The 144,179-nt window shown below is 41.2% G+C and overlaps 1 pseudogene; it reads left to right on the top strand.

Moving 5' to 3' along the window:
* Nucleotides 1-46,301: 46,301 nt before the first annotated feature.
* Nucleotides 46,302-118,725, top strand: LOC114115228 (translation machinery-associated protein 7-like; annotated as a pseudogene).
* Nucleotides 118,726-144,179: the final 25,454 nt, after the last annotated feature.

Below are 144,179 nucleotides of genomic sequence, written 5' to 3'. Positions count from 1 at the left end.
CAGACTAATAGACTAATATCCTTCTATAATACTAACAAAGTTAGGTGTTGATCTTAGGGCCTGACATAAGCGCTAGGATGGGTTTTTACTATGTAATTCAAATCACTTTTTAAAAAACAACATTCTTGAACTGTGGTATTGGAGAAGACTCTTGAGGCCCTTGGACTGCAAGGAGAACCAAGAAGTCCATCCTAAAGGAAATCAGTCCTGAATAGTCATTGGAAGAACTGATGCTGAAGCTGAAACTCCAATACTTTGGCCACCTGATTGATTCAAAGAACTGACTCATTTGAAAAGACCCCGATGTTGGGAAAGATTGAAGGTGGGAGGAGAAGGGGATGACAGAGGAGGAGATGGTTGGATGGCATCACCGACTCAATGGACATGAGTTTGAGTAAACTCTGGGAGTTGTTGATGGACAGGAAGGCCAGGTGTGCTGCAGTCCACGGGGTCGCAAAGAGTTGGACACGACTGAGCGACTGAACTGAACTGAACTGAAAGTTTGCAAAGGGCTTTCACATCTGTCTTTATTCTCATTCCAGTCTCTGTTGAACCAAGCAGGAAGAAAATTTGAGGATCAACTGTATTCTTAATATCATACATGGTATCTGTGACCAGCACACACACATGGTAAAACATGCACCTCTAACAAAACATTCAAAGTGGAATCATCCAAAGATGCTGATGATTTTTTGTTTCATACAGTAATTATTATCAAAGTGCTATTCACATTTAGAATATTCATTGAAAGACAAGAAATAGGTTATGAGTCCAGAATATCTTGCAATGTTCAAGGGCTTTTCTGTCACTCAAGAATGTATATATGCTTTTGAAGAGAGAATTTTATTCTTTTCAGTTTCTATTTAAGCAAATTAGAATGACTCCAGTGTTAAGCTTTGGTGACAAGTTGTACATTTAGTTTCTAAAAGCCTTTTAAAAGAATGCATAGGTAATCAACAAGAAATGAAAATCTATCCATTATGCCCTGATTCTATCAGCAAATGGTACTATAAATAGGACCTAATAAAAGGACCAGAACAAAGCCCTCTGGTCAGGAGCTGGGCCCCAAATCATCTGAAATTCTATTTAGGAGATTAGATTGAAACCAATTCAATCCTTAAACAGAGGAACTAACATTAGACCTTAACAGAGATAACAAGATACAGTGATAAATGATATCAGAGGTGACCAATAAGCCTAACAGGACTGGAAAAGCCTACAAGTCATTCAATTTGCTGCTTTTCCAAGTAAATCACTAATGGCCACAAGCTGGCTCCACAGGAGCTGTGGGTGTGACTTATGACCAAACCTGAGAGGCTGAACGGTGTAATTAATGGAACATAGGAAGGATCTAACACTGCCCACGCCTCTAATCCAACCACCGCTGAATGCCCATGGAATGAACTGAAATCTCAAGTTTTTCTCCAAGGTGCTCTCCTTTTCAAATGAGATTTAATATGACATAGCTTTAAACCTTTACTATGAATAAAAATCATAATAATAACTAATATTTATTGAGCACATAGCATGTGTGGGTATCAAAATTCAGAACACCATGAAAAGGAAAGAATTCGAGATTTAGGCAGGTGTCTTGGGTTATAAAAAGTAAAAATGGCAAGGCATGAACAATGAAGACAAGAGCAGTATCTTTTTAGGATTAAAGAAAAAACTACTGAAAGCAACCCTGGATCTGGGAGAGCTCTGAGAAGTAGCTGCTCATCAACAGCCACTGAATGCAGGGCAGAGCAGGGGACATGCAGGAAAGCAGGCTGCCAGCTAATAGGTATGATGCTCCAGAATGCTCTGTGTTTATGTGAAGGAATTTACAACCCAGCAATCACTACCACAAAGCTTATACTTATCTCTTTACAATGCGTGCCTGCTCCTGGAATTTTCCTGTTCCCTAACTCAGATGTTGAGAGAAAGGGCGGATAAAGTCCCAGTAATAAGAACTGGAAGACAAACCACTATATTTGGATATAGATTTAACCCACTGTCTATATAAGTAGTGTTCGTGAGGCACAAAGCTGGTTAATCTTCCTCTCTTTGTATGCTTCCAAATCCCATCTCATTTTGCATCCTGTGTGCTCTGCACAAATGCCAATCCCCTTCGATTCAACCCTGATGTCAAATGACAAAGGGAAACATTCCCACTTGAACTCCTTCCCTTTCAGCCTTTTTGCTTCAAGTCTCCTTCAAACAAAGAATGCCTCTAATTCCCAGCTTGAGACTACGTTCTTACATGACAGGTAGCCTGGTGTGGCCAGGCACTTAAGGAAAAAAAAGGCAACGCCTTAGATCTTCCCCATGATGTAAATTAGAGAGTTGCAACCCCATCAGGGTCCTCCAAAGAAGCTGCCCGCTGAGTGAGAAAGTATTGGATTTCCATCTGTGTGCCTCATACCATTGGTGGCTATTGTTTAAATAAACATTACTTTGTATTGCATTTTTTAAAAATTCAATACGTGTTGATGCCTGGTTAAAAGGAAAGAAAATTGCAGTATTAAAAGACTAGTATTTTCAGAGTCTTGTGATGTAAATTGCTAATTTAAAACCCAAAATATTGTTAAAGTGTCTTTATTTAATAGCAGGTGATTGCAAGCTGTAATTTGCAAGCTGTAGTTGCAGATGGTAATGTTTTTCCTCTCTCTTCAGCACTGCAGTACAGTATTTATTGCAGATCTATGCAGACACAGAACAGCCAACTGTGAAAGAAAACATTCTGCAAGAAGATTAACCACAAAGTTCATAAGACCAACGTGGCTTTTGAGACCTGATCCACTCTGTCAAGGCAGGATCCTCTCCTTCCAAGCTTAGAGAATGTTTGCTCACCAAAAGAAGCTGAAGGTGATGTCATTGGTCTGCCAGATCCCCGCTAAGGTTAAAATACATGAGTGAGAGAGTGATATTTAATTTGGGCTTCATTTATTTATTCTCTGGCAGGAGAGAATCCAGGGAAGAGATGGAATGTAGAGATAGGGTTGGAAGATAAAATATAGGACTCTCTCAAAGTTCAGACAGACAAACAATAATTTATTAGGATAAGTGTATCCCAAAGCGCTTGGGACATCTTTACACTAATAAGTTATCAATCCTTTATCTGAACTTCAAATTTAACTGGGAGACATATATTTTAATTGGGAGACATCTATAGGAGGGCATGGCAACCTACTCCAGCATCCTTGCCTGGAGAATCCCAGGGACAGAGGAACCTGGTAGGCCACGGTCCATAGGGTCTCAAAGAGTGGGACACAACTGAAGTGACTTAGAATGCATACATACACATATTTTTATTTGCTTAATCTTGTAACTCTATGTAGAGAGAAAGGGTAAGTAAATAAATCTCAATGTCATTTTCAGACATCAGACATGGCACTTGGTGTTTACTGAACACTGAGCTAGGGACTTGCCTTCTGCTGCCCATGTACTCATGGCGAAGATTTATCATTAGCCTTATTTTGAAGATTCACATTTGTGGTTCAGAAACCTTTGGTAACCTTCTGCATAGAGTTCACAGTAAGTCTGGACTTGGTGAGCAAGGTCTCTGTGACTTCAGAGCCTGAGTTCTTTCCATAAACTGATGCTGAGGCCTCACCTTTGTTCATTCTCTCCCACAATACTCAGGGCATCTGACAGAAAATCAGTGCCGTTCACCAGCTCCTGGTGGCCTCCCAACTCTCTCAACCCTGCAACAAAACAAGCCAACAAACAAACCCGTCTATATCCCACCCTGTGGGTGCATGCTAAGTTGCTTCATTCGTATACGACTCTTTGTGACCCCATGGACTGTAGCTTGCCAGGCTCCTCTGTCCATGGGAATCTCCACTCCAAATAGAGTGGGTTGCCACGCTCTCCTCCCAAGGATCTTCCCAATCCACACATTGATCCCAAGTATCTTACATCTCCTGAATTGGCAGGCAGATTCTTTACCACTAGTGATGCCTGGGAAGCCCACCCCAGTGACAACAAAAGCACTATTTGCTTTCATTTTTATTTTCAAGAAGGATAACAGCTGTTTCTCCATGCATGTCATCCAAGTGAACTTCTGATTCTCTTTGATTGGATTGTAACTGATTACCAAAAGAACTGGGAAGTCCGGCCTTCTTTGAGCACTTGACCTTACACATTTGTATGGAATTCCAAAAGTGGTGATGCAGGGCTAGAGCAAGAACAAGAAGGGGGCTGTTGGCCAGTGACTCAGTAGCCACACCTCCCTTCTTTCCTGTTGATTCGGTGTCCACTACCTTACCGATGACTCCATAGCAGGTCATGATTGAGTGGTAGGGCTTCTCAACAGACGTATTGTTGGCATTTGGGTGACATAATTCTTCATCCCAAGGGACTCCTCTGAATATCACATTTCTCCTTCTGTATCCTGGATCCTAAGTACTGCAGTCAGGCATTTAGTCACTTTGTAAACCTAGAACAGCCCTACTCATTTCTAAATCCTTCTGTTGGGGCAGGGACACCTCCATCAGGCAATCTGGTTATCTCTTTACCTTAGTAGTCATGGTTTGGTGGCCAGAGTCATCCAGGTCAGGCCAATGTAGACCGGAAGGGAAGTCCGCTTGGAGCTTCTAAGAAAGGTTTCCTCACTAAAAGAAAGTCAGGGACAGAAGAGTTTCTCTTTCATCACTGGATGTGCTTGTGTCTGTGTGAAATGTCGAGCTACCACAGCACTTTTTCACCTATGGGGGCAAAAACTGAAAATGGGAAAATGGCAAAGTGCAAAAATGGAAAAATCCTGGGCCCATGATGACATCACTGAGCTGCAAATTAGCAAACCTTGGGGCTGCCTGACTTGAAGCGTGCTATCCTTGTTAAAGGCTCTTGAATGTGGGGGAGGGGGAGCACTCAAGCCACTTGCAGCTCGGAGGACCCAACTGTCACTTGATCCAAGGGCCCTGGAGCTCAGAGGACCCAACTGTCACATGATCCAAGGGCCCTGGACGTTTGAAGGGAGGGCAAGGAAAGAACTATGATGTGGGGTGCCAGAGACAACTTTGGCAGATGATGGTACAATTATAGGAGGAGAGGGGAAGGGGTAAAATCAGAGTAGTGGAGTTGGAAGCCTAACTCTATCGCTAAATAACTTTGCAATCTTGAGTAAGGTCAGTCATTATCTCAGCCTTACATTTCCAATCTGAAAACTATCAGGATGAAATTTACAAAAGTTTTTAGCTCACCTATGGGCCACCCTACACCTACAGGACTGCTGTTTTTCATTGGTCCCTCCTCCTGACAACTGTGTGGTTTAGCCATACAGACCACTAACCCCATAGTCTTACAGACAGGCCTCTTCACTCATCTCACCTGCACATTTTCTGAGCCACTTGAATTCAGGGACCCAACCTAAACCCACTCCCTTCACCCAGCTCCCTATCTGCCTACACTGAAGCCATGGCTCCTATGAAAATCTTGTGGCAAAGGGATCAATGAAAAGAAGCAGGTCCTGACATTTCCTCTTGACAGTGTCCATCCTGTCAAAGATTGAATCATGGATGCTGTCAGTTTTGAGCAGTTTCTTTAGGAAAGAATCAAAGTGAATGGAAAAGCTGGAAATCTTAATGGAGATGCTGTAACAATGGAAAAAAGCAAAAGTGAGATTACCATAACTTCTGAGGTGCCTTTTTGCAAAGGTATTTGAAATATCTCACCAAAAATATTTGGAGAAACATAATCTATGTGATTGGTTGCAAGTAGTTGCAAAGTTACAAATTGCATTACTCCAGTTTAATCAAGATAAAGAAGAGGAGGAAGATGAATGTTTTGTATGATGTCTTGAATAAAATTTGGGCTTCCCAGGTGGCTCAGTGGTAAAAAGTCCACCTGCCAATGCAGGAGACGAGGGTTAAAAACCCACCCCCTACCATCCTAGGAGATGTAGATATTGTATTTTATGGCTCTAATATGAATGTCATTTGGGTCAAGCATCAGCCTCAAGATCTCTGCTATTTCTACGCATCTTTTTGTCTGCACCAAATGAATTTCATGCTAATTAAAATACCAAAACCCAGTTCTGAGACACCCACAGTTTAAAAATTACCAATTTTTACTTTCAAGGAGCACCTAGTATACAGAATACATAAATGTTAACATTGCATCCCATCCTGTTCAACTTCTTATTAACATTTATTTGCAGAAAAATAAAAATTACTTCTCTTCATGTACTTAGGAGGATTATATAAGCCACTTAGATACAGGATTCTCTAGTGCCATCTAGGGGATTTCAGACCAAAAAAAATAAAAAATAAAAACGGAGAATCGTCGGCTCAACTGAAAGAGAAAAACAAGAACTGAAAAATCAGCTATGACTCGCAGTGTAATTTCTTATACATCCCCAATAATGTTTCAGTAATCTTTTATTTTGCAGTTTGGATGGCTGAGCAAGATCACACGTGGTGCAGCATCTGGGGAACACATAAATGAGCAAAATGTATGGCATTGCACCCGTGCTCTGTAGCCTGATATTTCAAAAACATAACCTTGAGAAAAAATGCTTCCCTATTAAAATCAATGCTTCTTTCTAAAACCAAATCAAGCAGGCTTTGCTAATATTTTAAAATGTGTTTTCTACATTCCTGGTTCCTACATGTTAATCATGTGCAGTTAAGAATCCCAGCAAGCTCCCTATAAAGTTAAAGAGAAAAATCAAAAAATGATGCACTTTGCAAAGACCTCATCTTCATCCTCAGGCCTGAGCACAGTGCCAAGCAGATTGAGGTCACAGCTAAGATTTCATTTTATTGAACTGAGGTCAGTGAAGTGAAAGTGAAAGTAACTCCGTTATGTCTGACTCTTTGCAACCCCATTGGCTACACAATCCATGGAATTCTCCAGGCCAGAATGCTCCCTTCTCCACGGGATCTGCACAATTGAGGGATGGAGCCCAGGTCTCCCACATTGCAGGCAGATTCTTTACCAGCTGAGCCACCTAGGAAGCCCAAGAATACTGGAGTAGATAGGCTATCTCTTCTCCAGGGAATCTTCCTGACCCAGGAATCAAACCAGGGTCTGCTGCATTGCAGGCAGATTCTTTACTAGCTGAACTACTAGGGAAGCCCAAACTGGGCTCAGTAGCTTCTAAATGGTGTTGACTGACAATGTGCAGTCCATCACTTCTAACATGCTATGGGTGACCCAAATGCAGTAGTCTCCATGGACCTAAATAGCACATTTCTGGGGAGGTTTACTTGTGTGATGACCCTGTGTGAGGCACTTTTACCTTAGGGGACTGCGTTTAATCCTTCCCTCTAAACCTCTGATTCTTATAAATACCTAGTTCCTATTTTATACATAAGAAAACTGAGCCAAAGAGAGTGGAATAGCCTCTTCAAGGTAACACAGTAAAAAAATGTATAAGCAAGGTTTCAAATCCACATCAGACTTCAGCCTCAAGCAGTGTGCTTCTTCCAATAAGTGGAATTTCAAATATCGTATTTAAATATGACTACCAAATATCTTACAAACTATTTCAACCAAAGGGAAAATGCTCGTCAGGTCAGGCTGAACCCTGTGAAATTCCTGACATTCAATCATTTTGTGCTACTGAAAGAGCACTTATATGCAATTCAGCACATGGGAAGGCACACTCAAGTCTGGGGAGAAAAGAGACCTGTATCTAAGGGTGTGCAGTACCCTGGGCTCTGCTGTGAGAGCACCACCCCCAGACTCCAACCCCACACATCTTTTGCATGCAGCAGAATTCCCACACACTCAAAGAGATGGTCTTCCTGGAGAAGCCTAGGAGGGGAAGAGATTTTTGTGTCCACGTCAAGAATGGGGCACATGAAGAGTCTGACCTCCTGGACAAGGGGGCAACATCTGGCCTGGGTTTCCGGCACCCGCATGTAAAATGACCCCCCACTCCAGACCTTAGTTCACACCTGTGGGGAGCCCGTCAGGGCCCCAGTGCTGGTGTCCCAAGCTGAGGACTGCTGGCCTTCCCTCCCTGCTGCTTAAGGCTGGCCTTCCCTCCCTGCTGCTTAAGGCGACAAGCTGACGTTCTAGCAACAATTCCATCTGGTAAGTGCAGCCCTGATAAACAGGTCCCAGGTTCCTGTCACTCTGCTGGTTTTCTGGACTGAGGTCATATCTTCTCTGTCTTCTTCTCCCTCCTCCAGACACTGTGCTGTGCATCCTACACACCTCCTGCCTGCAGCTGGCAAGCTCCTCAAGCCTTCGATCTTAACTTCCATATTCCTTTCCCTAGGAAGGGTTCACCTCACCTCCAAAGCTAAATCCATGTCCCTTTTATGTGATCCTTTAAGGCTGGTAGGAGGAAAAGGTAGCTTTTGTTATGTATGGTTTGCCATAAGCTTTTCAATTCTTCACTATTGCAGACTTTCTTCATTAAACTGAATTACCTGCAATGATGCAATGATACCTTCCTCATGTATATTCATGTGCCTGTCAAAATGAAGGTTCCTAAACTTCACCTCCAAGATGTACTGATTTTATTTATCCCACAAGTATTCTGTGATAGTAGGTGCTGGCAAGGCAGCTCTCACATAATTTCTTCAGATTAACTTTGCTAATATCTGGCTTAAACAAATATTCTTTCTCAGTTGCTTCATTTGGCTGGAATAAGTCTCCATGAAAGAGTGAATGTATTGAGTTTGATGGGGTGATCAGGAATAGATGATGGGTGGGTAGATATTTTATCTAGTAATGGGTCAGAGCATCTTATTATTTTACAAAACTGAAAAGCATTGACTGTTTAATGGTGACTTTCAAGCAACCCTGATGGAGCCGCAATGGGCCTTACAAAGGCCATATACTTGAAAGCAGAAATGATCAAGGCTTATTGGTTCTCATTCCAATAAAGCTAATGACTTCTGTTTAATAAGCAGTCAAAGGCTAATTGGTTTTAAGCAAAGATTTCATAACTTACTTATACTTTGTTTCAAAATACTTTTTCTCCATCCTTACCCTTCAAATATAGCAGGGGAAAATATAATTTACATATGAATATATATAACCTCCTTCTTTTGTTCAACCCATCTCCATCTAATCATGAAGGAAATATTTTGCAGAGTTGTCAAAGGAAATGCGGATAGGGACAGAAACTGGGGCCCACAGAAATGGCTGTACAGAAGCATTTCATGGAAAACTAAAAGACAGGAAAGAAAATAAAAATTGAGCATGGACAGATGTTGTGGCAAACAGGTAGGAGAACGAGAAGAGTGTGAGCAAAGAATTTAGGAAATACTGTCATGGATGATGAAGCGGAGCATCCTTGACTTTATTGAAAATTATCAAATAAAATAATATTTCTCTATTATTTCAGAATGCTGAACTATAACCAGTTAACTATGACCCTGCAGTGAGACTAGGCTATGTGAAGCCCTAAGATTTACTCCTGATAACCTGAGGCAAAGAACTGACTCATTTGAGAAGACCCTGGTGCTGGGAAAGACTGAAGGCTGGAGAAGGGAACGACAAAGGATGAGATGGTTGGATGCATCACTGACTCAATGGACATGAGTTTGAGTGAACTCTGGGAGTTGGTGATGGACAGGGAAGCCTGGGGTGCTGCAGTCCATGGGATCTCAAAGAGTCAGACATGACTGTGCAACTGAACTGAACTGAAATGAAGATTTACTCAGATTACACTAATGTGACGTACAATAAGAAAGTCTAGTAGAATTGTGACTTTGTGTAGAATCATCCTGCCCAATTAGCCTGCCCTATTTCCTCTAGGGCCGCAGGATTTATTGCATTATTTGGTTTTTTAATTTTTATTGTCGGCTCTACACAGCATCCTGAAAACCAATGTCTCTGCTGTTCCCCTTGCCTCAAATATTCCTCACCTGAAAAATCTCCTCACAGTATCAATTCTGAGTTCCTCTGAAAGAGAAGAGGATTATAGATAGAGAATGAAATAACACTTGAGATTAGACCTTGGAGAGGGAGGGAAAGATGGCGGAGGAATAGGACGGGAAGATCACTTTCTCCTTCACAAATTCCTCAAAAGAACATTTCAACGCTGAGCAAACTTCACAAAACAAATTCTGTAGGCTGGCAGAGGACATCAGGCAACCAGAAAAGCAGACCTTTGTCTTCAAAAACAGGTAGGATAAAATATAAAAGACGAAAAAGGAGACAAAGGAGGTGGGGAGGGAGCTCCGTCCCGGGAAGGGAAGCCCGTCCTGGGAAGGGAATTTTAAGAAGAGAGGTTTCCAAACACCAGGAAACACTCTCCCTGCCGAGTCTGTGGCGAGCCTTGGAAACACAGAGGGCAACATAACAGGAAGGAAAAATAGATAAATAATTAAAACCAACAGATTACAAGCCCACCAGTAACTCCCCCAGCGGAAAAGCAGCACCGACGCCTGCATCCGCCATTGGGAAGTGGGGGCAGGGCAGGGGCGCGCGGGAGGCGCGGGCTGCAGGGCTTTGTAAGAATCGGGCAGGAACGCCCCACGCGCAACCAGAACGACCTAACTTGGGCTAGCAAACCAGACTGTGGGATAGCTACCACGCGAAAAGCTCGAACATAAGACCCCGCCAGGACCGAGCACAGAACAAAGGACGGAACGGAAAAGCTGGCTGCAGACCATCCCCCGCCGGGGACAGGCAGTCAGAGCCGTAAGGTCTGGAAAGGGGCAATTGCAGACCCGGAGACACTTTACTTACCTAACTGCAAGCAGGCTCCTTTGCTAAGACTTCTGGGGGTGCTGGACAGTCACAATCTGCCTCACGGGGTGTGCCAGCGGTCCACCCAGAGAGCTGAGCAGCAGCGGCAGAAAAGGTGACAAGCCGCGGCGATCACGCTCGCCAAACTCCTGAGCTACTCGGACCTGGGAAGGGCACAAAGCGCAGTTCCAGCCGAATCTGTGCCTCTGAGGGCTGCCTGAGCGCCGAACCTGAGCGGCTTGGACCAGGGAAGTGCACGCAGCCTAGGGCCGGCCCCAGACGGTTCCCGGCTGAGCATCGTAGAACCGGAGCGGTTTGTGCGCCGCGAGAAAGGACAGGTCAAGCGGAGCAGAGATACTGTGTGCACACGACAGTGTTATTTGTTTGCAGAATCCCCCCTCCCCACATTGCGACTGAACTAGTGATCCTAAAAAACCAGCAAACAGAAGAAGTTAATCAGAGGGAACCACCTTGGAAGTGATCCCACACGGCCCATAACACCAGAAAGGGCCAGATATATATATTTTTTTAATATTTTTAAAAGCATTCCTTTTTTTTTTTTTTTGCTTTTTTTTTCTAACTTTTTTTTAATTGTTAAGTCTTCTATTTCTCCTCTAATTTTTATTTCTATAACCTATTATTACTATTTTTTTTTAAGACCTTTTTTTTTTTTTTTTAAGGCAAACACCATATATAGTCTTTGGATGGTTGTTGATGGTGTTTTTTTTTTTTGATTGTTTGTCTGTTTGTTTGTTTGTTTTTTAATAATTCTTTTTTTTTTCTTTCTTCCTTTTTCCTTCTGCTTCTCTTTAATATTGTATCTTTGAAAATCCAAACTCTACTCTAGATTATTAATCTTTGCTCTTAGGTGTTTATTGCCAATTTTGGACATTTAAAAACCCAAACTTCACTACCCCAGTTTACCTGAGAGCAAGATTACTGGCTTGACCACTCTCTCCTCCTCTGGACTCTCCTTTTTCTCCACCAGGTGGCCTCTGTCTCTTTTCCCCCCATCTCTCCTCTATCCAACTCTGTGAATCTCTGTGTGTTCCAGAAGGTGGGGAACACCTAAGGAACAGGTTACTGGCAGGATTTGTCTCTCTCCTACTCATTCCTCTCTCTGATCCTCCTGGTCACCTCTGTCCACTTCCTCCCTCTCCTCTTCCCCGTATAACTCTGTAAATACCCCTGAGCGGTCCAGACTATAGAGCGCACATAAGGAAGTGACTACTGGCTAGTTTGCTCTCTTCTCTTTTGATCTCACCGCATCTCATTCCAGTTACCTCTAACTACCTCCTCCATCTTCTCTTCTCCTTATAACCCAGTGAACCTCTCTGAGTGTCCCTCAATGTGGAGAAACTTTTCATCTTTAACCTAGATGTTTTATCATCGGTGCTGTATAGATGGAGAAGTCTAGAGGCTACTGTAAAAATAAAACTAAAAACCAGAAGCAGGAGGCTTAAATCCAAAGCCTGAAAACATTAGAGAACTCTTGAATTCAGGGAACATTAAGCAATAGGAGCCCATCTAATGCCTTCATACCTACACCGAAACCAAGCTCCACCCAAGGGCCAACAAGTTCCAAAACAAGACATACCACGCAAATTCTCCAGCAACACAGAAACAATCCCCTGAGCTTCAATATACAGGCAGCTCAAAATTATCCCCAAACCTTAGATGTCTTGTAACCCATTACGGGTTACCCCACTGCACTCCAGAGAGAAGAAACCCAGCTCCACCCACCAAAACTCCAACACAAGCCTCCCTAACCAGGAAACCTTGACAAGCCACTGACAGAACCCCACCCAAAGTGAGGAAGCTCCATAATAAAGAGAACTCCACAAATTACCAGAATATAAAAAGGCCACCCCAAACGCAGCAATATAACCAAGATGAAGAGACAGAGGAATACTCAGCAGGTAAAGGAACAGGAGAGCTGCCCACCAAACCAAACAAAAGAGGAAGAAGTAGGGAATCTACCGGAGAAGGAATTCCAAATATTGATAATGAAAATGATCCAAAATCTTGAAATCAAAATGGAATCACAGATAAATAGGCTAGAGACAAAGATTAAGAAGATGCAAGAAAGGTTTAACAAGGACCTAGAAGAAATAAAAAAGAGTCAAAAATATGATGAATAACGCAATAAATGAGATCAGAAACACTCTGGAGGCAACAATTAGTAGAATAATGGAGGCAGAAGATAGGATTAGTGAAATAGAAGATAGAATGGTAGAAATAAATGAATCAGAGAGGAAACAAGAAAAACGAATTAAAAGAAATGAGGACAATCTCAGAGACCTCCAGGACAATATGAAACGCTCCAACATTCGAATTATAGAAGTCCCAGAAGAAGAAGACAGAAAGAAAGATCATGAGAAAATCCTTGAGGAGATAATAGTTGAAAACTTCCCTAAAATGGGGAAGGAAATAATCACCCAAGTCCAAGAAACACAGAGAGTTCCAAATAGGATAAACCCAAGGCGAAACACCCCAAGACACATATTAATCAAATTAACAAAGATCAAACACAAAGAACAAATATTAAAAGCAGCAAGGGAAAAAACAACAAATAACACACAAGGGGATTCCCATAAGGATAACAGCTGATCTTTCAATAGAAACTCTTCAGGCCAGGAGAGAATGGCAAGACATACTTAAAGTGATGAAAGACAATAACCTACAGCCCAGATTACTGTACCCAGCAAGGATCTCATTCAAATACAAAGGAGAAATCAAAAGCTTTACAGACAAGCAAAAGCTGAGAGAATTCAGCACCACCAAACCAGCTCTCCAACAAATTCTAAAGGATATTCTCTAGAAAGGAAACACGAAAAGGGTGTATAAACCCGAACCCAAAACAACAAAGTAAATGGTAACGGGATCATACTTATCAATAATCACCTTAAAAGTAAATGTGTTGAACGTCCCAACCAAAAGACAAAGACTGACCGAATGGATACAAAAACAAGACCCCTCTATATGCTGCTTACAAGAGACCCACCTCAAAACAAGGGACACATACAGACTGAAAGTGAAGGGCTGGAAAAAGATATACTACGCAAATAGAGACCAAAAGAAAGCAGGAGTGGCAATACTCATATCCGATAAAATAGACATTAAAACAAAGGCTGTGAAAAGAGACAAAGAAGGCCATTACATAATAATCAAAGGAACAATCCAAGAAGAAGATATAACAATTATAAATATATATGCACCCAATATAGGAGCACCGCAATATGTAAGACAAATGCTAACAAGTATGAAAGGGGAAATCAACAATAACACAATAATAGTGGGAGACTTTAATACCCCACTCACACCTATGGACAGATCAACTAAACAGAAAATTAACAAAGAAACGCAAACTTTAAACGATACATTAGATCAGTTAGATCTAATTGATATCTACAGGACATTTCACGCCAAAACAATGAATTTCACCTTTTTTCAAGTGCTCATGGAACCTTCTCCAGGATAGATCACATCCTGGGCCATAAATCTAAACTTGATAAATTCAAAAAATCGAAATCATTCCAAGCATCTTTTCTGACCATAATGCATTAAGATTAGATCTCAATTACAGGAGAAAAACTATTAAAAATTCCAACATATGGAGGTTGAACAACACACTTCTGAATAACCAACAAATCACAGAAGAAATCAAAAAGAAATCAAAATATGCATAGAAACTAATGAAAATGAAAACACAACAACCCAAAACCTGTGGGACACTATAAAAGCAGTGCTAAGAGGAAAGTTCATAGCAATACAGGCATACCTCAAGAAACAAGAAAAAAGTCAAATAAACAACCTAACTCTACAACTAAAGCAACTAGAAAAGGAAGAGTTGGAGAACCCCAGAGTGAGTAGAAGGAAAGAAATCTTAAAAATTAGGGCAGAAATAAATGCAAAAGAAACAAAAGAGACCATAGCAAAAATCAACAAAGCCAAAGCTGGTTCTTTGAAAGGATAAATAAAATTGACAAACCATTAGCCAGACTCAAGAAGCAAAGAGAGAAAAATCAAATCAATAAAATTAGAAATGAAAATGGAGAGATCACAACAGACAACACAGAAATACAAAGGATCATAAGAGACTACTATCAGCAGTTGTATGCCAATAAAATGGACAACGTGGAAGAAATGGACCAATTCTTAGAAAAGTACAATTTTCCAAAACTGAACCAGGAAGAAATAGAAAATCTTAACAGACCCATAACAGGCACGGAAATTGAAACTGTAATCAGAAATCTTCCTGCAAACAAAAGCCCAGGTCCAGACGGCTTCACAGCTGAATTCTACCAAAAATTTCGAGAAGAGCTAACACCTATCCTCCTCAAACTCTTCCAGAAATTGCAGAGGAAGGTAAACTTCCAAACTCATTCTATGAGGCCACCATCACCCTAATACCAAAACCTGACAAAGATGTCACAAAAAAAGAAAACTACAGGCCAATATCTCTGATGAACATAGATGCAAAAATCCTCAACAAAATTCTAGCAATCAGAATCCAACAACACATTAAAAAGATCATACACCATGACCAAGTGGGCTTTATCCCAGGGATGCAAGGATTCTTCAATATCCGCAAATCAATCAATGTAATTCACCACATTAACAAATTGAAAAATAAAAACCATATGATTATCTCAATAGATGCAGAGAAGGCCTTTGACAAAATTAAACATCCATTTATGATAAAAACTCTACAGAAAGCAGGAATAGAAGGAACATACCTCAACATAATAAAAGCTATATATGACAAACCCACAGCAAACATTATCCTCAATGGTGAAAAATTGAAAGCATTTCCCCTAAAGTCAGGAACTAGACAAGGGTGTCCACTTTCACCGCTACTATTCAACATAGTTCTGGAAGTTTTGGCCACAGCAATCAGCAGAAAAAGAAATAAAAGGAATCCAAATTGGAAAAGAAGAAGTAAAACTCTCACTGTTTGCAGATGACATGATCCTCTACATGGAAAACCCTAAAGACTCCACCAGAAAATTACTAGAGCTCATCAATGAATATAGTAAAGTTGCAGGATATAAAATCAACACACAGAAATCCCTTGCATTCCTATACACGAATAATGAGAAAGTAGAAAAAGAAATTAAGGAAACAATTCCATTTACCATTGCAACGAAAAGAATAAAATACTTAGGAATATATCTACCTAAAGAAACTAAAGACCTATATATAGAAAACTATAAAACACTGATGAAAGAAATCAAAGAGGACACTAATAGATGGAGAAATATACCATGTTCATGGATTGGAAGAATCAATATAGTGAAAATGAGTATACTACCCAAAGCAATTTACAAATTCAATGCAATCCCTGTCAAGCTACCAGCCACATTTTTCACAGAACTAGAACAAATAATTTCAAGATTTGTATGGAAATACAAAAAACCTCGAATAGCCAAAGCAATCTTGAGAAAGAAGAATGTAACGGAGGAATCAACTTGCCTGACTTCAGGCTCTACTACAAAGCCACAGTCATCAAGACAGTATGGTACTGGCACAAAGACAGACATATAGATCAATGGAACAAAATAGAAAGCCCAGAAATAAATCCACACACATATGGACACCTTATCTTTGACAAAGGAGGCAAGAATATACAATGGAGTAAGACAATCTCTTTAACAAGTGGTGCTGGGAAAACTGGTCAACCACTTGTAAAAGAATGAAACTAGATCACTTTCTAACACCGTACACAAAAATAAACTCAAAATGGATTAAAGATCTAAATGTAAGATCAGAAACTATAAAACTCCTAGAGGAGAATATAGGCAAAACACTCTCAGAAATAAACCACAGCAGGATCCTCTATGATCCACCTCCCAGAATTCTGGAAATAAAAGCAAAAATAAACAAATGGGATCTAATTAAAATTAAAAGCTTCTGCACAACAAAGGAAACTATAAGCAAGGTGAAAAGACAGCCTTCTGAATGGGAGAAAATAATAGCAAATGAAGCAACTGACAAACAACTAATCTCAAAAATATACAAGCAACTTCTGCAGCTCAACTCCAGAAAATAAACGACCCAATCAAAAAATGGGCCAAAGAAATAAATAGACATTTCTCCAAAGAAGACATACGGATGGCTAACAAACACATGAAAAGATGCTCAACATCACTCATTATTAGAGAAATGCAAATCAAAACCACAATGAGGTACCACTTCACACCAGTCAGAATGTCTGCGATCCAAAAATCTGCAAGCAATAAATGCTGGAGAGGGTGTGGAGAAAAGGGAACCCTCCTACACTGTTGGTGGGAATGCAAACTAGTACAGCCACTATGGAGAACAGTGTGGAGATTCCTTAAAAAATGGCAAATAGAACTCCCTTATGACCCAGCAATCCCACTTCTGGGCATACACACCGAGGAAACCAGAATTGAAAGAGACACATGTACCCCAATGTTCATCGCAGCACTGTTTATAATAGCCAGGACATGGAAACAACCTAGATGTCCATCAGCAGATGAATGGATAAGAAAGCTGTGGTACATATACACAATGGAGTATTACTCAGCCGATAAAAAGAATTCATTTGAATCAGTTCTGATGAGATGGATGAAACTGGAGCCGATTATACAGAGTGAAGTAAGCCAGAAAGAAAAACACCAATACAGTATACTAACACATATATATGGAATTTAGGAAGATGGCAATGACGACCCTGTATGCAAGTCAGGAAAAAAGACACAGATGTGTATAACGGACTTTTGGACTCAGAGGGAGAGGGAGAGGGTGGGATGATTTGGGAGAATGGGAATTCTAACATGTATACTATCATGTAAGAATTGAATCGCCAGTCCATGTCTGACGTAGGGTGCAGCATGCTTGGGGCTGGTGCATGGGGATGACCCAGAGAGATGTTGTGGGGAGGGAGGTGGGAGAGGGGGACATGTTTGGGAACGCATGTAAGAATTAAAGATTTTAAAATTAAAAAAAAAAAAAAATTAGACCTTTAGTGGGAATCTACCCAACCATTTAGCAGAGCTTCAGCAAGTCTGCAAACCATCAGGATGCTCACTAAAACCCAAATCCCAGAGTTCCATCCTCAAAAATGATGGCATCCAGACATTCAATATTTGAAGGCCCAGTGGTTTTCTTTACAGCCTTATTAACAAACAGAACACTAAGAAAGTTCTCTTTGTTGACTTCTTTCTTGGCTGGTTTGTGGTTTTTTTTTTTTTTTTTTTTTTGCTTGATTGTTTTCCGTTGACATGATCTGTCAACAGAAGGGCACCGAAGATAGTAAGCCGCATTTTAATTGTTTACAACACCTTCTATCACCTTATACCACTGCCTTATCACAATCTTGGTCACTAATTTTGGACTTCACTAAGCCTGTTTTACTAGTCTATGAAATGAGATGTTGCAGCTTTCCTTTCTTCAAAATATATTTTTTTAATATCCTATTGGATGGTTTGAGATGCACGTTAACTATTCCTGACCATGAAAGGCTTATTACATTTTAGGCATTTAGCTGTTTAGCTAAATTTATGGCATTACATTATAAGTTTTTGATATAATATTCATTAGTGACATCTGAAATGTGTTCACAAGTACACTGGCATTGATTGGAATTTAAAAAACTAAGTGGGTTTAACTTTTAGATTGTCTACAACTGCATATTTCTGACTCTGTGAGCTTAAATAGGTAACTTTACCTCTTTGATCTTCATTATTTCATGAATAAAATGACTATTAAAAATTATGTTAATAAAGATAAGAAATGACTAAAATAAACACATTAGAATCTTAGGGGCTTGATACAACAGAAGGTCTTTCTTATTCACATAGTGTCCATTATGGGTGTTTAGCACTGTCTTCCATTCAGGGATTCAGGGGTGCATGCTCCTTTCATCTTGCAGATCTGTCATCCCCTTCACTATGGCTCAGAGGGTAAAGCGTCTGCCTGCAACGAGGGAGACCCATGTTCGATCCCTGGGTCGGGAAGATCCCCTGGAGAAGGAAATGGCACCCCACTCCAGTACTCTTGCCTGGAGAATCCCATGGAGGGAGGAGCCTGGTGGGCTGCAGTCCACAGGGTCACAGAGTCGGACAGGACTGAGCGACTTCACTTCACTCACTATCTGTAGGTCTTCTCTGGTGGCTCAGATGGTAAAGAGTCCACTTGCAACACAAGAGATCCGGGTTCAATCTCTGGGTCAGGAAGAGGCCCTGGAGAAAGGAATGGCAACCTATTCCAGTACTCTTGCCTGGGAAATCCCATGGACAGAGGAGCATGGTGGGCTACAGTCCACGGGGTATAAAAGTCAGACACAAATTAGCAACTAAACAACAAGTGGGCATATATGACTCTAAGGAACCCTGGAGAATAACTTGTGTTGGCCCAGGAGAAAAAGAAACTAGGGTCTTATAAATTCATAACATTCTCTGCCAAAATCACTTTTTTCAATGGTTGTGGAGAGGGTCGTATGAGATAATGAGCATGCAAAATTACTTTGTAAGTTATAATCTGCTATGCAACTACAGAATGCTATTTTTATTATAATTACCATATGTAACATCTCTGTGAATACCTTACCAGCATGCAGTGGTAGCCCCCTTGGAAAGAAGAAAGTTTATGGATATAAAAAACACAAAATTTTGGGATTAAGCAAACTCAAAAATTATGTTTTATGAAACAGGGCAATCAGAGCCCTTTCCTCCAACTTGGGTGCCTTGGATTGCCCTGAAATTTCTTCTTCCTCCATAGTAGTAACAAGTTTTGTATGCAGAGAAACAATTACTGAAGCACTTTCTAGGTTATCTCAGTAGTCAGATTATTTGCTGTAAAATTGAAGTTTATTTATGATGCCCTTCAATGCCAGAAACAATGAGTTGGAAATATAAAAATGAATCTACCCATAGTATTAACTAATTAACTAAAAATCCGTGCTTAATATTCTCTAAGAGTAAAGCACTGTGCTGGGAAGATAGGGCACATCAGAAATCACATAAACCAAGATAAAAACAATTCTCAGTGTGATCCCTTCAATCAGATTTTTGAAGGTCTCACTTCTAAACCATTTAATGTTTGAGATCGGGTCATGGTATTTTTTTCGACAGCCTTCTCACAAAGTAGCATGAGCAGCACAATTATTCCACTAATTTCAAAAGAGTTCACTTCTGTTCGTGTCTTTTAAATGATGGAACATGGAGAAAATGAAAATGCAAAAGATTGAATTAATTATATTGAATAGGGATAAAGCAGGAATGATTCATTTATTTATTTAATTTTTAGCCAAGAGAAACATTGAAGGGACTTCCTATGAGGCAATTAGCCATTCAACCTTTGTAATTTCACACAAAGCAAGTGAATCAGACATTTAAAGGGGTTTACAAAGATCTCACAAACTACAGGAGGTAGAGTACAGATGCATTTGCAGACCACTGTGTTGACTAGTGGGGATGATGGTGCCTGGTTGAGAGTGGTGACGTGGGTGGGTCTCTATGTCTCCATATTACATATAATCTCCGAACTTGTAAATAACCTGTGTCCAATGGATAGGGTATGAGTAAAGCAGTTTGTTCAAGCCAGTCCAAGTTTACCCATATTCCCCAGCATAACTGATGGCTCAGTGGGTAAAGAAGCTGCCTGCAATGCAGGAGACACAGGAGATGTGGGTTCGATTCATGGGTTGGAAAGATCCCCTGGAGGAGGGCATGACAACTCACTCCAATATTCTTGCCTGGAGAATCCCATGGACTGACGGTCTATGGTCCAAAGGCTTATGAAAGGTCAGACATGACTGAACAACCAAGCGTGCACACTCACTCTGTAGAGTGATCCCAGTTTGGACAATTCATTATATGGACAGGCTGTCAACGGATATGTGTTCATGGCTTGATAAGCAGAACTTGGGAAGCTGGCACTCATGCCACCTCATAACAGCTTCAAAGATGATTAAAACATCAAAATGCACAAATAACTGAGCACAGAGAAAGTAATAGTATCTCCAGCTCACAACCAAAATTCTTACTTTCCTTTCCATTAACGTGGCCAAAGAGACCGCAGCAACAAGAAGATGGCCAGTCAGCACTGATTTGTGAACTGCCACCCCAGAAATAGGAGGTGAGTGGTTATTTGAAAATCTGTATGAACTTGTATCATCATTGCTAAAAGCCTAAACTTTGGCACCCAAAGTAACTTGTTCAATTTTATTAAAATGCAGTATTCCTCACTTTGATCCAGTAAAAATAATGACTCTATTTATCAATTAAGCCCTTTACTTATCTTTTCCAGGGGTGAATCTTGGGTGTATTTATTTATTGCCTCATAATTGATTCTGAACTTTATTAATCATAATGATAACATTTCATATGACAAGAGGTCAGAGAGAACTTGGGCAGCATCCAGTTCTACACACTTCAAGTTATAGTACCCAGAGAGAACTAAAGCATTAGCTTATTGGAAACCTGGGGGGACTCTCTCCCAGTCCCCAACTCCTTACCTGGTGTTCCTGCATCCTATATCCAAGTCATCACAACACCAAAACTTGACTTCTGCTGGTTTCCAGCTCCTGCATTTGTGTTTGGAAGCATTAATACTAGAAATGTATTTCTTTCTCTAGAAGAATCAGGAAAGAGAAAATGAGTTTGGCATTCAGACAAGATGGAGCAAGTTCAGGGTGGTATGACCATAGACTAAGCTAGCATTCAGATAGAGAAAGATTAGTTCATTCTTTCCAATTTGGGGAATAACTGTAAAACTCTTGATTCCTCCTGAGATAGCATCTTGCTTGAACGTGTGCTAAGTCGCTTCTGTCATGTCTGATTCTTGCAACCCTATGGACTGTAACTCACCAAGCTCTTCTGTCCATGGGATACTCCAGGCAAGAATACTGGAGTGGGTTGCCATGCCCTCCTCCAGGGATCTTCCTGACCCAGGGGTCGAACCTGTGTCTTTTATATTTCCTGCATGGCAGGCAGGTTCTTTACCACTAGCACCACCTGGGAAGCCCTGCAATAGCATCAGTCAACAGCAAATGACATGCTTTCTCCTCTTAAATGTTCTCAGAGCCCATGCTCTTCCACAATTGGCCATAAAAATTCTCACAACCCTCCATGTAGGGATCTTTCCTTTGTTCACTGTTGTGTCCCCAAGGCCTGACCTAGTGTCTACCCGGGAGCTGTGCAGACATATTTGTAAACTCATGAAGAAATGATGAAGTTCCCAAAGGGAAAATGCAACCAGAATATGAGTCTGCTGGGCAGTAAGCAGCCACGTGTCCCCCTCACTGTCAGGACTCTGTAGAGTTGAGGAACCACCAGAGTCCCTGGGAAAACTGCACACTGCCTTAGAGCCCAGAGAAACCAAGTAAGAAAGAGGTTTGCAGAAAAGTTATTAGCACTGCAAAAAGAAAAGGGTCGTTCCTGGATGAGAATATTAACATTGCAGAGACTCAGCAAAAAATATATGCAAGAGGTAAATTGCTTATTGCGGAGGATAATGAAAGTGAAAGTGTTAGTCGCTCAGTTGTGTCCCATTATTTCCAACCCCATGGACAGTAACCTCTGTCCATGGAATTCTTCAGACAAGAATACTGGAATGGGTTGCCATTCCTTTCATTCAGGGGATCTTCCCGACCCAGGGATCAAACCCACATCCCCTGTATTGCAGGCAGATTCTTTATCATGTGAACCATCGGGGGAGGATAATAGCATTTGAGATATGAGTGGAGGTGGCTGTTGATAGCTGTAGACAACAGAAATAAGAGCTCAACCTGGCTTAAATAATCCCAATGTCGTATTTTCTGACATAATTGCTAGCCCAGGGTAGCTAGGCTTGCGGGCTGGGGAATTCAGAGTCAAAATGTCATCATGGGTCCAGGTTCCCTCCAACCCCTGGCTTCTCAGAATCCTCACTATCAACATGACCTCTGAATGGCATCACCATGGCTAAGGCAAGTGTCAGATCTAGATAACAATGCCCACAGGAAGAAGAGAGACACACATTCCCTGTGGCTCTCTTTGTTTTATTTATGTATGTGTTGTTCATTTATTTTTGAAGAATGCATGCTCTTTATTACTATTAATGAGGCTTGTAATCCCCTGACTATCGTTTTCTCCCTGAACCAGAGCAAACATAATTCTTAGAGTCAGAAACTGCAGCTCTCCTTTACCAGCAATGAAACTTTTCCAAGAAGCTCTCAGAGTCTTTCCACACACATCCCATTGATTGGATTCCACTTCTTTTCCTAACACATTCTGCGAAGTAAATGGAAATCCCCTTGCTGCTCTTATAGGGGCTGTGATAAGCTTAGGCTAAAGCCTATGACTGAATAGGGTGGACACCTGAAAAAAGAGTTCTGCTAGAGAGAATAAAAAGAAACTGCTGTGTCAGCACCCATTAGGTCTCCAGAGCAAGAGCATCAATGATTAATTAGCAACCTGGGTTAACTCTGTGACATGTGAAGACTGTAGCAATCCCCAAAGAAATATCTCACACAGGCAAGGTACTTAGTTTAAAAAATCTTTCCAGATCTCTGAAGAGGATGACTACTGTTGGTTCAACTGATTGACACATCAAGTTATATAATCAGGAAGTGGAGCTGCGTATGAGGAGTCAAACAGCTCGTGAAAATGTGTCTGGTTCCCTGTAATCAAAATTCCAAGTCACAGAGTTTTGAAAGAAAACTTGCAAGCAAATGCCCAAGCCCCTATGAAGCCATATGTTAGATGTATTTCAAGAATCATGATCACATTCTTTTGGTATATCATTTATTCATTTATTCAGTGGCTTATTATGTGCAAGACAAACTGCCAAATACTTGAGACTAAAAAGATGAAAAATACTCCGCCTCTGTGTAACGTCCTGAGTTCACCTAACAGGTAAGAGTAAAAAGAAATCATCAACCATGTTTCCTAATCCTAAAATGTCATCAATTGGAAAACACGCAATACCACACTGAGAAAGGAAAGGGGAGAGAAAAGGCAACGTTAAGTGCACATATTGATTGTAAACTGCGTATAAGTTTCAGAATGGTTCTAACCTGGAGGGAAAGACTGTCAGAAGAGGAGCGCTCTGCCAGCCACGGCACAGGCAGACATGCAATGCTTCACGCAGGCACAGAGCTGAGCGTTCTCCAAGGAGGGTGTGGGGGTGATCGATGGGGAAGTTAACATTTTAAATACGAGCACAGGAAAATGAGTTGAGCTTTCCAGATAGAGAGAATCCAGGAAGAGGGAACACAATAAGAAAACTGGTGCAGATGAACCTAGTTCCAGGATAGGAACAGAGAGGCAGATGCAGAGAGTGGATAAGTGGACACAGCGAGGAAGGGGAGGGGGGAGCGAATTGGGGTATGAGGTTTGACCTAAACACACTACCATGTGTGAAATAGCTAGTGGGAGTCCAGGGAGCTCAGCTTGGTGCTCTGTGATGACTTAGAGGGGTGGGGTGGGATTGGGGCAATGGGAGGGAGGCTCAAGAGGGAGGGGATATATGTATGCAGTATAGCTGATTCACGTTGTTGTACTACAGAAACTTCCCTGGTAGCTCAGCTGGTAAAGAACCCGCCTGCAGTACAGGAGACCCTGGTTTGATTCCTGGGTCAGGAAGATCTACCTGGGAAGGGATAGGCTACCCACTCCAGTATTCTTGGACTTCCCTGATAGCTCAGCTGGTAAAGAATCTGCCTGCAATGTGGAAGACCTGGGTTTGATTCCTGGATTTGCAAGATCCCCTGGAGAAGGGAACGGGTCCCCACTCCAGTATTCTGGCCTGGAGAATTCCATGGAGTGTGTAGCCCATGGGGTTGCAAAGAGTCAGACAAGACTGAGCAACTTTCACTTTCACTTTTCACTGCAGAGACAAATACAACATTGTAAAAGAATTATACTCCAATAAAATTTTTTTTTTTAAATATGGCGTGGCAAACAACAGTGAATAATCAGTTCATTGTGGCTTCAAGGCAAAATCTTCCTCATTAAGGCAAGGGGAAAAAGACACAGTGAGAAAGACAGTGAGACAAAGAGAAAGAGAGGGAGGGAGAGAGACAGAGCTGGGTACACATATAATCCAGGGCTTTTCAGCATGAAAAATTCAGCTACCCAATTATTCATTGAGCTACTAGAGCCAAATGCCTCTTGATGAGAGTCCTTAGCCCCCCTACTTACTGGCCTGGCCCTGTAACTTTGTTTTCCTGAGCCTCATTCTCATCCTGTGTAATACTGGCAGAGTCCCCAAGCCTGCCTCTCAGGAGGAACTCTCAGGGCTTACTGCCAAGCTACCTGGGAGGCCAAGATCTCAAAGCTTGGTGCATGGCAAGCATCCAATAAATGATAGCAGGCTAAGAAAAATGAGGAAAAGAGTCCATTACTCAGCTTGACATTCAAAGAAACACCTCTCTTGGGTGCCACTCACACCCCTTCAGGAGAGCAAGAGGGTTTAGACAGAGGGACTGTGACCCTAAGTGTAAAAGTAGCCCAATGCACCTCATTTCTGCCACCACCTGGAAAAAAAATGGCAGAGTTAAATCTAGGGAAGAGCAGAGTGGAGATGACAGAGAGAATTATAAGCTGTACCACCTGGTAATTTCTGGAGATGGCATGGGTGGCGGAGGATGAGAGACTCTCCCCTGAGGTGTGGATGATTTCAAATAAGGAGACTGGTGTCCCATTTCATTTGAAGATGGTTGAAAAATGGGAGGTTTACAAATGAATCAGTGGGGTGTGACAGAACCAGATTGAAGGGTTTCTTGTCAAAAGAATGGCTCTTAGCCATTCTTTATGCTCTGAAGGCACTGAAGGGCACTTAGTATGATTCTAGGCCACTGAATGGAGAGGCACAGAGGCTGGTGGGCCATCATGCTGGCACACTATTCTGGACAGCGGTCCATGGTGTGGGCTGGCAGAAGCCCCAGTGACAACCCCTCCACCCCAAGAAGCAGAAGTAAAGCTGAATGCTAATGGAACATGGGTGGTGATGGGGACATGCGTGCCCCCACATAACACAAGCTCACCACCCTAGCTGTGAACCCAACATTGAACAAGTCCGGATAGAGACAGTGTATGCCACCCAGCCCCCCGCCAGATCCCAGGTCTTCCTGCTGTGAGCCTAGAACAACTCCCCTAGTGGGTACCAACCCAGTGATGATCTGGAAAACTGTCACCAGCAGAAACTCAGGACACGAAACCCACAGGCTAACCTCCTTTCCAATAACCCAGATGCCATCCTGGGAGGACGAGAAGAGGAACCTCATTGAATATCTACCCCAAGGACACTAAGCTTTAAACCAGTAGAACTTTGGGATTATGTTTTCTGCCATGTGTTAGTCTGTTCAGATAGCTGCAACAAGACAGCATGGACTCAGTAACTTATAAATAACAAACATTTGTTTCTCACAATTCTGGAGGCTGGGAAGTTCAGGATCAAGATGTGGATAAATCCAGTGTCTGGTAAAGGCCCGCTTCCTGGCTTCTTGTATCTTCAAGTGGAGAGTAGAGAGAATCCCAGGGATGGGGGAGCCTGGTGGGCTGCCCTCTATGGAGTCACATAGAGTTGGACACGACTGAAGCGACTTAGCAGCAGCAGCAGAGAGTGAGCAAGCAGGCTCACCTGTCTCTTCTTTAAGGACACTAGTTACTTTCTTAAGGGCTCCACCCTCATGACCTAATCAACTTTCAAAGGCCCCACCTCCTAACACCATCATTTTGGGGATTAATGTTTCAAAAAATGAACTTGAGGGGACATATACATTCAGCCCACAATACATTATAAGAGGCCATGAGAGGATTCATGAGTTAAAATGAGTTTAATCATAAGAAACCCAAGTTTTGTGCATTCTAGTTGCTCCCAGGAGTTGAGAAAATTTCAGCTAACATTATTGAATCTTTGATTTTGTCAGGGGTTAGGTTACACATTTACATGGATTGCCAAATTTAATCCTCCTAAGCAGATAGCTGCTACAGTTATTTCTATTCCACAGGTGAGAAAACTGATGTAAGAATTCTGTGCTCTTATGTATGTGTTGAACAGAAACAAGAGTTAAAAGAGTAACGAGCCATGTTATTCTATCTCTAAAACACAGCAGCAAACATCACCTTCATGGGGGAGGAGTACAGATACCACCTAACACCCTTGAAATACTATCTAGTAAAAACATGTGTTCCCAGCACATGGGGTCTCCCCTCCCATATCAGATGGGAAGGACAGCAATATCCAAGCAAATGTGTGATGGGGTTTTGACCAGTGCCTCCTGTTCTCAATGGAAAGCCTGGACTCTGGATCTGAGCTGACCAACCTTGTAATCCTATGTCTGTGCAAACTGGGTAATGTAATTTCTCTGTGCCTCCCTTGCCATATGCATCCAAGAAGGTGAAAAATCCCAATGTGTCAGTATTGTAACAAGGACCAGGAACAAGATATGGGCAATGATTTGTGTAACACCTGGCACGGTGCTGTTAGTTTTGCCATCTCCACAGCCTCATTCTCAGATACCTGTTCATTTATTAATAGGGAGCAAATTTCTCCTCTCTGACTCATAAAAGGTATATTTAAGAATTTAAAAGTTTTCTCCCTCCCAGGGCATTTCACTATCAGCATCATGAAAATCATAGCACCTCTAAAGACACAAAAGGATCAATTTATAAAAGAAAGATTTAAAATTCCCCTTTAGGATGAGGCTTTTATTAGATTTTAAAGATTTTTCCATGGGTCAAATGAAGATTAAGATTTTCCATGGGTCAAATCCCTTTCCTAAAACAATAAGAACATCATTTAACTTTTTCTTTATTTCTAAACTCATTCTCTTCAGAAAACATGTGAGATGGTCAAGAAATGGGGGTAATATATTTTGTGAAATATTAGTTATTAAAAAAGAGAAATAAAACATCAAGAAAGGAGATAGAGTTGACCTGTTCTTCCAAAAGATCACACCAAGCTATGGAGTCTAAAAACAACAGACATTGATCTGAGTGTCTTATGAGCTAAAACGAAAGTGCTTGTGTTGCTCCTGGGAATTTACACCTTTAAGGCATCTTCACCTACATGTTTTATTTGTTCCTCTCAGGAATCCAGTGAAGAAGAAATTATACTCCCCATTCAGTAGATAAGGAAACTGAGATTCCAGAAAGCAAAGCCATCAGACCCAGACGTCTTGAATCTTTGTTCAATGGCTCTTTGACTCTTCTGTTACCCCATAGCCACCTACTTTCCAGGACAAGGTAGAATTTTGAAGCAGAAGAGGACTTTCAAGGTTACATAGTCCAGTTTTCAGAAAGCTGTTTTGAATTATGCATGTGTTTCAATATTCACATAAATAGTATTAAATCTAATAAAATAATATTGAAATTCGTGGTTATCAGTGGTACATGCTTGACAACACACCTGGCCACTTCCTTTGGGTTTGAGATTGTCTATTTTATGACACAGAAGTAGCTAGAAGGTCAAATTATATATCAGGGTGAGATCCAGGTCCCTTTGGTTTTCTCATTTTGGGCATCAAGTGTCTAACAAGATTCATATCATTATCTCTGATAAGTCATGAATTAGGCATGTTTTTAAAAACTCTCCATGGTTAAATAATACTTAGCAACATCATCCTCCAGAAGCACTTCTCTCCAGTCATGATTAGCTCTTTCTAATGATTCCACTCAGCTAGGATTTTTAGTGTTTTTTAATTGTGTATTTTATGATATTTTAATTTTATGTTTATTCATTATTAATCATCTTTATTATATTTTAATTGTCAATGCAGCATCCTAAGCAGTGAGAGGGAACACTTCACAAATAAGAATATTAATTTATTTGCCTTAAAATAACAATTAGGATTTTAATAAAATTACTTCTCCTAATAGGTCTCTGTGGAATGCTAATTCCCCACCCTTTAATGTACTAATGAGATACGAGTTGAATTTCATTAAGCGCTGTGCTCACTTCTAACCAAAAAATTGTAAGCAACAATAGTAAACCTTCAAAATATTTACAGGTAAGTTACTGATTCCCTCTAAAAGGAAATCTAAGAGTTGTGCACAAAGAACTAAACCTAAATGCATCCTCCCTCATTCTGGTGACTATTGAGAGCAGTGAATATATGGACACTGCCCACCCCATTGTGGTCTCCAAACCACTTTGCAGTTTACTTGCTCCCCCATCAGGAAAGGGCTCCCTATGAGCACAGTTCAGTTCAGTTCAGTCACTCAGTCGTGTCCGACTCTCTGTGACCCCACGGACAGCTCCAACCATCTCATCCTCTGTCATCCCTTTCTCCTCCTGCTCTCAATCTTTCCCAACATCAGGGTCTTTTCAAATGAGTCAACTCTTTGCATCAGGTGGCCAAAGTATTGGAGTTTCAGCTTCAACACCAGTCCTTCCAATGAACACCCAGGACTGATCTCCTCTAGGATGGACTGCTTGGATCTTCTTGCAGTCCAAGGGACTTTCAAGAGTCTTCTCCAACACCACAGTTCAAAAGCATCAATTCTTAGGTGCTCAGCTTTCTTTATAGTCCAACTCTCACATCCATACATGACTACTGGCAAAACCATAGCTACTGGAAAAACCATAGCCTTTGTTGGCAAAGTAATGTCTCTGCTTTTGAATATGCTGTCTAGATTGGTCATAGCTTTTCTTTCCAAGGAGTAAGTGTCTTTTAATTTCATGGCTGCAGTCACCATCTGCAGTGATTTTGGAGCCCAAAAAAATAAAGTCTGACACTGTTTCCACCGTTTCCCCATCTATTTTTCATGAAGTGTTGGGACCAGATGCCATGATCTTCGTTTTCTGAATGTTGAGCTTTAAGCCAACTTTTTCACTCTCCTCTTTCAATTTCATCAAGAGGCTCTTTAGTTCTTCTTCACTTTCTGCCATAAGGGTGGTATTATCTGCATATCTGAGGTTATTAATATTTCTCCCAGAAATCTTGATTGCAGCCTGTGCTTTATCCAGCCCAGCATTTCCCAAGATGTACTCTGCATATAAGTTAATTAAGCATGGTGACAATATACAGCCTTGATGTACTCCTTTTCCTATTTAGATCCAGTCTGTTGTTCCATGTCCAGTTCTAACTGTTGCTTCTTGATCTGCATACAGAGCACACAACTCTGCAAAACATCCTTAGTTGCAGGACCATTCAAGGTACACACCTAATGTAATAATATTGACTATTAATGATGCTATCTTGCACAAAGATGTCACAGGGCTCTAGAAACATCATGTAAGCACCACAAGTTCTCAACACCAGGAGAAGACTGCTGGTCCAGTCTTATAAACAGGGGAACTGAAGGGCGGGGAGACGAAGCCACTTCTGTGATGCTCCCCGGACATGGTGGAAAGTCACATGGAAGAACAAGCTGGCCACAAGCAGGCTGAACTTGCCTGGCCCTTCATTAAACATGGACTATCTTAATGGCTCTTGAATTTGCCATTAAGTTCTCCTACTTATGTTGTCAACACAGGAAAGAAGTTGTGTGTGTTCTTTTGAATAAATGTATTTTTTGTATTAAAAAGCAGAGACATTACTTTGCCAACAAAGGTCTGTATAGTCAAAGTTATAGTTTTTACAGTAACCATGTATGAATGTGAGGATTGGTCTATAAAAAAGGCTTTCGAACTGGGGTGCTGAAGAAGACTCTTCAGAGTCCCTTAGACTGCAAGGAGATCAAATCAGTTAGTCTTAAAGGGAATCAACCCTGAATATTCAAAGGAAATATTGTTGCTGAAGCTGAAATCCAATACTTTGGCCACTTCCCAGATAGCTCAGTTGGTAAAGAATCTGCTTGCAATGCTGGAGACCCTAGTTTGATTCCTGGGTCGGAGAAGGAATAGGCTACCCACTCCAGTACTCCTGGCCTTCCCTTGTGGCTCAGCTGGTAAAGAGTCCTCCTGCAATGTGGGAGACATGGGTTTGATCCCTGGGTTGGGAAGATCCCCTGGAGAAGGGAAGGCTACCTACTGCAGTATTCTGGCCTAGAGAATTCCATGGACTACAGCACATGGGGTCACAAAAATTCAGACACAACTGAGCAACTTTCACTTTACTCACTGACATGAGAACTGACTCACTGGAAAAGACCCTGATGCTGAGAAATTGAAGGAAAAAGGAGAAGGGGTTGGCAGAGGATGAGATGTTTAGATAGCACCACTGTCTCAGTGGACATGAATTTGAGCAAATTCTGGAAGATAGTGGAGGACAGAAGAGCCTTTCAGGCTACCATCCATACATGCATGCTAAGCTGCATCAGTCATATCCAACTCTTTGTGACCCCATGGACTGTAGCCCACAGGCTCCTCTGTCCTGGGATTCTCCAGGCAAGAATACTGGAGTGGGTTACTATGCCCTCTTCCGGGAGATCTTCCTGACCTAGTGACTGAATCCAAGTGTCATGTCTCTTGCTTGGCAGGTGAGTTCTTTACCAGTAACACCACTTGGGTGGCCTAGGCTACAGTCCATGGGGTCGCAAGGAGTTGGACACAGTTTAGGGACTGAACAACACCTATACCTTTTTTGTATTGCTGTCAAGGTTTGTTTTAATACCACCCATTGATCTTCAGCTCTCTTGTCACTTGACAGTTTTAATGATCTGCTTCCATGTTGCAGCAGTAATTTTTCAAGTTGATATTTCCTGTTTTGGCAGACAATGCTACAGCTATTATGGAATTAACCTAATATTCTCTCAGTATCATTTTAAAAATAATGCCATTATAATGGCTTTTTTGGTCATATCTGTTACTGTAGGATTGTGACATGTTCTTATATTGTTAATTTTCTGAATGCACAATTTATAAAAATCCTTCCCCAGAAAAGAAACACAAATGTTAGTAAATCTTCCCATGTAGGTAGAAGTTTTTTGTTTTGTTTTGTTTCAATCAGTGGTTAAAATAATTCCCTTCACATGACTTTATTGTTTTCCTTTGAGGTCTCTGAGAGTAAACTAATTCACTTCAATGGAATCACTGCCATTAGTCTATTTACCACACTGAAGTTTATCAGAATATGACTACTAAATGCGACTAGCAGGAAAAAAGAAAAGAACTCCATGAACTCTCAAGTAACAGTATGTTTTGTGCCCCGACACCCACTCCTATAGACACACACACACACACACATACACACACACACACACACACATCTTTTGCAGTGTAGTTTCAGCTCCAAACATCTTTTAAAAACCATTTGGTAACTGATTAGGAGAATGAGTCCCTCTCATTCTTTAAATGACCCATTAAAATACCATTGTAAAACCTTCTACTATAAAGTCCAATTCCCATGATATCACGAAACCCAGCCCAAAGAGAAGAACCACAGAAATGGTATTTGTTGAGACTAGAAATAAGAAGGCTTTCAGAGCTCTCATCTCCAAGTTCTCTTTTGATCAATCAAGAAGTGAAGTCTAACAAAAATGTCATAAATCTAAAGATATTTACCACCATAGCAACCTAAGTAATAAATCTAGCAATAGCAGGACCCACTTCAAAGAGCAGAGGGTAAATGTGGGAAGTAAAATTGTCTTCAGCAAAGTGACAGAAGAGAGGTACAGTTCCAAAACACACTTGGGTTAATTTTATTAATCAATCATGAATTCTTAGAGGAAAGTTTTGATCGAAATATCTTTACAAATAACAGAAATCAATAAGGATGACACCAACAATATAGCGTGATTTTTGAGAATTAAACAATAAAGTCAACATTAAGAAATGTAAAATATACAACAGATGCCTGAAAGACACAATGGTTTTGTATAAACAAGCAAGTAAATCATAATGGACTTTCCATAATGAAAAGTAGAAGCTTATCTAAAGAATGAGAGGACCAAGGGCAAGGGATGGAGAAGGGGCTCCTTGAAGTTTAGCAAAGCAGAGTCAGAGAGCCTGGTGTTGGCAGAAGAGGGGGGCCCTGGCTCACGGGCTTCAGTCCTCCTGCTCCTTAATGTCACTTTCGTGGAGAATAGACTTGAGTTACCTTAGCTCATTATCACTAGACATTAAACACCACCCTAACACAAACGCCCTTGGTTGTAGTGCTGTGCTAACCAGGCAGTCTTCTAATTCTCAGCTCACTTCCACTATAGGTGTGCCACCATTCTAGTCTAGCTATGTTGGTAGTTAAATTTATCTCGGGAAATCACCCAAAATGGCATTTCAGTTGATACTTTCTCAATCGTGAGTTTGTTTAATCTGGCTTATAGAAACAACTGGAAAAATAATAAAATACATCTGAAGAGTTTAGGTCTGAAACTGTCTTTTCCATCTTCCTCTCTTAGGCTGTATCTTCCTCAGAGTCACTAAATTTCTGTTGCCGGCCCACCTCCACCACATCTCGGTGCCCATTGCTAATCGGCCCCTCTAGTTGATCTCTGAAGCTTCAGACTAGCCCCCTAGACTAGGTTATCCTCACTTCCCCAGCTTAGAGGTTTTAGATCTCCAGATTACAATTGTGACTAAGACCCCTGACATCTGGGCACCCTACCCAGCTTTAATCCAATAAGAAGAATACATCAGATAACGGAGGACTCAGTCTTCAGGCAAAAGATATTAAAAGTGACAAATTAGAGTGCGACTCCATGCCCCACGGCACCAGCCCGCTCACTTCAGGACAGCTGCCATCTCTGGTCTGCATCCACGGGATGGCTTTGGGGTCCTGTTACCATTGAGACAATAAAATAACCCCCACAAATGTCCAAAATGTCCCCTGGAGTTGGTGACATTGGTTGAGAAGCACTGTTTTAAGATTTCTCATAAGCACAGATTACTGCCCTCCATCAAAAAAATAAACAAATAAATAAAGCAGCAGCCCGTTAAAAAAAAAAATAGAATGAGACCCTAATGCCCCCTTAGCAATTTTGTTATATTTTCTTCTCTTCATTGTTTTTTCCCCAGACTTGGCTGAAACGCAGAGAGAAATCTTCTGACTTCAGCCCCTACTGAAACCCATCAGCAGACTTCCCGTTATTCTTAGCTAAGCATGCTTAGGATTCTGTGTCTCGTATGAAACTGGGGACCCAAAGGTCGAGGGAACAATTTTAAATGCTTTCATCAAATAGCCATGACCCTTTATGAAAGCCATCTGGTATAGAGTCAAGGAACTTACAAGCTAGAAAGGACCTGAGAGATCGTCTAATCTCATCCATCTATTACAACTCCATGTACACAGCAAGACTTTTCCAAAGTCACGTATATAAGAAATGAAAGGGAAACCTATACTCACCCTCAAATCCAAATGTTTTCCCATTCCACAAAGCCTCTTCTTAATTTCACTCAGTTAGGTTCAGTTCAGTTCGATCACTCAGTCATGTCTGACTCATTGCTACCCCATGGACTGCAGCACACCAGACCTCCCTGTCCATCACCAACTCCCAGAGTTTACTCAAACCTGTGTCCATCGAGTCAGTGATGCCATCCAACCATCTCATCCTCTGTTGTCCCCTTCTCCTCCTACCGTCAATTTTCCCCAGCATCAGGGTCTTTTCAAATAAGTCATTTCTTTGCATCAGGTGGCCAAACTATTGGAGTTTCAGCTTCAGCATCAGTTCTTCCAATGAATATTCAGGATTGATTTCCTTTAGGATGGACTGGTTGGATCTCCTTGCAGTCCAAGAGACTCTCAAGAGTTTTCTTCAACACCACAGTTCAAAAGCATCAACCCTTTGGCACTCAGCTCTCTTTATAGTCCAACTCTCACATCCATACATGACTACTGGAAAAACCATAGCTTTGACTAGACAGATCTTTGTTGGTAAAGTAATGTCTCTGCTTTTTAATATGCTGTCTAGGTTGGTCATAGCTTTTCTTTCAAAGAGCAAGCATCTTTTAATTTCATGGCTACAGTCACCATCTGCAGTGATTTTGGAGGCCAAGATAATAAAGTGTCTCACTGTTTCCATTGTTTCCCCATCTATTTGCCACTTTTTAATACTTTGATAATTAATTTCATTGTGCGCAAATAAATGGGTTGAATTTTTTTAAATTGTTACAATCTCTTTACAGTTGTAAAGATTGTAACAATCTTTCTAACAGATTGAAGCAATCTGTTATAGTCTCAACAACCTTGCTGAGTTGTTGAGACTATAACAACCTCGGCAGTGTTTCTAGTATCAAATTCCTATCCCTATTTCAATTGAAATTGTAGAGGGAAGGAACTGTTAAGGCACTATTAATTTGCAGAAAGTCCCGGTAGCATTGCTCAGCTGGGGGAATGTAAGATATATCCACCACCTATGAAACACATGCTGCCTGAGAATGACGCCAACACAGAGAAGGTAGATCTGAGAGCTAGAGACAGCATCCTGACAATGTCCCTGGCACATCTGGAAACAGGTAAGCTTAAAGTTAGGCCTGATTTCGCACCTGATAATTGCAATTCTATGAATTTAAGGGAAAAAAATCTCATTTTTACTTCAAGTAGTTTGGATTCTGTCTCTTTCACTTGAAATCAGGAAAAAACCTAATACAATGATAACATTTTCATGCAACTTGAAGAAAAGTGGTGGTCAGTGATAAGGTTCTGAATTATAGAACAAAGTATTAAAAAGTGGACTGGGTGTTCCAGAAAGCCTTGAGTCAGAACTGTGATTTGGGAAGGAAACTATCTTCTCTAGAATCCAGTTTTCTCATCTGTAAGACAAGATAGCACCTCCCTCACAGCGCTATGGTGAGAGCTGAATTAGTTTGTAAATGTAAAATGATTAGATCAGCCTCTGGCACATATCTATATACCAGTGTGCATTTTATATTGCTGTTGCTGTTCAGTTGCTGTCACGTCCGACTCTCTGCAACCCGATGGAATATAGCCTGCCTGCCTCCTCGTCCATGGATTTCCAAGGCAAGAATACTGGAGTGGGTTCCCATTTCCTTTTACGTGAGACATTAATTAGAAATGAAAGCTAAATTGTAAGTTATGGCAAAGGCCACTTGGGCTACACTCCAGTTGGGAGACCTCATTCCTCCTGGCCCAGCACCCAAGGAACCTGGGGGAGCCCCAGATAGCAGGGGTTAATACAAAGGCTCATTTCCACAGCTTTGAGAATCACATATGAGTTCCAAAAGTGACCCTGCCATGCGAGGGCTTCATTAGCATGAGTGCATTTGTGTGTACATTTCAGCTTCACTTTTCACATTCTGGAAGAATCAAGATCTTATTTTATGCTGTGGCAGCTATGGTCATCATACTGTCAACTGAATTCTTCAACCCAGGTCCAAAAAGACGGTGACTTGTCTCTCTCATCATTTTTATTACAGTGATCTTGCCAAGCTCTTAGGTTTTGAGGAAATCCCTTGCCCATCTCATTTCCAGGCAGAGCACAAGTCAGGAAAACTGAGTAACAAACTTCTCCCCTTAGAAAAACACTTTCTCGTCGCAACGAACTGACAGCATTCTTTTGAACTCTGCCTTTTCCATGTTTGTGATGTGAATAGACCTTGCAATTAATTATCAACATGAATAATATATGACTGTGAGCCCAAGAAATAAGTCAAAGGTTCCAAACTTTTTTCCTCTAGTTTCACCCGTGAGTATTCTTGCAAATCCATGTTCCATTTTAAACATGTCAACACATTTGGGGATAGAAACATTTTGGTGCTGGTCTTCTCAAAGGTGGCTCATTAGTGAACAGCTCATGCAATTGATAAGTTACCGACCGAGGATGCAGAGACTAGCATTTCTTATCTCTGCCTTTGTATCTTCAAGTGTCTCAGATGTACTGATGAAACTTTATTTTCTGCCTCTGACTCTGTCTCTCTCCTCTTTCTCGTTTTCTCTCTCTCCACTGTGTATCACAATAATTAGTTAGAACAGACTGGAGTTTTGCCAACATGTAATTCTTGTTCAGCTCCAAGTGTGTCTTTTGGTCACCTTTCTTTTTCCTCTTCCACCCTCCCAAATGTTGGTGAGTGGCGATTTAGTCGCTCAGTCGTGTCCAACTCTTATGACCCCATGGACTTTAGACCACCGGTCACTCTGTCTGTGGGATTTCCCAGGCAGGAAAACTGGAGTGGGATGCCATTTCTTTCTCCAGGAGATCTTCCAGACCCAAGAATCGAACCCAGGTCTCCTGCATTGAAGGCTGATTCTTTATGGACTGAGCCAGCAGGGAGTGACAGGCCTTTTTGATAATAAATTGAGGCTTTGCAGCAACTGCAACATTTCAGTTACAATGTCTGATATCTTAAGACATAATAAATGTTCAGTGAAGGATATAGTTTGAAGTTCCACAGGAAAAAGAGATTGGGCTAAAACAATAGTGTTTTTTTGTTTGTTTTTTACATTCTGGCTGCAACGCATGTGGGATCTTAGTTCCCCAACCAGTGATCAAACCCATGCTTCCTGTGGTGGAAGCGCAGTCTTCATCACTGGACCACCAGGCCACTCCCAATGACAGACATTCTTTATGACGACACTAGAGCTAAGTTAAAATGGTGATGCTCACTTTTTATGAGTGAAATGGGCATGCTTTCCAGGTATCCTCTTCTCTCTCTCTCTCATTAATGACTGTGAAAACCAATACGGAAGTAGCATGCACAGGCTAATTTGGTTGACCGACTAAATCAAATGGGCTGTTAGTGAATTACTAGCAGGGCTGTAGATTTGCATGAATAATCTTGGCTGATTTCCATAACATCGCAATCACACTTCTGCTAGTCTCTGCTTCATGAGGGCTGACTGGGCACAATTGCTTCCTCTCTGGTTGTGCCAGTGAACTACCATTTCTGGTGCTGACTGTTCAGGGCATCAAAGAGCCCCACTCCTCTGAGCCTAACAGAGGTGGGAGAAAACCAGGGAATTCTGTTGCTTTCTTGACAAAGGAAAAGTTACCATCCTTCCTCCCTCTTTAATATCTCTAGGCAAGCATTACGCAGACAACAGAGCTCAACCTCTGGAAGCAGAGACCTAGGCTTCAGTTCCAACCTGATCAGGTACTAGTGCCAAGGACTTTAGCAAATCATTTCAAGTCTGTGCCACTCATTTCCTCATCTGCAAAATGAACTTACTAATGTCTATCTTTCAAGGTTCCTGGGAGAATCTGATGACAGATAAAAAGCAGGAGCCTAAGAAATAGTAGTTCTGGGTAAAAATTTCAAAGAAAGTAAATGAAAAAATTAAGAAACAAAATTATATATATATATATATATATATAATGCTTATAATAATAATATATATATATATACTTCCCAGGTGGCTCAGTGATAAAGAAGCTGCCTGCCAATGCAGGGGATGTGGGTTCGATCCCTGGGTCAAGAAAATCCCCTGGAGAAGGAAATGGCAACCCACTCCAGTATTCCTGCCTGAGAAATCCCATGGACCGAGGAACCTGGCAGGTTACAGTCCATGGGGTCACAGAAGAGTGGGATATGATTCAGCAGCTAAGCAACAACAATAGCAATATGTATATATATTTTGCAGTACACTTGAAACATGTAACATTGTAAATTAACCACACTTCAATTAAAAAAAATAAAGAGAAAAGGAAAATTTTAATAGTATCAAAGCAACAATAGTACTATTGTTATTATTAAACTAATTCTATGAGATATTATCAACAAGATTATCTAAAAATGATTCCAGGGGTTCTCTCCAGATTGTGTGAATAGGAGCTGTGGTTTACTCCTTCCCTCAGTAAAAAAAGCTTCTCCTTAACTCAGCTGTCAGTGGGAAGGGGGTGCTCTTTCCAGCAGGAGGACCTGCAATGACCCACACATTCCAAAATCTATGGGTCCTGGGGAAGCTAGTTTTCCCAGACAACCCCTGTAATAGCAGCACCTAAGTCCTGAGAATCTGGGCTCCAAGCAGCATATCTGTCTTTTCCCTCCACATCATACCCACTTGACAAGGCCCCTGTCCCTTGTTAGATTTTCTGTCTTTGTCTGTTTGAGCTGTTGTAACAAAATACCCTAGACCGGGTGACATATAAACAATAGAAATTTCTTTCTCACAGTCTGGAGATTGGAAGTTTAAGATCAAGGGGCCAGCGAGGCCAGGTTCTGGTGGAACCCTCTCCAAGTGTCTTCACATGGTAGAAGGGATCTCTGTGCGGTTTCCTTATAAAAGCATCAATTACTTTCATGAGGGCTCCATCCTCATGACCAAATTACATCCCAAAATTCTACCTCTTAACCTCAACCCACTGGTGTTAGGACTTCAACATGGGGATTTTGCGGGGACACACACCTCCAGATATAGCCCATTATAAGAAAGCACTGGAATAGGGGACAGGTTTCCTCTTCTGATATTTATCCCCAAGGTTTGCTCAGCAGAGTACCTGGTCCTCAAGCACACTTCTTGGGGATCATGCAAGATATCAGGGCTGTGTACTTTATTTTCTTGCTAATTCTTGTTGTGTAAATTTCCCAAATGAAACCTGTTCCTTAACCACACCCTGTGATACTGAGGAATTTTTCTGGACTATTGTGCTTAGTCGCTAGATGTGTCGGACTCTTTGCGACCCTTTGGACTGTAGCCCATCAGGCTCCTCTGTCCATGGGATTTTTGAAGTAAGAATACTGGAGTGGGTTGTCATTTCCTTCTCCAGGGGATCTTCCCAACTAGGATTAATCACACCTCTCTTGCGTCTCCTACACTGAAGGCAGATTCTTTACCCACTGAGCGATTGGAGGCGCCCTGGACCCTATTGCACAAGTCTAAAACTCTGGAATCTTTTTACCCATCAATTCTAACGATCCATCAGTGAATTCTGGTTACTTTATCTGTCATTATTGGCACAGATTTTCTTCTCTGGCCAGAGCACTCTACTAACTTCAGGAGGGCCAATTAATTAAAGTCTCCTCAAAGTGTTTGCTTTTTATCATTATCATGTGGTCATTTCATATATTTAGTGGGAAGGAAAGAGATACAATAGATTTAGCAGGACAGAACAAAAATGTATCCTCAGAGGTATCTGTGTCGCCCATTGATTCAGAATAAATTATGAACCAGGCACTATACAAGTCACTTAATAGATAGTGTTTTATAAAATTCTGACTTATATTCTGATAAGAGAACTGGGATTCAGAGTGGTTAAATAACTTGCCTGAGGTCACACAGCTAGTGAGTGATGAAAAGAGTTTGAACTCAGTTCGGTTCTTGTAATAATAATTTATCCTGCTTCCTAAACAACTTGAATAGCCAAAGGGAAACTCAGAGCAGATGAATTGGGCTGGACTCAACACCCACACATTTAGTCTCTTTCTTTCCAGTCACTAAAAAGGTGCCCCAAGGGCCTGAGAGTCTGCATGTGTCTCTGTAAGTGATCATTTATTTCCAGAGAGCGACTTAGTCATTAAGGAAGAAAACAAGTAGAATAGTTCTAGACACACAAATCACATTGCAAAATATCTTTGTACAATGATCAGCTCTCATAAAGCTCATATTTAAAGCCCTGTCATATTCAAGTTGTTGGAAGTATAAGTTGAGCTTTTGTAGTGAACAGAAAGAATAAGAACAGAGTTTCTAAAGTTATAGCAAAGTCTACAAAACATGCAAATGAAATAAAATGATATTTTTCAAGCCTCACAAGCTTCATAGTCTTTCAAATATTTACAGTTTTTAGGGGCTAAAAGTACAATCCCCTTAGAACAGCAAAAAAATAATAAATGAGCAAGTCAGCACTACAAGTCACTTCAATATGCTTTATGAATTCCATTAATATTACCATAAATTGTAAACATGTTGATCCAAAGGAAGGTAAAAATGAAACTCACATTTGTTTAGGACCAATTGTGTGCTAGATTCTGTTCAGGACTATAATCCCACTTAATCTTCAGAGAGTAAATATTTGTATTTATTTTTGGCTTCCCATCATCTTATTCCCTCCCCTACATCTGAGTAATTCTCCTCCTGATGAGTCTTGTTGCAAGGCTGAAACTGCCTTTCACTTTGGAAGTTGCAACCCTTGCAGCCAAAGTCAACAATATGCTCCAACTTCAGAAAACCAGTTATGCCTGCCCCAGAGTATGAACAAGGAACCAGTGAGAAAAAGAAGCAGCAATTCCACCACTCTCCATGACAGTGTCCCTTGACAGAGTCTCTTGACTTTGGCCATTATTCTTTGTGCCTCCATGCCTGATTCCTCATCACTTCAGGTGATTCAGTGAATCCCGTTTCTGCTTAACTCAGCCAGATTAGGTTTCTGTTGCTTGCCACGCAGAACCCAGCCTGATCCACCTTACAACAATCTATCCTTTGGTAGGAGTATTATTATCCTTATTATATAACCAAGACAATGCAGCTTTGAGATATCCAGTGATCTTTCCAAGATCATGCAGGTTGTAAGGACAGAATTGTGCACAACAGAGTCTTTCTGTGTTCTGATAAGAACTACAAAGTGGTACTCAAAGCTTGTGTTAGCACTGCTATCACTGAATGAAAGCTACCCAAGGAGACAGCTGTCGAATGGCTCCTTCTCTGGAGTTGGAGTTTGCAAGGTTCAATTGTTAAGCAAACTGACTTATTTTAAAAGACCAGGATCATATGCTGTCTTTTGTGAGGAAGCACTCTGACTATCCCAAGTAGAAGTGAACTTCCCAGGTAATACTGTGTGTTTTGATATTGACATTGCCATTCTGGTGTTGCAAAGCCATCCACCTAGGACCTTGTGCAGAGTTTAACCTCAGGAGATGCAGGAAGCTTCATTTGAACTTCAGCCCTGCTCACTCCATGACAAGGGAGGGGAAGGATGGGAAGAAGCAGGAGAGAAGGTTCTTCCTTTATGCCCCAGCAAAAGAGAACTTCAGGGGTTGGGGTGGAGGGGGCGGGTCTGCAGCTTCTCCAAATGGAAGCCGAGTGTCATAAGGCTGGGATCTGTCTGTTTTCTGACTCAAGGAAGGAGCAGTGAAGAAAAGTCATTGCAGAACGTGAGCTTGTCACCTCTGTGTTTATAAAATGCTCCTTATTTGTACAAGGCAGTTACTGGGAGTACATTTAAAGGAAGCTGGAGGAATCCAGTTTTTTGAAGTTCAAGTTTTTCTATTTTCCATTGATCGCATATGTCAATAAATAGACTTGCTGGGTAGAGAGTGGCCTCATGACACTCCAAGCAGTGATGACTGGGACTTCCCTACCAGCTGGCAGAAGACCCTGCCTCAAATGAAAATGGACACTGGTTCTTGTGTTTAAATACCAAGAACACTGCAATGTGTCTTCCAGGGTCTGACAGATCTCTGTTGGAATGAAACAGGACCCACCAGTGGCTCTGTAGAGGCCTTTGCTTTTCAGATGGGAAAGGCTGATTCATCCCACCGCCCCTTAAGACCTTTGAACTGGCCTGAACATGCTTGTTGTCTTCAGAATGTGGGCTTCAGGACATGCTTGGGTTCATGTCTTCTGAATGTGCCTGGGTTCAAACTCTGCTGCTGTGTTTGTTACTCTTAATTTTTGCCCAACTCTTTGCTTTTTATGTATCTCGCTTTAGTTATCTATAAAATGGGAATTATAACAGGACCTACCACACTGGTTTGTCATGAAGAATAAATGAAATCCTTCCTTTAAAAGTTCTGAACATAAACTCAAAATGATGTCTGTCTACAAATATCCATGTACCTCTTGGCTTCTAGAGAAAGATGAGTTAAAATTTTATGATTAGCTCAGTGCTTCCAAACTCCCAAGCACCCCAGCGTGGCCAAGTTGCCCCTCCACTTCCCCAAGCCTCACTTCCATGTGTGTGAAAATAACAAGTGGTAGATTGTTGTTCAGTCACTAAGTTGTGTCCGACTCTTTGCAACCCCAAGAACTGCAGCATGCCAGGCTTCCCTGTCCTTCACTGTCTCCTGGAGCTTGCTCAAATTCATGTCCACTGAGTCAGTGATGCCATCCAACCACCTTATCCTCTGTCACCTCCTTCTCTTGCCCTCAGCCTTTCCCAGCATCAGGGTCTTTTCCAATGAGTCAGCTCTTAGCATCAGGCAGCCAAGGTACTGGAGGTTCAGCTTCAGCACCAGTGTTTTCGATTAATATTCTGGGTTAATTTCATTTAGGATTGACTGGTTTGGTCTCCTTGCTCTCCAAGGGACCCTCAAGAGTCTTCTCCAGCACTACAGTCCAAAAGCATCAATTCTTCAGTGCTCAGCCTTCTTTATGATCCAACTCTCACATCTGTACCATGACTACTGGAAAACCCATAGCTTTGACTATGCAGACTTTTGTCAGCAAAGTGAGGTCTCTGCTTGTTAATACGTCATCTAGACGTGTCATAGAATTCCTTCCAAGAAGAAAGCCTCTTTTAGTTCTATGGCTGCAGTCACTGTCTGCAGTGATTTTGGAGTCCAGGAAAATTAAATCTGTCACTGTTTTCACTTTTTACCCATCTATTTGCCATGAAATGATGGAACCGGATGCCATGATCTTTGTTTTGTTTTTTGAAAATGGAGTTTTAAGCCAGGTTTTTCACTCTCGTCTTTCATCTGCATCAATAGTCTCTTTAGCTCCTCTTCACTCTCTGCCATTAAAGTGGTATCATCTGCATATCTGAGGTTATTGATATTTCTCCTGGCAGTCTTGATTCCACCTTGTGAGTCATCCAGCCCAGCGTTTTGCATGATGTCCTTTGAATACAATTTAAATAAGCAAGGTGACAATATATAGCCTTGATGTATTCCTTTCCCAGTTTTGAACCAGTCCATTGTTCCATGTCCAGTTCTGTTCCTTCTTGTCCTGCATATAGGTTTCTCAAGAGACAGGTAAGGTAATCCAGTAGAATATAGGAAGACCAACGGGCTTGAGGCAAGCATCAAATGCAAAAAAATATAGAAGCTGTCAAATCAACTGAAAATTTGCAGGGATGATTAAACATTTTCCTTGACATAAATCAGGCTTTTTTGCTATTTTTTGGGCATGGAGATTATATTCTCACCTCAGACCTTCACCCGCACTGGGCTCTCTATCTGGAACTCTCTTCCACCAGCACTTTCTATGGTTAGCTCCAGCTCAAAGACCAAAGGCCACTTCCTCAGAATAGTCTGCCCGACTCCTCTATCTTAATTAAGCAACACACACACACACAAACTAGTCACTTGCCCTGCATTGTTTTATGAAGCCCACTGATTATATATTTGACATGCTTATTTGTGATCTCTTTGTTCCCTGTCCCCCTCCCACTCTCATCCCACTGGAACATAAACTCCTTGAAGAGCCCTGTCTCTCCTGTAGCTAGAGGAGCAGCTGGTACATTGTAGGTGTCCAGAAATACTTACTTGATGCATTAAAGAATGAATTCTCTGTTACTCCATTGTTTACTATATCAGTTAACACTGTGGCTGTAGTCTTCTATTTACTTCGGTCTCAAGGCATTTGAGTGGCCAGGCTTTGTCAAGGTCACCCAAGGACAATGATTTTCATGCCATGCTCTCTGGCACAGCTTCCCAAGCCAGACAATTACTGACACATTCAGCTCTCAGGGCCTTCACCTCCCTCCTAGAGCAGAGTTCTTCCCATATTCTGCATGGGGTTTGATGAGGAAAAGCTTGAGAAGCACTGCTCCTGGAAGCCTGTGTGATTCCAGAGAGGTGCCCCCAGATCCCTACCTTAGCCTGGTGTGGCCTGGTGTGGTGTGGTGTGGTCTGGCAGGAATCCAGCGGCTTGACTCCTGGGTGCCCCACCCCATTTCCAACACAGCATCTCCACTTCATCACTTCTTTATGCAGTAAATGTCTAGAAATTGTAATATGCAAGAAATGAGTCCACAGCAACTTAAATCAAGACTTGAGTGATCCAGGCAGAGGCAGATTATATCCTTGGAGGTACCCTTGCAGACCCTCTACAAAAATAAGCATCTACCCTTCAATGGTGAGAGCCTCATTGACAACAGTCCTCTAAATCACAAATTATCCTGCAGAAGGTCACACGTCCTTGATACCTTAGAGAGAAGGAATTCATTAACCCATTTTCTGAAGAATTTTAGGGGAGCTGCTGTCCTAGGGAAGTGAGGCAGAGCCACGGCACCAGGACATGATCAGACAAGGCGTGAAGGGAGGGGGCACCAGAGACCAGTGGCCTGTCCCAGTGTCGCCCCTGCTTGCACTGGCTATTGGTAAACGCTGTCCCATTGGCCCTACTCTGCCCCCTGCACAGACCTGTGGGCCTGCAGCCATTCATGAGCCGGCAGCCAACACGGCTTCTCGTGCAATCCTTCTCCACGTATCCTGCCAGGGAAACAGGTTTTCAATGGCCTCCGTCTGTAGGATATTGCTACCCATTCAGGGGTAAATTTCCAGCCCAGGGTAGCATAATAATTCCCATTAATGATGATATTATTCATGCAGCTAAAATCTGCATGCTCCCAGCTAAAACATTCCCCTGTAGAGGCTGCAACCCTTGTCTATTCAGAAATCCTTCACTACAGAAGGGTAATGTGTTTGCTCTGTACAGGAGTGTGACACACGGTAATAGCCTCCCTCATTGTGCCTCTGAATCCTTTAAAACACCAGGGGATTTTTATGTGCACCTTTAATCACTAAGCCCAGACTTCTGTTTGCGAGCATCCTGCTATCAGAGCAGATGACGGGAAGCGGTGCTTTCAAGCCCTGTGTTAGGAGGGTCTCATTTATCGCAAATATCTTCTCCACTCATCCCTGGTGCTATTGACATTTTGAGCCAAGTAATTCTTTGTTGGGGCAGAACGGCACTATCCTGCACATCGTAGAATGTTTAGCAGCATCCCTGGCCTCTGCAAGGTGCCAGTAGCATCCCATCTACAGTGTAACAATCGAACGTGTCTACAGACTATCAAATAGCCCCTCTGGGGCCAAACTGGCCCCAGTTGAGAACCAGGAACACAAAATATAATGAAAGGAGAGGAGAGAGATCCCCTATTGTCCTAAAGCCCAAAATGTGAAACCCAGTCTACACACAAAGAACCCACACAAAAGCAAGAAAGCAGGTATTTTTCATGTCAGATGAAACAGGTAAGTGGGCTTCCTAGGTGGCTCAGTGGTAGAGAATCTGCCTGCCAGTGCAGGGGACATGGGTTCAATCCATGACTCTGGAAGATTCTTTGGAATAGGAAATCGCAGACAACTCCAGTATTTTTGCTTGGAAAATTCCATGGACAGAGGAGCCTGATGGGCTACAGTCCAAAAGGTAGCAAAGAGTCAAACAAGACTAAGGTACTGAACACAAGCGCAACAACAATGGTCTCCAAGTAGTGACGGGAGCAGGAAACTTAACTTAGGTTTTATGAGTTTTAAATTAAATAAGTTAAGAATCCCTGATTAGAAAGGGTGATAGAGATCATTCTGGACAACTCCCCTATGATACTTGGGAGAAAACTCAGAAATGATAAGTAACTTCTGAATGGTCTCACAGTAACGATGACAGAGCCTGGACTCATTATTCAGGTCCCCAGACTCCCAGTTTTTAGCTTGCTACTTTTTAATTTATTCATTTATTTATTCATCAAGCATGTATTTTACATTTAATCCAACATAAAGGACTGAGCCAAGGTTTGCAGATGAAAAAAGAGGCATATTCCTCAATAACGACAATGAAGACCATTCATCAGATACCTGTTATGGATCCATGGATGAGGCATTTTAGGTATAACATGCCATTCAATCCTCATTTAAAAAAAAAAAATCTATGAGGTTGGTACTAGTTCCTCACTAGAGATACTGATGGGTGCAACTAGACACTGGAGCCCCTTATCTCAAGTGACATTTACAAAGCCCAGCATTGTAACTGGAAATGTGCCAAGTGTCTTGTAGGAGTGATGTATCCACCAGAGCAGAGGGAAGTCCACAGTCCCTCACTGCGGGTAAAGGAACCATCAACATCTGCCAGCTACACACGGTGAGTGGCAAAAGAAGGGACGGCAGCAGCTGCACAGAGCTAGGATCAAACACTGGCTCTGCCCTTTTACTTTGTACCTTTTGAGCTAATCATATAAGTTCACTGGACCTTGGTTTCCCTATTCGTAAAATGAAGACTTGAAGACATTCAGTAGGCAGTTAGTGTGCTATGAAATAGATCATATCTTAAAGTCACCACATGTAGCCCCCGTAAGCGTGAATGTTTGCCATTTCCTTTTCTTACCTTTTCTGCACTTTGGTTTCTCTATCTATAAAATGGAGATAATAAAAGTAGCTACTTGGTAAATTTGTGAGGACTAAGAGGGTATATATTGGATTAGCCAGAAAGTTCCTTCAGGTTTTCCACACAATGTTTCCATCAATAAAATGTATAGGGACTAGAGGTTAATACATATCAGATTTAGATATTTTTGCAAATGCAAATAGCTCTGGAATAACATTAGCAGATGAATCAAAGGTGAGGATTCACAGATGCACCAAAGGGATGAAGTATCATGCTTTCCTTCCAATGTCCACTTCCCTTCCTGCTTATTGTGTGGATGAACAAGTAAGAAATCTAAGACCTTAAAAATGGAATAATTTTCCCAAGAGTTCTTGGTAAGCTGCTTTGTACCTCCAAGGGCTACCCTGAAGCTGGCTGAAAGTAAGTTTCCTATGGGTCAAAAAAGTGACACACCAGTCACAGACTGTCCATATTGAGGTCTCACTACAAATTTCATTGTGCAGTTACTTAATTTGAAGAGTCAAAATGTGACTAACAACAGAGCAAGCCCACGTAGAAATACTGCTACCGCTCCTGCAGGGTCTCCCCGAGTTGGAGACGCCACTGAGTCACTCAATTCTCAGCAATTATCACTGCTTCAGACAGCCTTTCTCTGACTATTCTATCAAAAATAACATGTCTTCCACTAAAGGTAACATTGCCTATATCACATCAGGCTTCTAAAAGTCAATGTATTGAAATCTAATCCCCAGTGGGGTGGGGTTTGGGAGGTGATGAGGTCACAAGGATGGAGCCTCATGAATGAGATTTAGTGCCCTTAGAAAAGAGACCCCAGAGAACCCCCTTGGCTCTCCTACCATGCAAGGATACGGAGAGAAGACAGCCATTTATGGGACAGGAAGCTCGGCTTCACCAGACAAGGAATATCCGGCATCTTGATCTGAGACTTCCCAACCTCCAGAGCCGTGAGCCATAAATTTCTGTTGTTTGCATTATTCATGAACCACCAAGTCTATAGTATTTGTTTATAGCAGCCCAGATGGACTAAGGCACTTGGCTAATTGCTTATGTTCTCAGAGGTTTAGGTTCTTCTCCTGAAAAACAAGGATAATAATACATTTCTCAGAGACTTCATGTGATGAATAAATGAATTAATACATGCAAAGTGCTTAGCACATGTCAGGGCCAAAAAGTGATATTTATCATTATAATTCTGAGCTTGCTTAGGTGTAAACCTCAAGAGGAAAAGTCAATACCAGTGCAGGCTTTAGAAATACCCTTTTGAAAGGTAAGAAAAATTTCGTGCCACAGGACTCCATAAATTGCTCTTTCACTGTGCCTGACAGTGTTAAAGCAGCTTCCCCAAGGACCTCTAATTCATCAGGAGAATCTGCTTCCTCCCTCATGTTTTCTGCTCGCCCTCTTTTCTCCCAGCTGCACCATTAGCAGGGAGCAGATTGCCAGAGACCTGGGAAGCACCTGGAAAACAGAAGTGCCTTACCATGAACGGGTGAGGCTCTGGAGCCCGTACAGGTAATGGGATCGAAAATGAAGATGTATTAGGGGAAGAGGAGTTACAACTCTGCTGGTTAAGTGATGAAGTGAATGGAAATGAAAAACATGGCATCAATTATTAAGTGATCTTCGCAGCTCCAGGCAAAGGTAACAGATGAAGGAGGCTGGATACCGTTGAAGGTTATAGAATGATCCGGCAACTGTAACCTGAGGCCTCGCTGTGACACAAAGGAGGTAACTTTACTCCCAGTGTTTTCTATATTTGTTCATGGTTTCTATCTTTTCAAAGATGTTATCAATTCTCTGGTTAGCTGGCTCTGCTCACTGAATAAATACAGGAAATATCTTCAGATTAACACACAGATAAAAACACAAGTTTCTGCCTATAACCTGAAAAATTGAGCTGAAATATTTCAATAAGCCATTTTGGATTCTAGATGCAGTGTTGTGCTTAGTTGCTCAGGCATGTCTGACTCTTTGTGACCCCATGAACTGTAGCCCACCAAGCTCCCCTGTCCATGGGATTCTCCAAGCAAGAATACTAGAGTTGGTTGTCTTGCCCTCCTCAGGGAATTTTACCAACCCAGCGATCGAACCCCGGTCTTCAATATTGCAGGCAGATTCTTTACCAACTGAGTTTGTGGGGAAGCCCGAGAATACAGGAGTGGGTAGCCTATCCCTTCTACAAGGGATCCTCCCATGAATTTTAGTTAGTATATTTCAAATAACAATTCAGAAGTCAATTTTGAATGTTCTTCTAATCAGCTATGCAAGAACCCTGGATAGAATTTTCAAGTTATTGCAGTGTCAATCAACTGATGAAGAAGGAGAGGTGATGATGTTCAGTTCAGTTCAATCGCTCAGTCGTGTCTGACTCTTTGCGATGCCATGAATCACAGCACGCCAGGCCTCCCTGTCCATCACCAACTCCCGGAGTTCACTCAAACTCATGTCCGTCGAGTTGGTGATGATGTAGATTCTCGTAAATAGAAACTGTTGTGAAAATTTGCCCCATGTATAGACACTTTGGGCTTCCCTCGTGGCTCATGCGTTAAAGAATCTGCCTGCAATGCAGGAGACCGAGGTTCCATCCCTGGGTTGGGAAGATCCCCTGGAGCAGGAAATGGCTAGCCACTCCAGAATTCTTGCCTGGAGCATACCATGGACAGAGGAGCCTGGTGAGCTAGAGTCCATGGAGTCACAAAGAGTCAGACACAACTGAGCAACTAAGCGCGCGCGCGCGCACACACACACACACACACACACACACACACACCCATTCATAGGTACCTTGTGAGGAGGAAGGCTTGAGTATATTTACCAAGTGATGTATTCTTCACTACTTTAAGTTGTGATAATGGTTTCTCCCCTGACCACAGGTACTTGCTTGAATTGAAATCTCTTTCCCTCTCTCTGTTTTTCTCTGTCTTCTCTCTATCTCTCTCTCTGTGTCTCTCTTTTTTATCTAAGGACACAGTCTCTGGCAGTTTCCTAGAGGAAAGATTTTGTGGCTTAGAGGCTGGGTTAGCAAAGATCATGCAAGATGCCGTTGTGGAGGAAAGCAAAGAAGAGATACCTCACAACTCCGGGGAGAGAATGATTGTCTTGGCTGGCAAAGACTTTCCCAGTTCCCCCATCTCACTTCCTAGGAGCCCCATTGTGCTTAATGTTCTGTCCAGGGATTACAGGAGAGGGAAACTGATAATTAACTCCCTTCTCCTTGAAACTCTCTTAGTTTGAGGGAGGATCTCAAGTCTCACAAAGGTAATTAGCTGATTTATATGAGGCTAGAAGTCTCTCAATCACATTTCTGACAAGTGGTCATTCAGACTCTGCTTGAATACGTCTTATGATGACAAACTCATTACCTACAAATATAGCTCATGCCATTTCTGAATAATTCTTCTTGGTCAGGGGGCCAATTGGTGCAAATAAACATTTCCATTAATTAGTCAATCAACTAATAACATTAATTCAAGGCTAAGGATGCAAATACAGCCAGAGCAAGAAAGGTTAATCACAATCCTGTTATAGATCCTTCCCCCAAACCTTCTTTCCTACAGCATTGCTGGCCTATGCACTAAACAATGAATCAGGAAGCATGGAAATCTTTTTGTCAGTTCAGTCTCTGTTCACATTTGAACAGCTAGAAGGATAGTATCAAAAGAATGACAAAAAATTACTTAGGAAACATTATAAAGCACTGTCTGCCTCCATTAGATTAAAGCTGGGAGTCATAAAAAATGCTTTTGTGGCTCTTTTTGTCCATAGCTCTTTGTGTAAAATTGTGTTTTGTATTCTGGTGACAGAAGTAATATGTTTTCATTGTAGGAAATTCAAAAACATGGTAAAGCACAAAGAAGAAAATAAAAAATCATCCATAACCCCACTACCCACAGATAAATACTGTCATTTTGAAGTATATGTTTCCAGAGGGTTTTGTTTCTTTGTTATATTACTTAATTGGGATTATATTTTTCATAGTGTTTTATAATTTGCTTTTATTTAACATAACAATCTATTATGAACATTTTAACAAGTTACTAGATTTCTTCTTCAATGTAATCTTTAATGGTTATATTTGTATACATACAGGTACATAACCTGTTTATACATACTTCTGTTTACAGTATATACATATGCTATCTATTTATATATCTGCTTGTAATGCTGTTGATGGGGCCCTAGGCTGTTAGCAGCTTCACGTAATATAATATTACACATGACAGATCAGGGCCTCTGGGACTACAGAGGAAGAGCCCACAGTCTAGACTTCAAGGGTCAAAGAGAGTCTCCTGGAGGGTGTGACAATGAATATTACTTTTCAGATTAGAAAGTACAATAGCATATATTATCTGTTTAGTCTTCACGGTCAACCAAGACGGTCTTACCATTTTCCTTGTCAAATTAAACTTTAGACAAACTTTTTCCTGACTCTAAGCCCTGACCTCCCATCTCTTAAAGCATTTACTTCATAAAAATCTGTCAATTCTTTCTTTGCTCCTTTGACAGGTCAGTGTTTTTAAAAGCTTCTTGCCAGTTTTAGGGACCAAGAAGGTCTTTCTCAAGGACCTGGGAGCCATCCATTGGAAATGTAATCTTGGAGGACAAGGATGCCCCTATGTCTAGTTTCCCTGATAAGGCAGGAGCCTAACTTTGGCAGGCACCTTGCTCCAAGCTGTCAAACTACCTCAGATCATGAGAAAGCTTATGTTTTCTTTCATTGAAGCCAACTAGCAAACACAGACGGCCTGGAATCTGCCCCCATGTTTGCTTTTAAAAGCTCCCCAATTCTTGGTTTCAGCAATTAAGCTCAGACTGTGTTCTGGCCTCTCTTCCTTAATGAAATAGTCTTCAGCAGAGTCTTCTTTGCCTATTAGACAATCTTTGTCTCAACACCATGAAAGTTTCAAGAGATGCCGTACCTCATTGTGCAAGTGAGGAAAATGTGCCAACAAGAGAAGTAAAGTAGCTAAGAAATTTGAGGGCACCCAGTGTGGATACTAGTAAAGTGTTTGAGTTCTCTTTGAATGACCACATGCTGAGCTGCTATAAAGAAGTTGAGATTAACTGAAACAGTTGTGTTACGTCAATGAGAGTTCTGAAAGCTCAGTGGCTGCTCTGTGGCTTCTTCACCCACAAAATGAGAACAATAATAGTACCCAATTACAGGGTTGTTATAAAGATGAAATGAGTTAGCACATGAGAAGTAGCCATTCCAGGTACATAGAGAGTGCTGTTCTTATGAACAGAGTTACAATTATTAACAAGGAAGAGCACCGATTCTAGATTCAGAATAGACTGGGAACCAATGCCAGCTGCATCACTTACTGAGTGAATTATGCAATTAATCTGTGTCCTTATAGATTGTTCAAAGGTTTAAATTGAGTAGTACATGCAAAACAAATTATTTACATTGGTTCTGTGGTGAGCAGAATTCTAAAATGGCCTTTAAGGTTGCTAGTACCAACTGATTCATTTAAACACTAATGTAAAACCTGTAACCTATAATCTATAACCCTTTATAGGCACTGCTTATGAAGGAATTTTGCAAATGTAATTAAAATCCCAAATCAGTTAACCTTAAAATACAAAGATAGCTGCAAATGTATACTCTAATCACTCATGCCTTTTAGAAGCAAAAATTTTCTTGGCTGGTCAAAGAAGAGAAAGAAAAATTCCAAAAGTGAGAAAGATTCAGTGTGCAGCTGATGTCTGAAGTTGTAGGGGCCCACATGGAAGGACCAGAGAGCAGCCTCCTGGGGCTGAGGGTGTATGCCTGTGTGCGTGCTAAGCCGTTTCAGTCATGTCCAACTCTTTGCAACCTTATGTACTGTAGGCCGCCAGGCTCCTCTGTCCATGGGATTCTCCAGGCAAGAATACTGGAGTGGGTTGCCATGCCCTCCTCCAGGGGTCTTCGCAATCCAGGGATCAATGCACATTTCTTACGTCTCCTGCATTGGCAGGTGGGTTCTTTACCACTAGTGAGCAGCAAAAACCATTCCTACATATCAGAGAACCTACGCTTCAGAGAACTGAATTCTCCCAACAACCCTCATGAGAGTACCAGTAGGCTCTTCCCCACATCCTACAGTTGAGAGCACCACTTGGCCTATATCTTCATTTCAGCCTGTAAGACTGTAAGAAGGCAGCCAAGCCTGCCCCCACTTCTGACCTACAGAACCATGAGATAATAAATGGGAGTCATATTAAGCCACTACATTTGCATTCATTTATTATGCACAAGTAGAAAACTAACACATTCCATTAGTTATGTGGGAACTTTCTTTTTTTACCCCAAACCTCTTTTAACCACTGTCAAACTCAAATCAAAGGCAGATCCAGGGGCAGGCAGCCATGTAACACACTCTTTCCTGGGTGCCAATATCCCCTGACCCAAGGTCAAAGTATGACACTATTCCCCAAATGATACCCCGGCCACTCAGGCCGATGTCCTGGTTAAAAGTCTAGGGCAGCCTCCAGAGTCCCTTTGAACATATACTTGCTTTTCAAGCCTCAGCACCAGTGTACTAAAGAGATCAGACTGTTTTCAAAATTGAGAATCGCAGGCAAGTCCATTTGTCCCTTTTTATTGACATTTCTGACCTTGCTGGAAAAACATGTTATATTCTGTTATAAAAATTATCAGAGAGTGCAGCTTGCTGAGTGATGTTTTATATTAAAGGACGGAACATTCAAAGCCACTCTCCTTGAAGGAGTCCTCCTACCACTAAAAATCTCTAGGATCTTGGTGAGACTTTTTTCCCCCTAATGTCAAGTCCTCTTTGTTAAGTGGGCCTCAATGTTAGCAAGTAGGTGGAACCATAGTGTGACATTTTCTTGACTGAATCTCTCCAGTAAGTTTAAGTACAGTTTTAAATCTAAAAGAAAGGCTTTGGCCTTATAAGAAAAAAAAATATTATTTTCTAAAAGTTCTTGGTGATTATTGAGGAGACTTGTGAACATTGAGTTTGTTTAGATGTTGATTCTTTTGACAAGTCTCAAAACAAAACCCCAAATCAAATTAGGATCAAATAAACATAAGTCCTCTGGGTTCTACATTATCCTATTCAGATGTCTTAAGATAGAAAACTTGTTCTGTTTAGGATAACCCTGCTACATATCTACCCTAATCTACAGTGACAGAGTGTCCGTGTTGGCCAGTAGTCATTCAGAATTTAATTAAGTATTTACTGATATATGTTAGGGACAATGACAGATGCTGGAGATGCAAGTTTGAAGGAGATATAGTCCATATGCTGAAATAGAAAATGCAGATATTAACCTTTATCAGGAACTCAAGCTACCCTTTCATCCTTTCCTATGAATGGATCAAAATTAAAAGCTGATGGGATTCCCTCATGGCTCAGATGGTAAAAAAAAATTAATGAATTAGAAGCTGTATTGTATTTTATAATAAGATAGCTGGACAACTAAGGGCCAACTCCTACTTGCCTAACTACTAGCTGTGTACCCCTGGATAGATCATTTAAGTTCTCCAAACCCCACTTCCATCATCTATAAAATGGTGGGGGGATATAATGATAATAAGATAATGAAAGTATTGTGATGATACAAGGAGATGGTCCATGTAAAAACACTTAGCACAGTGCCAGGTCCATAGCAAACAAGGGGTGATGACGATTACCATTATTATAATGATGACGATAATAAAAGGCCTTACTTGGCACATACTAGTGCTAGGAAGATGGATTTTTCTGCATGATTAGTGAAACAGCTAAAGCTCTGGGTCCCATGAGCTGCGGCTTTTCTAATTTGTCCCTGTGGATTGCTTGTCAGCACAAGGCAGAGGTCTCAGTCTTCCTGCAGAGAGGTCATTCCTACCTGGAGAGGTTTAGGGTAATAAGGCTTGAGACCTGTGAGAGAAGACATGTTCAGCTTGGGAACCTTCCCAGAAAAGGACAATTTTCTAGGTGGACTAGAAGGGAAAAATCAGTGCTGACAAAATGTTCTGATCCATGCAGAGGTAGTTGGAATGGCTAGATCATGTGTGAGAGAAAGGAAACGGTAAAAGTAGAGACCACTAAAATAAGGAGAATCTTGTGAAAAATTTCCTGTACCATGCCAGGGAGTTGAATGCTGAAGCATATTGTGTAGGGTTGTGGTATGTTCAAGTCTACATTTTTAAAAAGATCACCCCTAGCAACCATGAGGTTGGATTTATAGAAAGGCAAAATGAGAGGCTGGGATCTCAGAAGGCTTTTATGCTGGAGAGGAAGGAAGGGGGTGGTTATGAAAACAGTCATTAGGATGTGGAATGTGGCACAGAACCATAAAGGAATATGACATAGTGTAATATGGACCCTACACGTGTAGTAGACCACGACCCCTGTAAATTAAAAAACCCCACAGTGTCTTGCTGATGCTACAGTAGGAGTTAACTGCTCTCTACTCTTTGAGCCATCGTCTCCCCTTCTGATGTGAAAATCTGAGTTTCCAGTTACTCTCACGACTTTAGCCTCCATCTTGTAATCTCTTGGTCCATGTTAAGCCTTAGTCTAACTGCATACTTTGTGCAAATCTCCCAACACCTAAAGAGTTTTTTCAAAGGCATAAAAGGTAACTAATTTTACACAAACCTCATTTCCACTTCTTCATGGCCTGCCTTTCTCTGGAGAGAAAGAAACCAAGTTTGGGATAATTAGGATATGGGGAATGGTACTATCCCAGTAACTGCTAGCAACTAGGGTATGACTCTATTACCACTTTCCTGTACAGGGAAGATATTTTCATTTCAAGGGCTGCAAATTCCTTATTAAACCAAAATAATATGAATTAATTTACCTGCAGCATTTTCTGTTGTTGATTTTCTCTTTTGATCCCCTTATTTTCCTAGTCATTCTGAACTGAACTCAAATCAATAACTTACACCTTTGCAATGAACAACATTTAAAGAAATTTCTGGTTTGAAAATTGTCTTACTGATTAATTTTCATCTTCAAAAGGTATTACCAACGTTGTATTTGCATTTAGTTAAAGAAATCAGGGCTTCCCAGGTGGCTCAGTGGTGAAGAAACTGCCTGCCAATGCAGGAAACATAAGAGATGCAGGTTCATTCCCTGGGTTGGGAAAATCCCCTGGAGAAGGGCAGGGCAACCCACTCCAGTGTTCTTGCCTGGAGAATCCCATGGACAGAGGAGCCTGGCAGGCTCTAATCCATGGGGTAACAAACAGTTGGGCACCACTGAAGTGACTTAGCATGCATGCAAAGAAATGGAATTACTCCCACTCACAATACCTATACCTAGGGGAAGAATGCACAAATGGCAGAAGTTATAACAATTTACTCTTTGGTTGATTTATCGATTATGCTTTTCAGATCTGATAATAAAGAGTAGTTTTTATTATTATTATTATGCTTTTATTTCAAAACAAGGTATATCCTGAAAATCACTATGAAAACTAAAGTGCGCTGATTTTTAAGTCACAAATAAGCTGAAATTGATAAAAATAGATTTGTTTGTTTTTACTTCTAAGTCTGTGCAAGAAACTACTAGCAATTCAACAGGTATGAGAGTAATAAATATTTCTTGATTGCAAACGTTTTACCAGGCTCCAGAAGACTGTCCATTACTTTTAACACTAGTCATGATTTCCTATGCCTGGACTTGAAGAAAAATTTACATTTGAACAAAAGAGGTTCTAGCATCTGCTCTAACATATATTTTTGATGTCACCAATTTGTTCCGTATTTCAATCTCCTCATGAATATTTGGTATGCTTAAAAGTTGATCTTTAATCAACATGATTTTATAATTTAATGACATAGGAAATTGCCCATTAAAGTTTATTTCAAAATAAAAGCAAAATGAAGAGAGATAACTATTTAAATAAATGTATTGACTTCTTTAAAGTCTCAGCTAAAATGTATATTCATCAAGGTCAGTATCCACACCTTTTTTTCTTGTTTCTCTGATTCCTTTTTGTCATATTTCTATAAATACTATAGTGCTCCATAAATTTTAATTAAGTAATTGTAGTCATGCCACAGATTGGCATTCATGTCCCAAACTCAGCTAGAATATACAACAATTAAACAGGACAGAGCCTCTGGCACCACCACAAGAAACAAATAGCAGCCCAGTAACCCAGAGTCTAGATCTTAGTCATCTAATGAGACACGTAACTTTCAGCAATTTCTATTCCATTTTCTTCACATGGAATTTTTTTGTCCTTTCTGCCCTGAGACCTCACAACCACATTTTTTGTACAAATATGCTATTTTATCTAAGCAGAGACTATGATAGATTACAATAGCTCTTTGGTCAAATATTAAAAACATAGGGAAACTTGGGAAGATAGTCCTTTAATTTTCCCAACCCATAGTGCTTAAGCTGATTTTAGGCGATTAGCTATTAAGGCTGAATTTTCTTCCTGCCATTTGTTTTGTTTTCTCTGGAGGAACTAATCCATCCACTGCTCCTACAAACATTCCTGAGGCATCTACTATTGGCCAGGCCCTATGCCAAATGGGAAAGTAAATAATAAATACAGTCCCTGACCTCACGTAGTTTATAATCAAGTAGAGAAAATCTGTAACCACTTAAAGTATTACATTAGTTTCTGACTGTAGTTCCCTGTGAATATGACCTGACAGGAGGCTATGAGGTGAAGCTCAAAGGAAATCATGTGTGTAAAATGATAAGTTTAAAGCCTGGGACAATTCAAGTACCCCCACCAGCCCTTGCAGAAGATCATGGAATCAGGCCCCCTGGGTGCAGACACTGGGAGTGCTGAAAGAGCCTCTTTCCTGAGAGATGAGTGGAAATGGTACTATTATGGGTGACTGAGAATGCAATGGAACCTGGAAAGAAGAGGTCCTGGAGATATTATTTCCCATGTGGAGTTTTTGAGAGGATAAAGCTAAAGACAAAATAATTTTGAATTATTGAATATTCCTTGCATATCAACTGTTAAATGCCAATTCTTCTTTTTGTACATTCTTCATTTTCTCAGCACTTGCCTGCCTTTCTAAGGTAGTTTTATAAGCCCTTCACTGAATGATTCAGTAGTTACTGTGCACTAGCACTACCATGCCAAGAAGTGTGCAGAAGGCACCCTGCTGAGCCCTGCAAGGAAGAGCTGCTCTGCCCAGAGAAGGAGGGTGGGGTGGCCCTACCGTGGGACTGAAGGCATGTAACACAGCACATGGGCTTGGAGCAAGGCAAGTTCTCTGCCAAATTTCTAGTCACTGGGAAATTACTCTTCCAAAACCTGCAGGTTATCCTGGATCTGCTCTCTCTCTCTTTCCCTCGATCCTTTTGTTTCATCAACAACCAAGTGCTTAAGATTCTGCCTTCTAAATACTTCTCAAAATGGCCTCTCCTCTCTACCTGACTCCACTGGACTTCTGCTGTGGCTTCCTTCTTCAACTTGTTGCCTTCAGCCCTTCAGCTCCTTCACATGTATCACGAAGTCCTTTACAACCTCTCACCTGACTCTCCGGCCACATTTTCCACAGTGCAGTCTGCACTTTTTCTTCAGCACATGTGCTGGCCCTTGGTCTAGGATGCTCTCTCCAAACTCGTGTTTCTCCTTTGAGGAAATATAATGACATTACCTCCACATATGGTGACTAACTTGTCCCGGTTTATATGGGAATTGCTAGGATTTACACTGAAGTCCCATATCCCAGGAAATACTGCTCAGTATCCCCCCTTCCCTGGTGGCTCAGATAGTAAAGCATCTGCCTACAATGCGGGAGATCCGGGTTCAATCCCTGGGTTGGGAAGATCTCCTGGAGAAGGAAATGGCAACCCACTCCAGGATTCTTGCCTGGAAAATCCCATGGACAGAGGAATCTTGTAGGCTACAGTCCACGGGATCGCAAAGGGTCGGACACGACTGAGCGACTTCACTTCACCCCCCTTCTCTAAGCTTTCCTTGCCCTTCAGGTCAATACATCTTCTCTGTGCTCCCATAGTGCAGGCACGCTATCCTAGTATGATTATAGATTAATTTATCTTGACTCACCCTTTGACTCTAAGCTCCTTGGGGGCATATTTATTTTCTTCTTTGAGTGCAATAAGCACTTAGCGGAAAGGAAGAGAAGGAAGGAGAGAAAGACGGAACAAGAGAAAGAACACAAGACTGAAGTTATGTTATAGTAAATCTCGTTGAACTCCAGCTGACAAAGACATCATACACTTCTCCATCACCATGCTTTTTAAACACGGAATATCTGTTGGCTTAGTTTTTCTTCCTAAGCGCACTTCTTTCTACAGCAATGCATGGGGCCTTCCCTGGAGGTACAAGGGTTAAGACTCCAGGCTTCCCTTGCAAGTGCTGCAGGCTCAATGCCTGGTCAGGGAACTTAAGATATCACATGCTACATGGTGAAGCCAAAAATAATAATAATAAAAAAGAAAATAAAATCTAAAAAAAAATTAAGAAAACATTCATGGAAGTAGAGAGCACTATACTACTCAATAGGGTATCTTTTCCAGGAATATACTGACTGGGGACTAGGAATAAATGCTAAAAAGCTGCTATAACAAATAAGTACCAACACTTCCATAGTGGGACATAACAGAAGTTTAGTTTTCATTTGGATAAAGTTGAATTTAGAAAGTGAGTGCTCTTCTACAGCAGACACCTCTCCTCCACGTGGTCAGAGTCCCAGGCTGTTTGGGGCTAACATCTCTGCCATTCCCTTGAGTTTAGAGTCCTCTAAGCCTAGGCAACACAGAAAAAGAGCCTAGAGGATAGATTATGGGAGGCTACATAGGTCAGTCCTGATGAGGTCTGTGCACATCACTTCCTTCTCATGCCATCGGCTAGAACTTGGCCCATAGCCACAACTATCTGCATAGAAGCTGGGAGATGCAACCTGTGTGCCCAGGAAGTAGCAAAAACAGGTTTGATGAGTGACTACTCAGCTTCTGCCACTTCACTGAAACAAAATGTACTCCTACTAGTGGGGCAAACTTGAGGAAGTTAGTTAGTCTCTCTCAGAACCAGTTTTCTTACCATTAACATGGGAATAATAATGGTGCTTAACTTGAGGTTGTGAGATGAGGCTCAGATGAGGTATTAGATGTAAAATGATGAGCTCGAAACCTGACATAGTCTATGCGTTTCGTAAATGTGCATTAATTATGGTTATGATTATCACCTATGGCTATTACTATTATTACTGGTATTACCACTATCCACTTTATGCCAAGGACACTTTGAGCAAGAAGTTATCATTAAATTGTTTTCTGGAGCACTTGAAAATTTTCTTCTGGAGCCATAGCTGCCTTCACACAGTCTGTCATTTCCTCCATCAACCCCAGCCTCAGGTCCTCTAGCTGCCCTTATAAATCCTAAGCCACTAGGAGGAGAGAAGCAGAGAGTTCAGTTCTTTGACCACATATATACTAAATGTCAAGCTTTACAAGTGGCAGTATTATCCATCATCAGACAATGATAAACTATAATGAAATACAATTTCGCTTGTACTCAACCATGTATTTTATGAAGTAGCATAAAGTTTTACCATTAGGTCAAAACACACATGATTCCTTTTGTTCTATTTTCCTGGACACCTTCAACAAAAACAACTATTGATTTTGAGTTGTCTGAAGTATACTCTGTAAAAAATTACCCTCAGTCTGTGGCTTTCTTTTTACTGCACTCCAATAATGAGGGAAAATAGGAGGATAGCAGAGAAATACACATCCAAGAGAGTTGTATGGAATCTTATGGTTAATGGCATTAAATGAGCCTCCATTTTAATTGTGCTCAAACCTGAATCTAGAAACCAAAATCCTAGCACTGCAGATCTATCTCAAATAGAAACCTACATTCTCTCTAATACCAAACTGAGTCAAAACAGAGACAACAGAGAAATATTATTTCAGTTTCACAAGACTCTTCTCTTCATAGGTTTTTAAATGACCCATTATCATATTTGATCCTCACAACACCCCATGATGAGATAATATGTTCCAAAATAAAATAAAGTTTTGAAGTTAGTTAAGAGGTTGCTCAAGGTGTCAAGGTGATAAAGAAGTAGTATGCTGGTAATAAGAACCCAATTCTTCTGTTCTAATTCCTGGACCATCACTCATTCCTCATCGTGGAATTCTTTAAAAAGTCAGGAGGATTTAATTCTGCAAGGGATGCAAGGATAAGGTGTGAGTTCGGAGAGTGAGGCCCTTAGAACTGAAGTCACACAACACCTGAACCGGATCATACTTACTCCAGCCGCCTAAAGGAGCGTGGGCAGCCATGAAGTCTCCTGTATCCTTAGAGGAGAAAGATGCCTCTCTCCCAGCTCTGTTTGGGGTCATGGACTTTGGACTGTATTGAGGTTGTGATGTGTTTTTCACAGTTCCTGGTTTCTTTGTCTCTCCCCCTACGCCCACGTATTTCCAAGCTTGGCTCCTTTGACATACACTCTTCTACTTGGGTGCATCCTGGTTTTTAATAGTGCATGATAAGAATTTCACAATGAAGAATAGGTGATGCTCCAGGAATTAGAACAGAAAAATTGGATTTTGTCACCAGCACACTACTTCCTTACCACCTTGGGCAGTAGACACAGTGGCTTGGATGAAAAGATTTTCAAACAGGGGGAGTTTATTTCTTTTCCTTGCTTATTTCCCCAAAATGCCGGCAGAAAAGAAAGATAATCAGCATCTGAGCGGCTGTGGACAATTTACAAGGACATGCTTATTTCTTCCTAAGTGATGGGAATTTATTTTCAGATTATAATTTTAAACACAGAGCTGACCCCAAACCATTATCCCAGTTGCTCACTAATCCTCTCTAGCTTGTGTATTTCGGTACAGTGTGCAATTTCTTTTGTTTGACTATGTTGTTTTACCACCCCCCTCCCCCCGACTGCTCTGCTCAAGCTTGATGTAAGGTATGTAGGTGGGGGTGGGGGTGCACATGGAGACATTTGCACTGCATCTTTCTCACCTACAGCACTGTCACCTATGAGCAGAGATCCTTCTACAGAGGCACTAAAACCACCTCCAGGAGGCACAGATGCTCCATAGCTTCCTAGAATCGTTTGGAAACAAAGTTGCCTGTGTACACCCATAATTGTCAAACTCATTTGTAGCCTCTGCATTGCCACCACCAACCCCCACTGCCTTCTCGTACCCTAAATTGTTCCCTGAAAATGTAAGTTCCTCCCAAGCATGTGTTACCCAAAGAATAAAGGCAATCATCTTACAGAAGCATTTATGCAGGAAGACAGTAATAAAGAATGACTAGAAGAAACTGGTGGCAAGTCAAAAGCTAGTAGCAGCTGATAGCTTTTGTACAACCTGTCTCAGGCAATTTGGTAAGGGTGATTTCAACCCACCCGTGGGAGACACCCAGCCGGTTAATCGTCTGCCCCAATCTGCATCAGATCTTTCCAGCAACAGTCTCCTCCCCCAAGTCATCCAAATGAAAAGGCAAGTTAGTACACCTTCGCCATTAGCTGTTCACTGCAGTGCTGGCTTGTTTCACCTGAACTTTGTCATTTGGAGGCTAATGTTAGATAAAAAAGATAAAAGGCTGCTTTACATTTTATCTAGCCTGTTATTGGAGTTTGAAAGGCTTCTGTTCTTCGACAAAGCCCTCAGTGGCTTGGCAAATGTGACAAGTGTGATTAGGCTGGAACGTCATTTTAACAGTCAAATTCGAGGTAGTGCGAGTTTCACAGAAGGACAAGGAGGACCATCGCCAGAGCCCTTCCTCCATCACCAGGTCCTGGCAGAGGGCTGAGTGCTGCTCCAATATGCATTCCCATCAACACACAGCACAGAGGTCTTCAGGGCACAGTGAATGCCTCTCCAATTGAATTGAATGCAAAGGAGTTTATATTGAAATAGCCAAAGGATCCTTTTCCTCCCAAAAAAGGTCTCCTGGTGGGTGATTTTCATTTTCTCCCTGGCCTTTTCTACATTTTTTTTCAGGTTCTCTGACACAAACATTTATTACTTTCATAATCACTTACTTGAAAATCAGTTGTATAAAAATGAAGACTCCTGAGACCCTGCCTCCACGAGGGTAAATTTCTATTCTGAAAAATACATAAAATGCAAGTTTTATCGTGATCCCTACAACCTTAGATTTATGAAATGATCATTAGCATAGAGAGAGGGGAAAGGTGTCTGGGACCAAGTCTTATACATCTCTGTAGCTCCCAGGACACAGTGATATATTGAAACCGTATATGTACATACAGGTACCTCATATACGTATGTGCAGTACACCTGTGTGCGAAAGCTCTGACTATAGGCATTTAGGTAACATTTATTTCCTGCTGGAAAGGGAATCTAATCCCTAGTTTCCGGGAAGTATGTCACCTTTCTGTGGCCACAGAACCAAATATGTCTTAATAAGAGTCCACACAGCATAACTGATGAAGCCTCAGTTTTCCTTCACCCCCAAAACTTTAGCGTCTTTTTTTTTTACCAGACTGAAAGGGTCAGGGTTGCTGTCACCATATGAAAGGATTCAAGTCTGCTGGAGCAAGCTTTCACTGCATTAGAGAGCTTCTCCCAAACTTCTAGGGGCTCCACAGTCAAGAGGAATATGTGTACCTCAAATTCAGTGGAGCGAAGGGTGCTGGTCCCTCCACCGCTCAGTCTGGACAGTGGCAGAGATGCTGCCTGCCTTCTCTCTAGAGTTGCCAAGATTTTTTCCAATTCTCTTTTGACTGGAAACAAAACATGAAGAGAAATTCACACTGCCATCCTTTCTCTTACTGAATTGATAGCTTTCTTCTTGCCCCTGCTGTTCATCAAAGGCTACTCCAGAAACCCAGAGTGGTACCTGGCTCTAATGAGCTTTCTTGGAAAAGCAGGGTATAGAGGTCAGTGGAGAGCACTGGGGTCTTGACTCAGGTAAAGCACAAAAGTGGGGAAAGAACCCAAGCTGAGGGGACTCAGGGGCTCACCGCATCCAACCCTCTTTCCCTCTCCCAGATCAGCTTCTTTCTGGGTATAAGCTGTGTTTTCTCCAAACTCCAGTAAGAAAGTTTGGTGGCTTTGCTCCTGGAAGTTCTTATCTCAGATGCTTTACAATTCACAACTGGGGTTTATACTTCAGTTTGAAAATCTAGGGAAGGATTCTGACCTGGCTGAGGTTGTTGTGAGATTAGGGTTCCAAAGCAACACTACATTCATTATCTCACTTGAACACTACCAGAAACCTATTTTAAAATATTATTGCATGCGTGCCCAGTCACTCAGTCATGTCTGACTCTTTGAGACTCCATAGACTATAGCCTGCCAGGCTCCTTTATCCATGGGATTTTCCAGACAAGAATACTGGAGCAGGTTGCCATCTCCTCCTTCAGGGGATCTTCCCGACCCAGGGATCAAACTCATGTCTCCTGCATCTCTTTCACCATTGCATCACCTGAGAAGCCCACAAGTATTATTACGTGTTTCAAAGATGGGGAAACTGAGGCTAACAGGCTTTCCCAGTGTCTTGCAATTCAAGAGTGAGAGCAGAGAAGCCCCTGAAGTAGAAAATAAAAATAGAAGGCAATAATAAATATGCTGTAATAGTTAAAATCAATATATTGTTTTACCGAGACCATAATAAGCATCTTTTATGCATTACTTCATTATCCTTTCAGCAACAGAACAGTGAAGTTTCTGTTATTATCTTCTTTCTACAGAAGAGAAAACCAAGAGATAAGGGGGTTTAATGACTTGCTTAAAGGCACGTGGTAAGGGAAAAAGATTCAGTCACATGTGCGCTCTGAGCCACTAGTCTACATGGTCCCTATGCCTAAGAATCTGTTACTCTATTAGCATGCAAACGTCCACTTTATGAAACAACAAGGATAGATGATAAAGAATTCATTGAGAAATTGTGTAGGATACACCATGAGTTCTACAGGAATTCAGAACAGGAAGAAATTAAATCCATGGGACCTAAAGTAATCAGGAAAGATGTGATCGAAGTTCTGGACTCCAAAGGCTATGGGGAGCTACTTGAACAAAATGTCAGCATGATAGCATTTAAGGAAAGAGGACAGCTCTAAGAGCGGAATGCAGTCAGAAATAACTGGTATTTGGGGGATGGAGAGAAGAAAATGAGTAGGCTGGAAAAGCTCGTCTCTGGGTCTTTTTCCCATTACTTCATCTTATTATCATCATTACTTTTTACAATAATGTGGAGTCCTCCTTCCGAATCTGATAGAAGCTGTGAGCTATATTTCCTCATTAAAATGTTCATACACTCTGGTATCACTTACATGCAGAATCTACAAAACTGCAGCAAACAAGTGAATATAACAAAAAAGAAGCAGACTCATCGATACAAACTAGTGGTTACCAATGGGAAAGGAGGGAGGGAAAATACGGGGGTGAGGAATGGGAGGTACAAACTGTTGCGTGTGAAATAGACTATAAGGATGCATTGTGGTACAACACAAAGAACATAGCCGATATTTGTGGGATAAAATGATTAAAATAGTAAACGTTATGTATATATACCTTACCAGAATAAAAAGAAGAGACAAAAAAAGCTATCCCCCAAATAAAATGAAATAACATTCAGCATTCTTAAAAGGAAAAAAATGTACATACACTTTAAAAATTGTATCATGAGTAAACACTATGATTGACCCTCTCCGATATAGAATTTCCTTCGCCAACCAAGCCCATCCATGAAAGTTTGCTGCAGAACTCTTGCACTACAATGTCCTAGATTGGATTATTTTCTAAATTATACAGAACCAGGTACTACCAGTCTATATGAGGACTACTCAGAACTGGAAAAACTGGATTCTATGTCCTGGTAATTTCAGCCTCAGTCTAGGTTCTCAACACCTATGTCCTGAAGTTCTCTGCTTGCTCATTTGGAAAATAATTATGGAACACCAAGGACTTACCTGGTGGCTCAGAGGGTAAAGAATCCTCTTGCAATGCAAGAGACCTGGGTTTGATCCCTGTGTCAGGAACATCCCCTTGAGGGGGGCATGGTGACCCACTCCAGTTCTTGCCTGGAGAATCCCATGGGCAGAGGAACCTGGTGGGCTACAGTCCAAGGAATAGCAAAGAATCAGGCACAACTGAGGGACTAAGTACAAGGAACTGCAAGGCTTCCCAGGTAGCATTGGTGGTGAGAACATGCCTGCCCGTGCAGGAGATATAGAAGATGTGGATTCAATCCCTGGGTCAGGAAGATCCCCTGGAGAAAGAAATGGTGACCCTCTCTAGCATTCTTGCCTGGAGAATCCCAAGGACAGAGGAACCTGACAGGCTACAGTCCATGGTATCTCAAAGAATCAGACACGATTGGGTGACTTAGCACACACTCACTCGAGTCCCTGCCTGGGAGGCTCATGCTGGGCTCTGGCAGGACCCAGTCTCCAAAGAACTCATGTCTTGGTTCTCACCCTGACATTTCTGTCTATCATCTAACCTTGCCTTTCTCATTTCTACATAGGTGGAATGATGCTTTATCATTTGGAAGGGTTCAGAGTATATACTCGGAGAAGACAATGGCAACCCACTCCAGTACTCTTGCCTGGAAAATCCCATGGACGGAGGAGCCTGGTGGGCTGCAGTCTATGGGGTCGAGAAGAGTCGGACACAACTGAACGACTTCACTTTCACTTTTCACTTTCATGCATTGGAGAAGGAAATGGCAACCCACTCCAGTGTTCTTGCCTGGAGAATCCCAGGGATGGGGGAGCCTGGTGGGCTGCCATCTATGGGATCGCACAGAGTCGGACACGCCTGAAGCGACTTAGCAGTAGCAGCAGCAGCAAAGTATACACTGATATACTAAATTGTATACTTATATACTCCATTATCCTAATACCTACATACTTGATTCACCTCACATTTGCTTGCTGAACAAATCCTTTCTGGATCATTTCACTCTTACCTCTATGTTTTCTAAAATTTAACTCTCTTTATATGTGGGTGCTATTGACATACATGGAAAGTCATGTGGCCTATCAGAAGCCAGGCACCTTTAAAGCTGGAAAGTTAAAATCTTGATTCAACCATTTCCTAGCTGGAAGGTCCTGGGGAAGATGGAACTCACTGGCCTTGGTTTCTGAACCTGATAAATGGGAGTAATATTCACATCTACATTTCACAGTTATTATATTGAAAAGAAGTAATCAATATCTCAGAGAAGGCACTGGCACCCCACTCCAGTACTCTTGCCTGGAAAATCCCATGGATGGAGGAGCCTGGTGGGCTGCAGTCCATGGGGTCGCGAAGAGTCGAGACGACTGAGCAACTTCACTTTCACTTTTCACTTTCATGCATTGGAAAAGGAAATGGCAGCCCACTCCAGTGTTCTTGCCTGGAGAATCCCAGGGACGGGGGAGCCTAGTGGGCTGCCGTCTATGGGGTTGCAGAGAGTTGGACACGACTGAAGCGACTTAGCAGCAGCGATCGATATCTGGTGTTTGGCATTTAGTTGCTGTTGTTCTTTAGCTGCCAAGTCATGTCTGACTCTTTGCCACTCCATGGACTGTAGCCTGCCAGTCTCCTCTGTCCATGGGATTTCCTAGGCGAGAATACTGGATGGGTTGCCATTTCCTTCTCCTGGAAATCTTCCTGACCCAGGGATTAAATCTACATCTCCTGCATTAGCAGGCGGATTCTTTACCACTGAGCCTTAGGGAAGCCCTTGGCATTTAGTAGCTGTTCAGAAAATTATATAGTATATGTATTTTTTCGTCTTTTCCAACACATCTATTGCTTTACATTTTAAACTGTTGGAGAGCAAAACAAATCAACAAAAGTGCTAAAATCACATGCATCATTTACTCCTGGGCAAGGGATGGAATTTCTTGTGGCAACATTAAAGAATCAGTCAGTGCTTTCTTCATATAACTCAAAGTTTGGCAGTACTCCTGACTTCAATTATTAGCTAGTGTTGCCCAAATCCACTTTCTGCTTCAAATGTAATACATGTCCTAATTATTTGGCTAACTGTGCAATAACAGACTTTTTACTTTAAAGCATCAGTTGTGAATCTTTATGTTGCTAAGGATATATTTCAGTGCCAGGGGACCTTGTTAGATCATTTCTTGTAATCAATTAGTTGGCATATAGGCAAGGCCATAAATTCTTTAACTGTCCTCTCCCTATAGGTTTTGATAATTTTCTTTCTTCTTTTTATTGAAGATAAAACACCCAAGAAACACCCTAAGCAGTTGCCATCACATTTCAGATAGTTTAAAAGTTTTATCCTTTTCTGACTCAGCTTCTCATCGGACAGAAAGCAGGGGTCCACTGCAACCCCTCCCTGCCTCACAGCGGAAAAACAAGCCCACTCTGGGCTCCCTGAAGATTCTGAACAAAAGCACACAGCGCTTCGGCAAGTTACTGTGGATGCAAAGCACCACCATTAAAGGAACTATTTGAAACTAAATTGATTCTTTGTTCTTTCGCCAATTGGCTAATCCTCCTCTTGAGACGCAGTTCCATTTCAGAAATCTAAAAACACAGCTCTCGGATTGAGACTTAAAAGAGGCGAGGGATGTGCTGACATAGACATTAAGTAGGATTGAGCCGACCAGCAGCTGCATCCTGATGAGCTCGTTCAGGATTTCCCCAGGCTCCGCACTCCGGGAGCGGAAGAGAGAGAAGAGAAGGGAAAGTGAGACGAAGGTCTAAGTGTCTGAGTCTGTGTTGGTGCTGACCAGAGTGGCCTGTCACCTGCACCCCACCCACTAGATTCCAGCAGTGACCTTTTCCCCTGCTGGACACTTTTTAAACGGTTCCTGCCTTTCATGAGAAAATTCTGGCGTCCTGGTCTCCATCTTCACAATATGGTCCCGGGGAGAATCCTTAGGTGTAGGCAGCAAAACCGTTCAATCTGCCACATGTAGTTCGCATTGCATTTCGTTTAAGAGAGGACCAGGGGGTAGGGGAAAGGGGAGACAGAAGAATGGGGGGAAGGAAGGGTGGGCTGATCTAGGAAAGCAAGGGTATGGCCAGAACCTCATGGAGATCTTGCTGAGATCTTCTGAGTATTTATAACAACTTTATTTCTTTATTTTTAAACTTTTGCATTATTTCATTATTACATGGTATCTGTTCAATGTGCAAATGTGGAAAGACAAAATAGAAAAAAAAAAATCATAATCCCCAGATTCCTTAATCCTTCCAGTCATTTGTATGCATATATAAGTATACATGGGTTCCCACGTGGTGTTAGTGGTGTCAGTGCAAGAGACATAAGAGACCTGGATTCAATCCCTGGGTCTGGAAGATCCCTTGGAGGAGGGCACGACTACCCACTCCAGTATTCCTGCCTGGAGAATCCCATAGACAGAGGAGCCTGATGGATTATGGTCCATGGGATTGCAAAGACTAGAATGCTACCAATGAGACTTAGTACACACACATATGTATATATACATCTTTTACATAAATAGATATACTGTAAGTATTTACTTAATTATATATCACTCATTTGTTTGGGGCTAGTAAATTATGATAATTACTTTTATGTGTCAATTTGATCAAGCCATGGATTCCGAGATATTTGGCTATTATTTTTAAGTATGTCTGGGGGTGCATTTCCAGATGAGATTAGCATTTGAGTTAGTAAATTAAAGCAGATTGCCCTCCCCAAGGTGGGCGGGCATCATTCAATCCCAAAATTCACTCTCTCTGATTAACTGTTTGAGCTGCAACATCCGTTTCCTGTACCATCAGTTCCCCTGATTCTTGGTTTTCAAACTGGGACTGGAATTGTACCACTGGCTTTCCAGAGACACAAGTTTGCATGTCTGGAAAACCCTAGTACATAAATATACATTCATGCTAATATTTTTAGTGGTTGCATAGAATTTTGTTGTATTACTCAGCCATGGGGCTTTCCTGGCAGCTCAACAATAAAGTATCCGCCTGCAGTGCAGGAGATGCAGGAGACATGGGTTCGATCCCTGGATTGGGAAGATCCTCTTGAAGGAGGGCATGGAAACCTACTCCAGGATTCTTGCCTGGAGAATCCTATGGACAGAGGAGCCTGGTGGGCTACAGTCCACAGGGTTGAAGAAAATCAGACACAACTGAGGGACTGAGCTCACTTGCACTCAACCATAATTTAATTTTTTGGTTTCCTGACTGAGGACATTTACGTTGTTTACAATTTTTTAACTATTATAAACAACTAAGAAAAGCTTTCTTGAACACATATTACTGCACGTCGTTCTGAACATCCTGAGGGCCATGTGGCTTAATCACCCCTCCCCTGTCCCCAGTTTCAGTGCCTGGATTATGATAGGTGATGTAGGCCCCAGCTGTTGCCTGGGATGAAGGAAAACACAGCACTACACACTCCATCCAAAGAACTGACAGGGGCTGGGTCATTTTAGGCCTCCCTAGAAGTTCTAACACCACCACATCCTTGAATTATGATTGAACAGTTACTTCTTGGGGAACACACACAGCACATGCTTCTCAGACATCAGCTAATTCAACCCTACTAAGCACAGCCTTGACACCTGATAAGGTAAACTCCAACCCAACCTACAAAGAGTCTAAGTCAGAACTGACACTTTCAGCATCCACCTTAAGGGACTCAGAACAATGAGATCATATTAAATGGTTCTTTTATTCTCATTCTGTTTTGAATGGTTTTACATTTTTCAATTTAAAAAACTCTTTTTTTTTTTTTTTTTGGCTGCACTGGGTCTTAGTTGCAGCATGTGAGATAAAATCCCTGACCAGGAATCGAACTTGGACTCCTTACATTGGAGCTGAGAGTCCCACTGGACCACTGGGGAAGTCCTTTGAATGGTTTTATAATCATGTTTAGGCATAGCAGCTCTAAGATGGATGGAGTTAGGAGGCTGCACTGGGGAACGAGTGAATTGGAGCAGGTGAATATAACTGTCTCCAGTCAGCAGTGGCATTGGTACACATCATAAAATATTCAAAGGCTTCCCAGGGATGTCAACTTATTCATAATTGACTTAAATGAATCACTGAAAAAAAATCCTTTAATCTCTCATATAACATGTCTCTAAAAAATAAAGCTGGAACCACAGTTCAGTAAAAAAAAAAAAAAAAAAATCCAGCAAGGGTTTCAATCACCTAGATGGATTTGTTGTTTGGTGTGGTGGCTTTGTTAAGCATTCCACATTTGAAGGCGCTCAAAACTTGGTCTCAATGGTCTGTAATGAAAGACATATTTAAGAGGATAAAAATGGCATTGTCCTTCATGTTATCAGTGGAGTTTTAATTTATTTTTCCTTCAGAAAAAAAAAAAAAGAAAGAAACACAAAAGAAAGGAAGAGGAATACTTAAACTGCTCAACTTCACTGTTTCAACAATGTTTTGAAATTCGAATGCAAGTGTTTAGAAGAGCCCCAGATAGAAACACCTTCTCTCTGTCTTCTGCCCCTGAAATCTCTTTGCAGAGATGTAACTGATAGTGCCACATTGTGGCAGCTGATGGGCACCAATGGGACACATCCCTGGGTCATAGTGGGAGTTTTCATCATGAAAATTGGCAAATGCTACTAATCAGAGCTCTCCCACCCCCAGAGCCAGTTGTTAAGCACTCACTAGTTCCTCACTACTTCCTGCCCCATCCCTGCCCATAGCCCAGTAATCTGCTTCCTCTGACCAAGCATTGCCAGTGCAGAGAAGAGCTGCTGGCTGGCCACACACACGCTTTTTGGAACACTGAAGAAATACATCTTTATCAATTAATAAAAGAGTAATCTTAGATTCATGAATAATAGGCATTTTTCTCTATCCTCAGAAAGGACTGAAATTCTACTTATAATTCTCATTTTCACTTTAATGTTCCCAAGACACATTGACACTCTGAACTCTCACAGTAGTTAGAATAAGAAATTAAATTAGGAGCTCTTGTGCAGCTGATTATAAATTGCTCATTTGTCAAACCATTAAAGTTTTCGGAATGGCTGTGACTCGCCTGGTTGTTCTGGTCAGTGAGCAAAGCATACAGGCGAGTGTGTCCCAAATGCTTGTCCCCAGTAAACACTCAGTCTTCCAGTGTGATGATTGGTTTATAGTCTACAAGCCCCAGAGTTGGATCCTAGGTGAGAGCTGCTACTTCTCTGCTATGGATTAGCCTTTCCACACGAATGCATTAATAGCCATCATTAATAATCACACAAGCATGAAACTGACAGACAGAAGATTTGCAGGTCATGGCTCTATCACACCAGTTTCATTTGTTCACTGATTTATTAAAATTTCATGGCTAAGATAACACAGATTTTAGCTATGCTAACATACGTGGGTCTTAATTCTTTCTCTGCCAGGCTGCATGAACAACAACATCCTCTTTGAATTTTTAAATTTTTTTAATGGAAAAGAAGAATAGAGAGCAAGACATGTAGAAAAAGCTTAAAATATCCCACCAAAGACCAATGGAAGCTTTAATAGGATACTAAATGTACACTGACTGGCATTCTAGTAAAAATTTGGAATCTCCAACTGGCTACTTGGGCTGAAAAAAAAAAAAAGAAAAGAAAAGAAAAGAAACAAAGAAGATAAAAAGAAAAGGCAATGCTACCTTTGTTTCTCTGAATCCAGTTGTTGGAAATCTTTCAACTCAGAAAGATTGAACTCATCCAGTCACCTATTGTACCAAATTACCAAATACTTAGTGCCTTAAAACAACACAAACTCATGATCTTACAGTTCTAAGAGTCAGAAGTCTAAAATGAGTCTTATCGTAAATCAAGGTGTAGGCATTCCTTTTGGGAGATCTAGGTTAAAAAAATATATTAACTTTTTTCCAGCTTCTAGAGGCTGCCTACATTCCTTGGCTTGTGGTCCTGTCAACCATTTTCAAATCCATTGAGGTATCACTTTTAAATCAACATCTCTCTTCCTCTTTCTGTCCTTCCCTTGGACATTTAAGATTGCATTTGGCCCACCCAAATAACCTAGGACAGATTCCCCTATCACAACTGCCTTTACTTAATCATAACTGCCAAGTCCCTCTTGTCATACAAAGTAATATGTTCACAGTTTTTGAGGATTAAGACATCGCTCTCTTAAAAGGGGTCAGAGCAAAAACTGCCTTTGGAGGCAGGGAAGATAGTGGCTCATGGTGTGTGTGGTGAAGTCAACTGGAAATACTATTGCCTATATTCATTTGTAAGACAGAGCACGGACATGTGGATCTCACTAAGGGGACTTTCAGGTAGAATGGTGAAAGTGTCAAGTGGTCCTCTTGTGTAAAGAAAAGAGAGATTATTTACAGAGAGAATTGTTCAGTTTGCAGGCAGGATTGCAAGGAAATATAGATGTAATGGGTTGTAATGCAATGGGTTGAAAAACAAAACCCAGGATGTAATGAGTTGAAAAACAAAACTATTTCACATTTTCATTATTAGTCAGTGAAAGATTAAAAAGTGAGACCTGACCTCAGGGTTAAGATCAAATCAGAAATGTATTTATAAGAGCTTTTGTTAAGACCTCAGAAGGATTTAGCAGAGTGCCTAGTTAGACCCTCTCCCACTAGAATAAATAATTTCTAAAAATCTTAAAGGCAATGTCCCACAGCACCCTGACACTCAGTCCAGAATAAAGGTCTGCCTCAAAAAGAAGTATGTGTGTGAGTTTAGGGGCATGGGGTGAATCTAGTCAGACTCGTAGAACTCCCACGGAGAGACCAAATGTAAAAATGTATCAGCTTGGACTAACTAAAATGAATAGAGTCTCTGGGTTCTACCAGCAATAAGTGGGTGGAGAAAGCTACCTAGCTGCAAATACAGGCCATTTCTTTTGGAAAAATAAAGCTCAGAGAGTAGAGACAGAAGCTGCAGAGAACAGTGGATTAGGAAGCAGCTGGGGGTGGGGTGGGGGTGGCAGAATTGGACCCTCAGCAAGCAACACTCCTTTATTTGGAATGAGGGGCCCTAACATGGTGGGCCAGGCTGGAGTTCAGAATTGTTATGGACCCATGACTGCTATGAGCCCCTCCTATCCTTTGTATTTTGCTTCACTTTATCTTGCTTTGTTTTTCTAAAGAAAGGCAGAATGCCACTGGCAGTGTCTCATTTGGATATATCAGAAAGGCTTCCCAGGTGGCTCAGTGGTAAAGAATCTGCCTCAGTGCAGAGACATAAGAGACGCCAGTTTGATCCCTGGGTCAGGAAGATCCCCTGGAACCAGGGAATGGCCACCCATTCCAATATTCTTGCCTGGAAAATTCCATGGACAGAGGTGGGCTACAGTCCATGGGGTTGCAGACTCGGGCATGACTATGTGAATTCCTTTGGCCCATAAGACACCTGCAAACATAATAGAAATAGAGACTTTAAAAGAGCTTATATGTTTGGGCTTGTCCTCTTGTAATGCTGCCCCCACCATGACTCAGTCTAGCCTCCTTGAGGATGAAGAATCACATAGAAAAAGAGGTCCAGTCATCTCAATGCAGTCACATGAATGGGCACAGGCAAAACCAACAGAATAGGTAACAGCAGTAGATAACTAAGTAGGAATTTAGTGTGAAGATGGTTCCACAGCATCCCAGCTGGCACTAGGGGTAAAGAACCTGCCTGTCAATGCAGGAGACATAAGGGACATGGGTTCAATCCCTGGCTTGGGAAGATCCCTTGGAGGAGAGCATGGCAACCCAACCCAGTATTCTTGCCTGGAGAATCGCATGGACAGGTGAGGCTGGTGGGCTACAGTCCATAGGGTCACAAAGAGTTGGACAGGACTGAAGCAGGCGCCACACTGTCCCAGGAGCTCTTGAGAGCAAATGAACTTAAGTACCCCTTTAAATATCTTTTCTAGAATCTGGACCCAGACTACCTCCTCATCTGCTCTACAAATCAACCTACCACTCAACTGGTACCATTGCCTTCATTGATACTGGATTATCATTCATAAATCCCATTCCTAAAATTGAATCCAACTCTTGCCCTCACCTGCATCCACCTTGAGACTCCCAGAATCATATTTAAAATTTTGAAGAACAGCTGTCAATAGTTTTATGAGGTTTTAAAATAACATCATCCTTATAAGATGTCATATATGGGTCCTTGGGCCTTCTGTTTCCTAATAGCTCAGATTACAAAGTTACAACATGTCATGACAGTAACCCTTCTTCATCGAGAGGAACTTCCATAATATGCTGTTTTAGGAGACAATTTTCTCCCTCAAAATATTTTGTCATTTTTACAAAAAAAGCTGTTAATATTTTTAGGTAGCTTCTTTTTATCCTCCAGGTCCTCCTGAGCCTGGACTCCCAAGCAAAGTCAAGAAAATTAGAAACTTCTCTACCACGTGGATTAATGAGGCAGATCCTCATACTTCACCACCCAAGTCCCTCCTGGGAAGTAATTCACATGTTTAGAAAAGGGCTCCTCCAGGTTGAAGCAGGCTATAGCACCGATGGGAAAATCAAAGAGGAGAATGACCCAAACAGATTCCCTTACTCACTGCCAAGGACACCGGTAAGAAACAAATTTTCACTATTATATCATTTCACATGCTTCTCTCCTCACACCCATGAGATGAGCAGAGTTGGTCATCATCACCACTTCAGAGATAAATAAACTGAGGCTTCAGAAGAGTAAGTGATGGCCAGGAGGTCATGAAGCTTGTATGAGGCAAAGCCACAGCTTCAGCTCAGGTCCCTCTTTAAAAGAGTATTTTGACAATTATCACTATTTGGAGATGTCTGGACCAAAGCCTTGACTCTTTCCCATATGAGCAGGTAAACTTGAGCTGATTTTGTAATTTTCTCTTTTATCTGTGGATGATAGCAGTTGCATTGGAGAGTTACCATGAGGATTAGATGAAACAGTGAGGGGGAAACAGAGAAGCAGCCGTTTAATATGTAGGAACTGAATCAGATTGTGTGCATGCATGCTAAGTGCTTCAGTCGTGTCTGACTCTTTGCAACCCTGTGAACTGTAGCCCTCCAGGCTCCACTGCCCATGAGATTCTCCAGGCAAGAATACTGGAATGGGTAGTCATGCCCTCCTCCAGAGGATCTTTTCAACCCAGAGACTGAACCTGAGTCTCTTACATTTCCTTCACTGGCAGGCAGGTTCTTTACCACTAGCACCACCTGAGAAGTCCTACGTTGTTGCTGTTGTTCAGTCACTCAGTCGTGTCTGACTCTTTGCCACCCCATGGACTGCAACACACCAGGCTTCCCTGTCCTTCACCATCCCCCAGAGTTTGCTTAAACTCATATCCACTGAGTTGATGATGCCATCCAACCATCTAATTCTTTGTGGTCCCCTTCTCCTCCTGTTTTCAATCTTTCCCAACATCAAGGTCTTTTCCCATGAGTCGGCTCTTTGCATCAGGTGGGAAGCCCTTCAGTTCAGTTCAGTTCAGTCGCTCAGTCATGTCTAAATCCTCGCAACCCCATGAATTGCAGCACACCAGGCCTCCCTGTCCATCAACAACTCCCGGAGTGCACCCAGACTCATGTCCATCATGTTGGTGATGCCATCCAGCCATCTCATCCTCTGTCGTCCCCTTTTCCTCCTGCCCCCAATCCATCCTAGCATCAGAGTCTTTTCCAATGAGCAAACTCTTCGCATGAGGTGGTCAAAGTATTGGAGTTTCAGCTTTAGCATCAGTCCTTCCAATGAACACCCAGGACTTATCTCCTTCAGAATGGACTGGTTGGATCTCCTTGCAGTCCAAGGGACTCTCAAGAGTTTTCTTCAACACGGCAGTTCAAAAACATCAATTCTTAGGTGCTCAGCTTTCTTCACAGTCCAACTCTCACATCCATACATGACCACTGGAAAAACCATAGCCTTGACTAGATGGACCTTTGCTGGCAAAGTAATGTCTCTGCTTTTGAATATGCTATCTAGGTTGGTCATAACTTTCCTTCCAAGGAGTAAGCATCTTTTAATTTCATAGCTGCAGTCACCATCTGCGGTGATTTTGGAGCCCAAAAAAATAAAGTCTGACACTGCTTACACTGCTTCCCCATCTATTTCCCATGAAGTGATGGGACCAGATGCCATGATCTTCGTTTTCTGAATGTTGAGCTTTAAGCCAACTTTTTCACTCTCCACTTTCACTTTCATCAAGAGGCTTTTTAGTTCCTCTTCACTTTCTGCCATAAGGGTGGTGTCATCTGCATATCTGAGGCTATTGATGTTTCTCCCTGCAATCTTGGTTCCAGCTTGTGCTTCTTGAAGCCCTTACAGAGGTTCAAATCCCAATCCTGCTACTTCCTAGCTGAGAGGCCTGAAGCATGTTAATGTCTCTGCCTCTGTTTCCACAACTTTAAAATAGAAGTAAAGATAATAGTCTTACATCATAGGATTTGGGGGAAGATTAAGGATGAGCTAATGTACGAAAATCTCATCTAACAGAATCTGGCTTATAGTAAATATCAGTTTGGCCTATAAGTCACATTCAATTGGGTACAAGTCCTGGGCTCTTTCCACTGCTCCATGCTACCTCAAAATTTCAGGGTTCCCAGGGTCAACTTTGGTGGATATTTGGTTGAACCAAATATCCAGTTTGCAAACCAAAAAACATAACTCCTTTTAGGAGGTGGCACTATTTTTAAAAAATTAGTTTGTCTCTGCTTTGATGAAGCACAGATGATTTTTTGTGTATGTGCCTGACTGTAACTGACTGTATTAAATAAATTATTTGCTATGACAGGGGAAAAGACTGAACATTTTTGAACAAAAGAAACAGTTCCACACCACCTAAGAAAGCTCCATGGTCCCCTGTGGAGCTGAGCAGACACTGGTAAGGATCAATGTCTCGAAGAGCCTAGACTGTACATCAGCCATTCAGCAAACCTCTATCAGCCTTCTGAGACTCTAAGCTCTAGGGATAAAAGAGGATGTCAATCAGAAATGCTAATAAATCCTGAGTCTGAAAACAAAAGAGCTTAAAAATAATGACAGAGTTCAGTGCATAATCAGGGGAGTTCTATTATATGCATGTTTAATTTTTTTTGTAATTAAATTTATTTATTTTTATTTTCAGGATAATTGTTTTACAGAATTGTGTTGGTTTCTGCCAAACATCAACATGAATCAGTCATAGGTATACCTATGTTCCCTCCTTCTTGAACCTCCCACCCACCTGCCTCCACATCCCACCCACTAGGTTGTTAAACAGCCCCAGTTTGAGTTCCCTGAGTCATACAGCAAAGTCCCATTGGCTATCTATTTTACATATGGTAATGTGCATTTCAATGTTACTCTTTATATACATCCCACCCTCTCCTCCCTCCCCCGCACACATACAGACATAGTTTTTATAAACTTTAAAGATATGCTCTTAGGTTAAAAAAAAAAAGAGAGAGAGAGAGAGAGAAGTCAGAGAGACAGGGAGATAAGGAAATAACCACCTGAGGAATGCAGTTAATCTCAACCAAAATCCTACCCCTCATTACCACACCCGGGAATGACAATGGCAGGACAGAGACACAGCCACCGCACAGGAGACTCATGAGCCTCCCCAGTGGAAGCCAACGCCTCACCAAGGTGTGAATGGAGGGCAGAAAGGGGGCTGCTTCTCACATAGCCTGCCTCAAAGGCAAGCTAACGTCTTCCCCTAGTGCCCGACCAAAGCAGGATCCGTCTGCTCTGCTAATGACCCAGTTTTGTTCCTTTTTATGGCTGAGTCACAGTCCATCGTGTAGATGCACCATGTCTTCTTTATCCACTCGTCTGCTCATGCTCACTTAGGCTGCTTCCAGGCGGGTGTGTGCTTAGTCATGTCTAACTCTTTGCAGCCCCAAGGACTGTGACCCGCTAGGTTCGTCTGTCCATGGGATTCTCCAGGCAAGAATACTGGAGAGGGCTGCCATTTCCTACTCCTGGGGATCTTTCAGACCCAGGGATTGAGCGCATGTTTCCTGCAACTCCTACATTGGCAAGCAGATTCTTACCACTGAGCCACCTGGGAAGCCTTGCTTCCAGTCCTAGTTATTGTACATAGTGCTACAATGAACACTGGGATACATGTGTCTTTTTCATTATGATTTTCTCAGGGTATGTGCCTACCAGTGAGATTGCTGGGTCATATGTCAGGGCTCTGCGATGATCTAAATGGGTGGGAGAGCTGGTGGGGCGGGAGGGAGGTCCAAGAGCGAGGGCATATATGTATACATATAGCTGATTCACTTTATTGTACAGCAGAAACTAACACACATTGTAAAGTAATGACACTCCAATAAAAAAATAAAAGTAAAATTAATGCCAAGAAAAGAAGCTCCATCTGCTCTAACACTGGAGGAGAAACAGCCTTCAGTGGATTTCCTGACACAAATGTCACATCCAGTGAGCTGCCTTCCTAAGGGTTTTTAAGGGTAATCTTAACAACAGGAGATTTTCACCTCAGCTGCAACTCCATTGTTCTGTATTCTTAGAATGTATATAACAGTGCTTCAACCCTGGATCATTAATGTAACCTAGAAGAAATAAGAAACTTCAGTCTTCCTTCTAGAATGCAATTGATCAGGCCTTGTCAGTTCACACCCATACATTTAATTGGATTGCATTTTGGTAGGGCACTGAATTGCTATCTTGTGTACAAAAAAGGAAAACAGAGATATTTATTATTCCTTCACCCATCCTAACAATTATCGTGCTTCATCCTGTACAAGTAACCGTGCATTCACCCTTCAGCCACTGGGCTTTGGACACATTCCTGTGATGAAGTGTAATATTTGCAATAATGAAACTCAGCAGGAGTCATTTCTTTGGGAAAAAAAAAAAGTAGAATAACTGTAGTACTATGCTTTCATCATCTGCTATGAAAGTAATACCACTGTCATGAGGATTTGCTTTAAGTTGATCTGAAACTAATTTATACAGAATGGGATAAAGTACTGCTTCTCCCTGGAAATTGTGTTTGAGTGAGGAGAGGGGAGGAGATACAATTAAAGAGCCTTTTTAAACAGAGCTTTTAATACAGGAGATTCAGACAGATAAAATATCTGTTTTCAATAGAGTTAAAATTCCTTAAACTTGAAGCTTTATTTTATATATAAAATAAAAATGAAATGATCCTATTGTCTCTTTCTCAGCTTGAATATCAGCATTCAATTCAAATTTGGCTTAGATTACATTATCAAGAAGCAATCCAAACAAAAAAGAAAAATAAATTCCAAGTGCTCAATTGATAGCTGCTGAATTGTATATCATTTAATTGATAAAGTTATTAGCATTATTCCCATTGTAGAGATGAGGAGCCTGAGGTTCCAGTAAATTGACATACTATTGTCTCATAGGTGATGGAACTGGGATTGAACTTAGTTAAATCTCTTCACACCAATGTGGCTTTTTTTTTCATATGACTCACATCCCTGAACCATAGGACCATATCAAAGGTAGCTAACTTTACCCTCTTTGTGTAATCAGAGATACATCTACCATATCCTGGGCCACTGACCAAGAAAATAAAGAAGAAAAACATCCTCAGGCCTTCCCTCCTTGGCCATCTTAACTATGCTTGGATAATCTGGGACAAATCCAAAAATTATAGTGTGCTCTATTTCAAGGGCAACTCTTCCTCTCTAACAGCTGGTGGGAAACTGCATACAATCTATGGAAATCACAAATCAGTTAATCGATCCCCTGGCCAAAATCAGAGCAAAAGATGTTTTAAAACCTGTAATAATTCACTTAATCATAAAGGTGTAAAAGAATGTGTCATTAGGAAAGGCATGTTTGGGTACCAACGAAATTGCACCCAGACTGCTGGCATTCAGCAGAGAAGAACTGGTTCAATGTTTAATGTATCAAGTGCTCTCTGTGGTGGCACCTGGGCCTCTTAAGGCCTCCTCCTCCGCTCAGCCTCAGGGAACCAGAGGAACAGCAGCTTCTAAAAAGCACTGGGAGCTGCAGGGAAAAAAAAAAAAAAAAACCAACGCGCTAACTTGAGATTAACTTTCTATCCCTCAGGCTGATAAATGCAGAGTGGGCAAAAGCAAAAAATAGAAATTTCCCATCACCTTCTTGCAATCTTCCCCCAGGATTCTGTGAGACCACTGTGCTGTCGGTGGTAGCAAGATGTATTCCCTCACCCAACCACAGAAGACTGGCTTCTTCAGCAAACACCCTGATTTTCACACACCTTGATTCTGTCTTTTCTAATTTTCAATTTTCTAATCCATTTCTTCCAATAGCTTCCAAGAGAAAAGAGGGAAGTGCTTTCAAACTCTAATGTAAAGGTATACAAATGAATAATCGTATGTGTGTGCACTTCTGTATGCTTTTAAGTGAGTATTTTGATTCTGTCGACAAAGCACAAAATGCAGCGGGTACCAGAAAATAAATTCATTCCTCACGCATAATTCAGGCCTTCCAAAATCAAACGGAAGCCCAAATTATTTGATCAAGTGAACCTGATAATAACCAGCTCTGCATTGTCAGTCAATTGCATGTGGGAACAACTTGGTGGAATGCCATTGCTTATGACTGTTATCATGGCCATCTACAATGCAGCATTTAGACACTTAACAAGTTCTAAATAAGCATTGTGTCTCACCACTTACAATGGTCCTAAATAATGAATTCTCTGAGGTTTAATTTATTAATCTGCATAATGAATAAGTTCAAATAAATAAGCCCTGATATCCTTCCCATCTATCTCATTTTCTAAAAATAGTCTAAGACCCTCAGTATGCCTAAAATAAGGGCATTTTGTAAATTATAATTTAAACCAAGTGAAAGACAGGAAATTATTTTAAGGAAGCAATCAAAACAATGGACAAAAGTCAAAGGAACTGAGTGTCTTGGTTAGCTATTGTGAAATAAAAACCACATCAAACTTAATACCGTACACAACCGTAATCAGTTATCAGTATTTCCTCTCACAGTCTTGGACATTTTAGGTCTTGGAGGTGGGTGTTGTTTAGGATTTTCCATGAAGTTAGGGTCTGAAGTACCTTGGGGCTGGAGTCGTGCCAAGCTCTCCTCACTCCTCAGCCAGGTTCTTGACACCAATGATCATGGGACTTCAACAGCCAATGCTGCCCAAAATACCTTTAGGTAGCCTGCACTTTCTTGAAGCATGGCAGCTAGATTCCAAGAGGGAGCATTGCAAAAGAGAGAGCTAGGTGCGTTGCCTTTTAGGACCTGGATAGTCAAGTATTTTCATGTCCCTGCATTCCTAGATGTTTAGTGTTACAGAAGCAAGCCACTAAGTCCTATCCATATTCAAGGAGAAAGGAAGTAGTTTATACTTCTTGATGAGAGGAAATTCAAAGAATTTACATGATTTTTGAAATTGCCACATTGGCTTGGGTCAAATCACTTAATATTTAGGGCTTCATGATTCAATAAATTATGAAAATATGTATTTTGATGTCTAAAAGTCAAATATAAAACAGCAATGAATTCACCTGCATTGCTACAAAGTTTCTCTTTCAAGAAAATAATAGCAATAATATTAATATTAGCATTCATTCTGTGATTATTATGCTAAATGCCTTAAGTATATTTTAAATTCCCTATGTCATAAATGTGATTATCATCCCCTTCAAACTTTATTGGGCTTCCCTGGGGGGGTGATACTTATAGCTGCACCTAAAACTCAGAGTAATATGTTAATATTTGGAAAACCTAACAAAATCTATGTTTGCAGTTGCTCACATAAAGAAAGACTATAAACATTTCTTTAGAGCTCTGCAACAGTAATGTTATTTTGGTTTAAGATGTGTTTTCAGTTCACTGATCATTATCAGGAAATGTTACGTATTCTTGGAGAATAAATACAACCGTCTCAAGTCCCTTTCCCAAGTTCCTCTGGGCAATTTATTCTGTAGAATAAATCATCCCAAAAGGAGTATGCTTTGAGGACAAATATATGTTCCCATACTGCCAGTAGATACTCCAGAAGGACCCTTGAAACCACTTTGCAGGATACCCATCCAATAAAGAAAACTTTCCCCTATCAGAGAAGACCATGGGCAGTTATGGTAGGCCAGGCTGCAGGGAAATTCTGAAAGCAGAAATTTATCAAAATGCCAGAGCCCAGACCCAAGTGTTATTGAGCATGGAAGAAGCCTGTTCCTTCCACAGAGCATTTCATGCAGACTGGCCTCATTATTTTAAAAGTTAGTCAGTCACAGCCTTAACAAGAGGTGCATGCGAAAGCCAGCCCCAGTATGATCAGGCATTCAACTGAAAAGTGAGTGTGTGCAAAGGCCAGGGGTTAAGTTAGACAGAACATGTCCCTCCCCTCCCCAATTATTGACATATTGACCGAGCAGAACAGTCAGAAAGCCAGGCTATCCTTCAGTCCTCCAAGTCCACACCACTTTACTGCAAAGGAAAATAGCCTTGCAACAAGTTGAGGAGCATGATGCTGATTATACTAATCAAGTGTTGATCTTTCATCATTTCCAAATCACCAAAATGACCATTCAGAAAAGGTCAGATTTAATTCAACACAATCACCCGCAGGGAGCATGGAATCCATGTTATATTAGGGTTGGATTAAAAAAAATTAAAGAAAATATAAGTAACAGTGCAAAACACCTAAAGAAGAAAAGGAAAAGAACAGACACTGTTCAACTTCCCCCTTGGAATTTATCCCATTGAAAAGTGTTTCCATGCACATTCAGCACCCAGGGAGGCTGGGGTTTTATTATATATCAGTAGACAAGCAAACTTCACTTTCACTTTTCACTTTCATGCATTGGAGAAGGAAATGGCAGCCCACTCCAGTGTTCTTGCCTGGAGAATCCCAGGGACGGGGGAGCCTGGTGGGCTGCCGTCTATGGGGTCACACAGAGTCGGACATGACTGAAGCGACTTAGCAGCATCAGCAGCAGCAGCAGACAAGCAAATATGAATAAATCAAAAATTGAATTTGCTTGGACGAAAATATGCCTGAAAAGAAATCAAACTGGCCTCTTGAGATACACAGAAGTCCAGATAAACTTAATAACAGAGGTTATTGAAACAGTTGCCATGCTGTTAGAATTTTACCAGTCCCTGCTACCTTGTGAAATTTCCGTTACATAATTAGCTTGCAAACATTCCCCTGACTGCTCTTATATATGCTCTTCCAGGGATGACTAGGAGGGCTCCATGACTGTTCTTGCTTATTGCAGAGCAAAGGTGTCAGGGGGTGTTTAAGATGTGGCGATGGCTATTTCAAGGTCTGGATCACACTAAGTCACCAAAAAAGGATTTGAATCCAAACTTCTGTGGCTTGTTTCTAATAGACCTTGCTCAATATAGCTTGAGTACCCAAATTTTCTAACGTTCTTTAGAAATACAGTAAAATTCCAGAGCAGAGAACATGCCCCTTAAAAGTCCAAGTTTCAACAAATGAACAATATTTGTATAAATTTATATATATTCGCATATATACTTATATATATTTGCATATTACATATAAATTACATAACATCTGTAATCTGTTATATATATAATTATATATAACATATATAACTTACATATATATAATTCATATATTTGTATGTTTTATATGTATGTATTAGTTATAAACCACTGAGTCACCGCCTTATTTTCTACTTTCTCATACTGGATGTGTTACTTTTTTCCCCTTCATAGTAGGTGGTTGCTTTTCATTGAATACAAAGACTCAGAATTAATTTTAGAGTTAATTAATGCATGTTGATAAGTGCATACTCTATGCTAAAGACTGTGAAAGGCACTTTCAACTGCTTCTACCTTATTTAATCTTCCACTCCTATATTTAATCTTCCAGCTTCACCCTCTACTACACGATGTGGGTAAGTTAATTGGTGTCTTGGAGCCCCACTCTCTTCATAGGGACAACGGGAAAAACTATTGTACCTACATCATAGTATTACTGACAGAATCAAATAAAATAAGGATAAAAGTGAAGTGAAAGTGTTAGTGGCTCAGTCGTGTCCTACTCTTAGAGACCCCATAGACCATAGCACACCAGGCTCCTCTGCCCATGGGATTCTCCAGGCAAGAATACTGGAGTGGTTAACCATTCCCTTCTCCTGGGGATCTTCCCAATTCAGGGATAGAACCTGGGTTTCCCACACTGCAGGCAGATTCTTTACCATCTGAGCCACCAGGGAAGCCTCGAACTAATGATAGTGTTTACATATAAGGATTTTTTGTTGTTGTTGCAAACAAATTTAAAAAAAAAAAAGACTTGAAGAATAAAAGTTTGGAGAAAAAAGGTAGGAAGTAAAAAGATTAATGAGAAAGCTAAAGGACCATGTTCTCACCAGCTAGAGATTCCCAGAAAGTATTCAGGGCAAGAAGCATGCTATCATATCACAGTCAAGGCACCAATAATGAATGAATTCTAGCTATATCTGCCAGTTACCTTGCTCAATATATAGGACTCCCAAACCGGAAGCTCTGGTTAACCATATTTGAATTATGTGACTTTCCTTTGGGGCTTCCCTGGTGGCTCAGTGATAAAGAACCTGCCTGCCAATGCAGGAGATGTGGGTTTGATCCCTGGGTCAGGAATAGCCCGTGGAGAAGGAAATAGCAACACTCTCTAGTATTCTTTCCTGGGAAATCCCATGGACAGTGGAGCCTAGTGAGCTATAGTCCATGGGGCTGCAAAAGAGCTGGACATGACTTAGCGACTAAATGAACAACTTTCCTTTAGGTATACTGGGTGAAGTAAAGAAAGATCTGGCAAAAGGAATCCCATCAACTCCAAGGTTGAGAAAGGAGAGTTGACACCCCCACTAAGAGGCCACAGACCTAGGGAGAGTTAACTTTCCCACAGGAAACGGAACCCTATCAGACGGAAAGAGAATGGATGCCGTGTATCAGGATAAAGGAAGCCCACTACTGTATAAAATACATGGGGCACGTGGGAACTCAGTAAGTGTCAATTATCTATAACTTCCTTAGGATGTAGCTACGGTCATTCCATTCCGCAAAAAATAAATAAATAAATAAACTAAAGTTCAGAAAGGTTATATAATTTTCCCAAATTACATTTAAAAAATATTAATAAGTCAAACAACTTACCCAAATTCCAAGGCCAAACACTTCCAGTGGGAAGAATGAAGGTGAGGAGTTGAGAAAAAGTAAAGAGCTATATAGTGCAATGAGTAATAAACAAAATATGTTTAGGATTTTAGTTATTAAGCTTGCTTTTTCCTTGGGCAAGGCCTGAATTTTCAATGTCTTGCTCTTCTGCAGTCTTTTATGCGATCTTTGGATGTGCATTCCTGTGGGGATCAAGTATCATTATTCCCCCTTGGGGAAGCCTTCTGTTCAACAAAAGAAAAGCCAAACTTCTTCAGAGAGGTTAGAAGGTGCAAGTACAAGTTTTAACCATGCGTTTTCTGATGAAATAGTAGAAAGCAGTAACTGTTGATGAAGCCAGACATACATGAATTTTGCAATACATCCCACATGAAAGAAAGGCCACCTGAGGCAGCTGAGATGGCAGAAGGCATTGGCATCTTATGATGGTTATCTGGAGATGTTTCCCTGAACCCTAGACCCCAGTCATCTCTAACTGATAACAAAGCCTATTGACACTAGCAAAAATATTAAAATTGAAGAAAAAGAATGCATTCATTTTCAAGGGTTACTTCCTCATTCCTACCCCACAATTACAATTCAAAGAAAATTCTAAGTGCAGCTTGTAGCAAAGTCTGAGTACTTCAGACGGAGTGGAGAAATGCTAGTGGTATATATGCTGCCCTCAATTCTAGCACGTTAGAACAGTTTACTAAGAGTTCTAACAGTTCCCTTGCAGAAATTTAGGGAGAAACAGGAATAGAATTTAGGGAAGTTGGTTAGATCCTTGGACATCAGGATAAACACTCCTGCGAAGGAAAAAAAAAAAAAAATGAGGTCAAAAAGTATATGAGGGGATGTGGGGCTTGGAGATGGTGTATGGCCGAAGTTCACTGGAAAGAGGAGCATCCCAGTGCCCAGATTCTGCCTAGAGTCAGGGGATTTCAGGGTCAGCAGTGAGGGATGCGTTTTGAGGGTGGTGATCCTTGTTTCAAGTACCAGGGCAGCAGGAAATATTCACCAAGGGTGTCGATTTTCTATGAGAGATGAACTAGTAAGAGACTCAGCTGGGACAGGAGTAGCCAGAGCTAAGAACAGAGAAGGTGCTGAGGCAGTAAAAGAAGAGGATAGCACCCAACCCTAGGGAAAAGAGAGGCGTGACATCAGTGGGAACAGAAAGTAGGAGGATGTTCACAGCCCCAAAGAGCACATGAGCAGTCAAAGAACCAATGGGAATGAGAGGGCAACTAGATAAGCCACAGTATAACTGCTCTTTGTGCCGACATGCCCGTAGGGTACTGACCCTGTGCAAGCTCTCGTATTTTCTCATAGCAGCAGAGGAGGCGTATTATTGTCCCCGTTGAACATGTAAGGAGACTTAGCAAGGGCAAGTAACTTGCCCGAGGTCACACACGTTACAGTAGAAGCAGGGCAAAACCCAGTCTGTCTCCACAGCCCACAGTTTGCGTCAGTGCACTATGCCCATATTCCAACCTACACGTCAAAATACACATTTCAACATATACCTGTCATGTGCATTTTTCTCTACAATTGTTTATAACGACTATTCTACCAGACATTTTACCATGAAGCTTGTATTTTTTTTCCTTAATGTCATACCCGGGATATTTCTTCTTGTCTGTTACCTGTTCCTTTGGTAATTTTATCATGTTCCTTAGAATATCACAATGCAGTGGTCAGCAAACTATAGCCCACTGGCCAAATTTGGCTTGTCACCTACTTCTGCAAATAAAGTTTTACTGGCACTCAGCTACATTCATTTTATGTATATTTTCTATGGCTACTTTCCTGCTTTAACAAGAGTTGAACAATAACTACAGATGTTGTATGACACTCACAGATAACATTGGTATATTTTTATAAAATTTCTTTGATTACCAGAAAGAGAATGAATATCCTTTCATGTGCTTATTGTCCATTGCATTTTCTCACCTATTGCCGTTTTGCTTTGCTCACTTTTGCACTATTTTTAGGAGTATAATGTAGGGTGAAGCGTACTTTCTCTGCATACGGCTGGAATTAGCTAAAATCCTGTCCCCAAAACTTACTAGTTGTGTGATATAGGGCATGGCACTTGATTTTTCTGTGCCTCAGTTTCTCAGTCTGTAAAATGGGATGATAATATTATCTCTGTTTATTACAATTATTACAAGAATCAAGAGAAAACTATCCTTTTTATTTATCACTTCTCTTTTTCTCTGTTTTTGACATGCTGTGTAGTCAAACAGTAAGAGCTTTTGCAACTTCCTTTTCAAAATTCCTAAAACACAGAATTTTTGAAGGAACTAAAAAGTGTGTTGTGGGCCTTTGGGGAAGATCAGGGAGGCCCATAGCTAACGGGAACAGAAGATCTTGCTGATGTGATTCTGGGTGGTGCAAGACTAAAATATCTTGTTTCATTTCTTTGCTCACAAACCTTTCCTACATCAGTCCAGGAAACCATAAGTGAATCTTACTGTAATAAGTTAGGGATCACCTTCTTAACATTAGTTTTGTTGTATCAACAGTAGGAGACAGAATCAAAAATCCACTGAGATTGTGATCTGCCTTGACTGGAAAAAAATTTTTTTTCCCCTAAATTGCAGATTTCCTGCAATTTGGAAAAATATTTGTATCCTTCTCATTGCCCTTATTATCTATATTAAACTTATGTCCTCTTTTAGCTATTAAACTGAATGGCTTGAGAACAAACTAAGCATTTGCTTTATCTTTGCATACCTCACAGCCCCCAACAGAATATGTTACACAAATAGGCGCTCATTAAATAGTAGTTTACCATATGAACTAGTTATTAGTGGTTATTACCGTTAATAACAGGATAAATAAAAATCAACTATCTCACCTGGTTTCTTTCTTTCCCCAGAACAAAATTTTTTAAAAGGAATTTAATCAATTTAGGGCTTTGTGTTATTGGGTTACGACTAATTAAATGCTTTCCTAGTTGGAGGGTGACTTAAACATCAGAAATTTATTTTCTCACAGATCTGGAGCTTGGCAAGTCCAAGAGCAGAGTGTTGGAAGGTATCGTCCAAGGCGTCCCTCCTTGGCTGGATGGCCTCCATCTCATCATGTTCTCACGCAGTTTTTCTCCTGTACACATGCATCCCTGTTGTCTCCTTTTGCATCCAAATTTCCTCTTCTTTTAAGGACACCAGCCACACTGGATTAGGCAGGGCAGCACCCGAGATTTCATTTTAACTTAATCACCTCTTGAAACACCCCATCTTCAAATACAGTCACATTCTGAGGTAATGGAGGTAGGGCTTCAACATATGAATTTGGATGGGAGACGCAATTCAGCTTGGAGCAAAGAAAATCTCTCTCTTTAACTGGAGGCTAATAGCTTTACAAAGTTGTGTTGGTTTCTGTCATATATCAACGTGAATCACATGTCCCCTCCCTCTTGAATATCCCCCTACTCCTCACCCCATCCCTCACCTCTAGGTTGTCACAGAGCAGTACCAGGTTGGGCTCCCTGGGTTATATAGCAACTTCCCACTAGCTATCTATTTCACTACATGTGGTAATGTATGTTTCAACGCTGCTCTCTGATTTTGTTCCACCCTCTCCTTCCCCTGCTCTGTCCACAAGCCTGTTATCTATGTCTGCGTCTCAAAGAAAATCTCTTTAAAACAAGTGTAAGCTATACTCATTGACCCACAAAACTGAGTGCAAGTAGATGATGGAGAGATGTTCAGAGGATTAATGCTCGGAATTCTAAATGACCCAGATTATACAGCCCATCTGAAGACTTGAAGCTGAGTCATAGAGCCAATTATCTCAATTATCCTCATTTCACAGCAGTGATACAGTGGGGTTATGAGTAATATTATTTTTAAAAAAGATTAATTATAATGGCAAATTTCACCAAAAAGTCTAAAAATAATTTTAAGTATGTTGCCAACCCTACAGGTTATTAAACATCTTTAGACTAGAAAGAACAGAAAAGGCACTTCTAAAATTAGAGACCTCTACATCGTGCATGGTGGGAGGGAGAGGATGAATTTGTCTCTAGCCGTGTGTGATGATGTGAGTCTCCGGTTAATCGATGTTTTCCTAGCCCCATGCCTTTGCTTAGGTTCATTCCTCTGTTGAAGTCCCCTTTCCTTGACCCATGAAAAAATGTTGAACCTAAATGTCCCCTTCACTATGAAGCATCCCCTGATCACTGCAGCAGGAAAGGATCTTTCTTTTTCTTGTATTTCTCAGAATGACTTAGGAGTGAAAACTGAGCTCCTGTAATGAAAACACCCAGAAACATTGTGGCTTGGATAAGATGAAAGTGTATGGATTTCCAATATAAGATTCTTGAAATGAGCAGTCCAGGTGAGCCCCATCGTTTACAAACCCAGACTCCTTCTGTCCTTTGGTTCTGTCATGTTGGGGGCCATTATCCTTATCCACACAGCTGAAGCTGAGTCACAAAGAAGAGCTCAGAGGAAGTAGAAATAGCAAGAATTCAGGGTCTAGGATGTTCTTTTAAGCAAGAGAGATAAAAATTGAATATGCCATTTTTGCTCACATTTTACTCATAAAATTTATCTCATGGCCAAATCTAACTGCACGGAAGGATGGTGTACTAGTTGGGGTTCTCCAGAGAAATCGAATCAATAAGAGAGAGAGAAAAGGGGGAAATGTGTTATGGGAATTGTCTCATCCAATTATGCAGGTTAAACAATTCCGTAATCTTCCATTTGCAAGCTGGAGGACCAGGTAAGCCAGCAGTATAATTCAGTTCAAGTTCAAAGTCCTGAGAACCAGGGCATGGTACTCTATGCTCTACAACAGGAGAAAATGGTTGTTTCTGCTCCAGCAAAAAGAGAACATTCACACCTCCTCTGCATTTTTGTTCTTTTCAAGACCTCAGGTGAATTGGATAACGCCCACTTGCATTGATGAAGGCAATTTTCTTTCCTCAGTCTACCTATTCAAATGTTAATATCTTTTGGAAACACCCTCTCAGACACAATCAGAAATAATGTTCTCCCAGCTGTCTCCACACCGCTTAGCTCAGTTAAGCTGACACATAAAATTAACCATCACATCTGGGAAGTGTATTTTCTCACCAGAAAAAAGGTAACTTTTGGGTAACTAGCTGTTACCACTCCAAATTCTTATAACACTTCTAAAAGACCTTTTATTAGAGCTCCTTGTGAAGGTGTTTTATTTCCACAATTCATTGTAAACTCCGCAAGTGCAGAGATGACTAGAACTTATGAGACTGGATGTTTTGTACCATGGCGGCTCAGCGGCCCACACTTGTGTTCAATAAAAAAGAGCTGGATGAGTGAAATGTTCATCTTATTTATACAGAGGCCATGGATACTACCCCTGATCACTCTTCTTGTAACACATACTTCAATTAAAATGAATCACTTATAAATATATCTATTTGATATTATTTTCTCCTCGTGTGTACCATATCCCTTTGTGATACTGTAAATAAAATGAGGACCGGGGCCAGGTCTGCAGTCTCTGCTCACTTGGGAAGTGCATGGAACATATTTATTAAATAATGAATGAGTGTATTTGTCAAACGGTGGTGATGGGTTCTTAAGAAATGTAGAGGTGAGGGTAGTAGTAAACAGTGTGATAGAGACTGGAAGGCATTTCCCTTTTCCCCTGGACAGGCAGTTGGACCTGTCGGTGACAAGTGTGGTCTTGAGGGTGGGTTCTGGCCGGTGGGATGTATGGGTGTAAGGGTAAAAGTGAGGTCCTTCCCTTCTAGCCTCAGGCCATGTAACCCCTCCAGGGCCACCATCTGCCTGTGCATCCTCTGCCTGCTGACAAGAGACAAGAGAAGACCCTGAGGTCTCGAGGGACGATGGAGCCATCAGATGGAAGGATAAAAGTCCCTGAATTACCGTGTAAAACACTGCCAGCCAAGGACTTGCAAAGAACAGGAAACAAGTTTCTAGGGTCCTGAGCCGCTGGTGTTCTGGATACTTTTGTTACAGCATTTCACCTACCCTAACACAGAAAGAAAATCCCAGAAAAACAATTTGATATTTCTTCATCCTTTTCAGCAAGATGCTCCACTTCTTTCCTCATTTCCAGACATGAAGCTCACTAACCAAAATGCCTGAAATTCTCACAATTGAAAATTCATTATTTTTGGATTTTAGAACCTAATTTTTGCAACTGTTTTATTGCAGTTAATAGGCATACAGTAGACTATATCTATCTAAAAGGTATCAAACTAATGTTTCTCCACATGTAAACACCTGTTAAAACATACCTACACAACTGTATCATCGCCACCAACTTCCTTATGGCCTATTTTAATCCATTCCCCCTTTTCTTTCCCATCCTCTCCTTGTGGCATCCTCTTCCCCAGGTATCAACTTAGCAGTTTTCTGTCACGATGCGTTAGGTTGTAGTTCCTAGATTTTTATGTAAATGGAACCACACAGTATTTACTGGGCTTTTTCCGGCTTCTATCATTCATGTAATTATTTTTATATTCTTTTATATGGTAAAGTATATCTACAGCCTATTCCTTTTTATTACAGAGCAATCCTCTGTCATGTGGATATACCTCAGTGTATTTATCCACCACCTGTTGATGGACATTTCAGTGGTCTCAGTTTGGAGCTATAACAAATAAAAACCATTATGAACATTGGTATACAAGCCTTGATATGGACATATGTTTTTGTTTCTCTTGGGTAAATAACAAAGACTTTAAGGGCTGAGTCATACAGTAGGTATTGATATATGCTTAACTTTTAAAGTAAGCATCAAAGGAAATGTACCACTTTACATTTCCACCAGCATTGTATGACAGTTCTACTTCCTCTATATCCTCCCCAACAGTTCACATAGTCAGTCTTTTAAATTTTAACTGTCTTAGTAAGTATATATGGTATCTCATTGGCCTGCGAGAAAAGTCTTGAAGCTACTTTTAAAATGCCACTTTGACATTGTGAAAAGAAAATGGACACTAATGGTAGAAGAAATGGCTACATGTCTTCAAAATAACATTTTTTTAAATTCAACTCTGTCAAACAAGGGGGCACTCTAGGGAACGGCAGCTACAAGGACTTAGAAGAATAAAAGCGCTTGTGTGACCCATAGCAACCATTCAACAGTGCTAGAGTTTAGGGTGAGAAGTCCAGATTGGCAAGAGACAACTCTATAAAAGGGAATGGTGGCCAGTCCATAAAATGCGTGACATGCCATATAAATAGCTTCAGATTCTGGTCCTTGAAAGGGAAAGCCAGGGTGGAGGAGAGCACCATAGTCAGATTCATGAATTAGAACTGGCGGATCTTTTAGGAACCAGCAGAGGAGAGGTGAACCCTGTGGAAGAGAGTCCTCTAAGAAGATTTCTGCATGAGTGGGTCCAAGATGATGAGAACCTGATCTAGGATAGCGGTAGCAGGGAGAGAGGATGGAAACCAAGATACAGAGGAAAGAATTAGCCAGGTTTGGGAGGATTCCCTGGACTATGGGTGACTTACAGGTTTTTGCTTTGAGCAGATAGATAAGCAGGGTATCTCCTTGTAAAATAAGGAACAAAAGTTTGCAAACAGTTGTGTAAGGGAAGATGATAAATTCTTTCCAGGACATTCTGAGATTAAGGTAACTCTGACTATCAAAATGGAAGCATTTGGGAGTTACTTTTGCCTCATTTATTCAAAACAAATGTATTAATCATTTTTATGTGCCAGACATTGTAAAGAAATGTGGGGCTGGAAGTAAGACTAGACGAGGAACTAGATATCTCGATTTCAACACTAGTAAGCCAGCCAGTCAGCTAGTTGTTTTTCATTTATCTTGGATAAGTCTCTTAAATTCTTACTAATCTCTAAAACTGAGGTAATAATACCAATCTTGGCCGTATGCAATAGAGTAAAGAGCAGTATCATATCACATATAAGATGATAATTCAAAGTAGAAAGAGTTAAGAACCCTATAGGAGATTTCAAAGGTTCTGGAGACCCAGAAGAGTGTTTACTTCCAATTGTCTCTGGCCTCACATTGTAATATATAACTACTTATGCCCACATTATCTACAGCCATACGTGAGGGGAGGGTCTTGAAGGAAGGAGCCGTAAGTGCACTTTGATGATTTGATGAGGCAGAGAGAAGGCCAGGTCACAGCATTCCAGCTGTGGTTCAGGTAGCAAGAGGACGGGAGAAATTCATGCTATTCCTCCCAGAGGCCAGTACAAAGGGGTGTCTAAGAGACACATATAAGAGAAAACATATAAAGCAGCTCAGGATCACTATGTCTATGTGATTTTTGCACATTAGCAGAAACTGTTTGTAGGTTCACAGGCTGTTCCCCTGCTACAAGGGTGCTTGTGTCAGTGAGAAAAATTCTACAGAAATCAGAAACTAGAAAACCAGTCTCAACACCACTACAGAATAGCTATGTGACCCTCAATGTCACTTACTATCTCTGGTTCTCTAGCCCCACGTGGAAAGCAGAGGTTTAAATGATTCTACCAATCCTGCCAGCTACAACAATGAATGTCTTTATGAAGTCTTTCTGGACACATCGCTCCTGGAAAAAGTAGTTCCTTTCTTTTTCTCATAAATCTAGTTGTTTGCTCAGCAAGATTAAAGAACATAATAAATATTCAAGCCAGGAACTGTTTGGGCTGTGACGCAGTTTAACAATGCTAATCTGCTGCGTGGCAGTCAAAGTCTGCATCAGTTCCACATCTTTGTGAAAATTTCCTTATCGCCCAGTGCTTGGGTCATCGTAAATTCAAATTTGCATTGGTGACTTCATTTAGCCATCTCCCTGCCGCTGGTTCATTAACTGGATCTTCAGCATATAGGAGGTCATCTATGCAGAGGGAAAATAAATGTCTCCATATGTTTTGAGAATCTGAATGCTATTTCAGAACTACAGCAAAGTGATCCATTCTGTCACCTTAGGGATCTGGATTTTCTGAGGAAAAATTAATTGTTGCCCTGGTCTTGGTTAATTTTTGCTAATTATTCAGGGCTTTGGACAGGCATATTGCACTGAATATGCTGGTAGGTGCAATGTGAAAATCTGAGAACCTGTTTGGTGGATTGGAGAAAGCTGCCTTCGAACTTAAATAGGGCAGACTATCTTTGCAGGCAATATAGTGGAAAACTACCTTTGTCAAAATGTGCGTGCTCTGCAAATGAGAGGTTGCTATTTTCCAAAGAAGTAATCATATAGTTGGAGGGAGGGGAGGTGCTCATATAACTCTCACCAGTATCTATTACTGTAAAATGCCAGAAGCAATTATGATGTCATGTGTTGTCTAAAATTGGAGCAGTCAGACAGCTTGAGATGCAGTCAGAGCTAATAAACCAAATAAAATCTGCAGAGTTTTACTGCATCATATTCTTTCTTTACACAATTATAAGCACAAGAAAGGCATCTGCCACATTACAGTCGATTTATTCCTTCTTTGCTTTCTCTCCTCTTTCTTCCCTTTGTTAAAAAGGAAGCACGTGAAGTTGAATTGGTTAGGGATAAATTTCAAAGGTTACAGTGGGAAAAAGAGGTGTTGTTATTAAGAAAAACGCCTTCCTGGAGAAGTCCAATGTAACTTTCTGTTGCAAGCCTTGAAAATACCCCCCTGATTAAAATATGCCTTCCCGTTTTGTACCTGCTTTAGCATCAAGCATTTGAGAAAGGAGCAGAAAATAAGAGATGCCTGCCACTCAGAATCCTTCTAATAAATTCCACCTAAGAAGGTCCAGCACTAAGGGCTAATTTCCAAGGTATTTCCTTAATCAGATTCCTAAAGCCAAATGTATGCATCTTTAATTTCCTTTGGATCTGACAGCATTAAGTTGAGAAAAGTCAAGAGCTTATTTTTTCATTTTCTGTGTGATAAAAACATTCGCCCTTTCCATGTGATTTTCAGATGAGATCAACTGTTTAATTTCTCTCAAAAGCTAACAGCCAGAGGGCAGTGAAGGAAACCTAGGGACCCAGAAGCCAAGAGGATCCTCTGACCTTGTTCTTGGCAAGCCAGACAAGCTACTTCCTTAGAGCTTAATGGAGCAATATATTCAGAAAAAGGGTTTTTGTTTCGTGTTTGCTTTATCTTCCATCACTTGCTGTAAAATCCTTCACATCTGACCGATTAAAGAAAAGAATACATCGCAGTACACCAGAATGCACACCATCATTTCAATTGGACCCAAACAACCTTCAAGGTCACGTATTTCTACTGACCTCAGGCTCCCTTGCTTTCTTTATCCATCTCTCATCAGCCCTGCATATCGTGAAAAAAATCTTCATGCAAGAAAGCAAGCATCGCATTAATTATGTGAACCACATCTGCACACAGGTTGTGGGAGCTCTCAGACCGCATCTGTTGAATGCCAAGGCCAAAAACACCCAACTCCACAGGGATGTTGTTTGCTATGCCCTTTTGCTCATTGGTAGATTTATTTTCATGTTCTGGCTAAACAAATAGTTAGCAATGCTGAGCATCATTCCTTGCTTTGCACTGAAGACCCAATTAGCAAGCATAGTCAATGGACAGGTCAAGAGTTGAGGTTCAGACAGACTCCTCGAGGCCAAACCTCTCTGTTTGAACAGCTTTCCACTCACCTTTGTCCTCATCACAGGTGATCTCCTGTGAAACATGTCACCGAGCTCCACGTGCAAAGCCAGAGAGGAAATAAATAGCAGTTTGTCCAAATATGATGTGTCACTGCACAGACAAATCAAACTGCTCTGGAAAGATCATTACTGATAAAGAATGAACTGCTGGCACAGAAATGTAAAGTTGTGGGTCAGGAAAGGCTGTAAGCTACAGAGGTGAATAGATACATGGTGAATATTTAGAGCTAGCCTGTGTTACAAGTAATTTAAATAGGATGTTACTTTGAACTCATGATAGACCAGCTCTGTGGGTGTGGGTGTGTTGGGGATCCCCTGTAGGTAAGTGCCATCTGTTTACACTTCAGTCTGCCGGTATAAATTCACATCGGATTTACAGCTTTCTGAACCTTCTCGGCAGAGTTACAGAACAATAACACAGAATGGCAACCTGGCTAGCTGTCTTACCCAATACTCATTTTACAGACTACAGTCTCCAAGATACCAAGGGACTGTAACATCCAGAAAATAAATCCACCAGGGGTCAGAGCTACAGGAATCGTGTTTAGACATCTGACCCATAAAACACACTTGTGCAGGTAGGATTCATCTATTTGCCTCCTGTGAGGTGCTGTTGCATAGCAGACCCATTTCTACAGAGGCTTCCCCAGAAGGAGAACAAATTAACCAGCAGTCCATCCACCAAGTCCCTCCTGAGCCAACAGCTGGGGTGGTCTGGGATCCTCCACCCCAGGAGTCATCACTGCCTTGTCCAGATGATGATGATGGGAATGGATTTCCAAACATCAAGGATTTGTCTCTCTTTGAGGTTTGTAAAACCTCCAAACTCTTTAAGCTGACGCCCCTTAGGCATTGGAACAGAGAGATGGCGATTAGAACAATGAAGTGAGAAGCCACACGTGGATGGCCCTTTCATGAGAGAGCAAATATTTTCCAAAAGCTGGACTTACTCAACCAGACGTATTCAGGCACTGGTTTCAGGCACTGAAAATTAAAACAAAACAAATAAACCGAAGCAAAACTAACAATAGTCCCTGACTCACACTTTAGTGATGTAGGTGAGCCATCAGTGATATCTGAAACCACCACGAATCACTAAGGGCTAAGACAATCCCTGGAGCTGATCTCAAATTCCAAGAGCTATTAACCTGAACTCTTTAATATTCTTCTAATCACTGTTATCCTCCTTTCTCACTGCCAGTAGGGTAAGTCACCAACCCTCCATCAGTTCCTTCCAACGCACATGAACTGAGTACTCTGAAGCATGGTCTGAGATCTACCCAAGTGAGTGGAGTAAAGTTCAGTCACTCAATCATGTCCAACTTCTTGCAACCGCATGGACTGCAGCACAACAGGCTTCCCTGTCCATCACCAACTCCCAGAGTTTACTCAAACTCATGTCCATTCAGTCAATGATGCCATCCAACCATTTCATCCTCTATAGTCCCCTTTTCCTCCTGACTTCAATCTTTCCCAGCATCAGGGTCTTTTTAAATGAGTCAGTTCTTCACATCAGGTGGCCAGAGTATTGAGTTTCAGCTCCAGCATCTGTCCTTCCAATGAATATTCAGGACTGATTTCCTTTAGGATAGACTGGTTGGATCTCCTTGCAGTCCAAGGGACTCTCAAGAGTCTTCTCCAGCATCACAGTTCAAAAGCATCAATTCTTTGGTACTCAGCTTTCTTTATAATCCAACTCTCACATCCATACATGACTACTGGAAAAAAACATAGCATTGACTAGATGGACCTTTGTTGGCAAAGCAATCTCTTTGCTTTTTAATATGCAGTCTAGGTTGGTCATAACTGTTCTTCCAAGGAGTAAGCGTCTTTTAATTTCATGGCTGAGGTCACCATCTGCAGTGATTTTGGAGCCCAAAAAAATAAAGTCTCTCACTGTTTCCACTGTTTGCCCATCTATTTGCCATGAAGTGATGGGACAGGATGCCATGCTCTTCATTTTCTGAATGTTGAGTTTTAAGCCAACTTTTTCACTTTCCTCTTTCACTTTCACCAAGAGGTTCTTTAGTTCTTCTTCACTTTTTGCCATAAGGGTGTTGTCATCTGCATATCTGAGGTTATTGATATTTCTCTCAGCAATCTTGATTCCAGCTTGTGCTTCATCCAGCCCAGCATTTCTCAAGTGAGGCAAAGGCCAAAACATCTTCACACAATGTTCTAATAACTTAGTTACTAACTTGTTTAGTAGCTAACTTGGTCAGTGACTTAGAGTACACTTGGTTTGTTACCATCCACAACAAAGACTCCATACTTTCAAGAACATGGTGCTAAAAAGACTACCAAACAATTCTGAAATGAGACTAACTTTGGCAAAATTTCCATCCCACTTTTTCAGCCACATTTTATCTGCCTGCTCCTATTTTCATCTATTGATCCCATACCCACTGCTCATTCAGTGGTCACATCAGGTTTAAAACTTATTCCTTTGCATACCTTTCCCCCTTGTGGGGGAAGCATATATCTAAGTTTCTGGTGATTTCATGGTTCTACCTAGAAAGCAGATTCATATTCATATTATGCAAAAAGGAAGATGTCATAGAGTCTAATCTAGAGAAGTTTAAAATGCCTTTGAACTCAAGTATCCCTCTGCCTCTAATCCCACCACTAGAGTTCCACTGGTTGAATCTTGAAGAATAGCTTTTGTGATTGTTTACCAAAATTATTCAGATAAAAATAAATATCCAATGGGAACTTAAATCTCAATTCATGTTGTAGGAAAGGGTTCCCTAACCACCTTATCCCATCCAAGCATGAAGCTTGGACTTTTCTTCCCACTGCGTCTTTGCCCCTCTTGGTGTTGTTGTTCAGTTGCCCTGTCAAGTCAAACTCTTTGTGACCCATGGACTGCAGCACTCCATCCCTCACCATCTCCCGAAGTTTGCCCAAGTTCATGTCCATTGCATTAGTTTTGCCACCAAGCTGTCTCATCCTCTGATGCTCTCTTCTTCTGCCCTCAGTCTTTCCCAGTATCAGGGATTTTTCCAATGGGTTATCTGTTTGCATCAGGTGACAAAAATACTGGAGCTTCAGCTCAGCATCAGTCCTTCCAATGAGTATTCAGTGTTGATTTCCCTTAAGATTGACAGGTTTGATCTCCTTGCTGTCCAAGGGATTCTCAGGAGTCTTCTCTAGTACCACAGTTGGAAGGCATAAATTCTTTGGTGCTCTGCCTTCTTTATGGTCCAGCTCTCACAACTGTATGTGACCACTGGAAAGACCATAGTCTTGACTATACGGACCTGGGTTGGCAAAGTAATGTCTCTGATTTTTAACACACTGTCTAGGTTTGTCATAGCTTTCCCACCAAGATACAGCCGTCTTCTGATTTTATGGCTGCAGTCATGAGCCTCAGTGATTTTAGAACCCAAGAAGAAGAAATTTGTCACTGCTTCCACCTTTTCCCCTTCTATTTGCCAAGAAGTAATGGAGCCAGATGTTATGATCTTAGCTTTTTTAATATTTAGTTTTAAGCCAGCTTTTTCACTCTCCTCCTTCACCCTCATCAGGAGACTATTTTGTTCCTTTTCACTTTCTGACATTAGAGTGGTATCATCTACATATCTGAGGTTGTTAATATTTCTCCCACCTATCTTGATTCCAGCTTGTAACTCATCCAGCCTGACATCTTTCATAATGTGCCCAGAGTATAGGTTAAATAACAGAGTGACAGTAGATAGCCCTGTCGTACTCCTTCCTCACTCCTGAACCACTCAGTTGTTCCATACAGGCTTCTAACTGTTGCTTCTTGACTTGCATACAGGTTTCTCAAGAGACAGGTAAGATGGTCTGGTATTCCCATCTCTGTAAGAGCTTTCCGCAGTTTGTTATGATCCACACAGTCAAAGACTTTAGTGCAGTTGATGAAATAGAGGTAGATGTTTTTCTGGAATTCCCTTGCTTTCTCTATAATCCAGCAAATGTTGGCAATTTGAGCTCTGGTTCTTCCTGACTTTTCTTTTGGTGTAATGACATCTATTCTTTATTTTGGGACTTTTATGTATGTCTTGGGCTTCCCAGGTTGTAAAGAATCCACCTGCCAAGCAGAAGATGTGGTTTTGATCCCTGAGTCAGGAAGATCCCCTGGCAAAGGAAATAGCAATCCACTCCAGTATTCTTGCCTCAGAAATCCCATGGACAGAGTAGACTGGTAGGCTACAGTCCATGGGGTTGCAAAGAGCAGGACATGAATGAGCAACTAAACAACAACAATTGTATGTCTCAAGCCACAGAAAAAGGTGGATATCCTCCCAGAGCAATTAGATGGCCCCAGTGAGGTCTCATAATAAGTGCCTTCCCTCTGGACAATCCATAAACTACCTACAGGCAACTCTCCTTGGAAAGTCCACATCTCACAAGGGCAATAAGACTAATGGCCCCACTAGCATGGTTTCTCTGCCCACCTGAAGATATACATTAACAATATCTTCCAGGGATTGGTTCTAGGACACCCTGTGGACACCAAAATCTGCAGATGCTCAAGTCCTTTATTTACATATAACCTACTCACCTTCTTCTATGTACTTTAAATCATCTCTAGATTACTTATACAACCTAATACAATGTAAATGTTATGTAAATACTTGTAAATACAATGGAAATGCTATGTAAATCGTTGCCAGCATGCAGTAAATTCAAGTTTTGTTTTTTGAACTTTCTGGAATTATTTTCCTGAATATTTTTGATCTGAGGTTGGTTGAGTCTGCAAATGCAGATCCCATGGATATTGAAATTCACCCATACTCTCCATTGGCAGCAAGTGGCCTGCCTATGATGACAGGGCTTCTTGGATGCTCCGTTGTGCTCTGTGTGGCCACCCATATTCTTTACCCCATACCACCTCTCCACCTGATTTACATCACCTTTCCCATTCACTCATCTGCCTCCTACCTCCCCTCCACTAAGGTCACCCATCTTTCCTGCTCTTCTCTTTCATGCAGGGACCTGCCTTTAGTGAGGTGGGAAGAGGAGCAGCCTAACTTTCTAGTTCTTACTCTATCTTCTCTCCAATTTTCTTGTTACAGCCCTGCTTTCTTAGGACCCACTTTCAAGGTCAGAAAATCAAGCTTGGCTATTTCTTGAGGTTCCTAAAAGTATTGTGAGTGCCTCTGATTAATAGGGAGAGGTAGGGAAATTGATTGGGGTGATTGTGTAAAGAAAATGGGAATAAAAGAAATGCAGGCTCTAATACTTCAAAGTATTATTTGGCTTCACCAAATACAGGTTTTTATCATTTGAAGAGGGAATTCCCTGGTGGCCCAGTAGTTAGGACTCCGCACGTCCACTGCAGGTGTCATGAGTTTGATCCTGGTTGACGAACTAAGTTCCCATACTCTGCCCAGCACAGCCAAGAGGAAACATAGTGAATGAAATCAAAGACTTTGAGTTGACTGTGCTAGATGCTAGAGTATCCCTTCCTCAAAGGGCTATTAAAGTGTTAAGATAATACATGTAAAGTGTTTAACACAGTACCTGACACACAGTAAGTGCTTGATAAATGTGAGCTATGTTGTTATTATTGAGAAGAAAAAATTGAGCTGGAAGTACCCAAGGAGAGAATAAAACACAAAGAAAAACACCACTGTTCAATCTTAATGACAGCCACCAAGCCAGCCGCCATCTTGATTTCTCCTTCCTCAGAATCCTTTGACACAATTTGTCTCTCATGGCAGATAGGAAGCTTCATCCTACCTGCCTTCCACAAATTATTAGACCCCAAGAAAGCTTTATCAACACTTTATCAACACTCAAATGCTGAGTTAATTTTTGACCTATTCTTTGAAAATTTCCAGCAAGGATTTTGCTGTACCTGTAATTATATCAAAACACTCTTACAGAAATTCAACGTCAACCTGATATTGTGGCGGATAATACCGTTTCAGAATGGCACCATATGTCTCTAGTGACAGGATGCTGCAGGAAGTGGTCCCCTTTAAGCCACCGCAGAGACTCTCTGACAATAGGTAAATACTACAGAACTATTCATTAGACCCAGAATATAACATGCCATCACCACAGGGAAAGCCAGTTTAAAATCATAAATGTCAAGACATAATTAGCTTAAAGGTCAGGTTTAATTACAGTTGTTGAAACTGAAATACACTAATTATTGAAACCATGTCAGAAAATTATTTTAATGGAGTAGAATGTTTTGTCAGTGCCTTTGTTTCTACAGAAGGATGGTTCTTATTGCTTGATAGAAAGAAAAAAGATGACGGGCATTACTTCCCTGCGTGGATGGAAGCAGAGAACAAAACAAATGTTAGGGCTGATAAAAGGGCCCAGAACTCCAAACAGTTCCACAGAGCAACAGTCCATGTTATTGTATTATTAATCATTTTCTTATAATCTGTGCTTTAGATATAGTTTTAATGACGCTTCAAGGAAAGCTCAATGCATTACACTGTAACGACAAAGGAAGAACATTTATCACTGGGTTCATAGGTTTAATGGTAAACCAAATCAATAAGTAAACAACTGGTGAGAAAATAACTCAATAACTGTAAAAAGTCGTCATACCTGTATGATTTCTAAGATTTCTACCAGGAATATTTATTGACTCACCTAAATATTTTTGTTGAGTTTTATCATCTTTCTCCTTTGGGTTTCCGAGGATGAGAAACATTTGAACAATCTTTCATTTAATTTAATTTTGTTTTGTCCCCTGTTTTGTTTAAGAGAAAATAAGGGATAATACCTCTTAAAGTTCAGCTCTGTTTGAGAAAACAAATAAAAGGAAAAAACTCCACAAGAAATGCAAGTGATAAGTAACCATGAGTTACCAGAAGCTCCTCATAATTGGTAAGAAAAGTCCTTTGGAAGATTCGGTCTGAATACTGATATATCCCTATAGGGAAAAAAAAAGTTTTATGTAGTGTAGCTCTCATATGGAGATTAGCACTCCTGAGGAGAACTAAAACATCAGTTTCAGAAGGAAAAAAAATCGTTAAAATGAAGCAAAAATCTACAGATTATGTTTTGTCAAAATGGAGAACAAAGGGCTAAGGAAACAGTATTTTACTATCTGAAAGACACGTTAGGAGAGACTGTTTTTGTTGAGAAGAGAAACTGCATGGCTCCAAAGCATTTTAAATAGTTCCAAAGAACCCGTTTGTGACAAAGCAAGAGCTGAGCTATTCCCCGTAAGCCACAGACAATGCCAGCAGAGTCTGCACTCCGCTCTACTTCAATAATGGAAAAAGAAAATGACATTTAATTAAGAGTCGCCTGCCTTCCAGGTACTTATGACATTGAAATCAGTGTGGACATAAGGCATTAAAGCTGACATCAACATAGTTCACCCAAGAAGTCATTTACTTAAGATTTACAACTGACTGTAAGAGAAAAGTGAAAATTTATGAAAGGTTTCCATCTGGCAGTCTATATCATTAGTATTCACACTGATAGCAGCAATGATTTAAATTTCATAATCTAAGTGAAGATATGCATCAAAAAATTCTCCTAAAATATGTCTAATAGCTCTAACTGACTGCTTTATTAGAGTCTGTCTGTGAAAAAAAAATGTTAGATATCAATGAAGAAGTCATCAACCGTTAATTTCAGTCTATTCAACTAATATGCATAATAAAGTAGCAATGATGTGGCCAAAACCCCCACCCAAACTCTCTGAAAGAGACACAATAAACTAACTACCTTCCATTGCTTTAAGCAGTAAAAACTGATTGCCTTGTTTGATCTGGTTATAGCAAGCATTTCAAGTCATAGCAATGATTATTTATTAAATATTAATGACTGTTTTGGAGAATGGACGGGAGTAAAAAATGCAGCTTTTGGCATGTGTTGTTCAGGGCATATGAATAAATCCTCTTAACAGAGAGGAGGAAATATGTATAAATCTCCTAGTGCAGAAGAATCACTGTGCCATCCATTTTTCTGAATTAAAGCACACTGTCACTGCAAAACACCCTCATGTTGTCAGAGCAGGACTGTGTAAGAAGATAAACCCCTGATACCTTCTCTTAAAACTGTAGATAGAGAAGTGCTTAAAACAAAAAGAAATGTGGTTTGCACAGCAGAAAACAAAATTAGAATACCATTGGATGGCTCTGAGTACAGATTAAAAACATCTTTAAAAGAGGTTAATATAATTCCAGGGGTTTCATGTAAGAGGCTGCAGAAATAAAGGAAAGAACAAGAATTCCAGAGTCAGGCATTAAATTTGGCTCCACCGCATTTTAGCTCTATGACCTTGTGCAAATTTATTTATCCTCTCTGGTTGTCTGTATTCCCCTCTGGAAAACAGCACCTAGCTCATTGGGTTGTTGGATGGAGTACGTGCTCAGACATGTCCAACTCTTTATGACCCTATGGACTATAGTTCACCGGGTTCTTCTGTCCGTGGGATTTTCCTGGCAAGAATACTGGAGTGGGTTGCCATTTCCTCCTCCAGGGGATCCTCCAGACCTGAGGATCAAACCCTCATCTCCTGGGTCTCCTGCATTGTCAGGGGGATTCTTTATCACTGAATCACTTGTGAATCCCAGGTAGATGTTATATAGGAGGTTCCCAAAGCAATGGTTCATAGAGAGGTTTCAGCTATGCAGATCTTATCATGGATGTAAACCTTTTTTTTCTCTATTTGTGGATAATTGCTTTACCATGCTGTGCTGGTTTCTGCTGTACCACAACGTGGACAAGCTGTAAGTATATACATGTTCCCTCATTCTTGAACCTCCCTCCCACCCCTCTCCCCCATCCCACTCCTCTCCCCATCCCACTCCTCTTGGTTGTAACAGAGCACCAAGTTAAACTTGAACAAACAGAAATCTCACTTAAATAGAGTTGGGAGACCAGAAGGGGGAGCTCTTATGCCCTACAATATTAATAGCAGGGTCCAAAAGAAAGAAGACTCCTTTCCTAGGAAGTTACTCAGCCATAGCAATGAAAAGCCATGGGCTCCATTTACTAGAGCCCTTCTAACTTTCTTTTCCCCTCCGTAAAAGTGTTCTCCTTTCTTGGCCATGGGGGGATTCACACATGATCCCCCATGGTTCAGTTCAGTTCAGTTCAGTCACTCAGTCGTGTCCAACTCTTTGCTACACCATGAATCACAGCACGCCAGGCCTCCCTGTCCATCACCAACTCCCGGAGTTCACTCAGACTTACGTCCATCGAGTCCATGATGCCATCCAGCCATCTCATCCTCGGTCGTCCCCTTCTCCTCCTGCCCCCAATCCCTCACAGCATCAGAGTCTTTTCCAATGAGTCAACTCTTCGCATGAGGTGGCCAAAGTACTGGAGTTTTGGCTCTAGCATCATTCCTTCCAAAGAAATCCCAGGGCTGATCTCCTTCAGAATGGACTGGTTGGATCTCCTTGCAGTCCAAGGGACTCTCAAGAGTCTTCTCCAACACCGCAGTTCAAAAGCATCAATTCTTCGGCGCTCAGCCTTCTTCACAGTCCAACTCTCACATCTATACATGACCACAGGAAAAACCATAGCCTTGAGTAGACGGACCTTAGTCAGCAAAGTAACATCTCTGCTTTTGAATATGCTGTCTAGGTTGGTCATGACTTTCCTTCCAAGGAGTAAACGTCTTTCAATTTCATGGCTGCAGTCCCCATGGTTCCAGACCCCTAATTGCAATTCTTTGATAATCACAAATAAAACCCATTGGCTCTCCATGGAACTGAAAATACATTACACTGGCCCTGTGGAATTCCTAGACCCTTCCAATCCCGGAAGTTAGCTGCAGGAGATGAAGGAATAAAGTATCAAAGACACTGTTGGTTATTTATTCAACCACCACTCCTCCCTTCTCCTTGCTAAGAATATGTCAATTGCATCCAGATATATCATATAAATGTGCACAGGAAAACAGGTCCCTCTCAAAACTCCAGGGGATAACCATGAGTGGTTTTTCTTGAGGGGGAGGATGTATAGTCATAATTAGTGCTAAATAATCGCCAAATATTCCTGTCTCTCTGCTCCACATGCACAAGGTCATCTGCACTTCCTGGCTTTTTGTGCTTGGATGGAATCACGTTAAAAGTTACCACTGATAGATCGGGAATACAAGCATTTGGATTTAGTGGCTTATGTGAAATCCTCTCTTTTCTCTCTGATACAGTAACCAGTTATTTTTAAGATGGTGGCTGTTCACTCATCCTAAGTCTCTGAATGATGGTGTGGAAAGAGACCCTGGCCAATTCATGTTAGACATGGAACCTGAGCAGTAAGTAAACCTCTGTCATTGCAGCCCACTGAGACTTTGGTGGTGTTTGTTCCCATAGCAGGCGCTGAAGTCTTCTGATTCATGCAATAGATGTTTCCTACTGGGACCTGATAAAATGATGAAGGAATGAAAAGAGAGAGATGCTCAGGGAAAAGACCTCATTCTTCCAATTCTTGTGCAATTGTGTATTCTACCAGAGTCAGGGAGGAAGTAACGAGGTAGACCTCATAGAGAAAGTAAGGCTTGAAATAAACTGTGATTTTAAAATATTTGAGCTCACCAAGTTGATTGAAGGGGAGGGTGAAAATACTGCAGAAGGAGAGACCACATTGAACAAGTAGACGGAGGAACTGGTACTCTCAGAGATTTGTCTAAAGAGATAAAATATCAGGGAAGTTCTTATACAGTCTTCACGGAATTTGGAATTTATTTGGTAAGTTAGAGGCTTTTCTACTGTAAAATCTGTGACAAGTGATGATGCAATTCAGGACGCATATCCCTGGTAAATCCCAGAATTTAAGTGAAATACTGAATGACATCATCACAATCATTGCTGGTAGTTGCCACACGTTATATCTCATGACAGAGAAGAAAACTACACATAACCTCACTTCTTGCTATTCTATTCAAGAAAGATGTTGGAGTTCAAAATGGCAAAATTCACATTAAAAATTAAATTACTACTGATCTCCAATAGGTTAACTCAATTAGTAGCAGACATTTCAGTTCACACTTCACCAACTATCCTAATGCACTGATAGGTCCTTACAAAGAACTTCCACTGTGGGTAAGGGGAGGATCAAAGGACTTTAAGCCTAGGAGTAACAGAGCTGGAGATGTAATACATTTTAGAAAAATTTTTCTAGCAACAGGGGAATGAATGGAATGAATGGGGTAAGATGATAGCTAGGGCATCATTTAGGAGACTAGCAGTCATAGTTGTTAACAACTTACAAAGAAAGACCAAAAAAAGGCATGTGCTATATGACACATTTTGAGAAAGAGAAAATTTGTCTTTCTTGGTGCCTGTGCTTAATTGAAAACTATCTTCAAATAAGGTTTGCTTTCCTCCCAATAATCTGTCAGTGACAGTGGTTATCCACTTAGTTCTACCTTCTGTCTCTCTTCTCTCTCCCTCTCCATTTCCTCAGCATTACTTCATCCCTTCCTTGGGAGAACTTGTAAGTATGTTTCAAGACCTTAAGTAGTTGTGCTCTCAGTGGAATGGAGTGGTTTCCTCTTAATGCCCAGAAACCCATGATGATAACAGCCCAGGTTATGATGATGAGGCCTTGAACTGAGATAATGGCAAACAAAAGGAAGAGAAAGAGATACAAGAAGTGAGTGGTAAACTATAGAACTTGGTACCCCCTGCTTGTTGTCAGTGGAATCCACTTTCTGACTCAACAAATTCCCAGAATATTGTAGGTACTCAACAAGTGTTGCTGAATAAATAAATAAGTTTCAGAAACAAAATGCAAAGCCTTGAACGTATGTTGGGATGAATCAAGTTGAGTCAACCGTGACTCTCGCCCTAGAAGATTTTCTGTCATTACCGTTAACCTGAAACCTGAAGACATGGATAGCAAATATCTCCTTCATTTTATGCACTCATGGGATTCACTTTAAGTTGACTACTACAGTTTTTCACTGTTGAATCTAAACACACCATCAGAAGCCTTCAGAAGACAATGCTCCAGAAAGTCATTGCCAACTGATCCAAATTGATGAGGGCAATGAAATTCAATTGGCTATTCTCAGACTTACCAATATATTTAATGAGTTGAAAAGGAATTAAGCAGCAAACTGACAAAGAAAGAGCTAATTTTGTGTTTTGTTCCTATGCTCCCTTTAACTGTATTTCTTGAGATTCTTTCCTAATGAAGGAAAACTAAAGCATTTGCCATCAGCAGATGCCAGCTGACAAGTTTTCAGTCTCAAGAGGAGTAACAATGAAGCGGAGGCCTATGTGGGTTGCGAAAGGATGGGAAGGATGGAGTGAGTGGGTTAGCCAATGTAAAGAACTTATTTTGAGAGAAAAAGATGAAATTTTTTCTGTTTATTTTGTTAACACAAAATCTGCAAAAATGACTCCTACACAGATCTTTTCAGTATACACCATCTAAGACAAAGATTATGAAAACCACATCAGACAAGAAATCAAGGACCAGAACATTTAACCCTGTTCTCACAATGAATTCATAGAGTAACCAGAGATATCAACCACCTTTCAATTTCCCTATTGGTAAACAGGGGCTCAGAATTTCTTCCAATGATAAAAACCACTTATCTAATGTATACTAGACATTCCAAACATTTTTCATATATTATCAAACCCTGGCGCATATCTCCCTTGGAACCAGGAATGGTGAAAATGCATTCTCCTTTTACTTTATTTGTATTATTGTCCCCACTTGATACATGGCAGAAACCAAGGCTCAGTAAGATTAAGGAACTCAGGCTCACATCATATAAAAAACGAAGTCTGCCTGGTCCCAAAGCTAACCAGAGTAACCACTATGTTATATAGAATCTGCTCACTGTCACTTTTCAAATTATATCCAGGCAGTTGGTTGGCTAAGACTGAGACTTCAGAAAACAGTACAATCCCCATGTGTGGTGGTAGCACTTCTGTTTAAGAGCATAACACTGACAAGACTGAAAATGAACACCATTCAGCAGACACCACCTGCTTAATGACTACCCGTGTCCTGCTATATGCTGACTGACATTGGCATATAAAACATTTTATGAGGCCTTTATTGACCTGTTAATGTCACTCCCAGGGCTAATGGAGTAGTACATTATCCACAATGGAACTGTGGAAACCTCTATCCAGTGGCAGTCACTAGGACTAACTCAGAAACATACAGTTAACATGGGCTGCCTGCCATTGGATAAATGAAGAACTTTGGCTGCTTTATCTTCCTACAACACAGATAACAGTAATGCCCTGGTGAGAAGACTGGTTCTTTTTTTAAGAAGTAAATATCCCCTTAGCATGCATGATTACTAGATGATTTCACATTGTTGCCAGACAAGAAATCAGACATTCTAGAAATGTGCTCTCTCAACATTTGGCACCTCAAACCCAGAGGAAGAAAAGAACTTGGCAAAATCACTTAGAAGGATGAGAGATGTAAGTACCATTATGAACCATTTTCCAGTGGTAAATAACCAAGCTTTTATTGGGTGATGTATCATTTGATCTCCTTCTTCACTGAGATGATGGACCTGCTTATTAAGACTTCTCAGAGTTGCAAATAAGGTCCCCAAATCTCAAAGGCACCTTGAGGTATGTGCCTCCAATGGCATATCTTATCTTGATAGTGTTTGTTCTGGGTTTGCTTGTGCTTTAGGAGGTGCTTGGGGAAAAAATTCCTACAAACAGCCTGATGCCTCCCTGTCACTGCCAGGTAAAGGTTTTGCTTCTCCTGGAGATCAGAGGAATTAAAGAACAATGTCTATCATGTATTCTTCTGAAGGAAGAAATGCAAAGACCTCTATATACAGTTAAGAGATAGAGTATCCACAGCAAAAAGAGATGCATGTAGATGCTCAAGTCTCCTGTGTTTTTAAACTATGATTCCTTGCTCTTTATGGATTCATCAAATTAGGGAACCTGATGCTGAGAAAGATTGAGGGCAGGAGGAGAAGGGGCAGCAGAGGATGAGATGATTGGATGGCATCACCAACTCAGTGGACATGAGTTTCAGCAAACTCTGGGAGGCAGGGAAGACTGGTGTGCTGCAGTCCATGGGGTCACAAAGAGTTGGACACAACTTAGTGACTGGACAACAACAAAAATTAGGAGAAAGCTTGTTTCTCAAGGGTCCCAGATATGAGCATATAAGATAGTGATAGGACATCAGGATAAACTCAGTTTCTGTGCCTTGAATGAAACAGTAGAGGGGCTAAGAACATCCTTGGTCTTAGATAAGTCACCCTTTACTTGTATGTAGACTTAATACAAAAGCTTCATAGACATAAGCTTCAGATTAACCCCCTCAACCATTCACCTTAACAACAGGAGAGCCTTATCAACTCCTGGGCCCAGTACTCTTTAGATGGAAAAAGTCTCATAGTTCTATATAGGTCAGGAAACAATATAAATAGTGCTTGTATTTGTTAGGAAACAAAGGAAGAGAAAACCCTTAGACCAGTCTTTGTCTTTTGGTGTTTTGCAATTTTAGTCTCCTTGTTAACAGTAGGAATCAAATGCCATCTGGTCAGGAGAAGAGAAGTGCCTCCAATTTGCACAGAGCCTAAAATAATCTCTCTCCACCCTAGATGGTGAGTAACTACTAGAGGACAGGAACTGTTATTCTGGTCATAGTCCTTGCCTCACAATGCTGAACACAGAACTGTCCCTCAAGTTACTCTACAAATGTTCATTGGGTTGAATTAGAGTAGATAACAATACTCTAAATGTCTCTTCCTCAGTTTGTAACTGAAGAGAGGAACACTATTTTGTTAAAGCTCTAAATGTAGTTCTGTCTTTGTTTTCCAGGCAACTGCAAGTAGTACACCTTCTTCATTCTGTTGGTACTTGAGTCCTAAAAACAAGGAGACTGAATATATTATTGTCTACAAGGAAGAAGTCCTACAAACTCACTGAACAACAATCTCAAGAGGTCAACTGGTCAACCTTCAAGCCAGTGATAATTGCTGTGACCCACCCCCCTTTCCTGTTGCTCAAAAAGGCATCGTATTTAGATAAAATCAAATTCTTTACTATATAAGATCCTATTGCTACATAACAAAGGATCCCAAATTTAGCAGCTTGAAACAACAATCTATTGTCTCACAGTTTCTAATGATCAGGAATCTGGAACTTGTTTGCTCAGTGTTTCAAGCACAGGATAAGCTCATGAGATTGCAGTCAAGCTATTGACTGGAGTTGCAGTGATCTGATGGCTTGATTGGGACTGGAGGATCCAGTTCTATAATAACGTATATGGACTTAAACAGGAAGCTACATTTTCTCACCACGTGAGCCTCTTTATAAGATTGTTCACAAGATGGCAGCTGGTTTCCCCCAGAGCAGATAATCCAAGAAAGAGAGAATAAGAAAAAGATAAAGAGAGGGAGAACACACACCCAAAATACAACCCATGGTATTATTTATAACCTAATCTCTGATGTCCCATACCATCACTTCTATCATATTCTACTGGTCACACAGACTAATCCTAGTACAGTGTGTGGAAGGACCACATGAAAGTGTGACTGGGCACCACCTTGGCTTCCACACTTACCTAACCCCATAACATACAACACGGTCCCCTCTCTTCTGACACCTCCAAATTCACCTCATGCCGTACTCCCCACGCAAACCCTGCTCTAGTAACCTGCCCTTTTGACAGTTCCTAGATAGTTCTTTGAAGTATTTCCTTCCTCAGTTTCTTTTCTTTTTTTTTATTTTTTATTTTTTGCTCTTTCCTATGCCTAGAATGCTTTTCAGCAGTTCTCCAAATAGGCAAATCTTTTTCATTAGTTAAACATCCCCTTATCATATAGATCTTTCCAAACCATCTACTTTAAAGAATCTCTTCCATTATGTGATACCCTATTGTTTGTTTGCTTGTCTTCATAGCATATTTGGACTTACTTCTACTCCTGTATCTACCTGCTTATTTCCTTTTTGTAAATATAATAAGCATTATGAAGACAAAGGATTCTGTCTGTCATGCTCACAGTCGCATCTTGGGTAGCTGGTACTAAATTGGTGCTTGATAAATATTTGCTGTCTGAAGAAAAAGGTACAGACAATAGATCTTCCCAGTCAGTATCTTGTACTCTAACCACCCTGACCCACACTGGCACAGTGGGCCAGTGGGCATTTTCCTAAATCAGGCATCAAAACAAACCCCAAGACACCTATTCCTTTCCATATCCTCCATCTCATGACTCAGCTTCCTCTAAGCAGCCACAGACAGAGATCCAAACTGGCTTAGCACCTCGAAGGTTTCCCTCCCCACCCTCAGGTATGGCATTAGGCTTTTCTTTTAAAGTTCTCATAATGTCAACCCATAATCAACTCACCATCTTCCAGCTAACCTAGCCTTTCTTGCTCTGCTGTACCAAGTTTTCAGCCAGTTGCCTCATATTCAATTTCTACTACTTAGACCAATATTATCAGGTAGCTGCTTGGGCATTCTGTCTGCGTGGGCTCTCAAACTCAGCATCACCCAAGGATATTAAATTCCTGACCTCCCTCAAGTCCTCATTTTACAATCTTGTGCCAAGGCTGGTTCCACACTCACACCTAGCCAGAACTCCCAGAACCCCTGCTTGAGTCCAACAAGCAAGGCTCAGCCTGAATTAGAACAATATAAGAAGTTCAGATAACCGCTCATTTCTTGTTTTTCTATGGCCTCTTGTTCTCTAGAGATCTTGTTATCATTTGAACTCCCACATATAAGGTTTTCAAATGCTGAATTGTTTATTTTTCTTCCATTGGTTTTAGTTTGAGCCTAATTGCCGATTTTAATCAGAGGCGGTGTATGCAGAAACATTTTATTGAATGTTCCCCTTCCTTTAACCCTAATTCTACATTGTGAGGTAAAATCTGCCAGTAGATCTAGGTTCTAGCCCAAACGCTAAATTTATCATCAGTTTCCTGATCTGTAAATAATAATACAGATGTTTTGAGATGCTCACCAAAGCCTTCCTAAATTTTCTAAGTGTAATATAAAATGTCAAGGCACATGCAGCTTTCTGTATTTTTTGTTTGTTTTAATCTCTGATCCTTTAGGTACTTCTGAAATCAGATGCCAGTTCTCTCAGCAACAGACATGAAATCCAAAGCCCTGGTTCCCCCTCTGCATGTATTCCCTTGACCCAGGTAGCCTCCTTGCTCTGCCTGGAACTTTCATTCTCCTTTCCTCAGAGATGAGTTAGAATCATCTTCCATAGAGGTGAACAGGTCCTTATCCTGAGACATGTACTAACCTCTAGAGACCTGTACACCAATCAGCCCTGACAAGGTTGCCCCCATCATTAGCACAGCTTGACTTTCTAATCAACCGAGACACAAAGTCTGTCACATTCAGAGAAGACTAAAGGATTTCTCTATTAACTCCCCAGATGTGTTCAGGGACAAAAAGAAAGAAATGAAAAAAGAAGTAAGAAATCTAAACTGTTTAAACCTGAGCGCCAATATACAGGTACTCTGTCCCCTTTTACTCACTGGGAGATATTACAAAACACACTCTTAGAATCAGTTTATACAAAATGTTTTCAATTCTTTTTGCTTTCAGGGTCTATAAACAAGAACCCGTGTTCAGTTTTGGCCTTTCAGAATGAGAGCTGGAATCACACTCCAGATTTGTTGAGTATTTGCCTTTTTTTTTTTTTGCAATGTTTTATTAGTTTTAGGTTTACAGCAAAGTAATTCATATTCATATATATACATATATATATACACACACCTTCTTTTTCAGATTCTTTTCCATCAAAAGTTTTAAGATTTAAATATTATAAGATTTAAATAATTAAAAGATTTAAAAATTATTTTTAAAAATTATAGTTTTAAAATTACAGAAAATCTTATCGTTATAAGGTTTAAATATATTTCCCTGTGCCATAGAGTTGGTCCTTGTATTTTTATCTATTTTACTTATAGTCGTGTGTATCAGTTAATCCCAGACTCTTAATTAATACATGCCCCTCCACCATTCTCTTTCCCATTTGATAATCATAGTTTGTTTTCTATGCCTGTGAGTTTTTTTCTGTTTTGTAGAGAGGTTCATTTGTATCATTTTTTCAGATTTCATAAGTGATATAACATGACATTTGTCTTTCACTGTCTTACTTTACTTAGCGTGATAATCTCCAGGTCCATCCATGTGGCTGCCAATGGCATTATTAAGTAACCTTTGTTCAAAAATAAAAGAAAAAAGTACCTTATTTAAGCAGATGTTTCTGCACGGACAGTTGGCTTGGTGCATGGAGAGATTCTCTATGGAAAGTAGAACAAACTTCTTTAGGACAGATGCAACTTCGCCCTAGGTGGGTGAAGTTGTTAGAGGGCGCAGTGTGTCAAGCGGAATGGTGGCTGCATTTCAGCCCCTCCTCACCTTTGGCTTGGATGAATATTTGTTGAATAAAAAAGCAATCACAAAATAATGCTCTGGGCATTTTGCATTCTGTGTTTCCACCCACATTCATTGTTCTCTGTTATATTTGGGGTATATAAGCAATCAAAAGAAGAGACTAGATTGTCTCTACCTGAAGGCAAAGTATCTTATCTTTTATAACTTTTAATTCAATAATGACGCCTAAATCCAAGGGTCTTTTCATCTCTTTACACACACACACCAGACAAGCTCCCAGGGAAAATCTCCAGCTGCTAATTATCACAACACATTCGAACACATCTACTTTCATTACCGAACAATGAGTGATAAGCAAAACTACAGTCATTCTGCTCAGGCTCCTGGTACCTCGGGAAACTTTTTAAGTTTGTGAAAGTGATAAGAGATTGGTCTTCCTCAGTCTGAAACCAGTTTCTCCACATTCTCTTAAAACAACTTGTTTCAGAAAATACTTTTTTCTAATCTTCTTTTTTTTTAATCCTTACTGATATTTTCCTATAGAAAAACCAAGAGATAGTTCAGAGTCTGCAGTTAAAGAAGGCCACTTGTGCATTCCTATCGAGGGTTTTAAACTAAGAGGATTTCTTCAAAGTCCATCATGAAAGAGTCTTTCGGTTATGCAACATACCAAGAAAAATAAAATGCCTCAGAATTATCTCCTCCGAGTACTAGTCTCTTCTGCTTCCTACCACACACATTTTAGCTACTGTGCCATCTGTTAAAATTCATTATTAATTATTTTACTTTTCTTCTGGGGTTGTTAATTGCTGTTAATCTGCCTTCAAGACATGTTAGAGTCATGCAAGCAAATGAACAACTCAAGGCAGAAAATACATTTCACAGACCTGGTTCATTGTCATAACTCATCCAATTATTTTCAATAAAATGGTTATTTTAAAAACTGGCTAGAGAGAAGGGAGCCATGTAACTCTGAGAAAGTTAAAAATAATTCCTTTAATACTATAGGATTAGATAGCTATTGTTCTATATAGATACACAGACAAAGGCATAGGTTACAGATTAAGGCTCTAAAAATAATCATTTGCCCTAGGGAAAAAGAATAAGCAAATCATTGTTTTACTTTATAGAATATATAGAATTAAATGACAGCTGCTTTGCTCTGAAAAATGAACAGGTATCATGTATCCCAAATATTTTTTTTAATGTATCAATAAAAAGGAATGATTAAAACAGCAAAGAAAGGCAGTGCCAAAGAATGCTCAAACTACCACACAATTGCACTCATCTCACATGCTGGTAAAGTCATGCTCGAAATTCTCCAAGTCAGGCTTCAGCAATACGTGAACTGTGAACTTCCAGATGTTCAAGCTAATTTTAGAAAAGGCAGAGGAACCAGAGATCAAATTGCCAACATCTGCTGGATCATCAAAAAAGCAAGAGAGTTCCAGAAAACATCTATTTCTGCTTTATTGACTATGCCAAAGCCATTGACTGTGTGGATCACAATAAACTGTGGAAAATTCTGAAAGAGATGGGAATACCAGACCATCTGACCTGCCTCTTGAGAAACGTATATGCAGGTCAGGAAGCAACAGTTAGAACTGGACATGGAACAACAGACTTCCCTGGTGGTTCAGATGGTAAAGTGTCTGCTTACAATGCAGGAGACCCAGGTTCAGTCCCTGGGTTGGGAAGATCTCCTGGAGAAGGAAATGGCAACTCACTCCAGTATTCTTGCCTGGAAAATACCATGGACAGAGTATCCTGGTAGACTACAATACATGGGGTCGCAAAGGGTCCGACACGACTGAGCAACTTCACCTTCACCTTCACCATGGAACAACAGACTGGTTCCAAATAGGAAAAGGAATACGTCAAGGCTGTACACTGTCACCTTGCTTATTTAACTTCTATGCAGAGTATATCATGAGAAATGCTGGGCTGGAAGAAACACAAACTGGAATCAAGATTGCCAGGAGAAATATCAATAACCTCAGATATGCAGATGACAACACCCTTATGGCAGAAAGTGAAGAGGAACTAAAAAGCCTCATGATGAAAGTGAAAGAGGAGAGTGAAAAAGTTGGCTTAAAGCTCAACATTCAGAAAACGAAGATCATGGCATCTGGTCCCAACACTTCATGAAAAATAGATGGGGAAACAGTGGAAACAGTGTCAGACTTTATTTTGGGGGGCTCCAAAATCACTGCAGATGGTGACTGCAGCCATGAAATTAAAAGACATCTACTCCTTGGAAGGAAAGTTATGACCAACCTAGATACCTTTTGAAAAGCAGAGACATTACTTTGCCAACAAAGGTCCATCTAGTCAAGGCTATGGTTTTTCCAGTGGTCATGTATGGATGTGAGAGTTGGACTGTGAAGAAAGCTGATTGCCAAAGAATTGATGCTTTTGAACTGTGATGTTGGAGAAGACTCTTGAGAGTCCCTTGGACTGCAAGGAGATCCAATCAGTCCATTCTGAAGATCATTCCTGGGTGTTCATTGGAAGGACTGATGCTAAAGCTGAAACTCCAGTACTTTGGCCACCTCATGCGAAGAGTTGACTCATTGGAAAGGACTTTGATGTTGGAAGGGACTGGGGGCAGGAAGAGAAGGGGACAACAGAGGATGAGATGGCTGGATGGCATCACAGACTCGATGGACGTGAGTCTGAGTGAACTCCGGGAGTTGGTGATGTACAGGGCAGCCTGGTGTGTTGCGATTCATGGGGTTGCAAAGAGTTGGACAGGACTGAGCGCCTGAAATGAACGGAACTGAACTGAACTGAACTGAAAACAGCAAAAAATAAATTAATTTTTAAATCTAATTTACTGAAATCATTCTTATCTTGCTTTGGATTCTATTATAAGAGCATATGACACGCTATATGTGATTTTGCATTGCCTGAGAATATTCTTCAAAACTTGGTTCTAGAATCTTGCTTTCTCTATGTGTAGTTATGCCTTCATCTGCTTCTAAGTATTCACTTGCTTCCATGGTTTAAGTTACCATGGATTTGGCTCTCAGACACTTCTTCAAGCAACCCCAGGACTGTTCTGCTTGGAATTCAAACCAAGATATCAAAACCCCCTTTTATCATCTTGGATTCCAATAAATCCAGCTCTCTCATTTCCCTACCATTGATGTAGAAATCACCATTTTTATGTCTATGCATTTAGGCATTCTTGAGAATAATTTTTCATTTGCCCCTCTCTTTTGTCTACCGATCAGTTTCCCAATACTGTAGATTCTCAGCAATATAGTTGTTCTTAATCCATTTCCTCTTTCTCAGTACTTAGCATCATGGTTCTACTTCAGTTCAGTTCAGTTCAGTTGCTCAGTCGTGTCTAACTCTGCGACCCCATGGAGATGCAGTCCAAGGAACTCTCAAGAGTCTTTTCCAACACCACAGTTCAAAAACATCAATTCGTTGGTACCTTTTATTATATTAAACCCAAATTATTTCTACAGCTACTTTCTGCTCTTTAACCCTCGACTTCAAAAGGATCCCCATCAGTGGATTAGGACTTATAGAAACATATCAAAGCTATACACTAGCTGTCTAAGAAGGACATCTTCTTCCTGAGTTTTTTCCCAGATTCCTGAGTATTTCCATGATTATGTGTGCATGCTCAGTCACTTCCGTCATGTCAAACTCTTTGCAACCCTGTGGTCCATAGCCCTCCAAGCTCCTCAGTCCATAGGGTTCTCCAGGTGAGAATACTGGAGTGGGTTGCCATGCCCTTCTCCAGGGGCTCTTCCTGACTCAGGGATAGAATCTACATCTCCTGCATTACAGGCAGATTCTTTATTGCTGAGCCAACAGGAAAGCCTTTCCATGATTACAGTTAGTGACCTATTGTTTCCTCTTCCAGAACATCCAGAAAAATTATACTTTCTAATTTCCTTTGGGTTGAAGCTATCTGACTGATTTCCAGCCAGCGAAATGGCTATAATCCTCACAGTTATAAACATCTCAGGCAGGTGTCATATTAGGCCTCGAAGGTGGCAAGAAGCAGCCCAAGAAGCAAGCCAAGGAGCTGGACAAGGAAGCAAAGGCATTCAGTCAGAAACAGAAGTAGAAGCAGAAGAAACTCGAAGAGCTAAAAGCAAAGGCCATAGGAAAAAGCCACTTGGCTACAGGCGGCATTAGGAAATCTGGCAAAAAGTAAGCTGTTCCTTGTGCCTGAGGCAATGATGACCCTTAGTTCCATTCCTGTTTGAACATCTGTGTTCCCTGCCATAATATCTGTTGCCACCTATAGCTAGAATGAAGTATTGTCTTGGAACCTATTGTACATTTAAGGATAAAATTTTGTAAAAGAAACTCTCACAGGATACCCCATGTCTCTCTGGGACTGGTTACACTGGTGGCCACCTGTTCCAGAAGGTATAGCTGAAAGGTAAAGAAGAGCCACCCTGCCTACACGACAGTGTGGTTGAAGAAAGAAATGGACTTAAATGTGGTCAAATTCCATGACTCAAGGGTTTCTTGACACAAGAGTGACATTAATTCATGTCACTTCCTTCTACCTCCCGATCCCCAAGCCCTTAGATGAGGTAGCCAAACACTGTGGGAGCAAAAAGTAACTTTCTTAATCTACATTCATGCAAAATGAGAGACTAAAAACTAAATTATCTTTAATTTAAATGAATCAGGAAATAAAAAATGGATCCAGAAAAAATTATTATAGGGTTATGTGACACCATCAGTACACGGCAAAGGAAGACATGAGACATAGCCCTCCACCGAATCATTGACAATAAGGCTCGGTCAGCTTCAGTTACTTCAGGTCTTAACCCGCTTGATTTTCTCACTAACAACGGGACAGAAGGTAGGCATCTCAACCATATTGACTCTTTTATTCTACAAAGACTAAGAAAATCTCCCCAGCACTACTCTCAACCTTTGACAGAAGTAAAATATCCACATTCTGTTCCTAATAGTGTACCTTGTTATCCACTTTCTTCTGACTCTTTCAGATTATCTCGTGGGTTTGGACTCTCTGCCTGGCTCAGCTTCTGCTGATAGCACTGCTCTTTAAGTTGTTTTGGACTCCAGGCTTGATGACATGTGGGCCAGCCCAGAATATGCATTTCAGCTAGTCCAGGCTTTGGGAACTTCAGCCTGGACTTTGAGATTCTCTCCTCATTGGTTCTGAGATACTTCAGTCCTTTTAATTGAGGCCCTGAACCCTGCCCACACACTTATAAATAATTTTTCATTAAATCATCTTTAAAGTACCAGTTGAGACCTCTTTTGTTCTCTGCCAAAGTGAAAGTGAAGTATCTCAGTCATGTCTGACTCTGCAACCTGCTGGATTGTAGCCCACCAGGCTCCTCCCTCCATGGGATTCTCCAGCCAAGAATACTGGAGTGGGTTGCCATTTCCTTCTCCAGGGGATCTTCCCAACGCAGGGGTCAAACCTGGGTCTGCTGCATCACAGGTAGACGCTTTAACCTCTGAGCCACCAGGGCAGGAACTTAGCTAATTAAAAAAGGGAAAAAACAATGGAACCACCACAGTCTTTGTTGTTGTTCTTCAGTCGCTAAGTCATGACTGACTCTTTGCAACCCCATGGACTGCAGCACACCAGGCTGCAGCACACCCCTATCCTTCACTATGTCCTGGAGTTTGCTCAAACTCATGTCCATTGATTCAGTGATGCCATACAACCATCTCATCCTCTGTCACCCCCTTCTCCTGCCCTCAATCTTTCCCAGCATCAGGGTCTTTTCCAATCAGTTGGCTTTTCACATCAGGTAGCCAGAAGAGGAACTAAAAAGCCTCTTGATGAAAGTGAAAGAGGAGAGTGAAAAAGTTGGGTTAAAGCTCAACATTCAGAAGACGAAGATCATGGCATCTGGTCCCATCACTTCATGGGAAATAGATGGGGAAATGGTGGAAACAGTGTCAGACTTTATTTTGGGGGGCTCCAAAATCACTGCAGATGGTGACTGCAGCCATGAAATTAAAAGATGCTTACTCCTTGGAAGAAAAGTTATGACCTACCTAGATAGCATATTCAAAAGCAGAGACATTACTTTGCCAACAAAGGTCCATCTAGTCAAAGCTATGGTTTTTCCAGTGGTCATGTATGGATGTGAGAGTTGGACTGTGAAGAAAGCTGAGCACCAAAGAATTGATGCTTTTGAACTGTGGTGTTGGAGAAGACTCTTGAGAGTCCCTTGGACTGCAAGGAGATCCAACCTAGTCCATTCTAAAGGAGATCAGTCCTGGGCGTTCATTGGAAGGACTGATGCTAAAGCTGAAACTCCAGTACTTTGGCCACCTCATGCGAAGAGTTGACTCACTGGAAAAGACTCTGATGCTGGGAGGGATTGGGGGCAGGAGGAGAAGGGGACGACAGAGGATGAGATGGCTGGATGGCATCACTGACTCGATGGACGTGAGTCTGAGTGGTGATGGAGACTTGGAGTGCTGCGATTCATGGGGTTGGAAAGAGTCGGACACAACTGAGCGACTGAATTGAATTGAACTGAGCCAAAGTGTTTGTAGATTTGGCCATTATAAACCTGGGGACTTGTATAGTTCAATTATAACACCCTATCCAATAAAAAAAACAGCACAACTAATAAAGTGATTAAAAAGTAGCTCACAGACTTTTGTGGCAGCTCAGTGGTTAAGACTATACACTTCCACTCAACAGGGCATGAGTTCAAACCCTGGTCAGGGAACTGAGGTCTCACATGCCTCATAGTGCAGGGAAAGAAAAAATATTTCAAAGCCACTTGTAATCCACCACACCAGATACAAATCTCACTAGAAGCAAGGTGTTACACAGGGTGGATCCAGATGCCTGGCATGGGCTCTTCCCCAGGAACATTCTTTATGTTAGATAATAATAATTAAAAATAAACACTTTGCTCTGGTGCTTCCATTGCCATTTCAAAAGAACTAACTATCCCTAAAAAGGATTATTTACAAATACTGATCTTTCCTGGTTCTTGAACTAAACCCAACAGCATCTAAGTTTGGGAAAGGCCACATCTTCAAGCAGGGAGTTTACAATACCTTTAGCCTTGCAGAAACTCAGATGTTACTTTGTAATTTGTACTACCGTGGGCCCTAAGTATGGTGTGTGTGTGTGTGCTAAGTCACTTCAGTCATGTCTGACTCTTTGCAAGACCCCATGGACTTTAGCCCACCAGGCTCCTCTGTCCGTGGGATTCTCCAGGCAAGAATACTGGAGTGGGTTGCCATTTCCTCCTCCAGGGGATCTTCCCCACCCTGGATCAATCCCGTCTCTCTTACATTCCCTGCATTGGCAGGTGGGTTCTTTACCAGTAGCACCACCTGGGAAGCTCCCTAAGTATGTTATTTGCCCTGAAAACAAAAAAGGGTTTGCAATTTTTATAATACAGTGTGCTCTACACAGAATACACAGAGATGTCTTGTCTTTCTGCCAAGCAAAGGACATTGAACCATTCCAAGTGACTATTTGTAGGGTGCAGGGTTAAAGTACTTTTCTGCATGTAGATAAAACCAGCCAATGAGTCAGTGAAAAAAATTCCCCGTGAAATAGCTTTTAGATGTACTTGTTCATTGTCCATACAAGCATTTATCTTAAAAGGATATGCTCATCTGTTCCACTCACTAACGTTTATACCTATCCAAACCACAATTAAATACTCTTGAAAATTTTGTTTTCATGATTATTATGGAACTTAATCATGTTTATGGCCAAAACCAGTTTAGTCATTTGAACCAGGCATCTCTTGCAGAACAGGCCACCTCATTGTAGACAGACCATATAACACCTTCTAGACAAATCCTCCCCACAACCTGTCCCCAAAGCAATGTGAACTCAATGTTCTATGAATGAAGGGGAGGGGTAGGAGGACTTTCCAAATATTTTTATTCTCGGAGATATGCATATACACAAGGGTATGAATATATAACATTTCAATATTGTTGGAATATACATATATATTTCAACCTGTTGCCAAAATATACCAGAAGTTTCTCTGTAAAAACATGTAATCTTTGCAGATGTGGCACTTTAAAGTCCACAGTCTTTGCAGGACCCAATCAGAAGACTCTACTCAAAGAAAAATAGGACAACTACCAAAGTAGTTAAAAAGGATGTCAAACCCACTTGTAATCCATCACAATCTCTCCTTTTCTCCACACCTCTCTCTCACCTTCATCTTCAACCAACAGCAATTTTTTTTTTTGAATGGCCAAAAGCTTTCTCCCTCACATATCTTCTGTGGCCCCTACATGGATCACTAATGTAGACTGGCCTAATATTGTTGACTCTCTCGGCCAACAGTAATCTTCCTCTTGTTGGGAGCAGAGAGAGAAGAAGCTGGAAAATTGAGGATAATAATACATGTGGACAGTTTTTCTCTAACACAATACTAACATTTAAATAAATATTATTTAAAAGTTGTGAATTTTACTATAATCAACTTTCTATTGTGAGAAACAGAAATTCAAACTAGCTCTAGAAAAATAGAGTAGTGGGGAAGGGGAGAGTTATCCTTCCTATAAAGATACAATAGGCATTTGGGCATTCAAAGACAGGAAATTAAACAGAGCTGGGCCTTCCTGGAAATCGTAAATTCAGAAACTGAGTCTTCTGTTTCTCAGGGGCCTATCTCCATCTCTGTTTATGTGCTCTCTGTTCTCTTTATTCCTCTTCCATAGTTGCTTTGTTTACTCACCCTCCGCTTTGCCCATAATGAGGACATCAGCCTCTGATCTTTCAGACTGGGTCTTCTTTACTTAAATCACCTACTATGCATCTTAGTTCAAAATCAACCCCCCTCCCCCCAAAAATAAAGATTTAATTTAGTGAATTGATTTACTGCCTTGGGTTAGGGATCCTTCCCTGGCCCAAGATGCCAGAGCTAACAAACAGGATCTCATGGGATGTAATACTTCCACTTGTAGAAAAAACAGCATACTTTTAAGCCACACCTTTGGGATTCTGAAGTCTAGATGAGAGCTGGTAGTATAATCCTGATGTTTGACATAGGCTGGTGACAGGTTCTGGTAGATGAACTGACTCACCATCCTTTCCAGCTTCCTTCTTAAACTGTGGACAGCTAAGAGCCACATTTTCCAGACTCCCTTGAAGACAGATTTTGGATATAAACAGGTTTCCATTAAATCTTAAATACTGCCCTGATATTTTGTCATGAGATTTTAGAAGGTAAGCAGAGGGCTTCCTTCTGCCTTGGTTTTTGCCACTGCAAACATGGTCATGAAAAATATTGGGATTTACTATGTGTAGGAGCATTTGAGGTCTACCCCTTAGCCTCATGTGAGTGGGGTAGAAAAAGCCAGGAATTTGACCCTGAATCACAGACAAGGTGATGTGTTCCTGGGGACACTGTTCCAGGGGCAGTCTCCTCATTCCCCACATTGGTGGCAAAGTGAACAGTTTCCCTGACAGCAAGCCTAACAGGCTTGTTCTGGAGGTCATTTCCAGGGGCTAGCCCATGTCTGAAACCTATAGCCCTTCCAAAGATTGTGTAAGCACTAGATTCTTATACTAAAACTCATTCTACTAAAAGTAGCCACAGTGGTTTCTATTTCCTGCAACTGAAAAGTCACTGGGCCCAGATCAATAAGATTCAGTGTAGCAATCAAAATCTAGAGGAAAGAGAAAGCTGAACAATCAAGAAGTGTCTCCCAGGAATAGAAAATTACTGTGAGGTTATCAAGAAGCTTATTCTCCGTTCTAGTTGCCTAAATATGGAGGGAGCTTTGGATACAACCAAAAAATATCCTCTGTTAAAGTAAAAATAGCTGGACAGTACTTAAAGCAGTAAGAAGAGATTTTATTCAGGAACTATAGCAATAACAGAATAAGACCCACATATAGAACCAGCCTCAACCTTAATATAACAAGGAAAACTAGAGATTTGTAGCCCAAAAGCAGGGTAGGGTGTCAGTGGATGAAAAAAAAATAGTACAAGAAAACATCACAGACAAGGGGGATTCTGGTGAAACAGATTCAATAGGATTCTTGCTGAAAGCAAACTGAAATGATCAGGTACCACCTGAGGGAACCCACAGGATGAGGGATCTTATCAGATGATTGAACACTGAGGGTGGAGGATTCTCTCTAAAGGGATTTAGCATGATTTTTGCGAAAATTGGGTGATACAAAGATGGACATGTAAGTCCAAAGGTCAAGGCCTAGTTGAGGAGAGCATTCAGAGGCATCAGACTAAAGTTAAGTCAAGGACGGACTCTTTGTCCCCTCTACTCCAACCCCAAAGGTACAGGTCTGGATAACCTGCGTGCAATGGTAAAGAGTCGGACACAACTGAGCGAATAAACGCACATATCATAACTAAGTGAAAGTGAAAGTGAATGTATTAGTCGCTCAGTCGTGTCCGACTCTTTGTGACCCCAGGGACTGTAGCCCACCAGGCTCCTCTGCCCATGGGATTCTCCAGGCAAGAATACTGGAGTGGGTTGCCATTCCCTTCTCCAGGGGCTCTTCCCAAGCCAGGGATCAAACCCACATCTCCTGCATTGGCAGGCAGGTTCTTTACCATCTGAGCCACCAGAGGAGCCCAACTAAGTTAAGGTTAGCTCCAAAGATCAATAATTATAGTTTGAGAAACTGTAATTAGCATACAGTTTATGCTTTCCTACTGGGCTTAAGGAAATGTTTGCCAGATCAAGGAAAATCAAGCTGTCAGTTCTCCACACCACTCGGGGCTTCAAGCTTCCCCTGGTTTTATGTTCTCCTCCAATTGCGCTAACCCTTTCTTATCCCTCCAAAAATTCCGTCCAAGGATGAATTCCCTGCAACTGTCACAAAGAGTTTTCATAATCTTGGAGAATATTATCAGTTCAATGATTTCTGAGATGGGGAAATCTCCAAACAGGCTTTTAAGTCAAATCCAAGTAAATTAGTTGTCTGTGTCCAAAGACAACTAGTATATAATCAGGACCTAGTACCAAGTCCAAAGTACTGGTGCCTGAAATGAGTTTGAAATAACTATAATACTTTAAAGAAGTTTAAATATATCCTCTGGACTGGGAATACCACATTATTTATTTCTCCCCACACCACCATCCACCTTGCCAAGCTTTCTAGCTATATGATGTCCTAATGCACCTGCCATGTGACCCTGCCTCCTTTGACTACAGTTTATTGGACCAGAAGTAAATGACTGCACCAAATTGGGCTATTAGATTCTCTCTCTTAGGAATCACTTAATTAAAGCAATTCATTCTAAAAGATCATTAAAAACACAAAGGCTGCTCTTTTTAGGGGGTCTGTTGTGAAGAACTCAGATACAGGCAGATGAATGACAAAGAATCTGGAGAAAAGCCAGGCAGATAAGCATAAATGAGAGACCATCTGACCCAGAATGAGAGGTGAAGCCGCAGTTGTCTGATATTGTCCCAGGTCCTGGGAGCTCCCCAGTGATCCAGGGGCACCAAGGACCAGAAGAACTAATGTGTAGACGCCCCTTGCCCTCTCCCTTCATCTCCCCATCTCTTCTGATGACAAATTGAAATTAAACTGGAACATCCAAGTTCAGCATACAAGAATAGACCAGGAGGCCATTGAGAATCTGGTCTCAAATGCAACTCTGCACCACTGAGTACTTGAATTTTCTGTGAATGGCACCTAGCCAAGGATACCAGCAGTTTTTAAAACACATGCCAGCTGCAACTTTGTGTCTCAAGGTCTCCCCTTGTAGCTATGCCACCATGTCCCACTCCAACGGATTCTTACTTAATAAGCACCATTTCTTCTTTTCAGCTCCAACTGTAATTCTTGATAAACAACTCATGTAACTAACTATAATCTTGCCATTTCTGCCTTTCATCAGCTTCCCCCATTTTGAAGTCTGGGGCAACACAGTTTAAGTGCTTATTGAATCTATGTTTCCTGGGCTGCAGTCCTCACAAATCCAAATAAAAACCTTTGATTTCATTCAGTTATCCATTTCTGACATTTTGGTTAACACTTCCAATCATCTTACCTCCTTTGTACTTCAAGGAAGTTTATCTCTTTGCTACCTAGTTGCTTTTAACTGAAAGCAAAGGAAAAATTCTGGCCAGACAGAAGAAAATAGAAGTCTTACTTGAATCAGAAACAGAAAGAAAGTCAGAAAATATGGATCAAGATGGATAAAAATTCTAAGAGCACAGATATCAGGAAGAGTTCTAAAGTAGTTTGTTGAAGTAAAAGAATCTAGAGAGGGCTGGAAATTAAGACACGTGCGAAAGGGATTTGGGAAAGTGTTGCTTTAGCTAACGAATTGTTTTTGTTGTTTAGTCGCTAGGTCACATCTGATTCTTTTGTGACCCCATGGACTGTAGCCAGCCAGGCTCCCCTGTCCATGGGGTTTCCCAGAGAATACTAGAGAATGAGAATACTAGTGAGAATATTAGAGCGGGTTGCCATTTCCTCCTCCAGGGGATCTTCCTGACTCAAGGATCAACTCCTAAGTTGCAGGCAGATTCTTTACCACTGATCCACCTGGGGAGTTTACAAACTAGGTTATTTTAAATCATTTTCAAATGACCCAAGAAAATAATATTTTTATTTGATATATTTCAGACGCTAGACTGTGCATGCTTGTGTGCTAAGTCACTTCAGTCATGTCTGATTCTTTGTGACCCTATGGATTGTAGCTCACCAGACTCCTCTGTCCATTAGGATTCTCCAGGCAAGAATACTGCAATGTATTGCCACGCCCTCCTCCAGGGGATTTTCCAGACCCAGGGATGGAACCTAAGTTTCTCATGTCTCCTGCATTGGCAGGCGGGTTCTTACCACTAGCACCACCTGGGAAGCAAAATCTAGACTATGCCGGTGCAGAAATGTCTGTATACTGAGTCATAGTATATAAGCCCTAGGTTTACATGGGGTGAACCTATATTAAATTTTCAATCTTTTTTTTTTTTGACTTTACAATATTGTGTTGGTTTTGCCATACAACAACATGAATCTGCCACAAGTGTACACGTGTTCCCAATCCTGAACCCCCTCCCACCTCCCTCCCCATACCATCCCTTTGGGTCATCCCGGGCACCAGCCCCAAGCGTCCTGTATAAGCTAAATTGAGTGAAGTCCCGTTTCTTGTATCTGAATCATTCTTTGGATATCGTCTTTAAAATTTTAAGATTCAGTCCCAAACTTATCTCATTCATCAAATCATCTCTCCATCCTTTGCTGTAGTACAGAGTTGGGTATTTTGTTCTTATTTTATGGAGAGAAAAACAGGAGCTCTGAAATTCTATTTGGAATAAAGAAATATGTAATTCAACTATCTTTTCTATTAGCCTGATCTCCTTTTAATTTAGATGGATTTTTAATAATTGTTGAAAGTAAAAATAAATGGATGAATATTAAATAGTAAAACAAGTATTAACACTTCTGTCTCTGGATTTTAATTCCCAGTCCTCTAGCAGACTGACTTGCCCCCCACTCACTATTCAATGTCCCCTAAATTTAATGATATCAAGTCCACTGCCATTTCCATCTTTCTTCATTCAATAGCTGGAGAAATTGTCATTGGTATGCAGACTGGTCTCAAGCAAGGAACATTACTCTTTAATCTCCTAATTTTAATTGGTATGCCATCACGCAGACTGGGGCTGCTAATGGCCTAGTTTGTAGATTAAGATCAGCAGACCTGAACTACGGTATGCCATTAGTTATAAATAAAGAGAGGAAAAACACTGAACAATGATAAAAGAGGCCATTCCAAATCAGACAGAAGATGCTTCTTCCTCATCTTCTCCAAGGTTCATGAACCCTATTTCAATGTCCATTTGTAACAGGATCCGGATTAATGCTTTCTGCTTGGTCAGATAATTTCAGAACAGTTGGTAAATTGAAATGATTTGTTGTGTGTTTACCACTGTTATTGGCTGGCCCAGGAAATGTTGCTGAATTGTTTGCTCATAAAAGCATTGTTCCAACTGATAGAGTTGTTTCTTTCACTAGGAAATAAATATTTTAAATGAAGAGAATATTTCATTATTTAAGGAAAGCATGTTTTTCTCCAATGGAATTATGACTTCTAGTGTCTTTTCACCCTCCAAAAAGGAAAGAATCTAATACAAGTTAAGCATTCATAGAGTTCACACATCTATCTGTCACCAGTAAAGTTCCAAGTGAAAAAGGAATATATGTTTAGATAGATAACTGATAGACACACATATATATAAACACATAGATGGACAGATAGATAAGGGAGACAATTATCAGACATTATGAGACAGGAGTAAAGTAAAATAGTTTGCTTTCCTGACCTTGGCAATGATTCTTATTTGCTCCTTCTGAGAAGTTAAATAGGAATTATTGCCAAGGTTAAGAAAATAGACGAAAAGAAGGTCGAGTTACTCTGAAAACAAAACTAAGGAAATATGGTAGTTTTATTCCTAGTTTTTTAAGGAATTTCCATACTGTTCTCCCTAGTGGCTATATCAATTTACATTCCTACCAATGATGCAAGAGGGTTTCCTTTTCTCCACACCCTCTTCAGCATTTATTGTTTGTAGATTTTCTGATGATGGTTCATTCTGATGGGTATGAGGTGATACCTCATCATAGTTTTGATTTGCATTTCCCTAAAATCACTGCAGATGGTGACTGCAGCCATGAAATTAAAAGACACTTACTCCTTGGAAAAAAAGTTATGACCAGCCTAGATAGCATATTCAAAAGCAGAGACATTACTTTGCCAACAAAGGTCCGTCTAGTCAAGTCTATGGTTTTTCCAGTGGTCATGTATGGATGTGAGAGTTGGGCTGTGAAGAAGGCTGAGCACCGAAGAATTGATGCTTTTGAACTGTGGTGTTGGAGAAGACTCTTGAGAGTCCCTTGGACTGCAAGGAGATCCAACCAGTCCATTCTGAAGGAGATCAGCCCTGGGATTTCTTTGGAAGGAATGATGCTAAAGCTCAAACTCCAGTACTTTGGCCACCTCATGCGAAGAGTTGACACATTGGAAAAGACTTTGATGCTGGGAAGGATTGGGGGCAGGAGGAGAAGGGGATGACAGAGGTGAGATGGCTGGATGGCATCACTGACTCGATGGATGTGAGTCTGAGTGAACTCCAGGAGTTGGTAATGGACAGGGAGGCCTGGCGTGCTGCAATTCATGGGGTTGCAAAGAGTCGGACACGACTGAGTGACTGAACTGAACTGAAATGAATAATGAGCCATGTTGAGCGTTTTTCATGTGTTTATTAACCATCTGTATGTCTTCTTTGAAGAAATGTCTGTTTAGATCTTCTGCCCACTTTTTAATTGGGTTGTTTGTTTATCTGGTATTAAGCTGAATGAACTGCTTGTATATTTTGGAGACTGATCCTTTGCCAGTTGTTTCATTTGCAAGTATTTTCTCCTTGGAGATTCCTTTAAAAACTAAGAATAAAACTGCCATATGACCCAAGAATCCCAGTACTGGGCATATACCTTGAGAAAAACATAGTCAAAAGACACATGTACCCAGTGTTCATTACAACACTGTTTATAATAGCTAGGGCATAGAAGCAACCTAGATGTCCATTGACAGATGAATGGATAAAGAATTTGTGATATATACACACAATGGAATATTCAGTTCAGTTCAGTTCAGTTCAGTCGCTCAGTCGTGTCCGACTCTTTGCGACCCCATGAATCACAGCATGCCAGGCCTCCCTGTCCATCACCAGCTCCTGGAGTTCACTCAGACTCACATCCATCGAGTCAGTGATGCCATCCAGCCATCTCATCCTCGGTCATCCCCTTCTCCTCCTGGCCCCAATCACTCCCAGCATCAGGGTCTTTTCCAATGAGTCAACTCTTCCCATGAGGTGGCCAAAGTATTGGAGTTTCAGCTTTAGCATCATTCCTTCCAAAGAAATCCCAGGGCTGATCTCGTTCAGAATGGACTGGTTGGATCTCCTTGTAGTCCAAGGGACTCTCAAGAGTCTTCTCCAACACCACAGTTTAAAAGCATCAACTCTTCGGTGCTCAGCCTTCTTCACAGTCCAACTCTCACATCCATACACGACCACTGGAAAAACCATAGCTTTGACTAGATGGACCTTTGTTGGCAAAGTAATGTCTCTGCTTTTGAATATGCTATCTAGGTAGGTCATAACTTTTCTTCCAAGGAGTAAGCGTCTTTTAATTTCATGACTGCAGTCTCCATCTGCAGTGATTTTGGAGCCCCCAAAAATAAAGTCTGACACTGTTTCCACCATTTCCCCATCTATTTCCCATGAAGTGATGGGACCAGATGCCATTATCTTCATTTTCTGAATGTTGAGCTTTAAGCCAACTTTTTCACTCTTCTCTTTCACTTTCATCAAGAGGCTTTTTAGTCCCTCTTCACTTTATACCATAAGGGTGTTGTCATCTGCATATCTGAGGTGATTGATATTTCTCCCGGCAATCTTGATTCCAGCTTGTGCTTCTTACTCAGCCATAAAAGGAAGGCATTTATTAATGAGGTGGGTGAACTTGGAGCCCACTATACAGAGTGAAGTAAGTCAGAAAGAGACAAATATTATATATTAATGCATGTGTGTGGAATCTAGAAAGATGGTACTGGTGAACCTACCTGCAAGGCAGCAGTGGAAACACAGACATAGAGAACAGACTTATGGACACAGGGAGGGAAGGAAAGGGTGGGAAGAATTGAGAGAGTAGTGCTGAAAAGTATGCGTTAACATGTGTAAAATTATTAGCTTGGTGCAAAAGTAATTTGGGTTTTACATTGTTGAACTTTGCCGTTTGATATTGGAACACATTCTTAAATAAATGTGGCTATGTTATTTTTTTTAAAAAGTTAACTTATATCTTAACTGAAAAAAAATCTAAGGAAATAAAATACAATAATATATTACTGCCTATTAAGGGTTGAGTTGTGTCCCCTGGAAAGATACAATGAAGTTCTAATTCTCAGTGCCTATAAATAGGACCATATTTGAAAAATAGAATCTTCACAGATACTCAAGTTATAATAAGGACATTAGAGTGTGTCCTCATTCAAAATGACTATTTTTGTTGTTGTTCAATCATTCTGTCATGTCCAACCCTTTGCAACCCCATGGACCTGACACATGCCAGGCCTCTCTGTCCTTCACCATCTCCTGGAGCTTGCTCAAACTCATGTCCATTGAATCGGTGATGCTATCCAACCATCTCATCCATTGTCATTCCCCTTAATTCTGCACACACATACCTTATTTTATTTCTTACAAATTGAAGGTTTGTGGCAACCGTGAGTTTTCAGGTGATTGTAGAACTGCGGAAAATTCTGAAAGAGATGGGAATACTAGACCACCTGACCTGCCTCCTGAGAAACCTATATGCAGGTCAGGAAGCAACAGTTAGAAATGGACATGGAACAACAGACTGGTTCCGAAGAAGAAATGGAGTATGTCAAGGCTGTATATTGTCACCTGCTTAAATAACTTCTGTGCAGAGTACATCATGAGAAATGCTGGGCTGGAAGAAGCACAAGCTGGAATCAAGATTGCCAGGAGAACTATCAGTAACCACAGATATGCAGATGATACCATCCTATGGCAGAGTGTGTAGAGGAACTAAAAAGCCTCATGATGAAAGTGAAAGAGGAGAGTGAAAAAGTTGGCTTAAAGCTCAACATTCAGAAAATGAAGATCATGGGGCATCTGGTCCCATCACTTCATGGCAAATAGATGGGGAAACAGTGGAAACAGTGTCAGACTTTATCTTTTTGGGCTCCAAAATCACTGCAGATGGTGACTGCAGCCATGAAATGAAAAGACGCTTACTCCTTGGAAGGAAAGTTATGATCAACCTAGATAGCCTATTAAAAAGCAGAAACATTACTTTGCCAACAAAGGTCCGTCTAGTCAAGGCTATGGTTTTTCCAGTGGTCATGTATGGATGTGAGAGTTGGACTGTGAAGAAAGCTGATCGCCAAAGAGTTGATGCTTTTGAACTATGGTGTTGGAGAAGACTCTTGAGAGTCCCTTAACTGCAAGGAGATCCAACCAGTCCATTCTAAAGGAAATCAGTCCTGGGTGTTCTTTGGAAAGAATCATGCTAAAGCTGAAACTCCAGTACTTTGGCCACCTCATGCGAAGGGTTGACTCATTGGAAAAGACCCTGATGCTGGGAGGGATTGGGGCCAGGAGGAGAAGGGGACGACAGAGGATGAGATGGCTGGATGACATCACCAACTCGATGGATGTGAGTTTGAGTGAACTCTGGGAGTTGGTGATAGACAGGGAGGCCTGGCGTGCTGCAGTCCATGGGGTTGCAAAGAGTCGGACACAACTGAGCGACTGAACTGAACTGTTAGCATTTTTTTTAGCTACAAAATATTTTTAAATAATAATTGTGCTTTTTTTTTTAACATATAGTGCTATTCACACTTAATAGACTCAGTTCAGTTCAGTCACTCAGTCATGTCTAACTCTTTGCAACCCCATGGACTGCAGCACAACAGGCCTCCCTGTCCATCACCAATATCCAGAGTTTACTCAAACTCATGTCCATTGAGTCAGTGATGCCATCCAACCATCTCATCCGCTGTCATCCCCTTCTCCTCCCACCTTCAATCTTTCCCAGCATCAGAGTCTTTTCAAATGAGTTGGTTCTTCACATTAGATGGCCAAAGTATTGGAGTTTCAGCTTTAACATCAGTCCTTCAAATGAATATTCAGAACTGATTTCCTTTAGGATGGACTGGTTGGATCTCCTTGAAGTCTAAGGGACTCGCAAGAGTCTTCTCCAACACCACACTACAAAGCATCAATTCTTCAGCGCTCAGCTTTTTTTATAGTCCAACTCTCACATCCATACATGACTACTGGAAAAACTATACTTTTGACTAGATGGACCATTGTTGGTAAAGTAATGTCTCAGCTTTTTAATATGTTGTCTACATTGGTCATAGCTTTACTTCCAAGGAGCAAGCATCTTTTCATTTCATGCTGCAGTCACCATCTGCAGTGATTTTGGAGCCCCCAAAAATAAAGTCTCTCACTGTTTCCATTCTTTCCCCATCTATTTCCCCATTTTTCCCCATCATGAAGTGATGGGACCAGATGCCATGATCCTAGTTTTCTGAATGTTGAGCTTTAAGCCAACTTTTCCACTCTCTTCTTTCACTTTCATCAAGAGGCTCTTTAGTTCTTCTTCACTTTCTGCCATAAGTCACTTCCCCACTATCTGCCTATAGTCACTTCCCCACTAACATTCTTCTAGCCTACCTGTGTTTCCTCCTTTGCTAAGGAATTTGGTTTTGTAGAAGGTCACAGAGAAATAACAGTAAGTAATGTTCCTTGAGATAATTCATAAACCATGTTATTTAATCCTTAAACAACTGTGAGAGCACATATTATCACTGGAGCTCTGAGATGTTACGTGTTTTGCCCAAGGAAGCACAGCTAAAAAGAAATACAGCTAGGATTTGAGCCAATGCCAAAGCATGCTAATACTCTAGGCATTCTACTGTGGCACACTGCTGCTGCTAACTTTACGGGGTGAGTAAACCAAAGTACTAAAATTCTTGGTCTGTGGCAAATAACTGCATCGTTTCAAAGCCAACATTGCCACAAGCTAGAAAGGAAGATTCTGGGGACTGGAGAGAAAGGCAGGTGTGGGAATTGGTGAGGCAAGGGGATGGGATTGCTCCCAAGGTCCTGCTCCTCCTAGCTTTCTGGGGCTGGCACTCAGAATTCCTGGGTGTTCGCCCACATAGGCTGGGGAAAAGTACAAGGGAGGCAGGCTTATTGCTCTGCTACAAAAATTATGATATTTTTCAGTCTTCTCCAGAGATCCAGCTTTGCAATGAACCACACACACACACAAAACAGATTGTTTTTGCAGAGACTGGCCTCTAAACAGATGTCCGGGCCCATTTTTGGAGCTGGCATTAAAAATAGAGCAGAATATCCAGAAACCATCCCTGTGGGTGCAAAATAGCTGAAGGTGTCTGGGGAGGACAAAGGTATGTAGGGAGAACAGAGGCCAGGAAGACTGCTCCTTTCCCTGTCAGATAAGAGACTCTTCCTGCCTTCATGGGGGTGGAGGGCGACTGGCGGCCCCTCCTGTCACAGGAGGCTATTTGAAGCTCTTCAAATGCATCAGGGACTTCAGAGAATAAAGATTCTGCTGGCCTCTCTCTCTCCTTTTCACAGTCGCAGTGATTGAAAATAAGTATCAGCCTTGGGAGCCTATTGGGATGGTTTGCTGTTGTTTTGTTCTGTGCCAATGATAATATTTCTGAGGCTGTGCCTCTGAGACACTCTCTGAAAATAGTTGACAACAACCACAACAAAAACAATTAACTTTCTATACAAGTAAAATAATAGTGACTTCTTTAAGAACAATAATGACCATCATATTGTTCCTGATTGTTACACACCAGGCCCTGAAGGAAGTGCCTTCATAGTAGTCACGTTAGTCGCTCAGTTGTTTCTAACTCTTTGAGACCCCGTGGACTGTGGCCTTCCAGGCTCCTCTGTCCATGGAATTCTTCAGGCAAGAATACTTGAGTGGGTAGCCATTCCTTCTCTGGGGATCTTCCCAACCCAGGGATCGAGCCTGGGTCTTCTGCACTGCAAGCACATTCTTTACTGTCTGAGCCACCAGGGAAGTTGCAAGTATTTAATCATAGAATCTTCCCACTAAAGTAGTTGTTATTGTCCCCAATTTATGGATGAAGAAACTGAGGCTCAAAGAGGACAAATGGACTTACTCAAGGCCAAACAGCTAGAAAGTGGCAAAGCTCAGGATACAATTTGTGGTTTATTTTGACCCTAGAGTTCATGTTCCTCCCCCTAGAAATGAAGACAGGCGGTTGAACGGGAGGTGCAACTGATTCAACCTGAATGAATCAGAATCCCTATTCCAGTCCACATATTGTGGGAGGGATCCTCAGGGAGTAGCAATGTCTTCTTGTAATAAACAAAAGCCTCTTCATGTCACTCCTCCAAAAGCCCCATATCCTGCAGGAGCACTCATGTGATTAGCTGGCCTGACCAAAAAAAGTGAGGAAGCTCCCTCATCTTTCCCATTCAGGCCAAGGTAAGAGATGATGAATGTGAGGCTCCAAATGGCAGGTCATACGTTTCCCGAAGGAGCATCACTATTCCAAACAAATGGTCCTGAGCCCTCTACTGCAATGCAGTCAGAACTCTCCTATTGCACACCCCATTAGGGACAATGACCTCCAGAAAGTTGTGGGGAATTGTAGATTCAGTACACTTATAAACAGCTGAGGCTAAATCCAAGGCACCCACAAGAAATGAACCTGAAGAAGGAAACCATTTCTCACTCGCTTTAGACTCAGAGCAGTGCAGCACACTCAGAAAATATTTGTGGTAGAACTAGATAATTGACTGGATGGAAAAGAGAAATTATTAAATCTTTGGTAAGCAAAAAATCATCAACAGTCATTGTTGGAGGGAAAGTGTTGAAAGAAAGCAAGAAATTGGAGACAGATGAACTGTCTAAAGGATAGGAAGCAAGAGCACCATTCATTCACTCAGCAAATATACAATTGACTATACATCAATTAAATGCTTTTACCAAGTTCCCACCATATGCCAGGCACTGTCTAGACACTGAGGGTACAATGTCAAAAATCTCTGCCCTCATGGAGCTTATACTCTAGAGGGTAAAATATAGTTGAAAATATAAAAAAAATCAGTAAAGCATATAGTATACTGCTGCTGCTGCTGCTGCTAAGTCGCTTCAGTCGTGTCCGACTCTGTGCGACCCCATAGACGGCAGCCCACCAGGCTCCCCCGTCCCTGGGATTCTCCAGGCAAGAACACTGGAGTGGGTTGCCGTTTCCTTCTCCAGTGCATGAAAGTGAAAAGTGAAAGTGAAGCCACTCAGTTGTGTCCAACTCTCAGCGACCCCTTGGACTGCAGCCTACCAGACACCTCCATCCATGGGATTTTCCAGACAAGAGTACTGGAGTGGGGTGCCATTGCCTCCTCCATAGTATACTGCTAATGGAAGCAAAGACAGCAAAGAAGAGGGAAAATGTTGCAATTTTATAGAATGGGATAACAAAAGGCTTTGCTGAAATGATATTTGAGCAAGGAAAGTCTGAGAAAGTTGAGAAGCAAGTCATGCAGATCTGGAGGAAGATAACTGATGTCAAAGGGAACAGTCAGTACCAATGCCTGAAGCTTGGAGTAACGAAAGAGGGGCAGATATGTTTGAAACAGTGACAGAGGGAGAAAGATTTGGGAGATGAGATAAGAAAGGTTAACATATAACTAATGAGAAGCTACTGTACAGGAAAGTGAAAGTCACTCAGTCGTGTATGACTCTTTGTGACCCCATGGACATAGTACATGGAATTCTCCAGGCCAGAATACTGGAGTGGGTAGCTTTTCCCTTCTCCACGGTATCTTCCCAACCCAGGGATTGAACCCAGGTCTCCCACATTGCAGGCGGATTCTGTAGAACAGGGATCTACTTAATGCACTGTGGTGACCTGTTGGGAAGAAGTTCAAAATGAAGGGGATATATATGTGTGTGTGTGACTGATTCATTTTGCTGTACAGAGGAAACTCCCACAACATTGTAAGGCAACTACACTCCAATAAAGGCTAATCCAAAAAACAAAGAAAACAGTCTTGCTGTGGGCAGATAAAACTTTTTTCTTTTTTATGGTTATCATAAAGGGGCAGGTCACAGGGCTTTGGAAATTCTACTGCACCAAAGGAAGATTTTGAGCAGAAAACTGGACTGGTCTGACTTCCACACCCTCACTTCTACATCCAGACAGGAGATGGGAGAAAAGAATGGTATCCAGAGACCATCTAGAGGATGGTTGTAACTTACTGTTGAAAGGTGTAACATTATTGAAAGTTGGTTCAGTGGTAAAGAACCCTCCTGCCAGTGCAGGAGACAGGTTTGATCCCTGGACGGGAAGATCCCCTGAAGGAGGGCATGGCAACACACTCCAGTATTCTTGCCTGGAGAATTCCACGGGCAGAGGAGACTGGAGGGCTACAGTCCATGGGGGTCACAAAGATTTGGACACAGCTGAGTCATTGAGCATGCAAGCATTATTGACAGGTGACACACGGTGCTGGTATGGTGATGGCAGCGTAGATGGTAATAATTATCACATTCTTGGTGCATTTTCCAAAAGAGAGCCTCTAGATTTTCCCAACTTGCTGAATACAGGCATGAAAACAAACAAGAAAACGAAGCCACAGGTGGTTATTTATTGGTGTGAGAAATTAGAGTTATAAACTTAGATGGGAATGCCAGCAGTGGACCAATTATGGAGGGAAGCTGAGGAGTCAGATGTAGACATGTAATGTCTGAGGTGGCTGTTCAGTGGTGATGCAAAGTGTTGGAGATGCATGCATGGATCTGGAGCACAAGGGAGAAGTCTGGGTGAGAAACAGAAACTTAGGAATCACCCGTTACATATGATATTTAAAGTCCTGAGACTGGATAAGTCCACCACGGAAGTGGGTGTAGATGGAGAAGTGCCGGGGTCCAGCCCCGGTGGATCCAGGGTGATTCAAAGGTGGGGACAGAGTCGGCGTCTTTGGAAAAATACATATTTAATCACAGATATAGAGAGATTAGAAATGGATAGTGTAGTAGGAAGATTAGTGGAGAAAAAGAGGCTGAATAACTTGGATTACGTGGAATAGCATCCATGCTCCAAATGGGAATTCATCCAGAAAAACGGGAGCAAGAAAGAAGCAACATGGGGGAATCAGTCTTTCCGGAAACTGATCCGATTTCTTTTTTGGGGGGTTTGCTTATATACCTTTTGTTACACATAGGGATGAATACAGAGTCACGAGGGAGTCAGCAGTCCTGACCTTTATCAAAATCAGGTGCTTCACATAAATGTATAAAAAAGGTACATCATCTTCTGGCCATGAGTGAGATCTGCTGACATTTTATGGTCCTTTCTTTCTGATAACCAAAAAATTTATTTCTTCCAAGGGTGTTTTTTCTTAAACCAGGCACCACCCTCCAAATAAAGTTACATTCCTATAAGGTGAGGGTGAGGTGAGTTACAATCAAGAAAGGAATTTATTTAACCCAAGGTTAACATGATTAGTCTTAAAGGTTAATACTTATTTCTCCTATATGTTAGTTATATTCATTATAAGGGTAGGGAACATGGAGATTTAGCAGCAAACATCAGCCCAACAAATGAAAATCCTTTCACCAATGTTCCCCTTAAGATCTATTTAGTCTTAAGATATGATAAAGTTACATTTTTACATAACAAGGACACAGTGATTTATAACAAAGCACAGTGATCTATTACAAAAGAGAAAATCCATTAACTCAAAAAGTCTAGTATTGCTAACATCAAAAACTATATTTCCTTTTCTATAGTCCAAATACATTGATTAATATATTCCCAGGTGCCTAAGGATATAGAGGCCTGGCGGCAATCATTGACTCAACAAGAAGAAAAAGCCCTATGCTAATTAAGACTCTCAAAATACTCCAAAACTCTCTGTGCTGTTTATGGTTAAGAGGTAGTAAACAATCATGTGCGTAGTGACAGGAGTATGGATAATCCTGTCACACAAGCTAGTCTGTCAGCAGAGAGTTTTGACCTGAAACATCCTTGTCCCACCCAGAGCAGGGAATTAGCAGCAATTATTGACACAACAAACGAAAAAACCCTTCACCAATTTAATTCCTAACCAACCCACTATACTAATAATTTCTAACTCCCCAAAAGAATTTGCCTTTAGTAAGTCTAAAACATCTCGTGCCTCTCAGATTGGGAGGCTGTAAACAATCACATGTGGCCAGACGAACCTATACAGGCAGGCTAGATAACCTTCAGAGCAGTCCGTAAGCTGAAACATTCTTGTCATGCTCAGGAATTTTTATTGCCTTGGAGCTGCACGTTTACTCCTTCTCCAAGAAAAACAGTTATGGAGGAGAGCATAAAACAGACTCTGGTTTTGGGGTAGATGCTCGGGAACAGGGGTTTTCCTGAGGCTTGATCACGCCTTTGCGTATGCCAAGCCTCCTTCCTCATGATGTTTGCCATGGGCGGAGTTCCTCACACTGGCTCCCGGCAGAGAAGAGAAGAGGACAGAGAACCGAGGCCTGGAATTCTCCAACCTTTGAAAATCAAGAAGAAAAGATTTTGTTATGAGATCCCAATGAAATCCTCCCCAAGTCGGGATGGTGCCCCAGAAGCCAAGAAAAGCAAGGAAGAAGAAGTAAGCAAGAGAGATAAATGTTGCTAAGTCAAGTAAGACCAGAACTGACAATCAGCTGTCAGATCTACACAAGAGCTAACTGAATGAAGTGGTTGGAGTCGAAGTCTGGCTGATGGAGCCTTTGGAGAGAATGGGAAGAGAGACAAAGGAGACAGTGAAAACAGACCAATACTATAACAGAAGGAGAATAGGAAAAGAAAAAAGGAGGAAAGGAAAGAGAGGCATGCCGAGGAGGCAGGGACATGAGAGAAGCCCACCCTGGTGCAAGCAACAAGCTGGTTCATCACCTACAAAGAATTTTTAGACAATTTTTTAAAGCTAACTAAAAGTCAGTCTGCTTTGTATTATCACCATGTTACAGGTATTCTAAACAATATCAGCATAAAATACTCCCACTCATTAAAGCAGGCATCTCTCTCTTGCTACCTTCACCCTTTGGGTTAACAATTATAAAGAATGGAAGGAAAAGAGTGCTTTTTAAAAAACCTTATTTTGACCTCTACATAAAACCCCTCTCTATTTATTGTGGTAGATGAGATAAACGTAACATAACAATTACTGTTACCTCCTTCCTGACAACAGACACAAATGTACATTGGATCACTTCCCAACCTCTTGATTTGAGATCTTGAATCATTCCCTTTTGTCTCATGAGGACTGTAAATTTCCCAGACATGGCTCTAATAAAATAGAGCAGACCTTCAACAGCCTCTTTCCTATACAGTATTGAGAAAGGCGTCATTGGGCAGGTGCCATCAGTGGATTTTTACATGTAACATAAGCAAATGAGATGGCTCTCAAGCCTCATCCTGGGTTTATCAATCTATTAGTCAATTAATGAACCAACAATTATTGATGGAATGCTTACCACATAGACAGTTCTGTGCTGAATATTATAGAGAATATCAAAAGAATCAGAATTTTCTTTATAAAACATATACCTGATTATTTCCCTGTGGTCAAGATGACTAGGTGTGCACTGAAGTCACTTTAATAATAGAACTGCAGCCAGATCTTGGCTGTCCAGCCAGACTGCAGTTAGCTGTGGTCACAAGACTATGATATTGTCAAAGCAATGTGAGCAGCAGTGACTCTTGCCGCTTCTATGCCTGGGACTTTAGTCAACGGGTGTACTTTCTCTACATTGTCTTTCCTCTTCCTCTTTCCTGGAACCCAGAAGGCAGCCGTGATGCAATTTTGAGGATGAAGAAGACAATGTATCGGGGATAAAAAAGAAATGACTTAGCAAGAGATGAGACCCTAAATGATCATATAGAACAAGCCAACCAACTGAATATGGCAAATGCAAGAAAATCAACTCCTGTAAACTTTAAGTCATTATTCTCAGGGTCTATTTGGGATGGAACTTTGCATCTGCCCTGACTGATATGTCTACCTGTCCTCAAAAATATCTACAGCCCTTCAATGCCTAGAACATAAAGTGCTGGTTACTCAGTACAACAATGGGCTTCCCAGGTAGCTCAGTGGTAAAGAAACTGCCTGCCATGCAGGAGGCAGGGGTTTGATCCCCAGGTTGGGAAGATCCCCTGGAGGAGGCAATGTCAAACCACTCCAGTATTCTTTCCTGGAAAATCCCATGGAGAGAGGAGCCTGGTGGGCGACAGTCCATGGAGCTGCAGAAGAGTTGGACACAGCTGAGCATCTAAACAACAACAAAACTCAGCACAGCACATGGCAGGGGACAGGGGTGGGGAGCGCCACTGTGTAGCCGTGCCTTGCACCATCCTGCATCCCCAGTCCCATCTTGGGTAATACCGAATTAGTGTTCTCAGAGACCCAGCACAGAGCCAGCACATTTTTTTTTTTTTAAGTGTCTAGTTGATAGTAACCTGAAGAAGTTAAGGCCCTAAAAGAATAAAAGAATGATGTCTTTTTCCCCCTGTCTTCTTCCGTAAGTAAAGGAGAACACAATATCAAGATTGCATCTTCTCTCCTTAATAGAAGGGGGAAAAATCATTCTGAGCTGAATAGGGTAGAGGGACAAAGTTAGCAAGCATTTTGAGCATATGGATTTTTCAGTGTGACCAACACGTTTCTTTCCTTTTCCTCAAGAGAAATTCGCTCCTGAACCATTCATTCATTCTAGTGGCGGCCAGAGCTGCGGTAGTGTTTCCACTTCCTGTTATAAGCTAAGCTGCCAAGTCGTTTCAGTCGTGTCCGACTCTGTGCCGCCCCGTAGAGGGCAGCCCACCAGGCTCCCCCGTCCCCGGGATTCTCCAGGCAAGAACACTGGGGTGAGAGCTTTACATGGACCTATGATTAAGAATAGACTCCTATCTCCTTAACAGCTAGAAAGTCTGCAGTTACATGATGTTGCTGCTGCTGCTGCTAAGTCACTTCAGCCGTATCCGACTCTGTGTGACCCCATAGACGGCAGCCCACCAGGCGCCCCCATCCCTGGGATTTTCAAGGCAAGAACACTGGAGTGGGTTGCCATTTCCTTTTCCAATGCATGAAAGTGAAAAGTGAAAGTGAAGTTGCTTAGTCATGTCCAACTCCAACTTAGAGTCATACTGCGTAGTTTTTGAAATTCTTCCACATCCATAGGCTCATTTGCTTTCATGCATGTCTTCCTCCCCCTATCCACTAGAGTTCCTGGGGCCCATGGTAGGACTTATTCCTCTATCTCTATTTTTATATTGATTTTTGTTAGGTCCAAAGCAAATGCTCTGTACGTTTAATTGATCTGGATCCTCATAGCAACTCTGGGAAAGGAGAGGCAGATAGCAGTATGACTATTAGACTGAAGAGGAAACTGAGGCTCAAAGAAGTAAAAGGACCTTCTCATACAAATTCCTTTCTTAGACAATTCTTATACAAGTTGCAATTTGCTTATTCCTCCCTTGTTGTTGAACTTCTCTCTGGAGAAAACAATGAGCCAGATCAGAATCTTAACATGTCATTTCCAATTATATCTCATATATCTAACTCCTTGTTGGGTTTCTTTAAGCTTCAAAGTATTAAAATGCCTAGGGAAGAGAAGTACTTTTAATTATCTTATAAATTATCACATGCACTTGATTTTTACAGATGCAAGCAATAACCAGAACACAGAATAAAGGGTAAATTCTCTCTCCATTTTTCTTCCAGGCCTTCTTGGATAAAAACTAAAGTAGCACTTTCAGTTTTCAGTTCTTCCTTTAGTAAATTAGACCCCAGGCCCTGGATTTCTCAGCCTCAGCAAAACTGTCCATGCCCTCACATGGCACAAAAATGATGAAATGCCTGACATCAAGGGACCACAATGGTGTGTGGACTAAGGCAAGAGGGGAATCCTCAGAAATAAGCTTTGTGTGAAACCCCCATGATCTTTGTGTTATTCAAAGAAATCTAATCTAATGATTAAAAGTATATAGGATATTTGAGATTTTAAAAAATAGAAGTTTATTTCTTGCTCGAGTGAAGTCGATCTGGGTGGTCCCAATTAGCCTTCCCCCAACCCAAGTTCATTCTTCTAGGCTCCCTTCTCTTCTCAGACCTCAGTGGCCTCAAACAGCAGAGGGAAGAGGGGTGGGAGAGCCAAGCCTGGAAGCAACACACATCACCTCCACTCATGTACTGAAAGCCCAACTCAGTGACTCACCCATGACCACTTGTCACAGAGCCTGGGAAATTCTAGGTATGCCAGAGGAAGAGGAAGAAGGCTTGGCCCAAACTTTAACTACATGGGTGGAGGTGGGGAGGAAAATCCCTAATCCTGACTGTGATTGTATTCTTATCAAATTAGCAGGGTAGTTATTGTAGCTTTATTTCATTAGATTCAAAAAAAGAAATGAACATTTCTCATACACTTGGATTTTTGGAATATGACTCGTATTTGCTACAAGCTGCTGCCTTTATTTTGTGATTTATCAACCCTGGATAGAACCTGTTAGCTCCTCACTGTGAAGGATGAAGAATTTAGTTCATCTATTCTGTCTTCCACCTTCCCTCCCTGCCTCGCTCTTCAAATCTTGTTGGTGATATTGTTATATTTGTTTCTTTTATGACTTGAAATATGACAAACAAACTCTGTGTTCTGGAGTTTGAAATTTAACCAGTATCTGCTGACTTCTTGCTATGAAATATGAGGAAATTACTTTCTTTCCTATTTTTACTTCTCTTTTTCCTCTCTACCCTTCTTTTTCAGTGGTTGTTCTTTTTCAGGCTTGCTTTATTTTTTATTTCATTTTATTTATTTATCTTTAATTGGAGTATAATTGCTTTATTGTATTCTGTTAGTTTTTGTTGTACAACATGAATCAGCTCTATGCATGCATATATCCCTTCCCTCCTGAGCCTCCCTTCCAAACACCCCATCCCTTCCCTGCAGGTCATTAGAGAGCACCAAGCTGAGCTCCTTGTGCTATGCAGCAGCTTCCCATTAGCTGTCTGCTTTACACATGATAGCGTATACATGGCAATGCTCCTCTCTCAGTTCATCCCACCCTCCCCTTCACCCACTGTGTCCACAAGTCCATTCTCCTTACCTGCATTTCTATTACTGCCCTGCAAATGGGTGAGTTGTTATTTTAAATTGTCAAGGTTTATGACCTTAACATTCTGTTCTATAACTGTTCTATAACTCTATCAAG

This window comes from Ovis aries, chromosome 6 (assembly GCF_016772045.2).
Source record: "Ovis aries strain OAR_USU_Benz2616 breed Rambouillet chromosome 6, ARS-UI_Ramb_v3.0, whole genome shotgun sequence".
NCBI lineage: Eukaryota > Metazoa > Chordata > Mammalia > Artiodactyla > Bovidae > Ovis > Ovis aries.
This window is presented reverse-complemented; position numbering and strand designations above follow the sequence as displayed.